General features: G+C 52.7%; 8 protein-coding genes across 20 annotated transcripts; 3 read left to right on the top strand and 5 right to left on the bottom strand.

The window, feature by feature from the left end:
• Positions 1–2,110: 2,110 nt before the first annotated feature.
• CCS (copper chaperone for superoxide dismutase) lies at positions 2,111–13,622 on the bottom strand. 2 transcript variants are annotated; one of them, XM_079787393.1, is made up of 8 exons: positions 13,500–13,622; positions 13,090–13,162; positions 9,718–9,855; positions 9,325–9,502; positions 8,686–8,746; positions 4,874–4,951; positions 4,691–4,794; positions 2,111–4,583 (listed from the first exon to the last, which is right to left on the bottom strand). In XM_079787393.1, exons 1-8 carry the CDS (start codon positions 13,536–13,538, stop codon positions 4,430–4,432), a joined length of 825 nt encoding a protein of 274 aa, XP_079643519.1. In that variant the 5' UTR covers positions 13,539–13,622; the 3' UTR covers positions 2,111–4,429. The 2 variants fall into 2 exon arrangements, with proteins under 2 accessions (XP_079643519.1, XP_079643520.1); XM_079787394.1 differs by lacking the exons at positions 13,090–13,162; positions 13,500–13,622 and adding an exon at positions 11,338–13,077.
• A 169-nt stretch (positions 13,623–13,791) lies between these two features.
• Positions 13,792–16,356, top strand: CCDC87 (coiled-coil domain containing 87; the record flags this gene model as incomplete). The annotated part of the gene is made up of 1 exon (XM_079788957.1): positions 13,792–16,356. Exon 1 carries the CDS (start codon positions 13,801–13,803, stop codon positions 16,354–16,356), a length of 2,556 nt encoding a protein of 851 aa, XP_079645083.1. The 5' UTR covers positions 13,792–13,800.
• A 4,265-nt stretch (positions 16,357–20,621) lies between these two features.
• CTSF (cathepsin F) lies at positions 20,622–25,616 on the top strand. Its single transcript, XM_079788828.1, has 14 exons — positions 20,622–20,930; positions 21,138–21,236; positions 21,494–21,578; positions 21,667–21,728; positions 21,857–21,932; positions 22,514–22,627; positions 22,742–22,887; positions 22,976–23,072; positions 23,152–23,232; positions 24,064–24,183; positions 24,264–24,328; positions 24,427–24,517; positions 24,914–24,972; positions 25,064–25,616. Exons 1-14 carry the CDS (start codon positions 20,718–20,720, stop codon positions 25,136–25,138), a joined length of 1,383 nt encoding a protein of 460 aa, XP_079644954.1. The 5' UTR covers positions 20,622–20,717; the 3' UTR covers positions 25,139–25,616.
• A 219-nt stretch (positions 25,617–25,835) lies between these two features.
• ACTN3 (actinin alpha 3) lies at positions 25,836–39,209 on the bottom strand (the record flags this gene model as incomplete). 7 transcript variants are annotated; one of them, XM_079788793.1, is made up of 21 exons in its annotated part: positions 25,836–26,052; positions 26,141–26,299; positions 26,806–26,871; positions 26,960–27,106; positions 27,496–27,675; positions 27,752–27,886; positions 28,532–28,714; positions 29,010–29,150; positions 29,234–29,342; positions 29,926–30,076; positions 31,231–31,378; positions 31,502–31,732; positions 32,183–32,275; positions 32,566–32,651; positions 33,586–33,667; positions 33,760–33,838; positions 34,320–34,407; positions 34,497–34,583; positions 34,917–35,036; positions 35,210–35,324; positions 39,069–39,209. In XM_079788793.1, the coding sequence occupies 21 exons, from the start codon at positions 39,207–39,209 to the stop codon at positions 25,894–25,896; spliced, it is 2,700 nt and encodes an 899-aa protein (XP_079644919.1). In that variant the 3' UTR covers positions 25,836–25,893. The 7 variants fall into 7 exon arrangements, with proteins under 7 accessions (XP_079644919.1, XP_079644921.1, XP_079644920.1 ...); XM_079788795.1 differs by having other exon boundaries at positions 29,926–30,079; positions 39,069–39,151; XM_079788794.1 differs by having other exon boundaries at positions 26,806–26,896; positions 26,940–27,106; positions 39,069–39,151.
• Positions 39,210–40,098: 889 nt separating this feature from the next.
• ZDHHC24 (zDHHC palmitoyltransferase 24) lies at positions 40,099–47,202 on the top strand. Its single transcript, XM_079789053.1, has 3 exons — positions 40,099–40,419; positions 41,973–42,250; positions 43,786–47,202. Exons 1-3 carry the CDS (start codon positions 40,139–40,141, stop codon positions 44,079–44,081), a joined length of 855 nt encoding a protein of 284 aa, XP_079645179.1. The 5' UTR covers positions 40,099–40,138; the 3' UTR covers positions 44,082–47,202.
• A 123-nt stretch (positions 47,203–47,325) lies between these two features.
• BBS1 (Bardet-Biedl syndrome 1) lies at positions 47,326–65,341 on the bottom strand. Of its 3 annotated transcripts, XR_013814432.1 has the most exons (18): positions 65,263–65,341; positions 64,925–65,001; positions 64,776–64,810; positions 61,553–61,825; positions 61,391–61,437; positions 61,219–61,257; positions 61,037–61,109; positions 59,314–59,445; positions 58,484–58,590; positions 56,891–57,011; positions 56,567–56,725; positions 55,494–55,563; positions 54,892–55,050; positions 52,114–52,247; positions 51,039–51,173; positions 50,583–50,669; positions 50,149–50,341; positions 47,326–50,030 (listed from the first exon to the last, which is right to left on the bottom strand). XR_013814432.1 is itself a non-coding variant. In XM_079789051.1 (17 exons), the coding sequence occupies exons 1-17, from the start codon at positions 65,307–65,309 to the stop codon at positions 50,255–50,257; spliced, it is 1,782 nt and encodes a 593-aa protein (XP_079645177.1). In that variant the 5' UTR covers positions 65,310–65,341; the 3' UTR covers positions 47,326–50,254. The 3 variants fall into 3 exon arrangements, 2 of the variants coding, with proteins under 2 accessions (XP_079645177.1, XP_079645178.1); XM_079789051.1 differs by having other exon boundaries at positions 47,326–50,341; XM_079789052.1 differs by having other exon boundaries at positions 47,326–50,341; positions 51,039–51,128.
• A 650-nt stretch (positions 65,342–65,991) lies between these two features.
• On the bottom strand, positions 65,992–88,997 carry DPP3 (dipeptidyl peptidase 3). 3 transcript variants are annotated; one of them, XM_079787531.1, is made up of 18 exons: positions 88,847–88,997; positions 87,442–87,719; positions 83,484–83,573; positions 82,833–82,970; positions 82,207–82,281; positions 81,599–81,692; positions 77,918–78,048; positions 77,680–77,810; positions 77,546–77,604; positions 75,732–75,926; positions 75,438–75,550; positions 75,056–75,148; positions 73,250–73,312; positions 73,027–73,151; positions 72,794–72,914; positions 71,563–71,742; positions 69,207–69,369; positions 65,992–66,535 (listed from the first exon to the last, which is right to left on the bottom strand). In XM_079787531.1, the coding sequence occupies exons 1-18, from the start codon at positions 88,896–88,898 to the stop codon at positions 66,363–66,365; spliced, it is 2,274 nt and encodes a 757-aa protein (XP_079643657.1). In that variant the 5' UTR covers positions 88,899–88,997; the 3' UTR covers positions 65,992–66,362. The 3 variants fall into 3 exon arrangements, with proteins under 3 accessions (XP_079643657.1, XP_079643658.1, XP_079643659.1); XM_079787532.1 differs by having other exon boundaries at positions 87,442–87,716; positions 88,847–88,994; XM_079787533.1 differs by lacking the exon at positions 88,847–88,997 and adding an exon at positions 88,153–88,272 and having other exon boundaries at positions 87,442–87,716.
• A 2,978-nt stretch (positions 88,998–91,975) lies between these two features.
• On the bottom strand, positions 91,976–101,615 carry PELI3 (pellino E3 ubiquitin protein ligase family member 3). Of its 2 annotated transcripts, XM_079788289.1 has the most exons (8): positions 101,503–101,615; positions 100,218–100,367; positions 99,608–99,679; positions 97,268–97,397; positions 96,282–96,383; positions 95,325–95,519; positions 94,820–95,008; positions 91,976–93,552 (listed from the first exon to the last, which is right to left on the bottom strand). In XM_079788289.1, exons 2-8 carry the CDS (start codon positions 100,364–100,366, stop codon positions 92,983–92,985), a joined length of 1,407 nt encoding a protein of 468 aa, XP_079644415.1. In that variant the 5' UTR covers position 100,367; positions 101,503–101,615; the 3' UTR covers positions 91,976–92,982. The 2 variants fall into 2 exon arrangements, with proteins under 2 accessions (XP_079644415.1, XP_079644416.1); XM_079788290.1 differs by lacking the exon at positions 99,608–99,679.
• Positions 101,616–102,282: the final 667 nt, after the last annotated feature.

Raw genomic sequence — 102,282 nt, 5'->3', positions numbered from 1 at the left:
AATCACTGTATGATGAGAGACCCATTCAGAACTGGAGAAGGGGGAGGAGTTGCCCACCATCAAGCTGGTGGTAGAACTGGAGCTTAGTTGGTGCTCTTTCCATTACCCAAGGTCAAGGAGTTAGAGACACATTGAAATCGTGATTTGCCAGCTGTGTGAATGTGAGCAAAAGTCTTCACATCTGTGAACATCACCTCCTTCACTTGTAAAATAACTGGCCTTCTTACAAGATTCATTTTATTGTGGTAAAATATACAGAACATAAAATTTACCATTTTTAAAGGTAGCATTCTATGGCATAAAGTACATTCACAGTGTTGTGCAACCACCACCACCACACTCCATCTCCAGGACTTCTTCATTCTCTCCAATTGAAAATCTGTCCCCATTTAACACAAACTCCCCATTCACTCCTCCTCTCAGCCTCTGGCAATTCTTCTGTCTGTATGAATTTGACTATTCTAGGTATCTCATGTAAGTGGAATCATACAAATATTTGTTCTTTTGTGACTGGCTTACTTAGCATAATGTCTTCAAGGTTCATCCATGCCAAAATTGCCTTTATTTTTTAAGGCTAAGAAATATTCCATTGTATAGGTACTACATTTTGGGTTGTTTCTCTTGGTGAACACCTATGAAACACAAGGTTGTTGTAAGCACTAAACAAGGTACACTAAAGTATTTAGCACCCTATAAGTCACAAAGTAAGAAGCTCAAAAAATGGAGCTACTAGAAAATATACTACACAATTCTAAGTCAAATAAAAAGAACCTGTAATACCTCAACTAGAATTGTATTAAGCACCCGCTGTCTGCCAGGCATTCTTCTAATTTCTAAAACAACATTCAATTAGAACGATAATGTCCTATATGTGTTTAAAGACAAAAATAAAGGTCACCTCTCTTGGTTTTCACCATACCTCATACCCAGAATGGATCTATTTCTCTGGTAATGATGCCAGACTTTCCCTGATACTTTCTCTCTCCTTATGTGGGAGCCCAGAGACATAACTAGCCCATCATGGCTGTGCCAAATGGCCTTAACTGTAATAAAAAGGAGAATAAAAAAGGAATATGTTTCTAATAAAATAATGTCTATGATATGAAATATCTACAATGAACTATATCTTCTGGTTGGCTACAAATGCAGACTGACACAGAGACATCACATTGGCAACTCAAAGAGTATATTGCCATTGCCTTTGGCAATACCATTCTTCAAAATGGTAAACAGCTTTTTTTCTTCCAGCAATACTTTTTTTTTTTGTATTTTAAATGTATTATTTATTTTACCTTTTTAGAGAGAGAGAGAGAAAGAAAACATCAATTTCAGTTCCACCTGTATATACACCCATTGGCTGATTCTTGTATGTGCTCTGACCAGGGATCAAACCCACAACCTTGGTGTATCTGGACAACACTCTAACCAACTGAGCTACCCAGCCAGGGCAAAAACTCTTAATAATCCAAACCAAACAAATAGCAGGAAAATTAATTGTCTATTAAAACTATACCAGAACTGCTTTTCTTTTTAATAAATAAAATAATAAATTAAATTCTAATTATAAACACATTTTTCACATACAAGTATATCTGGTGGGGCATTTGAAAATTGTGCAGAAAATGGAACAGGTCTTTATTACACCTGACTATCCTGCACACTGCAGGTTGGCAAGGATCCTTAGCTTTCCCCCAATACGTACCTAGAACACCTCCCCACCCAGCATTGTCACAACCAGAAAAATCTCCCTCACAAATCCCAAAAAGTTCCCTAAGGGGCAGTTATATCCCAATTGAGAACCAATGGTCTAAACCCGTGGTCGGCAAACTGCGGCTCGCGAGCCACATGCGGCTCTTTGGCCCCTTGAGTGTGGCTCTTCCACAAAATACCACGGCCTGGGCGAGTCTATTTTGAAGAAGTGGCGTTAGAAGAACTTTAAGTTTAAAAAGTTCGGCTCTCAAAAGAAATTTCAATCGTTGTACTGTTGATATTTGGCTGTGTTGACTAATGAGTTTGCCGACCACTGGTCTGGAGGATAAGAAATGAAGACACACTGAAAACACTGGCCAGAGAGCAGAGTTTCCTTTTCTTTTTTAAATTCTTTTTTTTTCTTTATTTCTTAAAAAATATACAGTTTCTGATTCAGTAAATCTGGAGTGAAAGCCCCAGAATTTGCATTCCAAACATTTCTAGGCTGCTGACCCAGGAACCACAACGGTGCCCACTAGAGAGCACTAGTGTGGCAACAGCCAGCCAGGAATCCTCGAGAAGAGGCTCTGCCATTGCTCCGAAGAGGACTCCAATCAGGCCCCTCTGCCAGAATTCAGCTGCAGACAACAGAAGGTTCTTTCAGTGTTCACAGCTCTACACGCCCACAACGTGGAATCCCAGGCAGAACTCAGAATGGAATGCCAGAAGTGAGCTCAGGGAGAAGAGGGCAGAAGAGACGGTAGGTTCCTGAGACATGAGGACGAGGAGGCTGGGGCCACTGAGAAAGCAGCTGTGGCAGAGATGATAAATGGCAGCTGAGAGAACAGGGGGCAAAAGAAACTGTCTGGGTTCCCTAAATTGCAGTGCACAACTGCTTAGTTTATACACAATTTGTGTCAGTTCCTGGCTAAACAATTTTTATTTTAATGGCTATGTGTGTTCTTTTTCTAGCAAACTTCTGTTTATGACAAATGAATCTTGCTTTCCATACTTGACAATGAGAACTAATATAGTGGGTAAGAGCATAGGGCCATGTTACTGGGCCATGTTACTGGGTGTCTTAGGGCAAGTCCCATAACTACCTCTGTGCTTCAGTTTCCTCATCTGTAACATGGGATAATTAATAGAACCTACTTTGTAGTATTGTCATGAGGATTAAAATAATTACTGCATGTAAAGTGCTTAACACAGAGCCTGGCACTTAATAATCACAATATAGGTTCAGTATTAGTAAATATGATTACAATTTCCTTTTTAAGTAAGTTTAAAAATGAATCAATGTAAAGTATTTGGTAGTACAGATGGTTTATGGACATGGCAGAAGTTGAGAGCTAACACAAAAATGTCTGAATTTGGCAAACATTTTCAAACTGTGCTCTCCAGAGCCCCGGGATAGTCCACATCTGCTTTACAGATGGGGCTTCAAGATGCGTGGACAGTGTTCTGTGATTAAAAACCAAGTTTGTAAACTATACAGCTAAGGGTTTAGAAGAAAGAAAAGCCAATGGGGATGTTGATTCTTAAGAGTCGAAACACAGTAGAGGATGGTGAGCAGTTTAGCCATAAAAGGGTTAAACCCAGCCATACTTCCAGCAGAAAGGTGAGTGGAGGTCAGGGGTTGGCTGTGGGCAGAGTCCAAGAGGAGTTCTTGCAATGAGGCGGACACGGAAAGACAGCCGGGGCCCCAGGATGAAAAGGATTTGGTTCCCCAAGAAACAAGGGGAGCTGGAAAGCAACCAGAGAGGTTAGGCAAGAAAGAGCAGGGTCTAAGGGCTGGGGCTAGAGGCACAGCCAGCAGCCAGCAGCCTTCAGCGGGAACCAGGCAGGGCCTGGAAATGGGAGCAGAGCCAGGCACACCTCGGGCAAGGCCAGCTAAATGCGAAACCACCCACCTGGTTCCATGCAGGCCGCGTCAAGGGCAAAGTTTGTGCTCTGACAGCCCACGTGTCATAAAAGCCATTCTGTCATGGATGAGCAAGCCTGACACAGTCCAGTGGGGGTAGGGGTGGGCAGCAAAGCAGATGAGTGGGGAGGACCAGAATCCCTGGCCCCACACACTAACCCTTGGATATGGGCCACCTCCGTGAGACAGGAGCTTGACTGGGGCTGCCTCCAGGGCCCCATTTGGTCTCAGAATCACAGCCACTGCTCCTTTAACTTACCATGTGCCAGGCCCTGTGCCAAGCACTTATTAGATTAATTTAGAGTCTTCCTCTTGTGAGTAAAGAAATCATTCAAGACAGATTACTTTTTTAAAGGGGGGATGCGTTGGGAGGATGTAGGAGTATCTCTTGACCCCCAAGTCCGGAGGTGGCTGTCCACACTGGGTTCCACTGGCCACAGGGAGGGGAGGGAGACAAGGCACAAGCAGCAATATGACTGTTGTGGTCCTTCACTGTGATCCTGAGGAGGAGGAGGCCCTCAGGAGGCGTGTGGATTTAAATCCAGTTTTGTTTGGCTCCAAAACCCAAGAGCTGGCTCTCGAAGGGGAGGGCAGGGACCGAGGGACTGTGTTCACCACGCCCATGGGACATGGGGACATGGACAAAACAGAGCTCCATATGAACAGGAAAACTTTACTTCGCCAAGGGAGCATCACAGCACCCCCTGCACTCCCCGTACCCTTGTTCTTGGACTAGGCAAGCAGGGCTCCCCCGCCCCTGGAGGAGGAGGGCATCAGCTGGGAGGACGGTGGACCTGAGACTGACTGAGGCCTTGCTCAGAGGTGGGCAGGGGGCTGGGACAGTTCCTTCCGTCCCTTGCCAGCAATGGGCCGGCCTCGCTCCTCCCAGATGGTGAGGCCGTCGCAGGCGCAGATCTGCTTGGGGTTCTGGAAAAGGCCAGCGGAGCGTGCAATGATGCCACAGGCCAACCTGCAGAAGAACGTGTGGTCAAGAGCGGGCACTTGTCTGGGCCGCTTGTGGGGTCCGCATGCACGGCTGGCAGAGCACAGCCTCCTGCCAGGGGCGGCATTACCCACCTCTCTCCTGAGTTCCCCGTGACCTTGGATAAGGGATGGCCGCCCCGGCCCAGATCGTCTTCTCCCTCATCGATGACCAGGCTTCGGCCAATCACATCCCATACCTTTGAGGGGGGACAACAAATGGTCTCAGACAGGGCACCCACCTGTGAGGAAAGGTTCCCACTTGGTTTTCCAGCTTACCTTCAGCTGCTCATCCTCTATCCTGAAGACGGCTTGGCCATTAGCGTCAGCGTGGACATTCCCCAGGTCTCCCCGGTGCTGCAATGAGACCAGGGGGAAAGAGCACATGGAGCCCACCTGCAAGGTTCTGGTTTCTCCGTATCGGACTCCCCAAAAGTACCAGAGTCCCCCTGGGGTACAGTCAGGTAGGATGAAGCGAAGGCCCAGGACACAAGGAAGCCAACTGGAGGCTCCCTCCCTGGAACCGAAATCCTGGGCAGGATGAGAGCACCCTGAAAACAGCCGGTGACCCCTTCCTAGGAAGCCATGACCACTGGACCAGACTGTTTCTCCTACGCGGCCGTTGCCAGCCTTGCCTCCTGGCCTCAGAAGCTAACCCAGTTCCTACTTCTTTCCAAGCCCAGTTCTCCAGCCCCCTGATGACTCTGAGCCCTTGGCAATCCGCAGTTCCTCTGGGCTTAAGCTGGCCACGCTTGGCTTCTTGACCCTTAGAGGCAGCCAGCATCCTTTCCCTGATGTCCAGCCTCCGGGAGCAGCGAGAAGAAACACAGGGGCAAAAGCCTGTCCAGGCTCTCCCCAGAAGCTGGCTCTGCCCTGGAAGGTAATAAAGATGTAACACATCTACTGAGCACCTCCTAAATCAGGCACCCTCTGCCAGGCATGGGGGGTGCATATGCAGTCACCACCCTCAAGGGTTCGCAGCTCAGTGGGAGCCAGATGTGGAACAGACGAGTGACTATAACACACAGGGTTAGTGCAAGTGTCTGTTCTAGTGACAAGACCTACTGATGAGTCACAGAGACTCACATCTGTGCAAATAAACTGTCCCCAACCTGATACTTGGGCAGAAGCAAGTGCCTACGCCTCTGTGGGATGCAAAGCATGTCACTGTATGACGGGTTTGACAAGCAGCAAGGAGAGCCACTTCTCTTAATCTTGTTTCCCAGACAGACATCTGCTGCTGACATCTGGCTCTTTTGTTACGTCCTGTGTTGGGGCTTTTATGGTAGAAAGATAAGTGTGGGGGAGGCAAGGACACAGAGCCTTGGGGAGCGTTCTCAGGACTTGGCTGAGGGAGCAGCAGCAGGAGTGCGGCTCACAGGTGCGCCCCAGGAGAGGGTCAGGAGAGGCAGCCTTTCCAATCCCTCCCGACACAGTGGGTGAACTGGGCCAGGTGGCCTCAGATGTCACACCAAGCAGCCCAGCAGGGCCTGTACCCTCAGGCCCTGGGGAACCAAGAAGGGCTTCAGGCTGGGGCATGACATGGTGACCCCAAGCTCTGGAGCAATCCCTCCAGTACAGAAGCACTAAGCATGAAGAGAAAGGACTGGAGGGGGACAAGGAGAGAAGGGAAGGAAGCTGAGACCACTTAGGAGACCTGAAACAGGACAACCAGGCTCGGATGGAATTCCCACATTGAACTCTTTCCATCTGGCCGAAACCAGATGTTGAAATCCACAAGGAACCTGCCAGTCGTCATAGTCGCCTTGGCCACGCAGCTTTTGCTCAAGTCTTCCTCTGTCTACATCAAGGGCTTGGGCACAACAGAGCAGCTGGCTCCAGCTCCTTCTGATTCTCGGCCCTGAGAGGGGTCCGGACCAGGGCCTAAGTCACGGGGTGGTCTCTTGCTCTTCAAAAACCTTCACTTCGCCCTAACCGGTTTGGCTCAGTGGATAGAGCATCAGCCTGAGGACTGAAGGGTCCCAGGTTCAATTCCGGTCAAGGGCATGTACCTTGGTTGCGGGCACATCCCCAGTAGGGGGTGTGCAGGAGGCAGCTGATGGATGTTTCTAACTCTCTATCCCTCTCCCTTCCTCTCTGTAAAAACTCAATAAAATATATCTTAAAAAAAACAAAAAAACAAAAAACCTTCACTTCATGAGAGACTCGGGCTGTCAATTCCCAGATGCTTCTAGCAGTTTTATGTCTCGAGGGCTCTGCCTTGGTGTTTCCTCTGCTGAGCCTGCCATTCCCGTTCCTGTTTGTCAAACCTGCCTACTTCCTGCTCAGCCCCTTTCAAGGCTCACTGAGGAAGACAGCCTGGAAGGTGCACCTCCCCTGTATTCACACCCTGTGTGCTCCCCTGAGGGTGGGCTGCGCCTAGTGTCACTTCCAAGGTCAGGTTACAAAAGAAAGTATGGCTTCAGTTTTGGATGCCCTCTCTCACTCCCTTGCTCAAGGGAAACCAGCTGCTGTGCTGTGAACTGCCCTGGGGTGAGGCCCACATGGCCAAGGACTGATGTTTGGCCAACAGCCATGGAGGCCCGCAGGCCTGCCCACAGCAACAGGAGCCAGTGTGGAAGCGGGTCCTCCCACCTTGAGCATGGAGATGGCTGCAGCCTCAGCCAGCACCTTGGCTGCAGCCTGAGAGACCCTAAGCCAGAGGCCCCCAGCTAAACTGCACCCACAGAGCATGAGATGATAAATGCTTGTGGTTTTAAACCCCTAAGTGTGGAGTCATTTGATTCACAGAAATATATAACTGATACACTAAACACAAGCATGCCACGGTGCAATGGATGCGACAGAAAGGCTTCTCAAACTCCGGGGGTGGGGGTGGGGGTGGAGGCAGGGGTTGGGGAGTAAAAACTTTTGACCATGAGAAACGTGACAGTTGTCAAAAGTAAAAAAAAAAAAAATCAGTTACATGAATTATAAACACACACCATGTTTTCATTTGTGCTGTGGCAGAAGGTCCTGAGGGGTGGGGGGGTGAAGAGGAGTCCCCAGCTCCCAGGACCAGGACCCAGAGCTTGCCTGGCACTGAAACCCGCATAGGGGGAACACACAACGCAGGAAGTGAAGTAGGTGGTATTAGGTGTGCGAGGACAGGGCATTAGGAAACATTAAATCACTTGTTTGACACCCAGGACAAAGTTTCCATTTGGTGTTCACAGGCCTTTAACACCTCTCGAACATTTGCTAATCACTTGAACAAAGATAAAGGGACCTCAGTCCCTGGCAGGACACAGAACGCCTGAACTGATTTATGTCTAAGCCCGAACTGATTTATTTCTACAATGATCCTCTTATTAAGGCTGGAAGGACTGGTTTTTCATTCTCTGTGGCAAGATCAAGTGTCTCGTTAAAAAATCAATCTACCTTCATTATATAAATTAATGTCTTGCTTTGATTCAAAATAATGGTGAAGGGCCAGGGGTGTAGATGAAACAGGACTGGCCTGAGGTGGTGACTGCTGAAGCTGGGGAATAGGGACCTGCGGGTTCAGGACAGTAGTTTCTCTACTTGAGAATATGTCTGAAACTCTGTGACAGACTAAACACTAAAAATAACCCAATTTACCTAAGAAAAACAATGAGTTAATTTAAATAAAAACATTGAGTAACTAACGGTACAAGCAGTGCTCAAATAGGGCAAACATCATTAAGGCAACACGTGACTCACTGTCAATGAGAAGAACATTTCTCTGGTGACAAATGAAACTCTGGGACCAGGAGTTGGAGCATTGGGGAATGGCTGTTCAGTTTAGGTAAAAGCTTCAACTTCTACACTGTCACCTCCCCAGGAAGCTTTCCCACTGCCCACGCCCTTTAGGGCTGCACCAGGGGCTTGCTCTGGGCTCCCAGGGGCCTCCAGCCAGGATTCTCACTGTGCTGCAACCAGAGCACTCAGTGGTCGCCCCCGCCATTGACAGAAAGTGTCAATAAATGCTCCTAACTGGAACAAAATAAGGTGAAGGGAAAAGACCCCACCAACAAGGAATCTCACTCAAAGGCCCCAAGGGCTGCTTGCCTGTCTCTGGAGACCTTGGGCTCTGTCTCAGCCTAAGCCTCACAGAGCTGGACACTTACCCGGTCAGAGTCCTGAGGGCCCCCATGAGATGTTCCATCAGGGTTAAAGTGGTCCCCACAGCTAAGAAGAAAAGGTAGCAGGTAGGCAGTGAAACAGCAGCTCACAGGCCAGATGACCCATCCTCTTACTTTAACTACATTTGTTTCTTTCTGTCGTTCATTCATTCATTCATGCATGCATTCATTCAACAAACAGGCTCACTCTATGCCAGGCTTTGGGTTGAGGGTACTAAGAAGAATCGAACATTGGTCCTGCCCTCAATAAGCTTCTAAGGGAGACACAAATGAGTAAACAACTAATCGTATGACAAACACCATGACACAGGGAGTCACTGTGTCCAGGAGTCACCTTCCATCTTAGAGACAGTAAGGGAGCTATGAGCAGGACCATCAAGGTCAGATTTTGGTTCAAATCCCACTCTACTATTTACATGCTCTGGGGCCTTTGACAAATCATTTAACCTCTTTGAGCCTCAGTTTCCTCATCTGTAGAATGGGCCTGTGTGTATATGCCTCACAGAGTACTTAAGAGGACCAAGTGTGAAAGTGTGTGTAAAGGGCTGAATATAGCCCCCTGCACATAGTGAGTACACAACTGGGGGGATGAGGATGCTGCAAGAGAGGTTACGGACAACTTACCTGTTGCAGTTCCTTGTGAGGTCTCCGAACTGATGGACATGGAGTCCGTGTGGCCCAGGCTCCAGGCCATCAATGGTTCCCTCAATGAGGCAGCGCTCAGGGGTCAGCTGTAGGAAGCGTACCACCCCCTGCACAGGGCCAGGGCCCCCTAGAATGGCCACTGCTGCCCCCAGATTCTCTGCAAGGTATTAGACACCTGGGTTGGTTTGCCACCTCACCCAGACCCACCTCTTCATCAGTTGGGGAAGGGCATGGAGAGAGCCCCACATAACTTTTACACCTTCTCCAAAGTCTCTCCAACCCAAAGCCACAAAATCCTATGGTTAGATTTATACCAGTCCCTGGCCGCCTCCCGCCCAGAAAGGCAAGGCCAAGGCCACAGTAGTTACTCACGCAATAGGCCAGTGCCCATGCCCTTGAGTACCGCCTGCCGCCCCGTTCCTTCTAAGAGGGCCTGCACCTCCTGGCTGGGCAGGGTGGTCTGCACCAGGACCATCTGGTTCTCCAACTGCACCTCTACACTCTGGACACCTGGGAGGAAAGAAGGGGCCGAGGGCAGCAGAGGGCGGGCACCCCTGTGCTGGGAACAGGGAGGAGAGAAGCAGAGGATGACCCCCGTCCCCATCTTCACCAACCTTCCATGGCTGGAGGCAGGCTCGGAAGTTGCCTTCTAGCCATGTAAGGACCTTAACCTCTCTAAGGCTGTTTCTTTATAAAGAAAGTGAGGATAATGTCACCTCTCCCAGGATTGTTGTGAGTCCTTATTACATGCCAGGCATTATCTATAACTTTTGAAACATACATAATTTAAAAAAAATGTTTTTATAAAAGTGGGCTATCAGAGAAGCATTATTCATAATAGCCAAAGGTGAAAACAATCCAAATGCCCATCCACTGATGGATTAAAAATGTGGTATTTCAGCCGAAACCGGTTTGGCTCAGTGGATAGAGCGTCGGCTTGCGGACTGAGGGGTCCCAGGTTAGATTCCGGTCAAGGGCATGTACATTGGTTGCGGGCACATTCCCAGTAGGGGATGTGCAGGAGGCAGCTGATCGATGTTTCTCTCTCATCGATGTTTCTGGCTCTCTATCCCTCTCCCTTCCTCTCTGTAAAAAAGAATCAATAATATATATATATATATTTTTAAAAAGTGGTCTTTCTATACAGTGGAATACTATTCAGCCATAAAAAGGAACGAAGCACTATGTACTACAACATAGATGAACCTCGGAAATATTGTTATGAAAAAGCCAGTCATAAAAGGCCACAGATTAGCTGATACCATTCTGGAGGAAATGTCCAGAATAGGTAAATCTATAAGGACAGAAGGGAGATTAGGGGGTAGGGGAGTAGGAAGGTGGTAACTAAAGGGTTCAGTTTCTTCATGAGGTGATGAAATATATTTGACGGTTGCACACCTCTGTGAGTATACTAAACACCACTGGACTGTACACTTTAAATGGTGATTTTTTTTATATGTGAAGTACATCTCAATAAAGCTCATACGTACATAAGAAAGGGTTCTAGCACCATCATCATGAGAGCTAACATGTACTGAGCATGCACTGTGGACTTTTTCTTTTCTTTTCTTTTCTTTTTTAATATATTTTATTGATTTTTTACAGAGAGGAAGCGAGAGGGATAGAGAGTTAGAAACATCGATCAGCTGCCTCTTGCACAACCCCTACTGGGGATGTGCCCGCAACCAAGGTACATGCCCTTGACCGGAATCGAACCTGGGACCTTTCAGTCCGCAGGCTGACGCTCTATCCACTGAGCCAAACCGGTTTCGGCTCTGTGGACTTTTTCATACTTTACCTGTAGTAACTCCTTCCACACTCAAGTAACCCTGTGAGTTGAGTACTATTATCCTCATGTTACAGATGAGGAAACTGAGGCACAGAGAAATTAAGAAACTTGCTCAAAGTCACATTGCAGTAAACTGTGGAACTGGAATGCATCCCAGGCAGCCTAGCTCCAGAGCCCGAGCACTTCACCTGGGCACTGCTCACCTGATAAGCAGCTCCCGGCCTCCAGCTGGGTTGGGACCCCCTCCTCTGCCCTCCTGTAGCAGCTGCCACTTCCCCTCGTAACTCACGCTGCACTGATTTCAGTCCTGTGAGGGCAGGAGCTCTGTGTGTTCCACGAGGGTCAGGTTCAAGAGTCAGTATGTCTCAATTGCCCCCCAAGTCCCCAAAGTCACCCGTGTGTACACAGCCTGTGGGATAATTCTGACACATGCTGAGTTTTGCAGAGCGTCAAGCCAACTCAAAAAAGGAAGAAAGGGGCTTCTCTTTCATTCAGATATTCAGCGCTCCCAAGCCTTTTAAGAGAACCCTTGAATCCTCTAAAAAATATTTTTTTTATTTTTTTTTTTACAGAGAGGAATGGAGAGGGAGAGAGTGTTAGAAACATCGATGAGAGAGAAACATCGATCAGCTGCCTCCTGCACACCCCCCACTGGGGATGTGTCCACAACCAAGGTACATGCCCTTGACCGGAATCGAACCTGGGACCCTTAAGTCTGCAGGCCGATGCTCTATCCACTGAGCCAAACCGGTTAGGGCTGAATCCTCTAAATGCTGCTCTCACCTGTAGGGCTTATAATCATTTTCTTTTTCTTTCTTTCTTTTTTTTTTTTTTAAGGGCCATGCAAATCTTCCCTGTATTATTCTGCTTTTAGTATATGTGCTGCCAAAGCGAAGATAATCATTCTGCTCTGACCTCAGTGAGTGTGTTTGCTGCACTGGAGGGGAAAGCCCAGGGGAGCCCTGGGCAGGCCAGACACAGGTTAAAGGAGGCATTTCATGCCATGTTCAGCTAGCGCCCTGTGAACTGAATGCTACTGACCATTGGCCTTCCCTTTATCTTTGGTTTCCCTCCTCCATATTCTTTCAACAAAACTTGGCATGGAGGAGGCCAGCGTCAGGGAAAGTACTGATCCTCGTCCTCAGGGAGCTCACAGGCTGTGGGAGAACTCAGACTATGCCTGGGTTAACCATCAGGCAGAGAAGGGAATAACAACTGTGGTACAGACAAGGTGCCTGCTCAGAGGAGGCAAAACTGAGAAATGCAACTGGGAGGAGGCAGCACGTGAGAGACGGGAATATTTGGGCTGTGGCTCCAAAAGGTCTCATCGGCTGCTTCTTCAGCTCCCCTGCAGCATCCTGGACACTGCCCGGGAACAGGCAGAATTTGTAAGAGATCAGGCGGACACAGACATCTCCACCCTTGCAAGAACAAGGCAATTCTGGGAGCATTTGAGATCTTGTTCCCCGGCACATGTCATTAGTTTGGCTCAAATAAACTCATAAAAATTTCTCTTAAAAAGGAACAGGGCAATTCTGTGAAAAGGAAACCCTACAGATACCCAAATTGTCCCTCACTCCACACAACTTCTCATCCTGGGCAGCCTGTGATGCCTTGGAGTTCCAGATCCACCCAGAGGTGCCTCTTGATGCTTGGGGGCTGTGCGGGAGGATGGCGGGGAAGTCTTGTGGCCCTGGCCTGCAAGGTATGCCAAAAGCTGTGTGCTCTGCTTCACACACACCAGGATGGTGATCCTGTCCTCATCTGGCAGGTGAGGAAACGAGGCTAGAAGGTTACACAACTGACCTGAGGTCACAAAGCTTGGAAGGCAGCCTGTCCAAACCCAAAGCTGACGCTTGGTTCCTTCCCTGGCCTCAAGGAAGGAGGGTCTAAGAGATTTGCCTACCTCTCCCAGAGGCCTCTGGACGGTTCTCAGAAAATGTACTGGCTCTTACCTGCCACCCCTTGTAGGGACCTGCGCACTGCGTCCACACAGCTCTGACAGGTCATCTGCACGGCGAACTCCAACTGCAAAGACGGCAGGGACCGGCCCATGAGAGCTGAGAACCCCTCTTGCGTGACCCTGTTTCACTACCTCCCCTACAACCACCCCAAAGGCCTGGGGAAACGCCCGACCCCTCCTCAAGCGCCTTCTTCATTATCACTCAAGATCATTTCAGCACCACCACCCTCCAAACATTAAAGCCAAGGACACTCTCCTACTATCGCACTTTTCCAGCCAGGTCCCCAGGTTCTCCCCCTGGTGCCCGCTTCTTCCTTCCGCCCCCTTCTCGAGTTAACGATCACCCCTAGGGGTCGTGGCTCTCTGTCCCGCGAGGCTCCCACATAAGGCGTCGACCCTCACCGTGCAGGCGGTCTCACGGTCCCCCGAGTCCGACGCCATCTCGGACCCAGTCACTGACAGGAGGATCTGAGCAGCTAGAGTCCTACAGCGGAAATCCAAGCAGCATCACGAGGAGGCGGAGCCTCGGAAGCCAGACTTTGCCCCGCCTCCTGGCGCGCGCGCGCGCAAGGCCCGCCCATCCCCAACGTTCTAGGCGTGGTGAGCACTGGCCGCGCAAGCGCACTCTGGCTAGTAGATCCCTGGTTGCCTTAGTAACCGTTTGGCCGCTTCTACCTCGACAGTTTACGGAGCCAGCGCTAAAATGGAGCCCTTTAAACCCGAACCTGAGCTCCAGCGGTTTTATCACCGGCTGCTGCAACCGCTGTCGCTCTTCACCAGCAGGAAGGCGTACCCAGAGGCTCAGAAGCGCCTCCCGCAGGAGGTCCCAATGCTACCGTCCCTGCCCGTCTCCCGGCTGACCGTGGCATCTCTGTGCCGCCGGGTGGCCAAGCGGCTGGCCAGGTGCGAGCTGGCGGAGCGGATGCCTCCTGCGGGCCCAGTCCGTTTCCTAGAGGTCATCTTGGACGAGTTAAAGTGCAGCTGGCAGGAGCCTCCCGCCGAACCTAGCCTGAGCCACTTCAACAACCAGAGGCTGCGGAAGCGGGTGCTGATTTACGTGCTGCTCAGCTGCGAGCAGCTCTTCTTACGCTACCTATACCTGCTGAAGACAATGCCGACCTCCTCACATGTCTTCACTGAATCCGCCACGCTCACCCGGTTGGCCGCCAACCTCGCCAGGGATTGCACAATCTTCCTCACCAGCCCGGAGGTCTACCGTAGCCTGCTCGCCGACTTCCGCGCCCTGCTGAAAGTGGAGCAGGCCCAGGGCGGCATATACAAGCTGCGCTCCTTTGGACACCCTGCGGCTTCCAAGCCTCACAGGCCCCACAGCACCAGTTTTGCCCACATACCATACTGCAACCTCAACCTGAACTATCTCATCCAACTCAGCCGCTCGCGAGAGTTTCCCAGTGAGTCTAGACCCGATCCTGTGAAGGAATTAAAGTCCATCCCTCAGCTAAAGAGGAAAAAGACTCTCCGCTGGCTGCCTGCCATGCATAAGAAGGGAGAAAGCTTCACTTCCTCAATGGTGGAGTCACTGCCCAGGTATTCGGTGGCTCTCACCAGTGTGTCTTCCCCCATCTCCTATTTGCCTCTCTACTCCCAGCTTCAGAAGAGCCAGTCCATGCCCTCCCTGCGTGAGGGCTGGAAGCTAGCAGATGAATTGGGCCTTCCTCCACTCCTCCCTCGTCCCTTGACCCCACTGGTCCTGTTTGCAGAGAGCAAACCAGAGCTGGTAGAGGACATGGTGGCCGAGGACCTTAAGCAGATAATGAAGAACATGAAACTGGAGCGGACTCGCTACTCACCGATGGACTCAGGCGTGTCCCCGCTCCTGGGGGCCCTGACCCACCACCCAGCCACGGCACATCGCATAGAAGAGATGCAGAGAATGTTGAATGAGGAAGAAGAAACCTCTGGGCAGTGGGGTCCCCAGTCCCCCAAACCCCCTCCACTTCACCCACAGCCGGTGACAGTTACTTTGAAGCTAAGAAATCAGATCGTGGTCCAGGCAGCTGGTGTACAGATCTCTGAGAGAAAGTTTTTGGATTCCTTCCACGTTGAAGGGACTGGAGCCCTATACAACCACCTAGCTGGTGAACTGGATTCCAAACTTATCGAGGAAATGGATATTGATCGCTTCATTGGGAATAGCATCAGGGAGGTCTACAAGGAGTTGATGAGCCGTGTCTCTATTGACCACTTCTCGTTTGACCAGGGAACCTTGGTTGAGCCTGCCCCCAGTAAAGACTGGTCAATGTTCCTATCCTCAGCCTTTCTGCATCTAGAAAAGCAGCATCGTGTCATCAACCCCAAGCTGGTTGGTCTTTATCCCAAGAGACTGAACACTGTACAGTCCTCTCTTTCATCATTCCAAGTAAACAAAGGCTGGGAGGGACGGCCAAACAAGACCTCAGGAATGAACTGGTTGAAAAACGCCTTGTCTGTGGATGACTATTTCAAATACCTCACCAACCAGGAGACAGATTTCCTCCATGTCATCTTCCAAATGTACGAAGAGGATGTTCCTGTGGAGATCGTGGCCCCGGTCAGAGAGTCGCTAAAGATTCAGCACCCACCTCCATTGCTAGAAGATGAAGAGCCAGATTTTGTGCCGGGAGAGTGGGATTGGAACACGGTGCTGGAGCACAGTCTAGAAACGAGGAGGACCAGCTTCCTGGGAGAACCTCACAAAATCCTGAGTCTGCAGAAGCGTCTGGAGCGGTTGTGGTCCACTCTTGAGGTTCCTGACAAGGACCGGCTGGACATGGCTATCAAGTACAGCTCCAACGCCCGTCTGAGGCAGCTGCCTTTACTGCTGAGTGCCTGGGAGCAGACCCTGAAGCCCATTCAGCTGCGGGAGATATTGCTGGGGAAACTGGAGCGGTTTGAGCGACACGCCTCTGACCCCAACCGTTTCTTCCAAAAGACTGACAAGGAGCTGACTCGTTTATTGGAGGAGAATCAAGTCCGAAACCATCTACACAGGAAGCTCAATCTAATGGAGGCTCCGTTGGTTTCGCTCCTAGAGGAGGTTGAGGTCATCTTTGGTGAGCCAGTGACGTTCAAGGGGCGGCGCTACCTGGACAAGATGAAGCTTGACAAAGTGGAGATGCTCTATTGGCTGCAGCAGCGGCGGCGGATGCACCAACTGGTTGGGGCCCAGAAAGCCTCCCACCAGTCAGCCATGTTCAGGAGGCTCAAAAGGCAGCCTCTAGCAGCCCCTAGGAATTCTCCTAGGCCAAGTACCCTCTAATCCCTCCCTCAGCCCCCAAAACCCAGCAGCTCATCCAGACCTCTTGACTGCTTGGGAAGAAGAAATATCTGGGAGTGCAGGGTTCAAGAACATTGTGCTTCTAACTACCAAGGGACTGAGATTAACACTTTATTTTGACAGTGAAATTCTCATAAAAGAATCCCCTAGGCCAGTATTCCCATTTATGTCAAGCTAAGCACAGTACAGCCAAAATCTCATGTATCAAAAGAACTGAGACCATCGCTTAGAGTTCATTGTAATGGAAAACCATCAACTTTGGAATACCTGGGCATTTCTATCATGCTACATTAAATGGGCTGACAGAGCCCCAAATCAAAAGGCTCTGTGGCATAATGGTTAAGAGCTAGAGTTAGTAGATGTGGGTTTAAATTCTGGCTGTGTACAAATTACTTAACTGCTCTGCACCTGGACCATCGTATGTCAGGTGAAGGGTTGAGTCCAGGTTGTCATTTTTTCCAGTTTTAGCATAAATTTTTTTATTAAAATTTTATCAGTTAATACAAGCATATGGTACAAAGTATACAAGGGTATGTACTGAAAAGTAAGTCTCCTTCCCATCCTTACCTCTAATAACTCAGTTCCCATCCCTGGGGGTTACAACTGTTACCAGTTTCTTGTGTATCTTTTTCATTACCTTATTCAGCAAATAATTATTGAGTACCTACTAGGTATTTTATGCTTAGTTTTAACACTGAACAAAACAAAGATCTGCCCTAGCCGGTTTGGCTCAGTGGATAGAGCGTCGGCCTGTGGACTAAAGGGTCCCAGGTTTGATTCCGGCCAAGGGCACATGCCCAGGTTGCAGGCTCCACCCCCAGTAGGGGGCGTGCAGAAGGCAGCCAATCAATGATTCTCTCTCATCATTGATGTTTCTATCTGTCTCTCCCTCTCTCTTCCTCTCTGAAATTAATAAATTTAAAAAAATAAATAAGTAAATATAAAAACACAAAGATCCTTACCCTTTGTAGTTTACATTCTACTGGAGGGAAATAGACAATAAGCCATAAACATAGCACCTAAACACACTGAATAATAAAATGTTAGCAGTTGACAAGTACTGTGAAAAAAAGAAAAAGAGTAGGATAAGAGGGATGTAGTTTTAATTAGGGTGGTCGGTATAGGTCTCACTGGGAAGAGAAGGTTGGAGCAAAGGGTTGAAGGAGGGGAAGAAGTAAGCCCCGTTTAGGACAACTTACCTGGCAGCCATTGCAAAACTCTACGGCAGGCAGATAAGTGGGGTGTCTCAGAAAGCAAGGTGGCCAGTGTAGGTGGAGCAGAGCTGGGGGAGAGATGAGTCAGAGGGGTCATGACAAGGTGCCAAGGGGCAAGTTAGGTCATGTAAGGCCTCCTAGGCCACTGTATAAACTAGTTCAAATACAGCCTATGCACATATGAGCGTATGTGTATCTATTATCTATGCATATGTTTATAACGAGCATGCTGTACCTCTGCTTTTTGAACTATTTTTATTGATTTTTTTTTGAGAGAGATTGATTTGTTGTTCCACTTACTTATGCATTCATTGGTTGATTCTTGTATGTGCCCTGACTAGGGATCGAACCTTCAATTTTGGTGTATCAGGTCGATGCTCTAACTAACTGAGCTACTCGGCCAGGGTTGTACCTCTGTTTTTCTCCTTTCTTTTTTCATGTAACATGCCTCAAGCTCATTCCATATCAATATACATTGAGCTGCCTTATTCTTGTTGATAGCTATATAGTATTCCACTGTGTGTATATTTATTTATTTATTTATTATTGGACATTTACAAACAAAAAAAACCAATGCTCTAAAAATCATCATTGGTCTATTTAGGATTGCTACTATTTCTATAGTTTAAATTCCTGAAAGTGGAATTATGTCTAAGCATAAGCTTTTATAATTTTGATAGATATTACTGATTACCCTCCACAACTTGCACTATCATCAATATTGTATGACTATACTTCTTTCCCCACTCTCAACAATAGAATGTTATCAAATTTTAAAATCTTTACCATCAGTAGGTAAAAAAATGGTATCTTATTTGAGTTCTTATTTCTTTTATGAGTGAAGTTGCACATTTCATACATTTAAAGCTCTTTTTATTTCCTTTTCGGTACAATGCCCATGCTTTCTGCCCACTTTTCAATTGATTTTGACCATTTTGTTTTCTTTATTTTTCAGCACTCTTTATATATTCTGGAAATTTAGCTAACATGTTAATAGTTACCTTGTGCAGAACACTTTCCCTGCATGATTTCTTAGACTTCTCATGGCCACCTATGAAATATGTATTTTAATCGCCATCTTACAGCTGATAAAATGAAGGCTCAGCTAGGTAAAGTCGCTTACCCAGGGTCATAAAGGTAGTAAGTTGGAGAGCCAGGATCCAAGCCCAGGTCTGTGTGACCCAGAAGCCTCCATGTGTCTTCTTGGTGTACTGATTCTGTGAGGTAGGGTGGTAAGAGCTCTTAGACACAGCCTGCCTCACCTGCTGGCAGAGGTCATGTAAAAGCCTCAGACCTCCACCACTCGCCATTTGCTGGCACATAAACTTCCACTTTGTATAAAAATAGCATTTCTCAACTTTCCCACCCCAGTTTCCCTTTGAATGGAGGAACATAAACAAGCATCTTGGTCAGGTATGAGGGATTGGGGTGTGGAGGAAGTAGAGGGAAGCAGTGCTGACCTGAAAGGCATGAGAAAAATTTCTTTAAAGTCTTTTACTTTTGAAAGTTATGCAAAATTTACACCCTACTTCATAATATTTTAATATTTATTTTAATATAAAAATGATGCTTGAAATTATATTTGAATTAAACTGCCCCTTGGGAAGACATGCTATATTTAGCATTTATATTTTGGCTTCTCCCCTGGAATACTGCTGCATTCTCCAGAAGTTACACATGACCCAGGCGAGAAACACTACGGCAGGGTCAGCAGATTTTTTCTGTGGAGGATCAAATAGTAAAATATTTTGGCTTTGTGAGCGATATGGTCTCTGTCACAAGGCTTATTTTTGCTTTTGTCATGTGAAAGCAATTGGAGATAATAGCTTAACTAAATGGACAGGGCTGTGTTCCAATAAAACTTTCTTTCCAAAACAGGCAGTCTGCCAGACCTGGCCCTCAGGTTGTAGTTTGCTAACCAAAGTGAAACAGCATCAGGCCCTTTAAAATGTGTACCCTCTGAGTCACGCCTGCCAGGACTAGACTAGGTGATCTTTAACATCGGTTTCCCTCACTCTCCAAGTATACTGTAACCACCCACTCTGTGACTTCTCCAACTCCCTTGCTCTCTTCCCTTTTTCTTCTCCCTCAGCTTGGCATGTCATGCAGGAACATTTTTTTTCTCATCTGTCTCTCCACTAGACTGTGAGCTCCAGTAGACAGCACTAACCTAATGTAACTGTTCATGCCGCTGTTACCCAACTCAAGTGGTTTGCCCTTGGGGTGCTCTATTCAAGAAGGAGATGTGGTTGCTGCAAGGTAGTTTTATTTACTCACAGCAAAGTAAAGAAGAGGGGATTCATACCCAAAGCTCCATCTTCCAGAAGCTTACCATTGCTTACATACACTATTTGGTCAATTACTCGTTGATTTCAGTTGCCTTAATGTCAAGCTCATCCTATTTACAGCTGGCCTGCAAAATACTGTGCCACATTTTAATATTTAGCAAGAATAGTATTTAGTAAGAATTGCCCAGACCTTGAGACCCTTGTCCTAACATCTCCTCTTGCTAGGCCCTGAGACCCGAATGGTTGCATGGTTTTGTTTGACCCTCACAATAGCCTGAGGAACTAACTGCCAATCCAGGGAATATTAGCTGCCATTTTGCTGATGAGAAGAGAGGCCTCAAAGAAGAATCGAACTGCGAATCCAGGCTCTGAGGCCAACTCCCTGGGTTCAAGTCCTGCCCCATCACTTGTCCGATGTTTGGTAAACCGCTTAATCTCTCTAAGCCTCTATTTCCTTAATTATTAAATTGGGATTACATCTACTTCGCAGGATTGCTACAACGATTATATGTTAACATATAATAAAAATGCAATAAATGTTATTTTTATTCTTAGGCTAGCTCCAGAGACCTAAAAGGATTATTCCCAGGCTGGGGCTCCTGAAGACGTGGGTGGTGCCAGGACCCGCCGGTCCCCGCCGGGCTGGACCCCACCCACCTGCGCAGTCAGCGCGCCCCACGTGCCTCGCGTAAACAAATGAGTGCGCAGGCGCCCCAAACGGACGTCCATTGGCCGGCGCCCAGGAGCGGGGCGGGAGTTCAGATCCCAAGGTCTTAGACCGCTCGGTCGGGTCGGTTGGCCGGAGCAGCCTGTGGGTTCCGCCGCCGGCTTCGCCCTCGCGATGGCGTCCTGGCTGCCGCTTCTGTGGTTGCTGGGGCTGCTCTCGGGCGCTACCCCCGCCCCGCCCCGCCGAGACGCCGGCGCGCAGGCCTGGGAGCCCGCGTCCCCGGAGCTGCTGCGGCGGCCCGCCCGCTTCGCCCTGGACACGTACAACCGCGGCCTGGCTGCCGGGGCGCGGGCCGTGCTGGGGACCGTGAGCGGTCGCGTCCGCCGAGTGAGGACGCGGCTGGGGCGGGGACGCGGGGCCCTAGTCCGAGAGATAGGAACTTTGGCCTAAACTTAGGGTGGGGGCCCTGGACGGCTGGACACCTTTGATTGGGATGGGGGAGGAGGCGCGGTGGGGCTGTGGGACCCGAGAAGACGGGGCTGAGGTGGGAGTGGCTGTGCCCGCCTCACCCGCCCCACCCACCCCTCCAACCAGGCGGGCCGGGGGTCGCTGTACTCTCTGAAGGTGACGCTGGAGGAGCTGCCCTGCAACGACCCCGCGGTGTGCCAGCTCCCTGTGTCTAAGAAAACCCTGGTGAGTGATGGGGCTCCCTCAGTTCACTGTCCCCAGGCTGACTCTGGCAGCAGTTGGGAAGGTGGGTCAAGCCAAAGGGAAGGGATCTGAGGCAACAGCTACTCAGGTCACTTCCCTGGCCGCGGGCCAGAGACCATGCTTTAAAAGGTAAGATGTCTCCACTGTGGGGGTGATTGCCTTGGGAGTGATCCTCATCTGGGGAGCCTCCAGCGCCATCTAGCCGAGGGGCCCAGACTGGCTTTCTCCTCTCCCCCTAGCTCTGCAGCTTTGAAGTCTTCTATGAGCTAGGAAAACATGCGTTGCTGAAGCAGGACTGTGGCCCAGTGGATACCAAGATTAAAGGTGCTGGGATACCCAAGGTTGCTGGGCTAGCCTGGATCAGACTTCATTCAGGGTTCAGCCTTGATTTCTTTGTTCCAATCCTATCCAGATGACAAAAATGAGACTTTCAGTCCATTCCTCCCACTGTTGGACAGGGACCCTCTACCCCAGGTGAGGAGCCCCTCTCTCTCCGGGGAGCTGGCTGCTGCCTTCTATCCCCTCTCTTCCCCTCACCCTGGCCTGGGGCGCCCTGGTCAATCTGAGAAGGACTCCTTGTCAAGACCCCTCTGCCTTTCCAGGACTTTTATGTGAAAATGGCTTCGCTCTTCAAGGACTTTATCACCACCTATAACCGGACATATGAGACAGAGGAGGGTGAGGACCCAGCCTGGGGTGTACCCGTCCCAATCAGATCAGGCCTTCCCCCACTTTGGCACCTTGGTGTTGGGAGGGGAAGGGCAGGAGAGGTAGTGCATCCTTTCAAGGACTCCTAAATCCCTAAGTTCTTGCCCAATTGCCCAGGATTGGGCGGCTGCCTCAGGGATCTGACTCTTTCTCCCGTCTGATCTTCCTGGTCAGAAACCATGGGCCTCCATCATTCTGGGTAGAGTGGGATGGGGCAAAGGACAGATTTTCTCTGCTGGGGGCCCCTGGCATGATGGCCTTTTCCTATGACCTCCTGTCTGGGGTGCTCTTTGGAGCGCATTCTGGTTCTGCCTTCACACCTGGGAAGTCATCACCCCAGTTTGGCCCCAAAAGTTTATCACACCTTCCAATCTTATCACTTGCAGGTCTGCCCCCCACCCTTACCTGCTCCAGGGTCTGTCCTTCCTGAGCTTACAGAGCCCACCTACTCCCCAGGGAAACCTCTGCCAGTTAACCCCAAGCACCCCTCCTTTATGATCTATGATCTGCCTGGAGTCTGAGCCCCTCCTCTCCTGCTCCTTGGTCCTCAGAAGCCCAGTGGCGCATGTCCATCTTTATCAATAACATGATACGAGCACAGAAGATCCAGGCCCTAGACCGTGGCACAGCTCAGTATGGAGTCACCAAGTTCAGTGACCTCACAGGTAGGGCTGGTGGCCAGAGCCATCATGGAACCTAGAAGAGACAGGACCTGTTTCTAAGGCCCTGATCAGGGCTGGCTTAGAAACACCCCCCCTCCCCCAATCTGCTGCCCACAGAGGAGGAGTTCCGCACCATCTACCTGAATCCCCTCCTAAAAGGGGAGCTTGGCAAGAAGATGCGCCTAGTCAAGTCCGTTGGCGACCCTGCCCCACCTGAGTGGGACTGGAGGAAAGAAGGGGCTGTCACCAAAGTCAAGAACCAGGTTGGACCCCTCAGAAGTGAGGGTGGGACATGAGGATTGCCCCGGGGTTGGGAAGAGACCCAGCCCTGACTCTGCCCATCTCTTATAGGGCATGTGTGGTTCTTGCTGGGCCTTCTCAGTTACTGGCAACGTGGAGGGCCAGTGGTTCCTGAAACGGGGGGACCTACTCTCCCTCTCTGAGCAGGGTGAGCATCCCACTGTACCCCCTGTTGCCCAGCCCAGCTCCTCCCAAGGGCTCCTTGTGACTGGCCTTATATCTCCTAGAGCTCGTGGACTGTGACAGAGTGGACAAGGCCTGCATGGGTGGCTTGCCCTCCAACGCCTATTCGGCCATAAAGACTTTGGGTATGCATTAATGGGGTCAGGAGGGACAGTGGGAGCCACTTCTCCCTCCACCTGAAGTCACATTTTGTGAGGGGGAGAGACATAAGCATGGGAATCATGTGAACTGGGTTTAAGCTTTCATGCTGACCCTTCTGGTTGAAGTCCTTGGGCAAGTCAGATCTTTCAGAGCCTCAGTTGCCTCATCTGTGAAATGGGGCTCATGCCCACCTCATAGGATTGCCTTGAGTATCAAGTGAGGAAACATGTGTCAAGTTCCTGGCACATAACAGGGTCTTGATATTTTTCTTGCTTGGAGGTCTGTATTTCTAGCCACTGCTAAACCAGGTAGTAACACACCTCACTCTTGAGGGGAGGTGTTGAATTAAATAGGCAATTCAGTCAAGCAGAGGGCTGCAGAGAAAAGGATATAGGCCTGAGGGACTGAAGTGGCCATATAGAAACTGGTCTGGAAGCCTGGCGGGATCGGGGCCAGATTGGGACCCACACATGCCCTACAAGAGCTGGGCAGAGTCAGGGCTGAGTCCTGTCAGAGCAGGACAAGCAAGCCAAGGTCAAGAGTCCTAGGAAAGCAGGGACAAGTGAGGAGTCAGCAGTGGGGGCCTGAGTTCCATCTCTGCCACATTTCTCACTGGTTATTCCCTCAACCCCCTGAGTTGACACTAGATTGAGGCTTTTCCTCAGAGGGGATGGCCTGTGTTCTGGGGTAGATGAGGAATGTGAAGCCTTGTGGATAAGGGGCTTAGCATAGCCTCTGGCTAGGAGAAGAGGAGTGTATGCTAAACAGAGCCCACCTTTTCTCTACTTCCCCATCTACTCCCCACGGTTGCCCAGGAGGGCTGGAGACAGAGGATGACTACAGCTACAGTGGCCACTTGCAGACCTGCAGCTTCTCTGCAGAGAAGGTCAAGGTTTACATCAATGATTCAGTAGAGCTAAGCCACAATGAGCAAGGTGGGTGAGGGATGGGATGGGGACAGGCCACGTGAGGCTGGGGCCTGGGTGCCCCTGATACTGCCCCTCCCCTGTCTCAGAGCTGGCGGCCTGGCTGGCCAAGAACGGCCCCATCTCCATTGCCATCAACGCCTTTGGCATGCAGGTAAGGCCCTAGCCCCGCTGCCCCTGTTCCATTTCTTGCTGACTCCTCCCCTACCTCTCCTTGGAGGTGGCCCCCTATTGCTTATTCTCCCTCCTCAGTTCTACCGCCATGGAATCTCCCACCCACTGAGGCCTCTCTGCAGTCCTTGGTTCATTGACCATGCTGTACTGCTTGTGGGCTATGGCAACCGTGAGTTCTGCTGACCCCCTCTCTGCCCACCCCCCCCCCCCCCAGGTCACAGGCAGAGGTTGAACCACAGCATCTCAGGACTCTAGGGGGAAATCTGGGGAAAGCCTAGGAACCTTGTCCCCAGCTGTGGGCCAGGTGGGATCATCCTTCCCCTCTGTGGATGGGAAGGCTGAGGCAGTAGGAGGTTAAACTGTACGGACGACTAACCTGCATGAGGGGAGTAGGCAGGTACCCTTCCTGAACCCGAGAGCCCCAGGTCTCCAGGAGGGTGGTAGGTGGGCCTGTCTGTTTTCTGCTCTTTTCCTAGTACCTGTCACACAGTAGGCCCACAGCAGATATTTGAAGAGTGCAGAGTGCTTGGGGCCCTGACTCCCTGCACTCCCCACTACTTCCCAGGCTCTGATGTTCCCTTCTGGGCCATCAAGAACAGCTGGGGCACTGACTGGGGTGAGGAGGTGAGTCTTGCCTGCTCAGCCCTTGGCCCTCCAGCCGCCACCCTGTCCTAGTGCCCTCACCAACCCCCCCCCCCCTTCCCCTCTCTTCCAGGGTTACTACTACTTGCATCGTGGGTCTGGGGCCTGTGGTGTGAATGTCATGGCCAGCTCAGCAGTAGTGAACTGAGGAGCACCGGCTCAGGACCTGGTGCTGACCAGGACAGTCCCTCCCCGAGCCTGGCCTGCATTTCCAGGCCCCTCCCCAGGAGGCACAGCTGGCTCAGGGATGGGTGCCGGGTGCCTCAGGGTGAGCAAAGGGCACTGGGCGAGGGGTACAGCCCCTATCCCCTCCACCCAGCTCCCACTCTGAAGTTCCCCAGCTGCACCTTTGTTAAGTTGTGGTAGCTAGGAGGGTCTTGGGGTAAAGGATGATGTCTTGGCAGCTGAGCTGGGCCAAGAACCCTGGGCTCAGGCAAGGAACAGGTGGGAAGCAGATATTCTGGTCTTAAATTCAGCTTGCCCTCAGCAGGCTCTGGCTTCCTGACCTGGCTTTTCTCTGACGTTATAAATTCTGGTCCCCTGGAGTAGGGGACAGTATCCCCTTTCATGTCTAGACAGACTGTTGTAACCACCCTTTTCTAACAGCAATAAAGAGGTGTCCTCAGCTCCAATGTGGTGTGAATGCTCAGTCTCTGAGGTCAAGGAGGGGTGGTGGGGACCCCTGGAGGGTTAAGGTCAGGCATTTAGTCCTGCCCAGGAGCCTAGGGCCCAGCTTCTGCTTCAGGAACCAAAAGGAGATGGAGTGAAACCCATGGATGGATCTTTATTCTGAGACAGTCTGCTGGTCATCCTTAGGGGTCCGTGCTCTGAGAGATGGATGGGACCAGTCAGAGGGAACACCCTCTTTCCTACTTGCATGGAAAACCTCAGCAGGGTTTGAAGTTAGAGGTCACTCTCTCCATAGAGGGCACTGGAGAAGGCCATGTAGTCCAGGGCTCCAGCTGGAACCCCAGATCCCTTGTAGGGTGTCATTCGTCGGATGCAGTACTCGGCCTGCTCAGCTGGGAGCTCCCGCCGCAACTCCTCAGGAGTGATGTAGGTCTGGGGGAGAAGAGGTATTGAGGGCCCACAGGTCTTATTCCCTGCCCCAGCCCACCAGCCCGCCAGCCCCTCCGTGCCAGGGACCCACCTTGTCTCCCGCCAGGATCTTGAAGGAGGCCACAACTTGCTCAGCTGTATCAGTCTCGGCTGTTTCTCGGGTCATGAAGTCAATGAAGGCCTGGAAGGTCACCACCCCAGCTGCATTGGGGTCCACTATGGTCATAATGCGAGCAAACTCCACTTCCCCCTGTAGGGATAGAGGCCGGGCATCATGCCCATGGGTGCTAAAGCCAGGAGGGCTCTACATGCCCCCCCCCTGAGGACTGTCCAGCCTTGGCTGCACAACCCCAGTAACAGGGTGCTCCCTTTCTCCATAGACTGCAGCCTCTGTCAGCTCTGCCTTTAGGAAGTCCTTTCTACCAGCTGAATCTGCTTCCTGCCTGTGGCAGTGCCCCTTCTGCCCATTGGTCCTGGTCTTTTTCCTGGGACTCTTGCACTACAGGGAGTAAAATGTTGCAGGCTCAAGCTTTGGAGACACAGAACTAGGTCCAAATTTCCAGCTTTGTATCTTTGAACAAGTTAATCTACCTCTGTGAGCCTTTGATAGCCCCTGTCTGAAATGGTCTAATTCCCCTAGCCTCAATGGGTGTGGTGAGGAGAAAATGAGATCACAGATGTTAAGGTGGGAGGCACATAGCAGGTGATCCATATGTAGGACAGGGTACTGATGGGAGGAGGGTGAGGGGCACTCACCAGGTCATAGCCCATGGAGATGAGGCAAGCCCGGAAGTCATCAGGCTCCATCATCCCATTCCGCTTCTGTAGTGGGTAAGTGGGTGTCAGGCTTGGTCCTCAAACCCCACCAGCCCTCAAGTCCACCACCCCACTAGGCTGGGCCCTTGCTGACCCGGTCAAAGTGGTTGAAGGAGGCCCGGAACTCATTGAGCTGATCCTGGCTCAGGCCCTTGGCGTCTCGGGTCAGTACCTGGTTCTCCACCTCGTTGATGGTGCGGGCGATGGAGGTGAGCAGCTGCTCCCAGCCCACACGGATGTGCTGGGAGAGCAGGAGATGGGCTAAGTGGGCAGCCAGTGCCTGGCCACAAGTTCTAGCTCCACCCCAACCCACTGTGAGACCCTGGGTAAGTCCTCCCCTCTGGGCCTCTGTACCTATCTGGAGGTTCCACTGAGTGACCTCCAGTGGCCCTTTCTGCCTTAAAGTTTGATGATTTACTATGTATTAGTATTGATCAACCATCCATGGCCAATCTGGCCTGGCTTTAGACTGCTATATGATTCTGGACAGGTCACTTTTCACTCGTGGGTCTCACTATCCCCACAGGTACATTGGGGGATCTGGCCAAGCTGAATTGGGGACCCTCCTGGAACACGTGCTGTTTCCAGGTGTGGCCTCGCCAAGCTTCCCAGCCAGTGCCACCTCCCCACCTCCATGCCGTAGACGGTGTGCTTATTGTCGAACACCAGGCTCTCCTGCAGCAGCTGGTGGTCGCCCTCCAGCCGGTCAATGTTGTTCTTATAGTTGATGATGTTCTGCTCCTGCTGCCTCAGTCCAGCCATCTGCTCCTCCAGAGAGCCAGCCATTCCCACTGCCAGGCGCCCTACCTCCTGCAGGGGGACCCGGGCAGGATGAGAACTCCCAGCTCTTGGTGGCCCAGCTCCTGCCCCACTGTCCAAGCCTTACCTCCATCTTCCCCTGGACCCAGGGCCCAATCGCATTGGCCTGGGCTGCAAACTGTCGCCGGAGCCTCTCATTCGCCTGTTGCCGTGCCAGCTCCTCCTGCAGCATCTGGTCCCGGCGGGGCACCAGCTTTCGGACCTGAAAGGGGAGTGGCTGTGCCAGGGCAGCTCTGGAGGAGTCCTGCCCCTCAAACAACCCCTGCTGCTCTGAACCAAGGTGCCAGGGCTTGATGGGCAGGCTCTTGGGCAAATCACTCAACCTCTCTAGGCTTGTTTCCTCATCAGTAAATGGGGCATCAACTTTTATAACTAACTGTTTTGTAAAGGATGCCCACACACCAGATTTCATTAGACTTCACATCAGGCCTGACAGGAAAATGCTGCTGTTAGGGCCTCTTTACAGATAAGGCCGACAGGCAAGGTGACTTGTCCAGCACCACATAGCAGTGATGGCGAACCTATGACACGCGTGTCAGCACTGACACACGTAGCCATTTCTGATGACACGCGGCCGCATGCCGAGGATGAAACATTTGCTGCTCCTGAGGATGAAACATTTGCGACTAGAGTCTTGGAGTTAGTTTTTCCCTCAAAGTGACACACTACCCGAGTTATGCTCAGTTTTTTGGCGAAGTCTGACACACCAAGCTCAAAAGGTTGCCCATCACTGACATAGAGTCTGTGGCAGACCCCACACCCTTATTTTGGGACACCTGAGGTTTCAGGGTGGTCAGAGCTCTCAGGAGCAGGTGGGAAGCAGGGGGTGGCCACAGGCAGCACTGACCGTGTCCCACTTGGTGTTGATGTCCTGTGCGCTGAGGGTGATGTAGGGGTTGGTCAAGCTGGGCCGCAGCCCATAAGTTTGGCAGATCTTCTGGATCTCACCCTGGATGCCCAGGATGGCACCCCGCTCTCTGTCAGCCTCGGGCAACGTCGCCTTGAACTGCTCATGTGCTGTCAGCAGGCTCTGAGGGCAACAGGCAGGAAGGATCAGCCAGGACCCCCACTTCCTGTAAGTGACAGAAAGGGCAGCACCGTGCTCCAGGCCATCCCGTGGGTCTAGGGCAGGGCTGGCTCAAGGACCCAGTCCTGTCTCCCAGTCCAGCTCTCAGAAACAGGTTTTCCTCCCCGCCCCCCCCCCCCGCCCCCTTCCTCAAGAGCCTGAGGGAGTGGCCGACAGGATTTTAGGCCTGCTTCCCTGTCATCTCCTGCAGCCTCAGCCCTCCCACCCCAACCCCCACCCCCAGGACGACCACGCCCACCTGGGTCTCCTCCACGGAGTGCACCAGCCAGACGTCCTGCAGGTCCTCCACAGCACCATCCAGCCAGTTGTTAAAAGGTGCTGCCCGCCGTGCAAACTCCAGCTGCAACTGGTCGATGGTCTCCAGCAGCTTCTCCATCCTCTGAAGGCCACAGGAATGGCGGAGTCAGCAGTTGGCCCAACAGGCCCCCTCACCTGTCTCCAGTGTCCAGCCCCCAGCCTCACCTCAAGCGCATCCCGCCTCTTCTGGGTCAGCGTGCCCAGGTTGTCCCACTGGTCGCAGATGGCCTGGCAGCGGCTGTTCACTGAGGCAGCCTCCTGGTAGTCTAGCTCACTGGGGGCGAGAAGAGGGGGTGACTGGGGGGCCAGACTGCAGCCCAGATTTCCTCCTGATCCACACCCCGGGTTGTGGTGAAGGTGTAAGAAAGCCAGGGCAGGTCAGGGTGAAGCCGGGCTTTCCTGAAGGGGGCGTTCCCAGCGTGACCCTACCTAGGGGAATAGGGGTGCCCAAGGGATTCAGCTTGGCCCTCAAGGATTTTGAATGGAGGGGCGGGGTTATAAGAGAAGGGGCGGGTTTACTGGAGGAGGTGCCACGGCGGTAGCAAACCCGGTGCGAAGCTGAAGGGAGCGGGCGGCCTTGGGCGGGTGGGGAGGGGTTGTGAGTAGGGAAGAGTGTGGCGGCAGAGCGGGGTCGGAGATGAGGATGGGGATAAGGGAGGAGGGGAGGAGCAAGTGGTGATGGGGAAAGACTAAGGGACCAAGGCCGGCTTGCCGAACAAGGGAGAACGGTCTTGAAGGTAATGAGGATCGGGGCGGGGCTCGAAGCCGAGGGGCGGGGTCGGGCAGGGAGGGGCGTTGTCTCCGGGGGCGGGCCCGGCCCAGGGCCACGCCCACTCGAGCTCCTGGGCCACGCCTACTTGAGCTCCTGGGCCAGCGCAGCGATGTGCTCCACGCGGTCCTGGTGGGCCGCCAAGTCGCTTTCAAAGGCCTCGTGGCGCCGTATTAACGCCCGCACCTCCTGTAGCGACGCCGACTCATAGTCGCGCTGGTTCAGCACTTCCTCCTTTCCTGCTCAGAAAGAGGAGCAGGGGCCTGGAGCAGGGCTGTGTGACCGCGGACATTCTCATCTGAGAATTGCAGATGATCACACCTGCCTAGCCTACCCTAGCGGTTTGCTTCGAGGCGCTGGCCTCATAGAGTTAAATGAAACTCCTGCTTCTATATGCCTCCCTTCTCACTACTGCATTTGACTAGCCAAAAATAAAAAATAAAAATAAAAATAAAAATAAAAATAAAAAATAAAATAAAATAAAATAAAATAAAATAAATGAAACTCCTGTTCCAGGACACGGCCCCTAAATGACGTCTGCGTCCCCTGACCCTGCGTGGTGTGGGATGGCCCTGGGGACTGTTTTGGTATCTGATGGAGAACTACCTCCCAATGACTCTGAGCCCATGAGCTCCTGACGCGGTTTCCTCTGCTCACCAGTGTCCCCAGCGCCTGGCATTTGGTAGACACTCTGTGAATATTTGTTGGATGAGTGAATAATGAACCTAAAAGTGCTCGGAGAATGACAATTACCATAATTATGCAAACAAAAACATTTATAATGGCAGCAGCAACCATTTACTGAGTGCCTCTGCATTGTGCAGAAAAGGTAATTGAAATTTAGAGGTCTGGAGATCTCAGGGTTACATAAGTGACCTTATATTTAAGGACTTCTTATTATACCAAACCATCATTATTTATTATACCCATAATCCATTGTTAGTGTTTGTTCATTGTTTTTAGGCAGGAGTCATTCATTTGTAGGACTAAAATCCTGACAGAATGCAGAATGAGTGTGTTCATACAGAGTAATATATGCAACTCGTGCAATATTTTGGCATCAATATACTTTGAGCATAACATAAGGGACATTAGGGCTAGGGATTCTCCTTTGGATACATGCCACATACACAAATAAAATGCTAAATGACAAATATATTAGAGCAGACCTGCAGAAGGCCAGACCCAGAAGACAGTGAAGGGCCTGGCTTTACACATAAAGAAACTGGGGCCCAAAGAGGGGCAGTGCCCTGCTTGCATAGCAAGGGTGGGACTAGGAAACAAGTCTCCAACTTTCTGGCAGAGCCCCTACCCCTGGCCGGCACTCTTTGCCAGGAGCCCCACTCTCTCCAGTCTCCACCCAGGACAGAATCAAGCCCCATGACGTGCCTACCCCGGGTCCAGGCTTCGTGCAGGGAGGCCTTCTGCTGGAACTTCTCAGCCAGGTGCTGGAGTCGCTGCAGACGCCGGATCTCCGAGAGCAGCCAGTCCTCATAGCCTTTCTCCACTTGCTCCAGCCCCCGCCACGCGTTGGCGATGTCCTGTGGGGCAGGCAGAGGTGCCCTCCATCATGGCTCACCCGTTGTGCAGAAGGGGACACAGATCCCAGGGTCACCCAGAGAGTACGGGCGCGTCGGGATCACCCCATCCCTGGCCCGGCTCACCGAGACCAGCTTGCCCTCGGAGGGCATGAAGGCGGGCCGGTGGCTCAGCCGCAGCTTGGTCTGCAGCGTGTTGAAGTTGATCTCCAGCTGGCACTTCTCCTGCACTCGGGGTGGCTTGTGCAAGCGCCGGTAGTCCCGGAAGTCCTCCAGCTTGCGCTGCATGGCACTCATGCTGTGCTCGCCCACACGGTTCTCCAGCCACGGGATGGTGCGGCGGATCCATTCCAGCAGCTGTCAGGGCCAGGCAGGAGCAGAGCAGAGAGCTCTGGGCTGGCGCGTCACCTCACCCGCCCCTCTACACCCACACCTAGGCTGTGCCCAAAAGGCCTGGCTCAAGCCCAGTCGGGGTCTGAAGGGAAGAATGGGGGGTCCCCACTAGTCTGGGAAGGAGTAGGGTGGTTAGTTTCTGAGCCCAAGGACCAGTATAAATTGGCACAGAGCAAAAACCACGAGACGACCTAAATATGAGTGAATGGATAAATGAATGAGGAAATGAATGAATGATGAGTGAATGACCAGGAGCTTGGAAAGGCAGAAAGTGGGAGGAGCTGGGTGAAGATTTCATGAGGAGGCTGGGGGAGACAAAGGCTACTCTGAGGAGAGGGAGACTTGGCCAGCACAGACCTGAGTGAGCAGGTTGGGAGAGCACAGGTGGGGATGGGAAGACCCTCTCTGGCTCACCTCACTGGCGAGCTTCTCATACTCCTCCATGAGCTTCTCATTCTCCTGGTTTACAGCTAGCACCTTGCAGATCCTGTTGGCGGCTGTCTCTGCCTGTGGGGGTGGGGGTGGGGTAGAGTGGCTGCCATAGAACAAGCTGCCACAGACACCCCCAACCCAGCCCCCCTCTGTAAAGCCTGTGAACCCCGGGCCGTACAAATAGGAAAAAGGATGAGGGGAGCTTTCAGGGTGGAGAGGGAGCTTCCAGGCCAGACGCCTCTACGCCTGAGCCCCCCGAGGCCTGCGTGTGTGCAGCCGGGATGGTGGCACTCCCACCCCCGGGCCTGGCATCCCCAAATGTTGAGATGCTTCCAAGATTGGGCCCTGAGTCCACAACCCCTCACCTGCTCAGCGCCAGCGAAGGCATGGTAGAAGCAGGAAACGTAGGTCATGATGGCCTTCTCATCGGGCTTTGGGGTGTTCACGATATCTGGGGATGGCAGCGAGGTGTTTATTGGCCAAACCCAGGGGTGGGAAATAGGCTCAAGTCCCCACCCAGGCAGAGCTCTCCCTTAGAATGGGAGGGGACAGCGACATCTAGTCATGGCCGCCAGCTGCCAGCTACCCAAAACATCTTCCTCTTCTCTGAATCCCTGTCTGATCACCCCAGGGTCCAGCAGTCTCCCCCGCTGTGGGGTGAGGAAACCAGGTGGGAGTGGGTGAGTGAACAGACACTGCAGCCCTCATGAGGCAGCAGACCACACTGCCTGGTGTTTCTAGCCATCCCACACTCTGTCTGTCTTTTCCCCCAAGTTCTCATCCACCGATGCCCACACATTCAGGGTACCAGGCACAGCAGGTGCTCAGAAAGTGTTTGCTTTTTCAATTTAAAAAAATACATATTTTGTTATTGATTTCAGAGAGGAAGGGAGCGAGAGATAGAAACATCAATGATGAGAGAATCATTGATTGGCTGCCTCCTGCATACCCCCTACTAGGGATCGAGCCTGCAACCTGGGCATGTGTCCTTGACTGGAATCGAACTGGGACCCTTCAGCCCGCAGGCCTACGCTCTATCCACTGAGCCAAACCGGCCAGGGCTGCTGTTTCAATGAACTAAAGCCTTGCTTGGGCGCAGGGACCAGAGGCAGCACCGACCCAGAGGAGCTCTCAGTCTTGAGGGACCAATATGTCCCAAGAGACCAAGGGAACTGGGATATGAGGCAGAGGGGGAGCCATTCCAGAAGGGGAGGGGAGGCTGGTTCCACTAGGTGGAGAGGGGCAGGGAGATGGGCTAGAGGGCCCGAGAAGAGGGCCAGTGGCTCAAAAGGATTCTGACCAGGGAGCCAGGTGAAGGGCAGGGCCTTCTAGGAGGAGGGAGGAACAGACGTAGAGGTTAGACCATGAGATAGTCTTACTCTAACCTTCTGCATCCAACATCTTAGGGATGTCCAGGTATTTCTCTGCCACCTCGAAGGCAGTGTTCAGGTTCCCAATGGGGTCATCCTAGATGGAGATGGATATGAGGGGGCAGAGATTAAAGGTCAGCGGAAGGCAGAGGTTCTGGGGAGTTGGGGCTGGGGGTGTCAGAGGCCAACCTTGCGCAGTTTGGCATAGTCGATGAGGTCGGGGCGGTGTCGGTGGATGAGAGCACAGAGGGCCAGGCCATCCTTCCAGCTGGACAGAGAGAAGGGGGTGGGTCAGGCCCAAGTTCAAGCTGAGGCCCTGTCCTACCCTTGCCCCAGAAGCATTCCCACCAGGGCAGCCTCATCTGTCCAATGGAGTAAAGTCCTAACTCCTTGGCTTGGCATTTGAGGCACTTGATTACTAGACGTGGACTACCTCCCGCAAGCTCACCATGATTCTTTCACATGCCGCAGGCTTAGGCCCCACCAATTTCTAGATGTTTTTGGCCTCCTGCCCACAAGGTTCTCTCTGGCTGAATGCCCTCCCAGGAGTATCTCCAATGCTCCCTCTTCCAGGAAGTCTCCCTCACCCTCCTGGAGTCAATTCAACATTGACTGAGCCCTCCTATTTTCAGACACTGTTCCAGGAACTCGGCCGTGACCTCTCCTCCCCTGCGGCTTGTAACAGGGGCCAGCTCTGGGCCCCAGGGCCTGGCAGAGGCCCACGCGCTCGGGCTGACCAGCTGACAGACCTGGTGTGGAAGTTCTGCACATTGACATTGCGGTACGGCGCTGTCTTCCGCTGGCACCACAGCAGCAAGCCTTCCTTGGCCGAGGTTTCTGGATGAAGATGGGGGCGTGTTAGTTGGGGAGGGGTCTGGGCCAGGTCCTCTCACCTTACCTGCTCCTCCCCACCATCCCCTGCTCACCCTCCACAGAGATGTCCTGGATGGCAAAGCGCAGGATGATGGTCCAGATCATGCCCAGGGTCATCTTCAGGTTCCCATCCACGATCTCTACAGGGCGGGGATGGGGCAGATCCCACCTGGGGTTCAAGGCCTGTGCTACCAGCCTCAGCTACCTCCCCCTGCTCTGCTCTCTGGGCCTGGTCCCTCATCCCAGGGCTGGTGCCTAGTCGGTACTCAACTGTTTTACTTAAAATTGATTCCAGCACAGTCTAGGTATCAGGGTATGGGCTGGCGTTTTGGGCACATTTGCTCCTCAAGTCCCTCCCATGAGGCGTGGATGGTTATCCCTACTGTTGAGATGAGGAAAGTGACGCTCACAGAGGTGACTTGCTGATGTCAGGAACCCCCAAGCCCCACCTAGGCCCCCTCCTGTCACCTCACCTTCAGCCCCAATGGACACCAGCTTAACCCCCTTGCTGGCAATGAAGTCCAGGGCCTTGTTGACATTGGCAATTTTGTGGAAGCGCATCTTGCCTTTGTCTGGCCTGGGCAGCCTCTCTCCTGGGTGTAAAAGAAGAGGTAAAGGGTCAAAGGTCATGAGAGGAAGTTGGAGACCTTGTTCTCAAACTTTCCCCTCCATCGCCAATCCCCTGTAGTCTCTGCTGCCATATTCCCCCAGCTCTCGGGATTCCCCTAGGTCCTGGGGTCCCTGTGCACAGATTTGCACACCTCACCTGAAATGACCTCTAGGAGCAGCATGAGTTTGAGACCATTGCGGAAATCCTCCTCGATGTTCTCGATCTGGGTGCCTGCCTTGCGCAGGTGTGAGTTGCACCAGGCAGTGAAAGTCTGGGGGCGGAGAACAGCGCTCAGACCCTAGTGCTGAGGACAGTGCTCAGGCTCCTTGGTCAGGGTAGATCTCAGGGCCCAAGGCCCTGGATTCAAGTCTTGGCTCAGTCCCTGATTTGCTGTGTATCTGGGCCAGTCCCGTTCCCTCTCTGAGCTTTCATTCTCCTGGCAGAGGAGAAATGGGGTCTGGGTCCCATGCAGGTCTCAGTTTGGACTTTGAGCAGTCTCCAGCACTGGAGGGGGATTTAGAAAATCATAAAGCAGACACTCCAAAGTGTGGGGCCCTCGGAGGAACAAGGGCCAATGCAGGATGATAAAGCCGTTTTAAAATCCGAAAAATTCTGGGTCAAAGCACATCTGGCTCCGAGGGTTTTGCCCGAGGGTCTGTGCACCTGTGTATTTTTATATGAGTCCCATCGACCTCTGCGGGCTGTTGTGAATTGGCCTCCAGATAGACTATGCGTGTGCAAGAGCTTTGCAGGCTGTGGAGGGTCAGCTGGCACGCGGGCCCAGCCTGATCTAGTTTGTGGAGGTGACTCTCCTCCCCTGGCCCCCAGAGTTAGGGCATCTGAAAAGCTGGTCTAGGATGGGAAGGCTGGCATATGGTTGTGTATGTACTGGGGATGGGGTGACCTGGAGCCTGTTGTCTCAGGTCCCTCTTCCCCGACCTGGCAGGATTCTAGAATTTAGAGCATTGCCCTCCCACACAGCTGGTTCTCCCGGAAGGTGGCCCTGGAAGTTATTTGGAATTCTTTCCCTCAGCCAGTTTCCCTTCCTCACAAACAGCTTTTCAGATGCCCTAGAAGCTGGACCTGGGAGATGATGCTTTAAGTTCTTGAGGGGCTGTCATTGCTAAGGGAAGGGGGTGAGCTTCCTGTCACTGGAGGTGTTTTGAGTGCTGAGCACTACTAGATGGGGCCCCAAGCACAGGAAGGGCAGTTGACTCTCTGTAGTGCTTCCAACCCTGCAGTCTGGGATGCCCTGGAAATGGATGGGGCAGGGGGCAGGGGGCAGGGGGCAGGCAGGTCTGGGTGCGGCCTCCATGGAAAAGGAGGTGGCATTCTTTCATTCGACAAACATGATTTTTAAAAAAAATTGTTGTTGTTGTTAATCCTCCACCGAGGATATTTTTCCGTTGATTTTTAGGGAAAGTCGAAGAGAGGGGGAAAGACAGAGAGAAACACATCGGTTGGTTGCCTCCTGCATGAGCCCTGATCAGGGCCCCGGCTGGGGAGGAGCCTGGAACCAAGGTACATGCCCTTGACCGGAATCAAACCCGGGATCCTTTGGTCCGCAGGTCGATGCTCTATCCACTGAGCCAAACTGGCTAGGTCCAAACATGATTCTTAATGAGATGTGGTCCCTGCCCTAAAGGAATTCACAGTCAATCAAAGGGTCAGGTTGGTCTGAGAAGAGCCGGGAGAGACTGGTGTCAGGGATTCCAGAGGGGTTTTTTAATTCAGGTGGTGGGGGGGCCTCTTGGGGAAGGCTAATATTTGATGAGAGCTGTGATGGAGGAGCAGAAATCATTCAGGCAGCGAAGGGCAGGCAAGGGCATTCTGCGCAGGGGCAGCCACGTGGGCAAGTGCTTGGCAGGAAGAAACAGTTGCTAGGTTTGCGGGGCTACAGCTATCTGGGCACTGCCGGAGTGAAGCTGGGGGTGTTGGGCTATAAGTGGTGAGAGAGAGGAGGCCGGAGGGGCAGCAGTGGCCAGGTCATGCACGATCTTGGGTGCTAAGCCAGGGAGTTTGAACTTGACCCTGAGAGCAACAGGGAGTCAGGGAAGCTTTCAGGCAGAGGAGGGGGGGGGCCGGCAGAATGGCATTTTTAAAAAACTCATTCTGGTTGCAGAGTGGAGACAGAAGACTTGGCAGAGCAGAAGGGAAAAGTGAGGAGATGGTGACCGGGACTAGAGTGAGAGAAAAAGGTGTCCATTGAAGGGAAGGTGGCAGGACGAGGTGGATGAGATAGAAACATTTGTCCTTGCTGGAGTACAAGCTCCCTGAGCTTGTCCCCTGCCCAGTTCCTGGCACCCAAAACCGTGCCTGACACATAGTTGGACCTTCTCAAGAAATAATGCGTGGATATTTTTGAATGAGGTTGAATGAAGAGGAGGACTCAGGCATCAGGTGGGAGGAGGTGGGAGTGTTCCAAGATGCAGAAGAGTAGCAGGGATGAGGCAGGGCTAATGCTGAGCGCAGAGATGTTCGTTACATTGTAATCAACAATGCTGGATGCGAAAGAACGGACCAGCATGTCCAGCATCCCGAGAAGCTGATAAATTTACAGAGCATCTATACTCCTCAGCCACTGAATGAATGGATGAGGTGGGTGGCTGTAAGTTGGATTGAAAGGATAGTCCTGATATTTTGTTAAGTGACAAAGGCAAGTTACAGAGAGGCATGTATCTTAAGAAGGGCACATGGACCCGGATCAGGGAGAGGCCTGGGCGGGTGGGGGTGAGGATAAGAGTTGTTGCATAGCAGATGACAGCTGGAGTCAGGGGCAGGAGTGACATCACCGGGAGATTGCTGGACCAGAGGACCACAGCCCGGCTTGGAGACAGGTGCAAGAGGAGCCTGAGGGGAAGCTTGTCACCAGGGGAAACTTGTCAGCTGAGCCTCCTGGTCCCTGGGGTCACCTCCTGTCACCTAGCTCGGTAGAGGTGCTCTGATCCTAAATCCTGGGGTTCTCAGATCCTGCCGAGTTCACCAAGCACCCCTGTTCCCGCCCAGTCCTGGAGTCATACTGTTGGCAAATGTTGAGCAGGGTCCAATAACCTCACGGTGTCCTCCCTACGCCTGGCCTGGCACTCTCTAAGGTTTTTTTCACTCCAGCCTGGATCACTTCTCTTTTGGGAACCCAGGTGTCCTGCCCCCTCCACTTGGGAAAGTCTGGGAGTGAAAATAGCTCAGGGAGTGGGGGCCTGAGCACCCTACAAGGCTGGGCCAAAGCAGCAGCTGCCCATGTGCCCCTCTCTAGCTCCCACAAGCTGCTGCCTCAGCACCAAGTGTCCATCTGGCCGGAGAGTCAGGTTACTGCCTAAGGGGACCCAGGGCTCCCTCCTCCCCAGTCCTGTGGCCTTTTCAGCAGACAAGGGCCGCTGGGGCAGGGAGGGGTATCTTGGGAAAGAGTGGGAGTGCGGCAAGCAAGGGGCAAAGACCCTCAGGTTGGGGCTGGGGGGGGGGGGTCCTGTTTTCTGACAGCATATGATTTGGGTCCTATTTCTGCCTCTTTCTAGTCCTCAGTTTCCTCATTTGACAATTGGAATAGAGTGACTACGGACACCATGCTGGAGAGAATACAGAGGAGAGGGTGGGAAGGGATCTGGGGTGGTTGTCCCCACCCCAACATTCCCAAGTCTCTTTCTTTACTAGCTGCCTGGCTGCCAGGGTGGGGCCTGGGAATATCTAGCTAGAGAGGTGGGGTAGGTGTGGGGAGAAAGAGATTCTTCTTCCAGAAACCCCCAAACTTGGATCTCCTGAGCCAAGGCCAACCCGTTCCCGCCAGGAGAAGTAGGGCAGTGGATCCAGGGAAATGAATCCCGGGGGGCACACCAGAAACTTTCCTTGTCATCCTCAACCCCTCCTGAGGGCTCCCAGCCCTCTCTTCCAGCCGTGGGGGACAGCAGAGGACTGATGGGCAGAACCTGAGCGAGGGAGTGGCACTCTGCAGGCTCTACAACCCAACACTGACCGGCTTCTCGGCCTCAGTTTTGCCATCAGGAAATGGGCTAGTACTCACTTTCCGCTGCTGCTTCTCCCAGGCCGGGTCCAGCAGCAGGTCGCGATCCCAGTCCTCCTCCTGTTCCATGTACTCTCCGCCGCCGCCCGCGAAGGGCCCCTCCCCGGCCCCCAGACCCTCGGGCTGCATAACCATCATCATCTCGCCGGAGCTCCTGGCTTCGCTCCGCTCGGCGCTCTCCAGGACACTGGGGCCGCGTTAAGTAGCGCCGGGCCCAGCCCCGGATCGGATTCGCGCTAAATATGGGGGTGGGGGGGAGGGGCCGAATGGGGCGAGGGCGCTCGGGTCGGGACCGGGCCAGAGGTTGCACTGGGCTGGGGACTGCAGAATTTGGGGGCATTGGCTTGGATCCCGTGACGGAGATCCGGGGTTCAAGTTCCAGCTCTACCGCTAGGGCGCTGTGTGAGCTTGGGAAAGCCATGGGCCCTCAGTTTCCTCGTGTACAACGGAGATGACAATAACAATAGTGGCTGCAGACCGCTCTGGAAGCTGCGCTTTGGGCTTCCTCCTGACCCTCTTCCTGCGCGGCGCTGGTGGGACACCGGGAGCCCTATCCCCATTTCACAGTCAGGAACACCAAGGCGCAGAGATGTTTTGAATGTTTTCTGGGGTGGCTAAGGGAGATACTCGAGCATGGGGAGGGGCTCCAGGCCAGCTGGATGGGGCCGATGCAGGGCTATTAATATCGGGGAGGCTGGGGGGTCATGGGGAATGTGCTGAGCCGGGAAACTCCGACGCCACCAAGGGTGCAACTCAATCCTGCAGGCACACTGGAGAGCCAGACCAGCGAGCCGGGCTTCAGCGGGCGGGGCGGGGCCTCCGTGGGTGGGCGGTGCTACAATGTCCTGCCCCGCCCCAGTTCTAGCGCCAACAGGATTCCAAGCATCTTCTTGGCTCATTGGCCGTCCAATCACATCTTCGCATCCGCTGGCTACTCCACGTGACTCTAAACTCACAGCAACGCCCCTCAGAGCTTCCATTGGTCGGGGTAGACTTCCGTCTGACACTATCCCCGCCCCAATGCGGAAGCGGCGGGGTCCTCGGGATCCAACAGCGGGTGGGTCCAGGCCATGGGGCAGCCCTGGGCGGTGGGGAGCGCGGACGGGCCGCCCACGCGGCTGCCCCTCGTGCTCACCGCGCTGTGGGCGACGGCGGTGGGCCTGGAGCTGGCCTACGTGCTTGTGCTGGGTCCTGGGCCGCCCCCGCTGGGACCCCTGGCCCGGGCCTTCCAGCTGGCGCTGGCCGCCTTCCAGCTGCTTAACCTGCTGGGCAACGTGGGGCTCTTCCTGTGTTCGGACCCCAGCATCCGGGGCGTGATGCTGGCCGGCCACGGTCTAGGCCAGGGCTGGGCGTGAGTGGGGCACGGGATTCGGCGGTGTAGCGGGAGCCTTGGGCAAGGGGAGGGGCCTTGGGACCTGAAGATGTTAGAACCAGATTCGATGGGATCCGCTTGTTAGAACCAGAGAACTCATTTAGAACCCGGATGGGAGAGCTAGGAGTATTACTTACTCACTTACAAATTTTACTGAGCACCCACTATGTGCAAGATAAACTATAGGCATAATAAATAAATTATATAGAATGTTAGGAGATGGTGGTCTGGAAACAAAATGTAGAGCAGGGTAGAAGGGGTGCAAGTTGCAGTTTTAAATAGGGTGGACAAGGTAGGCCTCATTGAAAAGGTGGCATTTAAGCAAAGACTTGAAGAAGGTGGGGGAATTAGCCATATGGGAATCTGGGGGAAGAGTGTTCCAGGCAGAGGGAACAGACAACACAAAGGCTCTGAGGCAGTTATGTGCTTAGCATGTTCCAGGAACAGCAAGAAGACCAGTGTGGCCAATGTAGAGTGAGAGAAGGGGAGGAGAGAGATTAGACATGTGAAGACCTAGTAGGACATTGAAGGCTTTGCTTTTTACTAGAAGTGAGATGAAGAGCCATTGGGGGGTTGTTGTTTAAGATTTATTTTTAATTCTCACCTGAGGATATGTGTGTGTTTTTAATTGATTTTAGAGAGACAGGCTGAGAGGATGAGAGAGAGAGAGAAACATTGATGTGAGACAGAAACATCAATTGGTTGTCTACCATATATGCCCGACTGGGGATCGAAACCACAACCTGGGTATGTGCCCTGCCTGGGAATGGAACCCAAGACCCTTCTGTGCATGGGACGATGCTCCAACCAACTGAGCCACACTGGCCAGGGCGCTATTGGAAGGTTTTGAGCAGAGGAGGGACATGACTTAGATTTTATTGTTGTTAATCTTCATCCAAGGATATTTTTTTCCCCATTGATTTTTTAGAGGGAGTGGAAGGGAAAGGAAGAGACAGAGAAACATCAATGTGAGAGAGACACATCAATTGGTTGCCTCCCGCACATTCCCTGATGGGGATTGGGGATTGAGCCTGCAACAAAGGTACTTCCCCTTGACCGTAATCGAACCCCAAGATCCTTCAGTCTGCAGGCTGATGCTCTAACCACTTGAGCAAAACCGGCTAGGGCATGACTTAGATTTTTAAGGATCAGTCTAGCTGCTGGGGTGAGACTACACTAGGAGGGGACAAATGTGGAGTCAGGAGGACTAGTCAAGAGGTTGTTGCCATAAACCAGGTGAGAGTTCATGGTGACTTGGGCCAAGTGGTGACTGTGGAGGAAGGCAGAAGTTTGCTCCTGGATGTTAGAGCCAGAGAAAGGCCTTAGGACTAAGGATGTCAGAGCTGGAAGTGACCTCAGACCGGCAGTGCTAGAACGGGGAGGGCTGGGAAGTGGTGTTCAGCCTGCATTTACCTATGAATAACCTGAGGCTTAGCAAGGGCAACCTCTGCTTTCCCAGGATGGGCTCACTGGCATGAGACGGGGCACTCAGAGCTGCTGGGGGAACTGACCCTGTGGTTCCTTCCTTGCAGTTACTGTTACCAATGCCAGAGCCAGGTGCCACCACGCAGTGGACACTGCTCTGCCTGCCGCATCTGCATCCTGCGTCGGGATCACCATTGCCGCCTGCTGGGCCGCTGCGTGGGCTTTCACAACTACCGGCCCTTCCTGTGCCTGCTGCTTCATGGCGCCGGCGTCCTGCTCCACGTCTCTGTGCTGCTGGGCCCTGCCCTGGCAGCTCTGCTGCGAGCCCACACGCCCCTCCACACTGCTGCCCTCCTCCTGCTGCCCTGGCTCATGCTGCTCACAGGTGGGAGCCAGGGAGGCCTCCACAGAGAGGCAGAGGCCCTGGTAGTGGGCCATTCTGGTGGGAGATGGGACTTTGGGCAGGTTCTCCTAGCAGTACCCTGGGGACCCAGTCCCAGTATCATTTATTGGGGTTGGTGGTGAGGACGGCCTGGTATTTTACTGGGAATCCTATCTAATAATAGAGTAACATGTAAATTACCATCACTCTGCTACGCCCACGATTGGGTGGCGGGAGGCTGGGGGGCGGGACTCAGGGTGGCCTATCCGGCCATTGAGAGGCACGGATCCGCTGCCACTGACGAGGGCTACCCTGCTGTTGAGAGGCGCAGGGGGCGGGAGTCCCGCCCCCTGCGCCTCTCAACAGCAGGGTAGCCCCCCTCAGTGGCTGCGGACCATCAAAAGTGGGGGAGCTGGGTGCCTGTCTGCTCCGGCACCAGGCCTCTCAGAAGCCCCCGCGCAGCCGGAGGCTTCTAAAAGGCCTGGTGCACCAGCGGACAGGCACCCAGCTCCACCGCGAAAAGCGAAAGCATGTAGGGGACCCTACACGTGCATGATTTAATCATGCACTGGGCCTCTAGTGGTAAAATACAGTGCCTGAACACAGGTACAGAGATCTGCCTGGGAGAATCAGGGAAGGATTCTAGGAGGTGTTGGCAGAGGAGGAAAGACTAGTGGAAGGTCACTGGGGGAGTATTCTAAAGGGGACCATTCTAATGAGGCCTTGGATGTTGGGCAGGGAGCAGCAAAGGCAATTGGATGGGAATTGTGAGAATTAAGGCTAGGACAGTTGGTTAGGACTGGATGGTGGAGGCCTTGAATGCTGGTGTGAAGAGATGGTCCTCACTTGACTGGGCAGTGGGGAGCCAGTGAAAGTTACAGGCAGGGGAAGACGTGGGTCAGAGGGTTGATTGAGAGGCCAAGTTCTGGATGACATTTATTCCTCTTTCTTCTGTCACCACCCAAAATAAAAGCCCCACTGGTCTTTTATACTCTTTGTCCCCGCCCCCCCCAAATGCTCTGGGCCTTCTCTCCCCTGCCTCCTGACCTCTACACCCACAGTCCCCTCTGTACCCTTGTCCTGTAGTTCTTAGTTCAGCAGATACTTGTTACCTATTGTGGGCCAGGATGAAGCCTGGGAGGCCTCCACAGAGAGACGCTCTGCTTTTCCAGCGTAGCACACAGTACAGCTGTAATTAACTGAGCAGGGCTCTCATGAATGTCTGAGCTCCCTGAGGTCAGAGGTTCCGTCTACCGTCCATCCTGGTATTTGGGGTGCCTGGCACCATGGGAAGTGCTCAGACATTTGGGATGCATGAATGAAAGTCATACATAAGGTAGAGGACTATGTCTGCCCGGGTCACTGGTGTGTTCCCATCACCCAGCAGGGGCCGGCTAGGGAACAGAGACTCACTGTTTGCTGGGGGAGGAATGAACTTTGCTTCATGCGGAGGGGAGAGGGTGGCTGGAGGGCAGCAGCTGGGCTTTGGGGGCCTGGGCCTGCTGCTGCCCCCTGATCCTGTCTGCTCTCTCTTGCAGGCAGAGTGTCTCTGGCGCAGTTCGCGCTGGCCTTCGTGACCGACACGTGTGTGGCGGGTGCCCTGTTCTGCGGGGCTGGGCTGCTCTTCCATGGGATGCTGCTGCTTCGGGGCCAGACCACCTGGGAATGGGCTCGGGGCCAGCACTCTTACGACCTGGGCCCCTGCCACAACCTGCAGGCAGCCCTGGGGCCCCACTGGATCCTTGTCTGGCTCTGGCCCTTTCTGGCCTCCCCGTTGCCTGGGGACGGGATCACCTTCCAGACCACAGCTGATGTGGGACTCGTGGCTTCCTGACTCCAGGAGGAGCCAGAGCTGTACAGGGAGGGAGGAGGGGTGAAGGGGCTCATAATTCACTTCAGGCCCACCCCCGGCCTCAGGAGGAGAGGCAGGTTGGTACTTAATGTCTGCTTTCAGCAACTCCAGCCCCATCCTTGGCCTTGCCCCGCCCAGCTTGGACTCAGTATCCAGGGCTTGGGCCCTGTGAGTCTGCCTCTTTCAGTGGCTCCCGAGTGCAGTGGAGGGTCTGGCAAGGGGCTGCTGGGCCAACCTAGCTGCCCCTTTGCCGGATTAATAAAGCGCCCACTTGACTCTTGGGTTCCCTCCAGCTTTGTGGGTCTCTGGTCCCTCCCTGTTGCCCGGCTGCTGTTTCAGGTTCCTCTGATGGTCACGTCTGGGAACCACTGAACACCTGAGGAGCCAGGCTCTGCCTCTGTGGCCTTGGTGGGATGGGGTGGGAGCACCAGCGGCCAAGGTGGCGTGTATTGATCCAGGGCATGATCAGCATCTAAAATTCTGGTTTTTTTTCCCTCACCCAAGAATATTTTCCTATTGATTTTTAGAGAGAGTGGGAGACAGAGAGAGAAACATTGATGTGAGAGAGACACATCGATTGGTTGCCTCCTGCATGCACCCCAACCAGGGCCCAGGCCAGGGAGGAGCCTGCAACTGAGGTATGTGCCCTTGGCCAGGATCAAACCCAGGACCCTTCAGTCCGCAGGCTGATGCTCTATCCACTGAGCCAAACCGGCTAGGGCCCACCTAAAATTCTTTCCCAGGTTCATTGCTTTAGAGTTAGAAGCATTCCCACATCAACAATTTCATTGAACCTCTCTCTAGCTAACCTGATACACTGAACAGCAATTATGTAGGTAGAAAACAAGGCTCTGAGAGTTGATGTGATAAGTTCATGGGGTAGTAAATGGAGGAGTCAGGATTTGAACCCAGGTCTTTGTGCTTTCTCCTTCAAGCATCTGTGACAGGTGGTACTGACAGGGCTACGCTCTTCTCGGGACTGTTTGGGAGCAACTTACTAAATCTTTTTGTTTGAATCTAGTAACTAGTTAAATGTGGCAGGTTTTAAGCACATAAATGTACCTGTTTCCTCTTAAAATCTGAAATGATTGTAAAGAAATAAAAAATAGCCCTAACTGGTTTGGCTCACTGGATGGAGCGTCGGCCTCCTGTGGACTGAGGGGTCCCGGGTTCGATTCCAGTCAAGGGCATGTACCGTGGTTGCGGGCACATCCCCAGTAGGGGGTGTGCAGGATGCGGCTGATCAATGTTTCTCTCTCATTGATATTTCTGACTCTCTCTCTCTCTCTCTTCCACTCTGTAAAAAATCAATAAAATATATTTTTAAAAAATAAAGAAATAAAAAATATATGTTTACAAGGAGAAAGAAAATAGGAAGGAGACAGCAGTAGACCAGAGAGCCTGGAGTTTTAAAAGATGGAAAGTGAATGGAGGTTCACTTACTCTCTTAGCAGAGAAGTAGAGATTGAGATTGTGTTCCCAGAGGGAGGGGCCAAGAGGCAGCCAGATTGCCTCCCAGAACCCTGCAGATGCTCGGAATTCCATGAGCAACATGGAAGGCAAGGTCTGGGGCTGACCCAGGAGGGGCTGACCCAGTCTTTGTGAGGAGCAGCTAGGATGGCTCTCCCCTCAGTGCCCACCCCACCCCACCCCCCCGACAACCAAGCAGCCACCCTTCTGGGGTGGGCGAGGGGCTGTTTGAAGCAGCTTTATGTCTCAGGGGCACTGGAGCGAATAGGGATGAGAGGCAGGACCAAAAATGCGATTAAGTGCAAGTCTACACATGCTGCTTGGGAGGGTGTTCTCCTGTGACATGGGCATTGGCAAACCACCTGTCCCCTCCTTTGTTTACCCCTCCTCCAGAATATCTTTTTTGTGTGTGTTTTTTTTGTTTTTGTGGGGTTTTTAGTTAAAAAGGAGATAAAAGAAAATATTTATAAAGAGAAACAACATGCTCCCAGCCAACTCAGGAATGGATGCCATTTCCTTTGCCGTCCCTCCGGTTCCCTCCCTGGTAGAGGACACCCTAGTCTTAATCGCTCTCGGGCTTTGCTTTGTAATTTTATTACATTTGTATTGGTTTTGCATGTTTTGAATTTTATGTAAGTGGAACCATACCATGTTTATTCTATGACTTGCTTTTTCACTCAGTGTTTCTGAGATTTGTCTAAATGTGCGCAGCTGTAGGGCACTCCTTCTCCTTGCTGTATGGTGACCCTTTGCATATACCACAATCTATTTTTCTATTTTGCCCCTCTGTGTATGATCCCCTATGATCTATTCTTGGTCCTCGTGCTCCCATGTAGATTTTAGAATCAGCTTGTGAAGTTCCAACAGTAAAAACCTCTTTGAGATTGTGAATGGAACCCACGGAATCTATAGATCAGTTTTGGGGAAATCAACATCTACGTGAAATTGAATTTTCCAGTTAATTCCATTTGGTCTGATAGCAGACATTGTATGATTTCTATTCTTTTAAGTTTGTGAATGTGTTTTCTATGGCTCAGAATGTGGTCTCTTTGGTAAATGTCCATGTGAACTTAAGGAAAATGTGTGTTCTGCTCTGTGGAAGCAGTCTAGAGGTGTCAATTATATCCAGTTGATTGATGGTGGTGTTGAGCTCCTTGAAAAGACACCACAATCAAAGATTGAACAGAGAACAAAGAGTTGAGAAAATAATAGCACTTTAAAAATAATTTCAGAGAAGAGCTGGAAGATACAAATCTCTCAAAAACAGAACAAAAGGACAATAAGAGAAGAGAGAAGAAAATCAGAGGGTCAATCCTGTTCTCTCTGGATTTAACAGCTGCTGGGCCTAATCAGAATTTGAGAGAGAACAGAGAAAATGGGAGGAAATTTTCCAGAACTGAAGGATGCATATCTCTACCCACAGCACAACAAATGACACAGAGTAAGGTGTGTCCTGACATTTCAGAGCCTCAGAGAGGAGGTTAGGGACTTCTCAACAGCATTACAAAAATAAAAATTAATGGGAGCACTGCCTAAAAATGATTTTTATGCATGAAAATGATTCTCAACTTCAAGTTTTATGACCTGAACTATCACATATATGTATGAATTGAATAAATAAAATTTCAGCCTGGTTGGCGTGGCTCAGTGGGTGAGCAATGACCTATGAACCAGGAGGTCACAATTTGATTCCCAGTCAGGGCACATGCCTGGGTTGGCGGCTCAATCCCCAGTGGGGGGAGGGAGGGTGCAGGAGGCAGGTGATCAATGATTCTCATCATCGATATTTCTATTTCTCCCTTTCTGAAATCAATAAAAAATATTTTTAAAAAAGAGAAAATTTCAGACAAACAGTGCCTTACAAATGTTAACTCTAGTGGCTTTTTAAAGAAAGTACCTGTGGATATGCGTACAGAACGATGGAGGAGGAAGACACGGCCCAGGAATTGGGTGCTGGCCAGGGCACGGCAAAGGGAGCAGGAGACACCTGCAGCGCTCCAGCCTCCCTGCCCCCGGGATGGAGGCAAGTGTCCAGTGAAAGAGGAACGGTCAGACCCAGCAGGGGGAGAATTAGCACAGAAAACTAAGCAAATGAAAAAAAACGGTAATTATTAATTCCGTGAAAAACAAAAAGGGACTCAAAAAGTAATTTAATTATAGCCCAATTCTTGGTTCACAGTGAATAACTTCCACATAATAATATAAATTGTAATCCACACTGATATCGATTTACCTACAAACTGGAAAGACAAGGAAGGGATGGTGTCCCTCATCTGTTAGGACAAGGAGCCAACAGACAGTGTCTGAGATTGACAAATCGAGCAAGACCAGTGTGAGCATGTTACAAAATAAATAGCCAAGATAACTGCAAATGACTAGCAGGGAGCAGCCCCAGGGGCGGAGACTCTTTTCTTCTCATGGTCTAATCCACAGTACTAAGCAGGCCCATGTTTTTAGATAAATATTTTTTTACAGGCACCAACTCTCCTCCTCCTCAATGTACACAATTTCCTGGAGTCCTGACTAGTGAGGCCCTGGGTCCCGTGCACTGCTTCTTGCTTCATTTACACTGTCCACATCACCGCAGTTCATGTTTTTAGTGACAGCACATGGTAGTCCATCATATAAACTCAGGTTAGTTGCTGGGCATAGGAGCAGTTTCTCCGCTTTCATCATGAATAGCTATGAAGAGAACCCAGAGCAGACCTTTTTGCTCCGAGTTCACACAGTTCATCACTTGACTGGGGTGAAGGGGACTGTAAGGTCATCTGGTTCAACACGGCCACCTGAGCAGTGACAGCCCAGCCCCGAGGACACAGCACCAGTGACAAGGGGCTGTACCTTCTAGGGCAGGCCCTTCCTGTCGGACAAGCTCCCTGAGAAAGCTCTTCAGGTTCAGCCGAGTCTCTGACTGACAGTGACCCTGCTGTGCCCCCAACCCCCTCTCCCTGTCTGTCCGTTTCCAGGTGAAACCTCCTACTTGTTCTCCCTGCGCATCAGGGGCTTTGATCAGAACCCTTCACCGTCCTCTCCCAACTGGTCCATGTCTGCGAGTGGCCGGACTGTACAGAGAAGAGGGGATGGGCTCTTTTTTGTCTAGACCCCTTGCTTCTCTTAACCATCTGTACACCATAAGCATCTATAGATGCAAGTGGTGGACCTTTTTTAATTAAATTCAAAATACCGTGGCAGTTAACTGGTTAATCTGGCCCCAGAATGCATTCCTCAGGGGGCGAGGGGGTGGCTGCGGCTGTCACCCCAGTCCCTCACTGTGTCTTGGGCACAGAGGCTGTTGCCTGGCAGTGGCAGTCAGCTTGGGGCCCTTGGCCTCAGGGCAAAGGCTCTGCAGTTATTCCTGCCAAGTATCCCCTTTGCTGGTGCCAACTGCTCACTTCCTCTAGAGGGGCTGCCAAGCTCATAGGACTTTAGAGCAGAATCGGTCAAACTGCCTCATTTTACACAAGGGGAAACTAAGGTCCCCAGGGATTGGGTTACAACCCTGAGCTGTCGCCACATATCGGGCTGCTCCTGCTCAGAGAGGGGAAGACTAGGTCCTCTGGGAGTGGGGCTCCTGGCTCAGGAGTGGCCCCCCAGAATGCTGAGAGGTGGCCAGGCAGGCTGGCCAGGGCTGTGAGGCACCGAGGGCCGAGACTGTGGGTCTCTGGTTCTTGTGGGCTAAACATGTGCCTTTGTTCAGCCTCTGACTCACTCAAGCCTCTTGTCCATACCTTTCCAGCGAATTCCCTCACACTAGGGCCGCTGCCAGGTGAACTTTCCACTCACGTGGCTGCTCTGGGCTCCAGGGCATAGAAACGCATCTTGATTGGCAGTTCTGGGCTTCTGCCTCCTGCGCCACCTCCTCAGAGCCCCACAACTGCCCTCTGCTCTGTCCACCTGAGCCTCCTCTCCTGGGTGTACATTCTGGACCAAGCCTCCCGTCAGGAGCAGGGCCTGTGTGGTCTTCAGGAACGTGGTCGGGCTGGGGCCACGAGCTCCCTGCACGGGCACCCTCTGCCCTCTGCATGGAGCATCACAGGCCCGAGACCCTGACTGAGCCCAAGAGTTCAGAAAAGCCCCCTGTGGGGAGGCAGCTGTACTCTGGGCCCCTGAATGGAAAGAAGGGGCCCCTGCTCAGCTCAGGAGGGGAAATCAGAGCATGTGTTTTGCTTCAAGCTGAAGTGGCAGCAGCCAAGCTTCTGGAACCCCAGGGAGCAACAGGGGGTTCAGTCTCACCCAATAAAGCCTCTGACTGCCCCAGGCCAGGCCCCAGCCAACTCTGGCTGGGCCAGCAGCAGCAATGAGCGCTGTGCCTAAGGGGAGCGGCAAAGGAGAAGGCGGGCCGTGCCCCTCATCTCACCTTGACTGCTTCAGAGCTTCCTCTGGGCTTGGATGTGATTTCTGGAGGAAACTGGGGAGGACGGAGAAGCAGCAGGAGCCCAGTGAGCCGGTGCCTGCACCTTCCTGAGAAGAAAGGCGCTGAACCTCCTGGGTGCTCACGGACCTGCTGCTAGAGGCCACCCAGCGGTCGGATGGTGAGCACGGGAGCTTAGGAGGGGAGAGGGAAGCTGTCGCCCAGCACCTGCTGCGCGGGGAGCAGGCTGGGCCACTGCCTCTGCCCAGCTCAGTGAAAGGGGCTGGATCTTCCTGGTCCCAATTCCGCAGGCGCTTTAACACCAGCCCAGGGGTCAGGCAGCTGCCAGCCCCTCGCTCACAGGCATGTTGATATGGGCACTCAGCAGGGGTGCGCTCTGGCCTTCTCGAAGCACTAGTACCTGTGGAGGAGGTGCTCATGGCAGTAGGGTCATGCCCCCTGGAGCCCTTCCCCCCTGCTCGGCCAAGCCTGGCCTGGTCTGCACTGGCCCTAATGACAGGCCACCAGGGCTCTGTCAAAAGGGCTAGGGAGGCTGGAAGGCCTCTCCTGTGCAGATACCCACCCCCACCCGGCAGCCACCTGGGGACCTTGTCCACACGCACTCCCACTGTCCTCCCCAAGCAGTACCAATGGTGACCTACCTTGATAATGTCTGAGATGCCCTTGTCACTGAGACTCTCCACAAAGGTCTCCAGGGGGTAGCTGAGCCCTGGCACCAACAAGGGAACCTAAGTTTGGGGACAAAGACGTTAGGAAGTCAGCCCTCATGCCAGGGGAAAACAAGGACCTTCACTCCTTGAGGCAGACAGGCCCCATAGCTGCTGCAGGACCAACAGGCTTCTGGGAGAGGCCCAGGAGGGCCCCGGCATGGCTGTTCCCCCAGCACCGGCTGCGTGGCTCTGAGACCTCTCGCAGGCTGGGAGGAGGGCAGCTGAGGCAGGTCTTGGGTGCTCTCCCCGGAGGCCCCTGTTGTGCCCTCGCCTAACCTGTGGCTGCAGCCCCCTGCCAGCCCTCACCTCCGACCGGGTGGAGGCTCCGTGGGCATTTAATCAGCCCCCCTCCCCCACCTTCCCATGTCTCAGGAGGCTGTCAAGTACCTTGAAGAAGGCCCTGGGCAGGGCATAGAGCGCCTCGTTGTACAGGAAGCAGATCAGCAGCCCCAGGATGGGTCGGGCTGTCGAGGTGTTCTGCAGGTGAAGCGTGAGCTTAAAGGTGGGGCCCAGGCCTTGGACCTATGGAGAGGGTGGAGTGGGTAGACCTAGTGGCCTTGGGCGTGGAACACGATGTGCCCTGGCCCTGCTTCCTCATCAGTGTCCTCAAGTCACCTCCTCCGACTGTTCTGGCTCACTGTCCCTCTGCCTCTCAAAATGCCCAGAAGGTTGGCCCCAGTGGGTGCAGGAATCAGCCACGGCCCAGGGCCGGGAAGCGTTTGATAGGGGCCACTCGGCACGTTGGGTCAGAGGCAGAGCTGGCCTCGGGATACAAGTCCCAGCTCCTACCTGTGTCCTCACCACTGCCCCTGCCCCTCTTCCTAGAGCTTGGCCCGCCTCCCCTCTCGTCCTGTGGTGGCCGAAGTGATTTCATTTTCCTCCCTCTTACCCTCGGTTGCTCTGTAGCTTCTTCCTCTCTCTATCTATCCACTTTCTTTAGGGAAAGAGAAATCAGAAACCCAGTTGGGACAGATGGCACACCTCAGGGACCTATTGAGAGCTGGCTGGAGCCCTGATGACCTTAAGGCCACTTGTATCTGGGTGTGTGGGCTCCTCCTCCTGGGCCTGTGCAAGCCTCAGGCAGTCCTAACACCTGGGGCTGCCGCAGTTGCTGAAATGAACAGCTTTCTTCCCTGTACATAGCGGGAAGAGTCCTCCAGGCTCCTGGGAAGAAACATCCCAAAGCGAGGGCTTGTCTGAGCACAACTTGGAATGAGGGAGCTGGAGAGTGTGTCCCTGTGTGGCCAGCCGCGGGGCAGAGGCAGCACAGGAGAGTGAGGTGAGCACGCTCTCACAAAGCAGGACATGAGACTGGGTCCCTGGGCCTGTGGGAAGGTGAGAAGGGGGGACGGGGCCTAGTTGACTTGGAATTGGCTCTGGAGCTGCAGGGTTCCCACCCCCCCCTGATCTCTGCCCCTCTGACTCTGAAGCTGCTGACTTCCCCCAACAGCTGGGCGCTCACCACAGCGTGTAGCTTGAGTGGCTCCCGGGCTGTCGCAGACACGGGGCTCAGGCTGGACTCGAGGGCCTGCACGTAGGCACGGGCGGCCCGGAGGCGCAGCAGGTAGAGGTCGGTCTGGAAGGTCCGGTGCATGGCTGAGGAGAGACACAGAGGGCTGACGCTAGAGGTGGGGAGGGGAGGCGGGGTGGGTGCAGGTGGGGGGAGAGTGCAAGACGAAGGCTCAGTGGGCAGGGTCTGCAGAGGCTGGGAATGTGGGGAAAAGGAAGGCCTTCTGATGACACTGGATGCTGGACTACTCCCTGCTTCCTCTTCCTGGTCCTACCACCTCGCTGCCCGCACAATCTCAGGGCCCTTTGCTGGCTGTTTCTATTCCACCATAAGCACTGGTGTTCCCTTGAGTCTTGCCCTTGGTCCTCTTCTTCTCCTCTGTCTTTCTCCCGTGGACAATCCATGTCCTGCCCTGGCCATGACCACCCCAAAGAGGAACAACTGTTGGTGAGGGACTCGTGACTGCTGGGTCTTCGGTGCCCACCTCAGGGCCTGGCCCATGTCCACACTTGATAGGGCGTCTCCAGCAGCTCGGCACCTGGGGCAGCCTCCTGCTTCTAACTGCCTGATGGTCACCTGCACCTGGATGTACCATCAACACCTCAAATTCAATGATGCAGACACCAAGCTCGATTCCCTGCCTCCGCCATGGCAGCCCCATCTCTCAAGTCACCTAGGTGCACCCCTCACATCCAGTCATTTGTCACGACCGATGACTCGGCCTCAAAGCCATCTCCAGAGCCCACCCGCCGCTGCACTCCTGTGGTCTCTCCAGATTTGGCACTTGGTCTGCCAGTCTGTCTTAGACTTTGAGGTGCTTTTTGCCATTCACAAGTTTTACATCTTTATGTTATCTCATCTATTAATCTTTCCTTTTCCTTCAATACTTTAACAGTTTTATTTTTAATTTACCCAGAATATTGTGTTTGCTATGAGGTAGAGTTCTAAATTTTTTTTCTAGAAGCAAGTGGTTCCAATGGCGTTTTGTGGACAATCTCTTCTTTCCCTACTAATCTGAAACAATACCTTTAACATTCACTAACTTTCCACATAAACAGGGAAGGGCGTTTCTGGACTTCCTAAATGTGCCATTGATCTGTATCAGTTCCCCTATTGATATCACAGCTGTGAATTCCTACAGCTCCAGTCCATTCCAAGTGATAGGCTAGGTCCCCTCATTCCTATTGCCTCCAAATTTCTCAGATTTACTGTTAGAATCATTTGGTCAAGTCCTCAAAATAAATCCCAGTGGGGTTGCGCTGTTACTTTGCTAGGTTTCTAGATTAATTCTGGAAACTGTTCATTAATCCACAGCATTACCTTAGGTCTTGCCACCCTGAGACTTGGTAAATCTCATCATTTCAGGTGGTCGCTTATGTTCATAAGAACAGTTTTATAATCTCCTTCATTGGATTTTGTATGTCTTCTTGTTCAGTTTGTTTCTAGAGATTTCCTTGCCATTGTGGATGGAAACTTTCCATCGTATTTTCTAACTGGTTATTGTTGGTATACTCAAAAGCTATTTATTTCTGACTATTTTACACTTGGTCACCTTTGAGAACTTCCTAATTATTTCTTTAATATACCAATTGCTTTTCTTGGGCTCTCTAGGCTACAATAGCCTGTTAGTTATTTTCTTTATCCTCTACTTTACCTTTAAACTTCAAGCCAGATCCCTTTTTAAGACAGAGCTGGTTGAGTTACTGTATTTTTCTGCTTCACATCTTTCCCAGCTCCCACTAACTAATTTAAATCTTAGCTTTGCGTTCCAGGCCCTTTCGAAGCAGGCTCTGACCGCCTTTCCAGCCTCCCCTCTGGCCACTCGGCCTCCCTGCACCACACCCACAGCTCCCTGGCTGATGCTGCTTGAATTCAGGTGGGCCCTGTGCCCTGGCCCAGCCTCTGCCTAAATCGCCCTTCCCTACCCCTCTGGCTGGTGCGTTTGTCATCCTCTTTCAGGATGAAGTCCAACGTCACCTCTCTCTGAAGCCTGTCCCAGGCTCCCAGGCACTGCATTCCGATCTCTCAGTAGCCCTTTGCAGAGACCGTTTCTGCAGCGGTCGTGCAATAAGAAGTTAGCAGGAGACGGAGCTCCTCAGGTAGGGACTGATTCAAGGCACCCGGCATAACCATGGGTACTGAATGAATGAGGAGGAAAAACTAAATAGGAAAAGGAAGAGCCTTGGTCAAATTCTACTTCTTTCACAGGAATTCCTGCATCTAGCCCTAGCCGGTTTGGCTCAGTGGATAGAGCATCAGCCTGCGAGCCAGAGGGTCCCGGGTTCAATTCCGGCCAAGGGCACGTACCTCAGTTGCAGGCTCCTCCCCAGCCCAGGCCCTTGTCCGAGCTAGTGCAGGAGGCAACCAATCGATGTGTTTCTCACATCCATATTTCTCTCTGTCTTTCCCTCTCTCTTCTACGCTCTCTAAAAATCAATGGAAAAATATCCTTGGGTGAGGATTAAAAAAAAAAAAAAAGAATTCCTGCATCTCGTGACCACTCCCTCCTCTGAATGCCCAGGGCTCCTGCCCTCACCCACAGCACCGTCCACCTGAGGCAGTTATTTGTAGGCAGGGTGGCCGCCTAGGCTGTCCCTGGACTACTGGAGGCACAAGCTTGCACAGCCACCCAGGTCTCCTCCCACTGCTCGGGGCCCCCAGGCCGCATCCACCCAGCTCTCACTGCCTCAGAGCAGCAGAGGAAGAGGAAGAGCGTGGCCTGAGTCTCACCGGTGCCGGCCTCCCGCTCTCGCAGCGTCTGGTCCACATAAAGCCGAGTCTTTCGGGGCACACTGAGTTTTGTGGCCTGGGCTGGTGGGGGGCCCAGCTCACCTCCCCCCTCCACAAACACTGCTGTGCGCTTCAGGATCTTGATAATCAGGCCACCACCTAGGGAAGTGGACAGCCAGAAACAGATGTGACCTCCCCAGTCACACTACATTCCAATCTCTTCCCCAATTTCCCCCGCCCCCCCCTCATTTCTGTGCATGCCTGCCCTGCTGCTGAGACTCTGAATTTCTGGAAGGAATGAAGTCCGTCTAAACTCCTACCACTAGTTATTTCATTCGCTTCAGTTATTCGCTTCAGAACTTTGATGTTCCTGGTGTGGTAGGCGCTGGGGATGCTGGGTGAACCAGAGACACAATCCAGCCAAGGGTTTGGCCCTGAGGTCACCATGTCAAACCGCTGATGAGCTGTCCCCTGTGTCGGCCAGCCTTGCTTTCCACACCCACGCCCTCCCGTGCCTCACTTCCACCTTCTCTCTTTCCCAGGATCTGGCCTGTTCCCTTCACTCCCAACTCGACCCCCTTGCCAGGTCCGACGCCCCTCACCTCGCGTAGTCATGATGAGGGTGTTATCTTCCCGCCCGAAGCGGCCAAAGCAAAGGCTGGTCACTGCATCCTACGGTGCAGACACTCGAGTTTATTTAGGAAAATATTGTGGAGAGGGAGCAAGACTGCGGTAGAGGGGTAAGGTCGGGGGACCCCAGGTGAGATGGGAGGCGAGGCCTGGGGCAGTGCTGCCTCTGAAACAGCGCCTTTCTAATCTCCCTCCCACCGCTCTGCCCCGGCTACAGTTCCAGACTCAACACCCCTGGCTTGTGGGGTCAGCTTCCTAAGAGGCTTCCCAGACCAGTCTTTCTCCCCGTCTGTCCTTCACAGCTGCCTCTCAAAACCAACATGATCATGTGGATTCTCTTCTAGAAAACCTCCAATGGCTCTTGTTCTCCGTCCCCCTTCCACATGTGCCTATAGCCCACTTTCCTGTCAATTCTTTACTCTACCTCTCCCAACCCACACAACACCTGCCCTCAAGTTTTCTATTGTGGCATAGGACACTTGACACATCCATACACACCAAAGTTTCACTTGTGATACACACTGAATTTTATGTTGCTGGTTGTGACCCATTAAATTGATTTAATGACTCACAATTGGTGTTTGAAAAACTCTGGTCCAAACTACTTGGATTCCCTAATCAAGAGCACTCGTGCCTCTCATCCTTTTTTCATGCTGTTCCATCTGGAATGTTCTTCCATTCACCCACTTGGCAAGCTGTTTTGAAGCCCAGTTGAACTGTCACTTGCCGTACAAAGTGTCCCTGAGTTCCATCCCCATTTATCTACGCCGACACGCAGCCCGCTCTGCTTTTTCAGCACTTGGCTTCTGTCTGCCTTCTATTCGAATCAGCTGTGTCTTTGGCTGGCTGTCACCTTGGATATTAAGCTCCCTGAAGGCAAGGGTTTAGCATTGTTTTATACCCCTCAATACAATGAGTTGTGCATATGAAGTGCTCAACAAATGTTTTTGAAATGCATTAAAAGTCCAGGGCAGTGGATGGAGTGGAATCAGGAGGCAGCTAAGCTGCCCTAGAGGTGAGAGTGAGGCAAGGAGTCAGGGCTCACCGGGGTGCGGATGACGTTGAGCAGGGTCTTGTCATGGTAAATGCGGACCTCTCCATTGGCTAGCCCAGCCATGACGGCCTGCAGGCCCCGGGAATGCTGCTCCAGGAGGTTCATGGTCAGGATGGCTGCAGGCATCTGCACCGTCCACAGCCTCTTACCCTGGGAGGGAATAGCCAGGTGTCTGCAGGAGTTTTAGGGGTTAGAATGGAAAGAGGGGGTGGCTAGAATTGCTGGGAAGGGGATGCCAAAAGGGCTCACCTGGTAAGGGGGACCTGGGAGACATGCGTGGAGGGGTGGGGTGGGGTGCTTGCCTGGAGGCCATACCTTGTGGGTGAAGCCATGCAGGCTGTCTTGGTTGCTGCCCACCACCAGGACCTTGTGGACCCGAACAAGCCCCACAGGCTGGGCGCTCAGCTCGATGCAGTACTTGGGGCACTTGGAGTCTCTGTGGAGTAAAGAGAGACTCTCCAAGCCCAGAGAAACCCTCTCTCCCTCCCTGGCCTACCCTCCTCTTTTAAGCCCCATAGACTATCCTGGAAGGAACCTGTACCTCTTTAATAGCCGTGTGACCTTGAGGAACATGAAGCGTGTCCTCCTTCTTGGCCTCCCTCCTACCTTCACTACAGTGATCTGTGATAACCTGGCAGTTGACCGTTTACAGTGAGTGAGCCAGATGTAGTGCGAGTGGATTTTGGCACTTTAGTAATTTATCAGAACAGCACGGAGTTGGTGTGTAATTGCACAGCTTCCATGTCCTAGCCTCTGAATCTATTTCTCTCTCTCTTTTTAAAATATATTGTTATTAATTCCAGAGAGGAAGAGATAGAAACATCAATGATGAAAGAGAATCATTGATCAGCTGCCTTCCGCATGCCCCTACTGGGGATCAAGCCCACAACCCCGGGCATGTGCCCTTGACCAGAATTGAATCTGGGACCCTTCAGTCCACAGGCTGACACTCTATCCACTGAGCCAACCCAGCTAGGGCTGTTTCTCTTACCCAGAAAGTAGGGGTAGTTCCTGCCTACCAATCACAGGCTATGGCCCATTTTCTTCATCACCGAGTCTGGGCCAACGTCATGTCCAGACCCTCCCACTGGTCCCTGGGCCTCCTGCTAATCTATCCTCCACCCAGTAGAGTAATCTTTTAAATGTGTAAATGGATCATGTCATTCTTCTGAGTAAAATCCCATAGCAGCTTTCCACTAGACTTCAGATAAATCCAAGACCACATCCTAATGGGTCCTGCATGAGCCAACCTGGTCTTCATGTCGTTTCTGCCCACCCTCCTCCTTGCCCACCACGCTTGAGCAGCACATGCCAGTGTCTTCCCCACCTGAGTTTGCTTAGGTTCTCTCTGCCCACAACACTCTTTCTGAACTTTGGGAAAACTGGCCCCTTCTTCACCTTCAAGTCATTCCCACAGACAGGCGTTTGCTGATCACCTTGACCCCATTGTTTATCCCATGGTTTGTTGACTTTAATATCTGTCTTCCCATAAGGGCAGGAACTATGTTCATTCTGTTCATCAATACCTTATATAATGCTTAAGAAGGTGCTCAAAAACACCTCTCAATTAAAAAAATGAATGCTGTAAGGAATATCAAACTACTGCACTGAAAAGTATCACATACCAATAAAACAATATAACAAATATGAGAGACCATTTTTATTTCTTCCAATTTCTGATTGCATTGCTTATGTGCTACAGCCACCCAGCTGGTCTCTCACTTCGCCAACCCCCATCACACAAGCCTCCAGATACCCCCTGTGCTCCTGGGTTCAGCCTCCTATGTGCACGTCTCAGCTCTTTCCATTCCCAAATTCTAGCCCAAGGCCCCCGCTCATCTTGCAAACCCCAGAAACCGCCAGGTATCTGAGATGTTCTTTCTGGCCCAAGAGACCACGTGTGGCTACCTTCTCAGGATGTAGATGTTCCCATTGCGGCAGGCAGCGGCAAGCCGGAACTCTACATCGAACTGGCCAGAAACCTCCAGGAAGACGGGGACGCTGGGTAGGTTCATCTGCGAAGAAGAGGCTCAAACATCCCATTTCTCTGGAGCCCCAGTCCTTCCCTACCTTGAAGGGACCAGCTCCCCTCTATCTGAAGTCCCAGCTTCCTCACTCACACCCAGCTGGTCAATTTAAACTCGTACAATTTTTCTGGAGGGAAACTGAGCAACATGTAGCACAAGCCTTTGACTAAACTACGCCACTTCTAGGAATGCATCCTAAGGAAATATTTAGACAAGCATGCAAAGACATTTGGGCAAGAACGCCTACTGCAGTGGTGTTAATAATAGTGAAAACGGAAAACAATTTAAACCCACAATAGGTGACAGGGTAAATAAATGTTGTAAATCTATAAAATGGGTACTGTGAGGCCTTTGAAAAGGAGAATGTGGTTTTATATAGATGTGGAAAGACCTTGATGAGCTACTGCTACGTGAAAAGAGCAAGTTATACGATCCTGTACCACAAGGCCGTTTTTGTAAAAAATATATATATAGTTATATATCTATGTCTAAATATGAAAATGTCAGGAAAGACATATGATGAAACTTTGATAGTAAATGTCTGTGAGTGGTGGGATTTCTTTATATATTTTTTTCTTTATGCTTATCTATACTTTATAATTTTTCTACAATGAACATGCATTACAAGAACTGGGAGCAGGAGAGGTGGGGGAACAGAGGGAGGGAATGCAGCCTGGGCCTCGGGTGTGCCGTGTCAGGCCCCACACTGACCGTGGCCAAAATGGTGAAGGCCTCCGGGTCCAGCACCAGGAGCTCCTTGTTCTCAGTGCCCAGCACCAAGCATGACACAGCATCCTCGTCAGCCAGGTTCTTCTTTAAGGTGGTCATGGTGGTGATGACTGTCTGCAGAAGGACTCCAGGGGTCACCCGGGATCCCCACACACCATTCCCCCCATACACCACCAAGACACCACAGGAGGGAAGAAAGAGGGTAAAACAGGAGGGAGAGTATCAGAGAGGCAAAAGAAGATTTATGTACAAAGGTGTTTATTGCAACAAACCTAACTTTCTAACAAAAGAGGATTGTCTAAGTCAATTATGAACTATCCATATGATCCTAAACAATGCAGTCACTTAAGAAATCACATTTTAAAAGAAGATTCAAAGATAAAAGAATACTTCTAATGTTTTAAGAGAAAAAAATCGGTAAAAAGTTACATTAGTATAATCCCAGTTTTTAAAAATGTATGAATAGAAAAACATGCTGAAAGGCTAAACCCTTAAATACTAACACTGGTTATCTCTGGACAACAAGCTCACGGGTGCTATTTAATTTCTTCAGTGTGCTTTTCTGTAATTTCTGCAGTGGACACATGTTCCTTTTCTAATTGTGATCGGAGAGAAAACAAAAGAGAAGGGGATGACCCCCCTTTTAGGGATTTCTCCTATGGAAATATTTTAGCAGGACCCAATGTTTCTTTGAATAAAGCTGCTCATTGTGTGATTATCTTTAAGATTAAAAGCTGAGTGGAAGGAGAAAGGTTACAGAAGTATGGAACTTAGTGGTTCCCAATCATGTAACCATGACACACTTAGAAAGATTGCCCTCTGCCCCAAAACTGCATCTATTGAGCAACAATTCACTTCCTGATTTTAGAAGTACTCAAAGATACTGACAACTGTGGATCTGAGCTGCTGATCAGCAGGAGAGAACATGCTTCTCACAGAATAGGTCTAAGACTAGCCAATGGCTGAGGACTGTGTTGATCAACATGTTTGACTCAAGTGACCTCATGGCTCCCATGAGGCTTTCTAAAATGCAGAGAACAGCTCTGGGAGTCTGTCCCTGGACTAAGGGTCAGCCCCTAGGTCAGGAACCAATAGAGTTAATCAGTGAATAGGTTCATCAATAAAGCAATTAAAAGTGTAACTAACAAAAAACTATGAAGTGAATAAAACGGACACATTTCTTGTCCAATGACTTGCATGTGACTAGTTATATAAACACTGAATGGCATAATAAAAAATCAATTAAATAATTCAGGGGCCACTAAAACCATAGTTCTTAAATTCTTTAATGCTCAAAATATGTTCTGTTACTCAAGGGAAGCAGGATATAAAAGTGTATTTATGAAGGAAATGTACCAAAACAAGAAGAGCAAGTACCTCAGGTAGTGAGATTGTTGTCATCTCTATTTCTCCTTTATACTTTTAAAATTTTCCAAATTTTCTCTTATGAGAATATATTACCTTTACCCTCAGGACAATGAAAGCTCTATAAAGTTATATAACTATAGATCAAGCCAAAGCTGTCACTTAACTGGAAAAGCAGAAGGCCCTGCAGCTTTGTGACCATATCTGTGTGGCAGGATTGGAAGGGAAACCGCAAAGTGAAACTAGTCAGGTCTGGTTGTAGAATTTACCACTGATGTTAGGTGGTTTTTTAAAAAATTATCCGTATTTTTTATGGAGAAATGAGGACAAGGGGCATTACCTGACGTTTGATGGCCTTGGACTTGTGCTGGTTCACAAAGGCCTCCATTTCACTCAGCTCCAGCTGCAGAAACCTGGAGAACATGCAGCTGCGTGCCCTGGGCCTGGCTATCCTCCACAGGCCACTCAGCCACGCCCTTCCCCCTGGAGCTTCCGGAGCCCAGGCCCTCAGAGGGCCCTTACCTGAGCGACTGTACAGACAAAGGCACCTCTGCCTTCTCCCTGCAGAGAGAAGGGCAATCATGGCAGGTTTAGTTGAGGAACAGAGCCCTGGGTTTAGACCAAGAGCTCTGGGATGAAAGAGTCGGAGAGGAGGGCAGGGTGGGAGGCGAATGAAGGGGAGGGGGGCTCTCACCGGATGCCTTCCAGCATCTCCTTCAGGGTCAAGGGGTCGATCCGGTCCTATAACAGCATAGGAAGAAGGTAAAGCCTGTGCACTCCAGAGCCAGGCAGAGAAGGAGGATGCCCCAGTGGCTGCCATCTTTGCCTTCTTGTTCCCATCCCCCACATCACTTACCTCTTTGGCTTGGTTCCAAAGATCTTCTTCCAGGGGGTTTGCAGGCAACTGGGGCAGGCTGAACTTGAAGTAGGGCCTAAGATTCTTATACACATACACACAAGGGCCTGAAGCAAGTGCCAGAGCTGGTGTTCGGGGCTCATGTTGATCCTTGAGGAAGGTGGCAGCAGCGGCCGGCAGCTCAGATAGTGGGCTTTCAGTCAGTACTCTGGGTCCTTTGAGCACCTTCAGGCGGGGCTGCTGCCCACCCGGGCCAAGGTCCCCCACCACCAGCTGTAAAGAGAGGCTGGCTTACCCCAGGCTCAGAGTCTAAAGACCTTGCCACTAACCCTCTTCTGGGGCTCAGTCTTTTTGCTGGTGCATATTCATTCACTCCCACCCAACAGCAAATGCTTTGCGATAAGGCTTGCAAGCTCTGTGACCTTGGGACCTCACTCTCAGAGACCAGCAGTGCCTAAACTTCCTGTGCCTGTTTCCCCACCAGCAAAATAGGTATATCGATTTCATGACACTTGCAGTGAAAATCAAATGAGATAATGAATTACAGAACATGGTGAGTCCTAGTGAGGAGCAGGTGGCAGCTGATGTTTTCATTATTCATCCAGTAAATATTCCAGGGCCTGCTCCCTGCCAGGCACTATTCTAGACACTGGGACAGTGGCCGAGGTCAGTGGGGCACTGGAAACTCATGTCTGGGCTTCTGACGCCTGACTTCCAAATGGGAACAGAGCTAAGGAAGCAGAAGCAAGCATGCAGAGACCAAAACCAGGCTCTTCGGTCTGTTTTGTGTTTTGTTATTCTTTAATTCTCACCCGAGGATGTGTTTAGAGAGGAAGGAAGAGAAAAAGAGAATGAGAGAGAGAAACATTGATGTGAGAGAGAAACACCGATTGGCCATTCCCCCACACGTGCCCCAACCTGGAATCAAACCTGCAACCTGGGTATGTGCCCTGACTGGGAAATTGAACCCACAACCTTTTGGTGTATGGGATGATGCTCCAACCAACTGAGTCAGGGCCAGTCTTTATTTTTCACCCTCTAACCCATACTCCATGCCACTGCAGCTGCCATGCAAGCCCATTCTCCTGACGAGGCCTTCAAGGCCCCTCTGATCTAGTTCCCAACGTGTTTTCCATCACCTTCCCATCCATGCTATGCTCCAGCCAGAATGGGGACTGCCACAGCACATCTGGATTCCGAGCATGTACAGTGCACCAGGAGCTACGCCAGGAATTCCATTTAATCTTCTCAACACCATATGCGGTAGGCATTATTATTAGCCTCATGTCACCAATGAGAAAGCTGTGGCTTAGTGATCTTAGGTAAATGTTCACACAGCTAGTATGTGGTAGACCTGGAACTGGAACCTAGGTCTGTCTGAATCCGAAGCCAGAGGCCTTAACTACCATTTCACATTGGCCTCAACTTCTAACTCCAAATTTACTCTTTCCAACTATGCTGTGAACGTCCAAGCCTCTGGGCCTCTGCTTGTGATACTGGGTTGCTTTTCCTTCCTCTCTTCTGTGCCTTCTTCATATACTTCATTCATCCTTCAAAACCTAGTTCACATGTTACTGCCTCCTGGTGCCTCCAGGTAGATTTCAGTATTCTCTCACTGATGCTCCCACAATACTTTCCATATGTTCTATTTTAGCACCCATCATTTACCCCACAAATATTTATCAAGTACCTAATTTGTGCCAGGCACTGGGCTAGATGTTGGGAATCAACAGTAAGCAAACTGGTCATTAAAAAAGGTATCACACCAAAGCATTTAACGTTTTACATTTGTTAGTGGGTCAGATTTCTCTATACTTCACTGCTGTAAACTCAACGCCAAGCACACAGTAGGTGTTCAATCTATATCTCCTCCAGAGACTGTATACTGATTCATTTCTGAGTTTAGTGTCTGTGCACAATGGCTGACACACAGTAGGGGTTCACTGTATGCTTGTTGACTTGCTGAATGCATTACATATAGAAATTTGGGGTCAAAAGGCAACAAATCCTACTGCACTTTCCATGTATTCTTGAGCTGCCCACCTAATACATGGGTTCACTGCCCATGGCAAAGGTTGAGCTATACAGTGGAACAAATAAATTACTTGGAATCCGACAGGCCCAGTTCTGCCACTTTCTACAAACTCAGTCAACTTAGCCTCTCTGAATCCATTTTCCCATTAACAAAATGGGGATAAATAATACCTATGTATATGAAAATGCCTCAAAGAGGGTCTAGTCCAGAAATGGATACTTAATATATGTTAACGTCCTTTCTTTAGCCCGATATATTTTTCAACCTTTAAAACACACACACACACACCCGTGCCTAGCCCCGACCAGTGTGGCTCAGTTGGTTGGAGCATTGTCCTGTACACTGAGGTCACAGGATCGAACCTGTGACCTCAGTGGGGCATGTATGGGAGGCAACCAATCAATGTTTCTCTTTCTCTCTCCCTCCCCTCCTCTCTCTAAAAAAAAAAAAAAAAGAAGTCCTGGGTTAAGAACTAAATAAATTAAATTAAATTAAAAACCTGTGCCTTTAATATTATTTATTTATTTGTTTACATTTTATTTACTTTATGTTTATTTTTAAATATATATATATATTTTAAATTTTATTTCAGAGAAGAAGGGAGAGGGAGATAGAAACATCAATGATGAGAGAGAATCATTGATTGGCTGCCTCCTGCCCGCTCCCTACTTGGGATCAAGCCCACAACCCAGGTGTCTTGGTTCATGGACCAATGGGCTATCTTTATGTTTAAAATTAAATTTCAACCTTTTTATTGTGGAAAAATTTCAGTCATAGACAAAAGTAGACAGACTCATATAATGAACCCATCGTCCAGCTTCAACAATTATCAGTTCATGGCTAATCTTAAAATCTATGTCCTTTTGATAAACATAAAAGTCACTTCAATTCCCTTCTACTTTCCCTCCAGATTCTAACCCCTCACATCCAACCAAGGGAGGTGCCTGCCCTTCCAGCAAAGAATTAACAAAATTAAGAGGCTTTGTCTTAGTAAAATCCCCAGCAGCATTCTGTATTATGAAATCGATGGGGTCTCTTCACCTTCCACATAAAGATAAAATTTAACACTAAACGTGCTGTTTCAGAGTGCTCATGAATTCCGCCCAGATTATGCTGAGCTTCTTTGGAAATGTCAATTCTGCTATTTCCGTCCCCCCAAGTTCTCTTTCTGCTGGGGTGATACCTTACCTTGTACTCCCCGTCCCCATGCAAATCTGCCAGCGCTGGAAAACACAAAAGAGCCATAAGCCAGGGTATCCGCCCAGAGGCCTCACTACAGAACCGTTATCTGACAGCTCCATCTCCCCAGAACCCGGGAAAGCAGGCCCCAGACTCACCCAGGCAGGCGGAAAAGGTGTGGATGTTGGCCAGGGGGTCGTAGTGCGCATCCAGCCATTTCGAACTGGCCTCATTGCTGGGAGAGGAGGGAAAGAGTTGGGGAGTGAGTACCCAGGGAGGGAGCTGGTCTCTGAGAGTGAGGTGTGGGGGGGGCCCCGAACTGGGGGTCCAAGTCCAGGCTCCACCACTGACCGCGACACACACACACACACACACACACGCGACACACCGCTTGGGCCTCGGTTTCCCTAGCTGTTCAAGAACCTCAGGAGCCAGATCCCGGGGGCACCCTCTTCACATCTGTAGGGAAAGAGGCCGCAAGGACTTTGGCCTTCACCTCTCAGCTTTGCCGCTATTGAAATCCGACGGAGACGCAGCAGCCATCTTCGCAGGCGTCGCCCTGGCAACCGGCTCTGGCCAGCCGCCGTGCAACAGCCCAGCGCTCCGGGTTCCGGAAAGCTCGCGTACAAACGTTCCGGCAGCCCAACTTTCCGGCCCGAGCCTGAGAAGCCATGCGGGACGTGCTGGCTTCTTTGCCGGGCTACTGGCGGCTAAAGCGCAATCCCTCATCCCAGCTCATAGGATTTCTCTCTCTTTGCTCCTTCCCAGCCGCAGCATCTGGGCCCTGTCATCTCTGGGTGAGCGGCAGGGCGCTTTGGCTTCAAGCCTGGAGGGAAGCCCTTCCAGTGTTTCTGAGCAGCAAAAGTAACCGGGCCCCTCAAGTTGAAAAGGGCCACGTCCTTTCTTCTAAAGGTTCAGGCTCAGAAAACAAAACACAAGGCTCAAGAGATTAAATCCTAAGATTCTGACTGAAGTTTCAGGTTTCTAGTTTTTAGACTCCCAGAATATTTCAAAATACAAGAAATTGTTCTGCCACAAAAGAGGACTGCAGAAATTGTGCTATGTTCAATTTTGTCACTGTGCATATCCTCAGGGGATGGAAGCCTGAAAATGACCCTCCTGCCCCCTCCCCGGCCCTTGATCCCACTACCCTGCTAGGAGCAAAAGAAAAGTGAAGCAAAGACAAGGAGAAATTACTCAGACCACAATATTTATTTATTTCTAATATTTATTTTTCTGGTTATAAAAGTAATACATGAAGAGCACTAGACAGGGAGAGGTTTTGAGTCTTGCAGGCTCTCTAGACAGGTCACTTCTCAGAACTTCCATTTCCTCATGTGGGAAACAGGATAAGGCGCCCTGCCCTGCCTTGCCCGTCCCACAGAGGGCAGCACAGATCTAATGAGATAACACAGGCAAGTAGTTGGTGAAGTGGAAAGTGCTGACAAACGGAAGGGGTTAATGTCACCACCCTCAGCTGAGGTAGCACCAAGGCCTGAGCTCCTGCCCCTCCCTTAGCCCCTGATGCACACATAAACAAGGGGCCACTTGCAACCTTGGTTCGATGGCGTGGGGGAGGGGCTGTACAAATCTGCTTTACGCCTGGCCTGATGGGGCTTCACAGGGGCCCTTCCAGAACTGGGCATCGGCTGTGGCCAGCTGGGTGAGAACCTGCTCCAACTCAGGCCCATCCTCGGGGAAGCGCTCGGAGAAGGACCGGATGAGACCAGCAGCTGAGGCCTCGTACTCAAGAAGCTGCACTTCTGAGCCTGGGGAGGAGATGGAGAGAAAACAGCAGCAGAGAAAGTCTTAATAGGGAAGCAGAATTGTCATCATCACCATCATCATCATCACCATCATCAGCGGCTAGTTCTTCCTGAGCTCTTACCATGTGCCAAAAATTGTGTCCAGTGTTTTAGGATTATTATCTATTCATCCTTACAATAACCCTATGAGGAAGAAAATATTAGAGGGGGAGTATTTAATGAATTGCTGTATTCATCCATTCATTTAATAAAAGATGTATGCCAGGTGCCATGCCGGGATAAACAGACACTGTCCTTGGCTTCCAAGAACTTACAGTCCAGCAATTGCTTAACCTCTGTCCACTGTGGAACCTCAGGCAAGCTTCTCAACCCCTAAACCTCAGTTTCCTCATCTGTGAAGTGGGGGTGAGCACAGTACCTCTTCCCTCAAGGAGCTGTAGTGATTAAATATAATAATACATCAAGTGAGTGCTCCAGAAGCGCTAGCTACCACCAGCAGCGTTATTTCTGACCTATTTACTCATCTGTTAAATGGGGCAGTTCCGAGGGTCCTCTGAATACTCCTGGAGGCATTTCCCTCTAACACACATCCCCCCACAGTGCCTTGTGCTCTGTGGCAATGTGCCCTGTATAGAGCTAAGAGCACAGGCTCTGAGTTCAGATGGCCCAAGTTCAAATTCTGGTTCTGCCACCCACTAGTTGTGTGACCTCAGGCAAATACACAGTCCCTCTGTGTCTGTTTCCAGCTGAAAAATGGGGACAATTACTTCCTCATTAGGTTGTTGGGAGTTAATCCATGGGAAGTTTTTACCCAGTGCCTGGCGTATGAAAGTCCTAGGAAGTTAGCTATCATCATCACTACCAACACTACCTTTGAAAATCCAAACAACAACAAAAATAAAAATAAAAAAGAAATAAGAAAATCCAACCTGTCCTTCGGCCTCGTGTAATCACCACTTCCTCCCCAGAACCTTCCCTGACTCCCTTGAAGGTGGATGTGGTCTTCTCTCTACCTGTTCAAACCACGGTTTGCACCTCCTGGGTACTAATGCAGTCTTTCCTAATGGGCTGTGAACTACTTGAGGCGAGTGTCTGGGTCCGATTCACCTCATGATCCCCAATGGCCCTTGCAGGGCAGAACAATCAAAGTGATGACGATATTGTCCATGTAACGAGCCCTTACTGTGTGCCTAGCATGATTCATATTCATTCATTCATTCATTCATTCATTCACTCATTTGACAGGCACTGAGCAGCTCCAGTGTGCCAGGCCCTGTGCTAGGTGCAGGGGATATGCTGCTTCTGCTGTCATGGAGACGAGGCAGACAGGAAAACGGCAGAGGGATGGGCGCATGAAGAGAAAGCCAAGAGGGACCAAAGGGGTTGCTTTAGATTGAGGGGTCAGAGACAGCCTCTCCCAGGAGGTGCCGTTCTATAGAGACCCAAATGACAAGAAGAGCCAGCCAGACAACGATCTGGGAGAGGACCACGCCAAGCAGAAGGAACAGCGAGTGCAAGGGTTATAGGAGCAGAGCGAGCTCAGGGTGTTGGAGAGACGGAAAGGCCCATGTGCCCGGAGGGCAGTGAACCAGGCAAGAGGGTCGCTGAGGTCGGCAATGGGCCAGGGCCAAAGCCCATGGAGCCTCTGGAGTGTAAAGAGTTTAGGATAAGCCTCTCAAATGCTTCTTCCTCACCTGTAGGAGGTAATTACTGACTTTACTCCTCACTACTGCCCAGGATGTGGTAGTGAAGAGGAAACACTTCTATATTCACTCTTGGCTCTTCCAATATAGAGCTATAAGCCCCTGAGTAATTTACTCTCTGTGCCTCAATTGCCTTATCTGTAAAATGGGGTAATAAAAATATCTACCTCATTGGATTATTGTGAGGATTTAAAGGGCTGGTCCATGGAAAGCACTTAGAACTTGAAGGAAGTACTTAATTCAGGCTCACTATAATGTAAGCACACATCAAGGCTGGCTTTATGAATGAAGACACCCAAACACAGAGCAGCCAAGTGCTAGGACAAGGTCACAGAGCAATTCCGAAGCTCCTGCTCTAACCGCTGACTGGCACCGCCTCCTCATAGGTGCCTGGTGAGCCAGATGTCAGGGTAGACGAGTCAAGGGGTGAGGGAAAGTAAATCAGCAGGTGCTGGGATCCCCAAGGGCTTTGAATACAAGAGATCCAAGTGCAATGCACACAGGGCCAGGGCTTCTGGGAATGGGATCATCACTTGAGAAGGTAGAGGGACCACAGGGCTACTGATCTCTGTCCTGGCTCTGCTGAGTCACATTGTCCCCTGGGTTCCACTCGGCCTGCTGGGTCCCAACTCACTGCCCGATGTGACTCACTTCAGGGCGAGGTCTGATTCACTGGTACCATGCCTGGCCCCCCTGGGCTCTGTATGTTCCACTAGCCCTGGTTCTGCTGGCCTTTCTCAAACCTTCTGTTGCCATCTTATAATCAGCATGACCATGGGCAGTGGTAGTGATGGTGGTGATGGCAGATGCCAAGGTTTTGGCCTAAGGTTTGGCATGAGGAGGACTGTGGCAGGGAGATAGGCAGAAGTCACCCAGATAGCCTTCCCTGAGCCCCTGGTCACTTGCAGGCCTCCTCTGTGCTCCCATAGGGCTGCGTGGCCCCCACCAAAGGAGGCCCAGGGGTCCGTTACCTTCGAGGCGAGTGTTGGGCTGAACGATGAGCTTCCGAGATTCCTTGCGGAGCAGCACCGTGTCCCTGAGGGTGAGGAAGCACTCGGGGGGAGCATCAGTGACCGCCGCGTACCCCTCATACAGGGCCCGGCCTCCGGACACATCCCCTGTGGACTTCAGTACCTGTGGGAAGGCGGAAGGAGTCAGTGCCGGATGGGCGCCCACCCCGCATCCACAGGGCTCGGCCGGGGCCACAGCTGATGGCGCCCAGCCCTGAACCACATATGCTCTTCCTGCTGCCCTGCTGAAGAGGACAGAAATGCACACTAAGGGCTTAGCACATAGTGAGTGCCTATTAAAATATCTAATACATATGTTATAAAGAACAAGACACCCATACAACCGCCACCCAGAAAAGAGTTAGTCTAAATGCCTTTCCTTGGCTGCACCCTGTGGCCTCCGGGCTGAAGAAACAGCCCTCAGTTCTGTGCTTTTGTTCCCTTGTTTTCCCCTCAACCATACGGTATGTAAATTTTGCCGTGTTCTGTGATTTGCTTTTTCTGCTCAAGTTATGTCTGAGATTCACTTGTGTTCATGCGTGCAGCCCTAGTTCATACCGCTGTATGGTATTCCCCTTATACTAGTAAACACACACAAGGGAACCTCTTCTGTTGCTGGGTAACCTGGGCTTTTGCCACCCGGTACTGCTGGGGCAGCCTTGTCTGATGAATGTCCAGGAGACGCGATGGTCTGGAGGCCGGGTGACCGTGCAACCTTACAGGCAACACGCAGGTCGTTCTCCAACGTCGCACTAACTCAGTCGGGGAAGCGGGTGGCAGTCATTGCCCCGCATATCGGGCTGCTGCGGGCAGTTTTCATTTTTGCCAAGGGTGTAAATCTCACATGGTTTAATTTATGCTTCCCTGATTGCTAATGAGATCGAACATCTTCCTATAAATTGGTGGCTTCTTCTTTTCCTCTCTGTTCATGACTTTTGCTTATTTTTCTGTTGGATTGTCTTTTCTTCCTCCTGTATACCCACACTGGGGATCGAGCCCGCAACCCGGGCATGTGCCCTGACCGGGAATTGAACTGTGACCTCCTGGTTCATAGGTAGATGCTCAACCTCTGAGCCACACCGACTGGGCTCTTCTTCACTTTTTTTAAAATTTAATATGTTTTTATTGATTTTAGAGAAAGGAAGGGAGATGAATAGATAGAAACATCAATGACAAGAGGGAATCAATCGGCTGCCTCCTGCATGCCCCCTACTGGGGATTGAGCCCACAACCCGGGCATGTGCCATGACTGGGAATCAAACCGTGACCTCCAGGTTCATAGATTAACACTCAACCACTGAGCCACACCAGCTGGGCTCTTCACTTTTCTAAAAAGTTGTTTATATATTTAGATACTAACCTTGGTTAATATATATGCTAACATATAAATACCCTATCCTAGTTTGACTCATCTTCTCACTTGGTGACTTGTAATGAACAAAAGTTATTTCTGATGGAGTTAAAGAGATCAATCTTTTCCTTTTGGCTTGTGCTTCTCGTGTTTGGAGAAATTCTTTTATCCTGAGGTCAGTTTAAAACTTTGCCTTTCACATTTAAACCTTTACTCTCTCTGAGACTGATTTTGTGTATGGTATAAGGAAGAAACCAAATTAGTCTCAATAAGGACAGCCTGTAGCCTCAGCACCACTTACTGAACGGTCCCTCCTTTCCCCAGTCATCGGCAATGCTACGTCTGCCATGTGCCAAACAGTCGATGCCTGGTTCTTGGTTCTGTTCCACTGGTCAGCGTGTCTGTTGCTGCCCCAGTGCAACACTGAACCCAATAATGCTTCAGGAGTGTCTCGGCTCTTATTCATAGTCCTCTGTGCTCCCACCTAAATTTTACTAGCAGCCCTAACCAGTTTGGCTCAGTGGATAGAGCATCAGCCCAAGGACTGAAGGGTCCGGGTTTGATTCCAGTCAAGGGCACGTACCTCAGTTGCAGGCTCGATCCCCGGCCCTGACCAGGTGCCTGTGGGGGGCAACCAATTAATGTGTCTCTATCACATTGATGTTTCGCTCTCTCTCTGTTTCTCCCACTCTCTTCCATTCTCTCCACAAATCAATGGAAAAATAGCCTCAGGTGAGGATTGATACATAAATAAATAAAATTTACAATCAGCTTGTCAAGTTCCATGAAAAATCCTCTTGGGACTTTATTCAACCTTGCTGAACTCTTTTATTAATTTCTACAATTCGTCCGCAGAGCCTTTTGGCTTGCCTATGAAGCCAGTCCTATCATCTGCAAAACGGGGAAACCGGGTGGAGAAGTAGGGTGAGTCCGGAGGGCCTTCCAAGGCAAAAAGCCTCCGCTTACCTGGAGTCTCCGTAGGAACCGCTCCAGGGCGGGCTTGCCCACTGGCCGGATCTTGCTGCGGTCAAGGCGGACCCGGGCATCGGGACGTCCATCGGAGCCTGTGGTGGGAGTGATGGTAACGAGTCCCTCGCCAGCCTCCAGTAAGACCCTCAGGATCACAAACCGCGCCTGCATGTGGGCCTGCAGGGGCCAGGGAGAGAGGAGTCACTGGTAGCCCTGAGGTAAGATCTATTAAGTGTTTGATCCAAGACCTGATATATAGTTCTTGCTCACTGTCAATGATCCTTACTGTATTCTCTCCTTTTCTGCCTATCCCTCTTCCCTCAGATGCCCCCTCCTTCCTTTGCTCATAAGGGAGGGCAGGCTGCCCTGGGGGACACAGAGGCCATTTCCAGGCAGGACCTGCGCACCCCTGGCCACCAGCATGCCCTCTGCTGCTCCAAACTCGGCCCCTGTGAGAGCAGTTATCCTCAAGTAGCCTCACCACTCGGACCCCAAGCACTTTCTCCTCCACAACCTAGTTTGCAGTCAACAGCGGGACAGAGAGGGCATCATTATTCCCAGTTTACAGATGACAAAACAGAGGCCCAGAGAGGTAACGTGACTTGCTCAGGGTCACACAGCTGCTAAGGGAGAGCCAGGACTCACTCAGACCTGTTTCCCGACTCTAAAATGTGTATTCTTTTGATGATATAATATTGCCTCCTGAAAGCATACTTATTTGACTTTTTAAAACATTCTACTGCTTACCCTATTTCCAAAGGACATCTCGTAACCGAGCAGTCTAGCCTGATGGCTCTGGAGGCAGATGCTTGGATTTGAGTCCTGGCTCTGCTACTCACCAGCAAGTTACTTAATCTCTTTGGGCCTCGATTTCCTCATCTCTAAAATGACAGTAATAATAGTACCTACCTCCCGGGGTTGGTACTGGGGACAAGTGAGTTAATTCATGTAAAGTGCTTAGAGCTGGGCCTGGCACAGAGTAAGTCCTAAGCTAGTCATCTATTGGGAGTCGTAGTAAAACCATCTCATTTGATTTCCCTCGAAGGTGGGCAGGGAGCTCATTACTCCCATTTCACACGACACTGACGTGACCTGTCCCCATACACAGTGGAGTCCGAGATGAAACCCAGTTCATGTGCCTCGTAGGCTGTCCCATCCCTGCACCCAGAATCCTGATCCTGGCCCCCAGTTCAGGCTCCCCCACTCCTGAGAGCCCCCAGGGCCCCACCTGTCTCCAGTTGGAGGCCTCAGGGGTGTAGAACTCCAGAGCGAGCAGCCCAGCCCGGACCATGTTGAGCCAGTTCACGTAGATCACGTCTTCCGCATCGGCCCCCTCGAAGCCAAAGATCCTGGGGACAGGAAGGGTGGTGGCAGGGGGGTCGGAGGCTGCCTGGGCCCTGCCCTCCCTGCTGGGCCCCCTCCGCCCCAAGAGGAGGCAGCCCCCACGCCTGCAGCTCGTACTCCAGCACTTGGGGGTGGAGGCAGAGGTAGAGCCCCACGCTCTCTGCCCGGCACTCTTCGTAGCTGGAGGCGATGGTGCTGAACTTGCTGTCCCAGGTCTCCCCGCTCCGGTACCAGCTCTGAATCTGGGAGGGGAGACCCAGGAAGCAGGTTGAAGGATGGCTGCCACCCCACCTGTGCCCACCCTCCCAGCACCCTGGGGCTCCGCCGAGGCCACCCTCACCTGCTCCCCTGTCTCTGGGTTGATCACTGTCTTCTGGTCAAAGTTGAATGCTCCTTTCTCATCCTGCAAGAGAAGGGTCACTGACACGGGGCGGGTGAGGAAAAGGGGCCCGGGCCCGGGTCCGGGTCTTCAGGCCTGGGCTCCAAGAGCCTGGCAAGTGGCCCAGAAAGACGACTGGGGAGCCGTGAGCGGACACATTGCCGCCTCCAAACCTGAGTCCTGTGGCACCCGCTGTGCTCTCACAGCCCCGGGAGGTGGAAGACCCACGGCTACTGCCCCACGGAAGGGAGAGTGAGCTGAAGGCCCACGTCATGTGAAGACCCGGCCCCAGGTCTCCAGACCCCAGCCAAGATGTCCCAGTGGGTGGGCCAGCGAGCCCGCGGCTCCTGCCTCCGCTCCCCGCCGGCTCCCCGGGCGGGCAGAGCCCAGCTCCTGTTCTTCTACCTCGAACAAGCATCACCCTCACCGTCCTATCCATGTGCTAAGCATCTTTCATGCATCGTCCCTTCAATCCTCACAACTACCCTCCGAAGAAGGTTCTATTATTACCCCACTTCACAGAGGAGGAAACTGAGGCTCAGAAACCAAGATCCCCGAAACAGAATCAGAGCACACAACCCCTGTGCACACTGTCTCTTAATAATGTGTTCTTGCCCTAACCGGTTTGGCTCAGTGGATAGAGTGTCGGCCTGCGGACTCAAGGGTCCCAGGTTCGATTCTGGTCAAGGGCATGTACCTTGGTTGCGGGCACATACCCAGTAGGGAGTGTGCAGGAGGCAGCTGATCGATGTTTCTCTCTCATTGAGGTTTATAATTCTCTATCCCTCTCCCTTCCTCTCTGTAAAAAATCAATAAAATATATTTTAAAAAAATAATGTGTTCTTACTAAGAACACATTTGCTCAGGGCCTCTATGTGCCAGAAAGCCCAGGGCTTTGCTGTGATTCCTCACAACAGCCCATAGAGTAGGGGTCAGGAATCCCATTTTATAGACATGTCAACTGAGACTCAGCGAGGGGAACAGACTTCTCCACGTTTGTCCCTACTTCCCCGTGACTTCAAAGCCCAGACAAGGCCTTGACACCAGACGGCTACTCTCACCAGCTGCTCCTTGAATCCTCCTGACGTCCAGGCCCAGATCCCAAGACCCAGCTCTGGTTCTTCCTTCCCCTTTTGGTGGGCAGCCCCACCCACAGGGAGCAAGCCCACCGTAGAGCCCACACTCTCAATGCTCTCACCATCCCCTCCAGCTCTCTCATCTCTGCAGCTCTGTGCTGGGCAGCCACAATGGGCATCTCTCAGCTTGCGAGAAAGCCTCTGTCTTTTTTACATTCCCTGAGTGGTGTCTCGGGGGCTGCAGCCACTCTGAGCAGCTGGCAGGAAGGGGCTGCTCTGGGGAGAAGCGGCTCCCTACCATACCCGAAGGGTACAAGCTCTAGGAACCGCACTACAGAGACGGACAGCGCTGCAGCCTCAGGACCAGAAGCATCAGACTGTCCCCTGCCAGCCTTTGTCCCCGGGATGGCCGGAGTCCCCCCCTCAGGAGCCCAGCAATTCCTCCTGTGGGGGAGAGTCTGTGGTGGGGGGACCTCAGCTGGACTGTCCTGCGGGTCCCATTCAATCCTTGGAGCTTCTGGGACATCTTGGGGGACGGGGAGATAGGGACTTCGCTGCTTAGAGGGTCATATTCGCCACCTGCCCCAAAGCCCCTGGAGGCCAATACTGGGGCAGCTTTACCCCCGAGAAGGGCTGATCAGGGGCAGGGGAGCTGTAGGCCTGTGCCCGGGCCCACCGGCCAAGTCCTTACCTGCACAAAGAGCTTGCCGCTGCCGTGGCCCAGCAGCTCGTGCAGACCCACCTGCACATCAAAGGAGGGCCCCTTCCAGCGGATGTACAGGTCCTGCCAAGACAATCAGAGGCCCACACTGTCCACGTCCCGCCACGGCCATGCAGCCTGCCACGCCGAGGGCCCAGCACGATACACGTTTGGCAAAGGCCTACGACACCTCAGGCTCCACAGTGGACACCGCATGGCCCACCTCATCCTTGCAACAGCCCAGGAGGAAGGGACTGCTTCCCTCTGACAGGTAAGGAAGCAGGCTCTGAAGTCACAGGTCACGCGGCTGAGAAGCGGTGCTCCTCCCCAGACCCTGCACTAGGCTGTCTGCCTCTCGGCTGCCAGCGCCCACCTTGTCTTCCTCCTCCAAGAAGGTGAGCTTCTCCCGCTGTGTGGCGTAGGCCACGGCCAGCACATTCCCCAGTGACACATTCTTAAAGCCTTCTGTCTGCCTCAAGTCGTCATCTGGAGAGGGCAGGAGGGAACCGGAGAGGAGGGGCAAAGGTTAAGGGTCACAGACAAGGAATCTAGACAAGGGCAACAGGCTGGGATGGTGAACTGAGCAGGGCAATTGTGGCCAGGCGAGTGTGGAGGAGGAGGGGGGGAGACCCTAAATGGAGGCTCCTGGGGGCTGGGGGAAGCTCACAGTTGGGGATGTTGATGCCGGCAGGAATGCCGGAGCCAGCGAAGGTGAGGACATCCAGGGAGGTGAAGTCTGGGGTGAGGAACTTGTCCTTCTCGAAGGCTGGGGGCCAGGGCAGCTCCTTCAGCAGCTGCTCCGCACTCGCCACCAGCCGCTCAAACTTGGCGCTCATGGCCTTATTCACCATGGCCACGAAGCCTGCGGGGAGACGGGGCGAGGGTTGGCAGGGTTTGGGAGGGGCCCTCACCCTCCTCCACCCCTCCACCCGCTGGTCTTCAGCACGGAGCGCCCGTCTGCTGCATGCAAGAACCCTGTGCTGGCCACTGGGGAGAGCAGTGACCCTGCCTGGTCACTGCTTGGGGGTGGCTGGAATCGGGGAGAAGGGCTTCGCTGGGTAACAGCTGAGATGAATCTTAAAGGCGTTTGTGGGAGTACATAGCGGGAGGTGGAGAGACCGGATTCCCCGTGGAAGGGACTGAAGGAGCAAAAAAAGGCACTCTTCTGGGGAGCTGTGCGCGGTCCTGCATGGCGAGGGCAGCTGGAAATGTGCAATTCTGCAAACACTGCTTAGAGTCAGGAACTCGAACTGCATTATATCTAACAAGATCAGTCCAGCCATTCCGCTCAGCAGCCTCACTCACCAACTGAACTGAGGTGACCTCTGGAGGGAGTGACAGAGGCGAAGGCCGTAAAGGAGGGATTTCACATTCTGTCCTACAGACTTCTGGATTGTTCTAATTACTTGCAACACACATGGATTTTTAAGTTACACACACATACACACACACACACACACACACACACACACACACACACACACATGTGTTTAAACATGTACAGCTCTATATAAAAATAAAAGACAAAAAGTATATTCCAAATTTTAACCTTGGCGTGGGTGCAATCAGTTTTTTTCCTGTAGTTTCAAAATTGTTGACCATGAACATGGACTACCTTTCTAATAACACAATGAGTTACATAAAAGATGGGGGAGGCCTCTGAGCTCAAGGCTGCTGAGGAGGCCCTGGGGTCCTAGCCCTCAGAGCAGCCCTGGTGAACCAGGCCCCGGGCAGGAAAGCTGTGGCCGTGCACATCTGTCTCCCCCTCGGGCCCCTGGCCTGCCTGTTCCCGCACGCCTTGTCCCCGGGCCTGGGTCTATGGGCTCAGATCCAAGCCCCCTGTCGGCTACTAGGGCTTTCCTCTCTCCTCCCAAGTTCATCTCTCTGGCTTTTTAGCAGTTGGATGCTCCAGACTCTACGTCCAGGAGCTTGGCAGAGACGGGTTGCCATGCCTTGCACAGGTGGGTCCTGTGGAGCGTGTGGGCACGGGGGCCGAGGCAGCCTGCCAGCTGCCCTGGGACAACAGCAGCCAAGTCAGGTTCAGTTATGCTCGCAATCACCCAGCACTTTCATGTGCCTGGCATGTGCTGAGCACACATCTCCCTCCCCATGACACCAAGAGGGAGTGACTGATGCTCAGAGGTGGGGTTAATTGACGAGTAGCAAAGCCAGGCATGGAACAGACAGAGCCTGTGTCCAGATCAGACACCAGAGGCAGCACCAAAGAGGCTCAGAGCCAAGGCACCCGGGTTCGGCCACCCACCTACTGTGCTCCAGTTCCCACATCTGTAAAGTGAGGACAGAAATCCTCATAGGATAATGGTGTCTAAATGAGCCAATATAGGTAAGTGCCCTGTACATGGTGCATCATCACGGCTGGCAGTTGTCAGTGTTATGATTACTGCCAAGGGGAAGCGGGAGACCCCTCAGGGGACACAGGGGAAGGGTTTCCAATCTGACCTCCCGCCTCCTAGAAGTTACCTTCGAACTCTCCACGGGAACCAAAGGGGTCTCGGTAGCTCTCGATGAACCCGATGTAACTGGGGGAGAGAAGGGCAGAGATGGAGGAGGGGTGGGCAGGAGGGGTGGGGCGGGGTGAAGGCTGGGCCCCTCACCTCTCCACGATGGGGCCTTTGTCCTGGATCCAGAAGCGGGAGCCCCTCTTGTGGGCTTCGATGGAGCCCTGGGTGAAGCTCTCTATGTACTGAGCCAGCATCTGCTCCTGGTGGCTGTTGGCTGCATACGTCTGGGGGTGAGAAGAGGTTCATCAGCCTCAGGCCACCCCCCCGCCACATCCCCCTGAGCTGCCCAGAAGGGTCTGGAGCCCGCACACCTCGGCCCCGCCAGGCCTACCTTGGCTTTCTCCAGGTGCTCCACCACCTTGTGCAGGATGGGCGCGTAGTCCCCCCGGGTCACCTGGAAACGGCTCCCCCGGAATTCGTGGCTCTTCAACTTGGAAGTCATTTCGGAGTCGAGGGCCGGCTCTGAGGGGAAAGGGGCGTCGCTCAGGGAAACGGCGAGTGCAGAACACCCCAGCGGGCTCCTTACCGTGACACACTTATTCGAAGCTTTTCCGTGCCTGCCCATTGCCTACAGGAATTAGTGTAAACTTCCGTCTTCGAAAATAGACATGTTATGGCCCAAGCCAGTTTGGCTCAGTGGCTAGGTCGGCTTGTGGACTGAAGGGTCCCAGGTTCAATTCGTCAACGGCATGTACCTCGGTTGCAGGCTCCTCCCTGGTCAGGGCTAGTGCAGGAGGCAACCAATCAATGTGTTTCTCTCACATCGATATTCCTCTTTGTCTTTCCCTCTCTCTTCCACCCTCTCAAAAAAAATCAATGGAAAAATATCCTCGAGTGAGGATTAAAAAAAATATATAGACATATTAGGTAACATGAAATATTCTAAGTGCTTTACATGTGGCTTCTCATTTAAGCCTCACAGCAATCCTGGGGGGAAAGGGAAATTATTATCTCCCTTTTATAGATGGGGAAACTAAGGCACCGTTAGGTTAATTAAGTTTTCTAAGGTCACACAGGCCAGCTAGTGGCCGAGCAGGATTCAAACCCAGTGTGGCAGATTGTATTTTAAAAATACAGCCATACCCTAAATGTAAGGAGACAAAAGGGCGAATGGGAGGTAGATACGAGAAGAGAAGAAAGAAGTTGGAGAGACTGAGGAAGGGCCATGAGCCAAGGAATGCAGGCAGCCGCTGGAAGCTGAAAGAGGCAAGGAAACACATCTACCCCACCCAGAAGGCTCTAGAAGGAGCTAGAGTCTTATTTTAGACTTTGGACCTCCAGAACTGTAACAGAATAAGTTTATGTTGTTTTATGCCACTAAATTTGTGATTTATTACAGAAGCAACGGAATCCTGATACACTGTTGTATTTTACTTGTTGCCTATGATCAATAAAATATACTTATAGGTTATACAAAATATAAGTGTATGTGTGAGTGTGTGTGTGTGTGTGTGTGTGTGTGTGTGTGTGTGTGTGATAGCCACAGTATTGCCCATCTCCCAATGTGACTTCTCCCATGAGGACATGGGGGCTATATTCCCTCCTCTTAAAGTAGGCAGGCTTGTGACTGCAGCAGCAGTGACACATGTGACTGCTGAGGCTAGGTCATAAAAGGAGACACAGCTTCTGTCTCGCTGTCTTAGAGAGCTCACCCTTGGAGCCCAGCCACTGAGAGCAATATGAAGAAGCCATGTGAGGCATTTGGAGCCCAGCCGACAGACAGCTAGTATCTACCATTGGACGTGTGAGTAAGGAAACCTTCAGATGATTCTAGCCCCAGCTGTCGAGTTACCCCCAGGCTCCAAGTCTTCCCAGCTGAGGCCTCAGACATTGTCAACCAGAGGCAAGCTGTTCCTACCATACCCCATCCAAATTCCTAACCCACAGAGTCCGTGAGCATGAAAAGGTCATTTATATCACTAAATTTGGGGGATGTTTGTTACACGGCAACAGATAACTGATACACTCAAAAGCCACACTTTTAACCACTGTCCTATGTTGCATCCTATAAGCACAGGCCCAGTTTATATTCGGGTATTCTCTACTCCTACTCCCTTGGACCCAATATCCTCTTCTCTAGTCAAATCAAACTACTTGCTAATTCCTAAACTTTCCCAACATTCTGCTCTGGCTCATGCTGTTTCCTCCATCAGGAACGTAGCTCCCCACCCATCTTCATCTATCTACACACCAAGTATCTGAGTAGCTACCAAGTGCTAGCCAGTGGGGAGACAATGGTAAATGAAACACAGTCCCTCCTCTCAAGGGGTTTGCAGTCAAGTAGAGAAAACAGAAAAATAACTGGGACATCACTAGGAGTGTTGATGGGAAAGGAGAAGGTTCAGGACTCAGTTATGGGAAGACAGAGATATCCCGGAGAAGATGCTGTCCAAGCATGGCCTAAAGGATGAGCAGATGTCATCAGGAGGGGAGGGAGGGCATTCCAGGCAGGATGCGGGGAACAGACTGTACAAAGCCCTGGAGAGATATGTGAGAACAAGGGGTTTTCAGGGAACTGGAAGCCGCTGAGCATGACTGGGGGCACAGAGTTTAAGGGGGAGACTGGGAGAAAGCAATGAGGCTGGGAGCTGGGAAGTTGTAAGTGGGTAGGAACAGGAGGACCAGATTGCAAATGTCCTCATAGGGGTCTGGACTTTTCTGTCCATATTGCATCTATTTCCCCCTGGAAACAGACCCCAATTTTCCTTTGAGAACCCCCCACCACTACCACCTCCAGTTCAGGGGGGAGGAGCTGACCTCATTGCCTAGCTCCAAGGTAGGCTTGGCACCAGATCTACCCAATCAGGGACCTGGCCCTTGACTACAGGAATTGGTTCACAGATAAATATGGGACCCAAGATAGAGAAATCAGTGTCACTCCCAGATGCTTATGAAGAAATTTCTGAGAGAAAAGGACCCTTCTTCTGCTGAAATGACCAGACTGGTGGCTAGCAGTGAGAAGGAAGGGGCACGTAATAAAAATAGAATCAGTTGTTTAATAGAACAGTTGTTTAATACCTACTCACTGTAAAGCAGATTTTTGGTTTTTTTTTACAGACCCGGGGAAACTGGAGGATGTGTTGCAAGAGGAGGAACAGGCCCTGGAGATAGGCAGCCAGAGCCCAGATCCGGGACAGGACCTGTCTGCCGGAAGACAGCGCTCCGGGGCTAACCTTTGCAAGGACGATGGAAGAAGGCAGACCCTGGAAACTCACTAACTTCAGATTTTGTCCCCCACCCCCCAACCCTACATCAGAGCTTGTTTGAAATGAAATGTCAGAGCCGTCTTTTCAGGGTGTTACACCTGCCGCTCTCTCAGGCGGCGGCTGTCTCATTAACAAAACGCACCATAAAGGTTCAACCTCGTCTCTACTTATTGGACTCTGGTAGCGGCGGGCAGCTCGGACCCTTTCGTGTTCAGTATCAGCGGGACCTATGAGAGCAGCCTGCTGTGGATGAAGTAAAAGAGCCCAGCCAACTAGCTGGTTTGGCTCAGTGGACAGAGCGTCAGCCTGTGGACTGAAGGGTCCCGGGTTTGATTCCGGGCAAGGGCACATGCTGAGTTGCGAGCTCAATCCCTAGTAGGGGGTGTGCAGGAGGCAGCCGATCAATGATTCTCTCTCACCATTGATGTTTCTATCTCTCTCTCCCTCTCCCTTTCTCTCTGAAATATATATATATTATTTATTTATTTATTTATTTATTTATTTATTTATTTTTTTAAAGAGCCCAGCCAAGAGATGGAGAGAGAAATTTTCTGAGATTACTGTCTGAGCAGCTGGAGCCAGCTGTGCCTGAAGCCTTCATACTCTGGGCTTCTTAATTATCCCTGTCTGTAAAGTCCCCTTTGGGTTTAGACAAATTCGAAAGATTTCCCCATTTGTAACCAAAGAGTTCTGAATAACAAAGTGGAGGCGGATTTGGGCTTTACCCTGAGGGTACCTTGAGAGGTATCTGGAAGCAGTGTAGTAAGTTCATCATCCCCACGTATGGAATAGAGAGAGGAGCTCACCTGTGCCCAGCACGGAAGCCAGACGCACCTCATAGCAGGGCTTCCCATCCTGGTCGACCTCCTTGAAGAGCCGTGTGTTGTAGGCACTGAGGTTCTGGAAAAGACCAGGACAGGGGTATGAGGGAGAGTAAGTCCGGGGAGGGCTGTGGGGAGGGGGAGGGAAAGCCAGTCACACCGAGGAGAGAAGATATGGAGCCAAAGGCCGGGGCTCCAGGGGCCCTGGCCAAGCTGGCTGGGAGCGGGGAGAGCCGGGGAAACTCTCCTGCTCCGCTCAGTATACTGAGCACTAACTTTACTAAGCGCTGACTCCACTGTGCCAAGCACCGCATGACAACTAACCCAGGGCTACGCAAGGCAGGGCCCATTTCACAGACCAAGAAACTGGTCACATAGCTGCTGACCTGGGAGGTGAACCCCACACGTGGACTCCCCAGCAGCTCTGACGTTCTGCCTCAATCTGTCTGGAGGCTGTCATAAGGCCCTTCAGCCTGGGGTGGAGTGGGGTGGGGTGGGGTAGGGTGGGGGCGTCCAGGACCCAAGCCGAGACCCAGGAGTAAGTGCCAGTGGCGAAGGGGCCCCATCAAACCACTACCCCAAGTTCCCCAAACCTGTGAGTCCAGAAAGTCTTGGGCCAGTTTGGCATCTTCCATGGTACAATCCCCAGAGAAATAGGTAGTGATGCCCTGTGGGGAAGGGGGCAGATGGAAGGGAGTTGCGGAGGTCAGGGACTGCAGGGGCGGCTGGCGAATCTCTTCCCAGTGCCCCCTCTCCAGCCCCAGGCCTCCTGCATCTCCTCAGCAGCCTCCACCCTGTCCCCTCCATCTCTTTCCAGGAGAAAAACTGTGAATCAAACAACAGAGGAAACAGAGGCCCAGCTCCAGCGTCCCGCAGCTCTGCTCCAGCCTCTCACAGGCCGGCCCAACTCCAAGGCCCCAGGATGCTCACCCCACGCAGCTCCCAAGAGCCGGGAAGCCTGACCCCCTCCTTTCCTTCCCTCCGCAGCTCCCTCAGCCCTCAGCTCTTCTCTCCTTCCCTCCGTCTGCACACAGCATCCCAGGGTGCCGGGACGCATTCTATCCAAGCTGCTTTCCATTTTGCAGATGGCAGAACTGAGGCCCGAGGTGGGGAGCGCTTTGCCTCATGAGTGCAGGGCAGAGCCCACTGCCCCTCTCTCCACACCACACCGGGTGGCCTCAAAGGAAGCCCTCCACCCCCGTGTGGTGGGGAGCCTTACCTCCTTCCCCAGCCCGAGGTGGCGAAGCCTCGGCTCCAGAGAGAACATGAGCTCCCCGCAGGTCTGCCAGAGGCCCCTGACTTCTTCTGGGTGCTGCTGGGCGGCCTTACTCCCCAGGATCACGCGTTCCAGCTTGTCCTGCCGGGGAAGGAGTCCACTGGCCTGGCCGCACTGCCCAAACCCTCCCTGGAGCCTTCACATCGCCCCAAGCTCTGATCCCACCATGTAAGACCTCCAGCGACCGATGGACCAGCAGCACTGGCAGTGCCCGGGAAATGTCGAGCCTCGGGCCCTACCCCAGACGTTTCTACCAGAAGCTGCATTTCTACACGATCGCCAGGCAGTTCGTGTGCACAGGAAGGGCAGGGAGCCCTGGTGCAACAGCTGCCGCGGCCCCAGGTGGGCCCGAGCCCCAGTCCCAGGGAGGGACTCCCCGTGCCAACAGGTTTCATTTTTGCAAGCACCTAAGAGTTTCCAGAGCCCACCCCCTGGGTCAGCAAGGCCAGGAGGAGGCTGCAGCACCCAGCGAGGCTGGGTGGCTGATCCGAGGTCATGCAGATGGCAGTGACAGGGTCAATGCTCTGCTCAGGGCCCCAAACCCACCCCACTGGCCCCGAAACCCCGACCTTCCCCAGCCCTCCCTCAGCTCACCTTGGGCAGGTTGGGAACAAACTTGGTGTCGCCAAAGGACTTGTAGTTGCCCATGTTGGAGTAGACCCCCGCGGCATAGACCAGGAACGCCTGGGGGCGGGGGGAGGTGGGCATCAGACACCTGGAGGCACAGCCTCCCCACCCAGGAGAGTTCGCTCCTGAGATGGTAACACCCAGAGGAACCAGTATGGGTGAGGCTGGGAAATCTGGGGGCAGGACCCAGATCCTGAGAAGCCCCCACCTACCTTCACAGACCAGTCTTCACACACCCACTGTCCCTCCAAACTGGTCTCAGCAGCAGCCAAACATATCCAAGTGCTCCTCCCCCTTTGTTCCCACAATGCCCAGCACCCTCTCAGCCACCTGCGGCCATCCCACATGACCTCAAGGCCCAGTTTAAACACCGCCTCCTTGTGCAGAAAACCTGCTGTCCTCTGCCCCCAACCTGGCAGGCAGCTGGCTGGCACCGGAAGCATTAACAGTAGGGCTGGGGCGGCACTGGCCATCTACTCTATGGCTTTTGCTGGCCCCAAATCTAGTCTCCCTTCCTCCCGCCACAAAGCCTCACATCTCCCTTCCCCCCCAAATACATTTACAACGAACCCAAGTCCACTTTCAAATAACACTATACACTTGCCTGGGTAGTGGCAGTACCTTATAATATAAAAAATTATCCTAATTCCCGCCTTCCCTCCCTTGTATCATTGCTGTCATTTATTTCACTTATAGGTAACATGCATAAGTTTTATTTACATACAGACAGACACATGTAATTGAACACACTGTTGCCATGATTTTGAACAAATTGCTCTCTCTTAGATCAATTGAGAATCAGAAAAAACAAGCTTTTATTTTACCTTCACTTATTCCTTCTCCAGTGCTCTTCCTACATCACCCATATAGATATGAGTTTCTGACCTATATCCTTTCCTTCTCTCTAAAGAACTTCTTTTAACATTTCCTGCAAAACAGGTCCACTGGCAACACATTTCTTAGTCATCACTGTTTCAGATTTTCTTCTGTTCCTTCCTCCTTCGGATATTCCCATTACACAAATGTATGCCTCTTATAGGTGTCCCACACTTCTTGCATATTCTGTTCCGATCCCCCACCCTCACCCCCATCTTTTTTCTCTTTGCTTTTCCGTTTTGGAGGTTTCTATTGAGACATCCCCAAACTCAGAGATTCTTTCCTCTGCAGGGTCCAGTCTCCTAATAAACCCCTCAAAGGCATTCTTCACTTCCGTTACAGTGTTTCTGACCTTCAGCAGAGTCTACCCAGGGTTCTTCCTCAGAATTCCCACCTGTTTGCATTGCTCATCTTCCTTTCACGTGGCCTACTTTATCCATTAGAGCCCTTAACATATTGATCAGAGTTGTGTGAAATCCTGGTCTGAGAAGCCCAACATTCCTGTCATATCTGAGTCTGGTTCTGATGTTTGCTCTGTCTTTTCCAACCATGTTTTTTGCCTTTGGTATGTTTTGTAAATGTATTCTTGATAACCAGACATGATGTACTGGCTAAAAGGAACTGCTTGCTGTAAAGAGGGCTTCAGGAATGTGGTAGTAGGTTTGGGGGCAGGGAAAGCATTCTATGATCCCACGATAAGGTCTCAGTCTTTTACTTTTTATTTATTTATTTTAAAGGTCTGACTTGTTTTTCTTGTTTTGCTTCTGCTTTGTTTAAAAAAATATTTTTATTGATTTCAGAGAGGAAGGGAGAGGGAGAAATAGAAACATCAATGATGAGAGAGAATCATTGATCAGCTGCCTCCTGCATGCCCCCTGCTGGGGATCAAGCTTGCAACCCAGGCATGTGCCCTGACCCGGAATCCAGCCGTGACTTTCTGGTTCATCGGTTGACGCCCAGGGCCAGGCAGGTCTGCCTTTCAGTGAGCCCTTGCCTCTGGACTGAGAACTTCACGTGTGCTCCACAGTTCCCCGCCCCTGACTCCCTCTTAGGTGGGACAGGATGGCTAGAGTGGGCTGGAGTCAGTTATTTCCTTCCTCCCAGGTCAGTCATGTTCTGACAAAACCTACCATAAGGTTCTGGCTAAATAGTTTCTCCTGAGGGCAATGTTAAGAACAGAATGTTGAGCACATTTCAAACATGGCTCCTTCTCTCCTCCTCCTGCCGGAAGCACAAGGGGCTTTACCTTGGAGGTTCATTCTGAGAACTAGGTCAAGATTCGGGAAGTAAAATCTTCAAGAGTGTGGGGAACCCCACACCCCCACCCCCAGCCCAGTATGACTGGGTCCCTCTGGAGTTTTTAAAACTCAGAGTTGTCCACACTGAGCAAGTCACCAATTACAGCTCAGGTTTTTCTCCCCCAGCACTGATTCCAGTGGAGGTTTCTGCTCATGAAGTTTTGCTCTGATAAGCTGTAATTCTCTGTCCTGCCTGCCTCTCTCCAATTTGGGGGACAAGAGTCTGCCCTGTGACCTCACTTCTCCCAGTGATCTAAGAAGAGTTGCTGATTTTCAGTTTGTCCAGCTTTTTAACTTGTCATTAGGACAGACTGGAGACTTCTAAGCTCTTTACATGCTGGGCCAGAAACTAGAAGTCATGATTTCCTTTTTCATGTAAGTCAATTTGGGGTGAGTTTCTGCTTCTTACAAACAAAGGAATCCCACCGGAAATAGTAGCACGTGAGTAGCGCTTTTCCATGTATAAGCAGTTCCCCAGCTTTTAGCTCTTTTAATGAGTAAATCAAGGCCTAGAGCTGGGAAGAAGATAGAAGTTTGAAAAAGATAGAAGAAACAGCCTGGCCCTCAGCTCGGAGATAAGCAATCCAACCCCTTCATTTTACATATAGAAAGCAGGCCACAGGCTCATACAGTCTCGGTGAAGCTTTTTTTAGAAGATGACTTACCAGCACCAATCAACGGTAAATGTACAGTCTCTGACCCAGCAATTCTACTCCTAGAAATAGATCCTACTCACCCATGTGCACAGATATGCTCATTGTGGTACTGTTTATAGACCGGGAACAATGAATGTCCAGCAATAAAGAAAAGATTGTATTGATTATAGTGTACACTGCTGTGGAACGTTTCACAGCCAATAAAAAAGAATGAGGTGGATTTATATGTATCCCACGAAAAATTTCCAAGACATGGTGTTTGGTGAAAAAAGCAGGGCTCAGAAGAACACGGAGAACATGATCTCATTTATGTAAAAGAGAAAAGAGGGAACTGAGACATGTACACATGTACGTGTGGGAGTCTGTGACACAGAGGGTTGAAAAGGCTGTCTACCCTGCTGTCCTCAGTGGCTACCTCTGGGAAAGGCACTGAGAATGAGTGATCTTTGAAATACATTAAGAATGCAGCCCTGTCTGGTTTGGCTCAGTGGATAGAGCGTCGGCCTGCAGACTCAAGGGTCCCAGGTTCGATTCCGGTCAAGGGCATGTACCTTGGTTGCGGGCACATCTCCAGTAGGGGGTGTGCAGGAGGCAGCTGATCAATGTTTCTCTCTCATCAATGTTTCTAACTCTCTATCCCTCTTCCTTCCTCTCTGAAATCAATAAAAATATTTAAAAAAAAAAAAAAAGAATGCATTCATGTGTTATTTGGCCAACCGACCCACAAACAAAAACCAGGGACAGGAAGAATATTTTGCCCAGGGACACAAACATGGTAAAGGACCTGGTCCAGACACAGACCTGATTGCTACCCTGGCCTCATTCCTCTACCATCTCTGAATCTCAAGCTGTTTTCTTTTCTCACAGTCCTGTTATAATCACTGCAGCCAAACTTTATCTTGGAGGCAGGTCACCACAACTCTAAGAGGTATAGACTACCCTCATGCATATTTTGCAAATGAGAAGACTGAGCCTCCAGTATTTGTAATTTTGGGTCTTAATCCAAAGAGAGAGAAAGACCTTTACACCCCTCCTTCCTGGTCCCTCACACCCACAGACCATTTAAGAAATGCAGGTTGGCCTGAAAGAACTGACCTGATACTCCTCCTCGGTAAGGCCCTCAGCCAGGGCGTGCTGGCGGAGCTCATCCGGATCCTGGGCACGGAAGAGGCGGCTGAGCAGGGCATAGATGTAGGGAGCCTCCGGGGAGGTCTGCAGCAGCACAGCCAGGCCTCCATACCAGGCAGCGCGGGACAGGTGGTGGGCATAGAGGCGCTCTGTGGGCGACAGCAGGCGGAAGGCCTCGCGGCAGTCCAGGCTAGACACGCCGATGTCATTGGGCAGGATGTACTGGGTGTCCGCCATGGGTCCTGCTGAGAACCATTACCATCGTCACAGCCATCATTGACACCACACCAACTGCACACCTGGCGCTGCACGCTCATGACTTCATTTAATCCTCCCAAAAGCCCATGAGGAAGGAAATGCCATTGTACCCATTCACCAGATATGCTAACTGAGGCTCCGAGGTTAGGTGGCTCACCCAAGGAAATTACAAAATACATTGGTGGGCCATATTTGGCCTGTGACCCCTCAACCTTAAATATTGAATTCAACTACCTAGTCTTACAGATGGAGAAACTGAGGCCCGGAGAGGTTAGGAGCTGTGCCTAATAACCCAAGGGAAGAGTCAGAAGCAGAGACCTGCATTTCTAGACTCCCAGCCCACCTCCTTCTCCTGGCTACCCCCTCCTTCGGACCTCCTGGCCTTCAAAATTCTCCTGCAGGTTCTTCAGTTCCACTCACCCCTCGTTCACAAGGACAGAGTCCCAGGCTACCAGCTGGAAGACCCAGTTCCAATCCCGGCTCAGTCCCAGACTCCTAAAATCAAGTCAACTCTTTCGCTTTTCTGGGCCTCCTTTTCCGCCTCTGTGATAACAACCCCAACCTCACCAGGTGGGTGTGCAAATTAGATAAGGTCACCCCTGACGGAATGTACCTACAGCAGTTAAGGATTTTCCTTTTCCTCTCTCAATGCTCCCAGGATCTGTCCCCTGCATCCTGCTGCTCTCTCCCTGCGCTCGGCCGGGGGAGCTACAGAGCCACGGAAGTTCGGGGCTGGCAGAAAACTCACTTTTTACAGCGAGAGAGGCTGAGGCTTAGCGAGACCAAGTAACTTAGGAAGGTCTCACAGCCTGTAGGGACCCAGGGGTCTCCCAGCCCGGGACATTCTCCACCCCGTCCTCCCTCCCTTACGGGTACAGTGTTTCCAGCCTCCCCCGCCGCTCCCCATGCTCCGCCCCAAAAGCACCATCACCCAGGTTCTGGAAGGGGCGTTAACCCTTTGCTGCCAGGGCATTCCTCAGCCTCGGGGCCTCGATGGCTTTAGGAGGGGAACTGGATGGGGGTTAGAAAGGGAACGATCTTGCACCCGGTCCAGATTCGCCCTGTCCCCCGAGGATGACACCTTATGACCCGAAACCCAGGCGCCGCGCCTCACCTGCAGCCGCGGCTCCGATCGCAAACTCACTTCCTGCTTCCGGCTCCCCCATTCATTGGGGCTCCGCGAACTCCACCCCCACCGGCCAATTGCCGGGCCTCGGGATCCAGATGGGCGTCACCTTCAGCCAATAGGAGCGCTGAAGCGTGCTCCGCCGGCCTGCTCGCTCCCCGCTTCCCGGGGCTTTGGGGTCGCGCGGGGGTTGGGGGGTGGGGACCCTGCGGCCTTGGCCTTTTGTCCGTAGGTGGTGCTCGCGCCGGGGCGGGAACCTGCGTGGCGGGCCTGGCCGCGGCCTAGTGCCGGCAGACCGGGCTGACAAGGTCCCCTATCCGGGCGGGGCGGCATGGGTGTCACTGACGGAGCACCAGGGATTGCCACTCCCCGCCCCCCACACACAGCCTCGACCCCGATCTCCTTTGGGGTTTTCCCGGTTCCTGACCTCAGGGTTTTGCCGGTGGAAGCCTGCACAATGGGGATGATGTGGCTCCCCCGCCCTCGCTGGATTCGATGGCCAGTGGGTGGAGATTCTTTGGAGACGGCCAAGCTCTCCAGGCAGAACGCACAGGCTGCCGGGGCGAGCGGGCTGCTGCCTGGGTTGAGATGGTCCCACCCGTGCCTGCACCACCACCGACTCCCCATGGGCGGGGAGAGTGGGTGGCGGCAGCCGCTGAACATCTCTGAGCCTCATTTTTCTCAGCACAAGGAAGCCAGGGGCCTGGCAATTTCTTGCTGCTTGTGGGGCGCCTGATGGATGAGAAAGCCGCCTGCGACCTAGAAAGGCTGACCCGGGCAGAGCCGGGCCTGAGATCCACCCTTGTGTGTCTGGATGGTCTCAATGGAGGAGGGCCTGGGGCCCAGCTGGGACCTAGTGGGAGAATTGTGAGGGTCCCCCATCAGAGTGGAGGCGGAGTCAGGCCATCTGAAGTCGAATTTGGCCTCCACCGCCTACTGGCTGTGTCCTTGGGTGGGTCACTTTACCTCGCAGAGTCTTGGCTTTCTGGGCAGAAAAACGGGGCTAATAATTGTTTCTACTCTGAGGGATGTCAGCTTCAGTGAAGTGTTGACTGGTTAGTGCTGCCCCCTAGTGTTGTGCAGAGAGGATGCGGGGAGAAGGGGATACCGGAAATCCACATCTTGGCTTGGCCACACCTGTCTTGCCCCAAAGCAACATCTGCCCAACATGAGCATCCGCTGCTTGTTCACAAAGGTGCCCAAGCTCTGCTGGCACAACAGCGCAACTGTTCGCTCTGATGATCGGAGGAGCTCAATAAATGGGTCCATGTCCTTAGCAGTGCCACCCTTCTTCCTTGTGCATTTTCATTGTCTTTGGGTATAAAATCTTCCTTCCTGACGTGGGTGGGGTTGAAATGACACCAGTAAAGGAGGTAGTGGTGCTGTCCACTGCCACCAGTGGGCAATTCGGGCCAACAAAAGACCCCAGGACTCCTGGGAGCCTCAGCAAGCTGCATTTTTCTGATCTTGGCTACTCTGGGCCTTACCGGGGTCCTGTACTAGCTGCTGGACATGGAGGATCTCATTTGATTTTTGCAAAAACCTTGAAATAGGATATCATCATTTTACCTATTGTACAGATGGGGAAACAGGCCAATAGGTTCGTCGACTTCCCTAAGACCACTTAGCATGTCCTCAGGTGTCCCTGAACTGGGATTCAGCCTTCCTCAGATTCCACCTGCCTCAACACACACACACACACACACACACACACGCACGCACGCACACGCACGCACGCACGCACACAGCAGTCCACTCACTGGGGTCCAGACTGTCCCAGCCTTGTCTCTTCTCATGGGAATGAAGAAGAGATGGGTGAGGAAAGTAACATTAAGTACCTACTGTATTACAGGTACCCTCCATAATTCACAACCACCTGGTGATGGTCCCTGTTTATTCCATTTAACAGCTGAGGAAACGGAGACTCCAGGAGTGGAAAAGGGCAGAGCTGTGCCAAGACCAGGGCTGTCTGACCTCCTCCACCACCACTTCTGAGTTCTCCTTGGGGTTGTGCCTGTGCCTGTTTCTCATCTCTCTTCCAGAGTCTGAGATTCCCTGCTAGACCTGGGACCAGAACGTTCCCGTCTGGTTCCCAACCGGGTCAAGAGAGAAAAGCATTGGGAAGAGTTGGATTCCTAGTGCTGTGTGTGTGTGTGTGTGTGTGTGTGTGTGTGTGTGTAGGAGTCGCCATGCTTCCATACCGCCCCCCCCCCCCCCCCAGCCTCCCCAGCTGGGCTCCCCTCCTCTGGCAGTGTGAGGCTCTGGAAGCAAGAAGCAAGACTGATCACATCCCCCTCTCACCACTCATGGGGGCCCTCTGTCCTCTCAATAGCCCCAGGTCTGGGCTCTGTGGCTCCAACTGGCTGTGTGGCCTGGGGCAGGTCCCTCCCCTAGGAATCTGCACTCCCTCGGCAGCCATCTTCCACTGGGGATGCTGTCCAGGTCAGGCTTGGATTCAGAGCCTCTTCTTCAGGTTTTTCTATCTCCAGAAACTCTGTCTGCCTGTCTTCCTAGCTCACTCCCCCTAGAACAGCGGTCGCCAACCTTTTGGACCTCACGGACCACCAATGGTCTGCGGACCACAGGTGAGGACCGCTGCCCTAGAAATAGTCTGGGGGCAACCTGAGCAGCACCCCAAGCTTGTCTTGGCTCTCAGGGAGAGGTGGCTCTCAGGGATCCGATTCAGACTTGGCCTCCATGGCAACCACAGCCCACCAGGCCCCAGTCCAATGTCCCCACCCCTCATTCCTCTTTTCTGCCCCCTCCACGCCCGGCCCATTTTTCCTGCCGCACCTGTGCCCCTGCTGTTCCCCTTACCTGGGCTGCCCTCCCCACGGCTCCCCCCCAGTCCAAGGAAAGCAGCTCAGTGTAATGGGGAAGAGGGCAGGCCTGCGTCCCGGTGGGCAGCCATGGACAGGAATCTGACTTGGCCACTCCCTCGCAGTGGGACTTGGAGCACGTACCTTAATCTGCCCATAAATAGAAACGGTAACACCTCCCTCCCCGGGTTCCTGTGAGGATTAAATAACCAAACCTCCGAGAAGCAGAGCCCGATGCCTGGTGAGTGCTCAATGAACACAGTTATTATTGTCATTAGCACAGTGCGGGGCACAGGTGGGCATTCGGGAATGGTAGCCCTTATATCACAGCCAAAGCTCTGGAACTGCGAGTCCTCTCTCCTCTCTCGGCTCCTGACTGTCCGCAAACGAGGTTCCGAATCCTCCGTCCAGCATCTTCCCTCTCAGCACAGCCCCCACCTGCTGCCCTCCTGGAGCCCTGCTCCAGCACGCTGCCCCCCACTCAGTTCCTGCCTCCTTACCTCGGAGCCGGTGTTCCACCTCTGCCTCCCGCCGAGGGCACCCTCCCCTTCCTGTGGGGGATCCCTGAGCTCCTATGCCACCTCCTCTGTGACCCTCCCTCACTTTCCCACCTGCCAGTGAGACCCGCGCCGCAGCCCCTGGTTAACCCTCTGACCCGGGCCCGCAGGAAGCCATGCTGTCATTGGGCAATGCGCTCTGGCTGGGAACTCCACCAGGCAGGGAGCCCGGTCTCATTGTCTTTGTGTCCCCAGAACCCACCCGGCATGGAGTCCAGCCCACAGTGGTATCAGCAGGTGCTGGTCCCAGCCTGCCGCCGCCTGTAACTCCGTCAGGGGCGGGAGGCACTGCACACATGCGGGACACGTGGGGTTGGTGAGGGCAGCTGAGCAGCAAGGTTTATAGAACCCAGGGCAGCAGCAGGGTGGATATCTGAAGCTGGGTCAGCAGGCTCCGGGCACAGCCAGCCTCAACTGGGGGTCAGGGGCCCAGGGCCCTTTCACTCCCCCAGGGGCACAGTGTAGGCGGCATGATGTGAGACACCCCAGGAAGGGCCAGGGCTGGGGGTGGGCTTTCTTCCATCAGGCCAGGGCAGAGCTGGTGCTGAGGACCCCACCATTGTGGCTGGAGTACGGGCCTCGGGAACACCTCTGGGTTCCCAGGGGAGGGGCACAGCCCATCCAATGCGTCCACGTGGAGCGGCTAGGTGCCAGCAGGTAGAGTCCCACATGCAGAGCTCCCTCTAGGCTGCAGGAGGTGGGGGAGCTGGGTGGGCAGGTGGGCGAGGCAGCAGGCGGTCCTGGGAGCCTAGTCCAGCGGTCCCTGGAAAATGAGGCGGACACAGCCATGCTCGCCGGTGAGCCAGGCCCCGCAAAAGGGGCAGGCGGCGTGGAAAGCGTGAGTGCCGTGGGGCAGTGGTGTCTGGGCCCAGTAGCGGGCAGTCTTCTCGGAGCAGACATGGCCGCAGGGTGCAAAGGCATGGCTGGGTGGTCCGGGGTCCAGACAGAGGCCAGCCTCCTGGCCAAGCCACAGGGGCACGTAGGGCCCCACAAGACGGCAGAGAGGGCACTCGCGCTCCTGGGGACCCCGCTCTCGCCGACAGCCCCAGCCGTGGTAGCCGTGGACGTGGCCGCAGCGGACGTAGACCCAGGGCTGCTGCTTGTCAGGGGCCGTGCGGCCCCGGGCCGGGCTGGGGAAGGCCAGGGTGCTGAGGCCCACGGGGCACTGGGGCCGCGCCGCGTTGGCTTCCTGCCGCTGGGCCTCCAGCTGCTTCAGCGTGGGAGCCCGCAGCAGCCCCGCCGGCGTGCGCCACAGCAGCGTGGCCCCGCACAGGTCGATGAGGGAGCCGTCCCGCAGCACATTGGACTCGTTCTCCACCTGCCAGCGGAGCAGAAGGGCCTTATTGCCCAGGAGGCCCCCAAGCCCCTACCATGGGGCAGCCATCTCCCCAGACTAGCCACCCATCCATCCCACGGAACCTCCCTGGAGAGGGCACCCTGGACTATCAGAGCCGGCTGGGGGGGAGGGGTGTGGCTGGGACAGAGAAGGGGAGGGTTGGGGCAAAGGAGGGGGGAGGCGCAAGAAGCCACGTGGGAGGGCCGGCAGGTGCTCCCAGGCACACAGGGTCCCTCACGCAACAGAGCGTGGGCCTTGGTTACCTCATCCGTCAAATCAGGAGTTTTCCCAGGCTCCCCCCTAGTGGCAGAGGCAGGAAACTCTTGTAGCCGACACAGGGGACTGAGCCCACAGCAGCTGGACTCTAGAGCTAGACTGCCTGGGTGGGAATTCTGGCCTCACCAGTTACTAACTCTGTGTCCCTGGTCGAGTAACTCGACCTTTCTGCGCCTTCATTTCTTATCCTCCAGACGGATTTCACTTTCCTGTACGTCAAGTGGTTCGCATGAGTCAATCAACGTAAACTGGAACGTGCCCGGAACGTAGTGCATGCTAGTGAAACATTCACGTGCACCATTTTTAAAAATCATCTTTCCCCAAACCGCCCAGTAGAATTGATGCTCTGGGAAGATAAGCCACGTGGTTCCTTGAGGTTTTGCCTCTCGTGGCCTGACACATGCATACCCAGAAAGAGCTCGGCTTTGCCCGTTGGAGGAACTTGGGGCCACATGGCCTTGGGCAAGCCCCTGCCTCCGTCTCAGACCCTCTCCCAGCTCCTAACATTCGTTTCTATCGGGACCGCAGGGCGCATTCACTGTCACCTGCGTCAGAACTACTCCCAGGCTCTCCCGCTGGGAGAGGATGACAAAGCTAAGCCCGTCTGCATGTGACAGACACGTTACTAACTGCCACCAACACTTCAGGCTGTAAACTGCTCACACATGGGCCAAGTGTCACTCTCATAAGAGCGTGTGATTTCTTGCAGCTGCTGGCATCCTCTAAGCCATTGGGTACTGCATGGTGTGTTTGTGCTCCACCTCCTATCACCCCTTGGACCTCCAACAGGGGTGGTACTTGGGGACGTTAGCCTGGTCCCCTCTGTGCAGCAAGCGGCGCGTGGAGCCTGTTGGGGCTCCCTCGTGCAGGAGGACTGGAGACCACCTCCTGGCTTGGGCAGGGAGACAGGCAGGTTTGGAGATCCCAGGAAGGATGACTGCGCGGGGAGGGAGGGATGGGGCAGACCACCTACCAGCTTCCCCCGCTGCTGTGCCGAGCGGCTGTCCCTCAGAGTATAGACGTTCCCACAGACTGAGATCTCCCGCCAGACACCTGGGGCCGAGTCCTCAGAGAAGCCGCCCGCTGGGTGCATCACCAGGACCCCATTGGTGGTTAAGCCGTCCATCAGGCCATCGGGGGTCCGCCATTTGGCTGCCCGCTCCTGGGACCACACGTGGGATCAGACCACACACCCCCAAGTGGCCCCCAGCAGGTCATGAGCCAGGGGGGCTGTCCCTCTATCCTCAAGGTCACAGGTAGCCCAGAGGGGACTAAAGTTGGCGCTGCCTGACCTTGGACGTCATCTGACCTCTCTGAACCTCACTTTGCTCATTTGCTAAGTGGGGTGCTAATCCCTGCATAGGTCATAGTTATGATTACGGAGGGCTGGTCCATCACCCCAGGATGCTGCCCCTCCCCAGCCTACCCCGCAGCTCACTCTCAGATGAAGCGCTGGTCCCTGCCTGGGGCTCACTCACTCCAAGGAAGATGTTGCTGGAGGCATCGAAGCCAGCGGCATAGATGCGGGCAGTATAGGGCGGCCGGCGGTCACACAGGATGCGGCAGGCATAGCGGGAGATGGTGCTCTGGGGAGAGGGGCCCTCAGCCACCCCTCCTCCAGGAGACGTGTCTGTTACCACAAAGTCGATCATGTTCTCTGTGGAGCGGCCGATCTGTGAGGAAGGGGAAGGCAAGCACAGGGACGCTGTGTGTACAGGTCAGTCCCCCGGGCTTCCCACCCCCGGGGTTTCTGGTAGCTGCTCTGCATGGAGAGTCACCAAATAATGAGGAGGCAGCACCATCTCAAGTCCCCGGGGAGCTCCAAGTCCAGTTCCAAGGTCTAGAACTTCTCCCTCACCTCCCCCAAAGTTCTGGGGAGCACCCCACTCAATAAAAACTAGTCGATTTGCTGACTAACAGTGAAAGGGTGATATCTATGGTCTGGAAGTGCTCACATACTAGCAGCAACTAGTGAATTTTTAGTGTTTATTATATGCCAGGCTCCTTGCTAAGCATTTTCTATGCGATATCTCCCTTCATCTTCCCAATAACTCCATGGGCCCCACCTGAGCAATGAGGTAAGCAAGGCCTGGAGAGGTTAGGTGACTCTTTCTCAAAGCCACCAAGCTAATAAGCAATGGAGCTGGGATCTGAACCAGGTGGTGTGACTCTCATAGGGCACTCTGAACCCCTAAACTGTATGTCCTCCCACAGCTAGGGAGTCCGGTCTTGGGTTTGAATCTTGATACAGCTACTACCTGCTGTGGGCCCTTGCTGGGATGTCCTGCTTCCTCATCTGAAGAGTGGTTGACTGCACTAAGGCCCCCAAAGCACCTTCCCCGGGGCCCCTGGTCCTCCAGCCTCACCCTGGAAGGTCTGTAGAGCCGAGCATTGAGGCTGGTGGCCAGGAGGCGTGAGGAAGGGCCCGAGCATACCTGGAACATGTCTGTGTCACTGTCATGTGTGTATTCGACTATGACCGAATGGCTCCGGGACAGTGTGTACGAGATGCTGTGCTGGCCCCTGTTACTCAGTGCCTGGTGGGGAGAAAGAAGAAGTCACTTCTCAGGCCACGTAGCCATGAGAAGGGTGAGCCTTTGAACTAGAAGCTGGAGCCCGGGGCCAGCGGCCACTCCCGGGGAAGGGTGGTTCTACCCTTTGCAGAGGTGTGCGGCGCAGCCAGCGCTTCACACGGTTACCTTTGCTCGCTCCAGCCACCCCAACAAGGAGACATGGTTATCATTCCCATTGTACCGCTGAGGGAACAGCAGCTCAGAGAGGAGGAGAAATTGGCCTAGTCATGGAGCTGGAAACAGCAATTCTAGCCTAAAGGCTTTTCCTTTGTCATTGCTGTGTGACTCTCATGTCCCCTCTCTGACCCTGGGCTGCCTCTAAAATTAGCCCTAGCTGGTTTGGCTCAGTGGATAGAGCATTGGCCTGTGGACTGAAGGATCCCGTTTAGATTCCAGTCAAGGGCACATGCTCAGGTTGCAGGCTCAGTCCCCAGTGTGTGTGTGTGTGTGTGTGTGTGTGTGTGTGTGTGTGTGTGTGTATGTGTGTGTGTGTGTGTTGGGGGGAGGAGGGGACCGGCATGCAGGAGGCAGTCGATCAATGATTCTCTCTCATCACTGATGTTTCTATCTCTCTCTCCCTCTCTCTTCCTCTCTGAAATCAATACAAATATTAAATAAACAAACAAACAAATAAATAATGCTGATAGCTGTCCAGTGGATGGATGGCGTCTGATGGTCAAGGAAATGCTTTGCAAACTGGAAAGGAATGTGCACACTGCAAAGACTCTCCCATTTCTGCGGCAGCCCAACAGGCAATGAGTAAAGATACAGTGAGCTCCCGGGCTCCGGTGGGGCGGGGGCAGAAAGGGCAGGACCACTCCCCGGCTCTGCTGGGATAAGCGGCTTGCCTTGGAGATGAGCGGCGTGGAGATATGGTGCATGACGTCTGGCTTCACTCCGTTGGCATGTGGCCTGCGGTTCAGTGCCAGGCGGCTTCGCCGGCGGCCCTTGTCCCCACTTGATAGACACCCATTGTAGCTGTGGACATGGGGAGTTAAGAAAAGGTTGCAGGGAGAGAGGTACAAGTGAGCCTTTGAGAGACTAGTAGGAACTGCCAACTTTCGGGCAGATCCCACCTTAGTAAACAAGCCCTAGAACCACCTGAAACCAGAAGACCCTACTTATCGAAGTGGTGCCTTTCGGGAGCGGACTGGGTCAGAACATCTTCAAAGGATTTTTCTCTAAATTAACCAGTGATTCCTGGCCCCCTAAGCCATGCCTGGCCAGATGCTGGGCGCTGGGGTGGCATAGGTGATGAACCACAGGGCAGTTCTATGCCCTAGTGGTGGGGGAGGGGGATCCTCAGCTTTTCAAGGAACCTGGGTGCCACCTGCCATGACCCAGGCACAAGTCAAGTGCACCACAAGCCCAGAGGCAGGAGAAGGGAATTCTGGCCCCAGGATCACATTTCTAGGAGAGAGAACACCTCTACTGGGCCTTGAAGAACTGGAAAGGAGTCACCTTCAGCAAACTGCCATTTATTACACCAGAGTACTACTGGAAACCAGAATGAAAGGAAAAACTAGACCCACAATGCCACGACCTCCATATGTCCATTCACATCAAAGTTCTACCTTCCTTTCCAGCTCTTGTCCGGAGGGAATGATGTGGAAAGCAAGGATGGGGTGAGTCACAGACTTGATTGCTGCCATGTACTGGAGCCTCCCATGTTCCTGGTGCTTCATTAATTACCTAATGGAACCTGTGCAATGTCCTGCCAAGCAAGTATCTTTCTTCCCCTTTTATACATGAGGAAAACTGAGGCTCAGGGAGGTGAAATGACTTGCCTGAGGTCCCAGGCTAGTAAGAGAAGAAGTCTGTCTGGCTCCAGCCTTTCCTGCAGACGCCCTTCTAGAGGTAAGGCTCACCGTCAGCAATGGCCCCGAGGCCGGCAGAGCTTGGTGAGATCAGGGCATGGTGACTCGGGTGGTGAAGTGCAACAGAGGAAGATGAGGTTTGTGGAAGGGCCCAGAAAACCAGGCGGAGGAGTCTGGACTTTATTCTGTAAGCAGTGGGGAGCAATGGATGGTTTGACAGGATGAAGAGCTGCCAAATACAGCCAAGGACCACGTGATCAGAATCTTCTAGGAGCTTGTTAAAATACAAGCTCCACCCATGGAGATGGTGATTCTGTAGGCTTGGGATGGGCCTGTCACTGGCCACTTTCCATGTGTTCTCCAGGTGGCTCAGATGCACAGCCAGGGTGGGCTTCAGTGCTCGGCACTGAACCACCAGCTGTCAAGAGGACCTGGCCCTCGGTCTGCGCTCTCCCCCATCACTAGCCTCACCTTCATCTGCACAGACAGCCCTGATTTCGGAACACCAAGCAGCTGCTATTCTCAGGCAAACACCCCTGAGCGGGCATCACTCTTACCCTTGTAAGCTCTTTCCACATATGGGGTGGGGCAGTTCAGGACCCAGGCTGGGGCTCAGGAGGGCCTAGCTGACATCCTGGCTTGTCCATTTATCACATGACCTCTGTAAAATGGGGCTAATTTATCAGGACCTACCTGTGGGTTCATTGTGAGAACTAAACATGATAAAGCATTTAAAAATGCTTGGCACAGAGTTTGGCATATATACAGCAGACCCTTAGTAAATGTCAGCTATTATTATTTTTTAAAGCACATGGGCCTGGCCAGTGTGGCTCAATGGTTGAGTGTTGACCTATGAACCAGGAGGTCACGGTTTGATTTCTGGTCAGGGCGCATGCCCAAGTTCCGAGCTCCATCCTCAGGAGGGGGCATGCAGGAGATAGCCGATCAGTGATTCTCTCTCATCATTGATGTTTCTATCTCTCTCTCCCTCTCCCTTCCTCTCTGAAATCAATTAAAAAAAATTTTTTTTAAAGCACATGGCATGTGTAGGTCAACAAACAGTAGCCATTATTATTTCTACAAAATCATCATAATGATAACATAGCTCCTTGAATATTTTCTTCAGGGCAGATGGCAGAGAGAAAGGCCAAAAGGAAGAGGGATCTGTGTCTGGGGGAAAAACAAAGTGGTTGTTGCAGGGATCCTGATCAGACGGAGACCAGGAAGTCTACCCAGCCACCAACTCACATCACTTCCTCTCTTCAGGCCTGTTTTCTCATCTGTGGCATGAAAATCAGCTGTGGCTTAGTGAAAGCGCACTAGACCTAGAGTAAGAAAGACCTGGATCCAAGTCCCAGCCCTGCCACTTACCAGCTGTGTGCCCTTGGGCCAGTCACTTCCCCTCTCTGAGCCTCGGTTTCCTCACCTCCTTCCTCACAGCATCTTTGTGAAGATTGAAATGAAATAATGTCCATGAAAGGGCTTGGCACAGGCCTGCCTCCCAGAACACCTGATACGTGCCAGGCCCTGTTCTATGCGCTTTACAGAAATCACCTTATTCCTTCCTTCCAACAACCCTCTGAGGTGTTATCATCATCCCTATTTGTAAGAGGGGAAAACGGAGGCGGAGGGAAGTTAAACAACTTGCAGAGGCAGGATTTGAACCAAGCAATTTCGATAGAGAACCAGAGTTCTTCACCTCAAACCACACACTCACAAGGTGCTTTATGAAAGGCAGCTGTGTTACTTTGTTCTGATCAGAAACAGGTGGGTAGTTAAGAGTTGTCTTCGTAATTTATGAACAATGGGAAGATAAAATAACGATTATGAATTAAGTGGGTTTGGTCAACTCTGTCTCTCAGCTGGGAAGGTGAGGACGGACAAATAGCAGAAGGTCATAGGTGGGGAGAACGGGGGCCCTTGGCTTGCTTGCCCTGCAGGGAGCCTGGTGCCCCACCCCACCTGGACCAGGGACGCTCACCCCAGGACGATGAGTTCGCCATACTTGATGGGCTCCTCGCCTGGCTGCACATCTTCACCAGAAGAGAGGATGCAAGAGCCCTGGCTCCCAGGGTGCTGGAGGTCTGAGGTTCGGGGGGACCCCACGTCAGGGTTTCCTTCCAGCACCATTCTGGGCAAAATGGGAGAGGAGAAAAAGAATTTTGTAGCCTCCCATCCCATCCCCGCTACATGCCAGCTCTGGCCTGCTGCAGGGCCACCTAGGCTAACGCCAGAATGACCTTTCACCGCCTCTGTTGCTGTGGCAACCACTTCACCTCTGCCTCTCCTAAACTGCCCTGGGTTGCTGGGATACCAGGGAAGGGAGTTGATAGGTGGAATGGAACCAAGAGGGAGAAGCCCCACAGAGGATCAGAAAATTTGGTGGGGTCAGAGGGATGAACTAACTTGGAATGGCCAGAGGCTTCTTTTTGGCCAGGACCCCAGTCTGGGATGTTTTTGGAAGAAGGGTACCCCAGGAGTTGGGGGTCCTTAACTCCTCATCTCAGACTCAGTTCCTGGGTTTAGCTCTCAGCCCCAGGACCTTCCTTCTGTCAGGTTATTGGAATCTGCCCTTTTTAATCTTTCCGCCTCTTTGCAGGTCTGGCCTCTGTCTGTCTGCTTTCTCAATGACTCTTCGTCCTCCCCGCCTCTGTCCTTTTCGCCATCTCCCTTCCCACCTTCTTCCCCATCTCCGCCTGTTTGTCCACCTCCACTTCCCTATCCATCTGCCTCAGTCTGTCCATCTTGGCCTCGCCCTCCGGCCAGGCCTCTGGACCCATCCCGGGTGCGCGCCCCCTTCCTCCCTCAGGTGTCTGTCTGCAGTCCCCGGGCCGTCTGGGTCTCTGGAGGCCTGTGGGGGCGGCGCTCCCCCCTCCAGCTACGGCTGCAGCAGAGCCCATCTCCGCAGGAAGCCTGTTTGGAAAACATACCCGCGCAGGAGGGGCTGCGCCGGGGCAGGCCCGCGCCCCGCACCCGGGCCAGGCACAATGACGGCCCAGCGCATACGCAGATACACACCCGGGGCCCCTCCACACAAACACGCGCGTGCACGCACAGTCCCGCACACCCCAAGCCCCGCAAGCAGAACCAGGACGGGCGCACAGCCAACCCTAGTCCCGCGACTGCAGGCGCGAGCGCCCAAACAGCCACAGGCACTCGCCCTCGGACCCACTCCCCCTGCCACCCCCAGACATGCAAACACGCCCCCTGCACCCGCCAGGGCCCGCCCGGCGCAGCCCCCGCCCCCTCCGCCCAGGCGTCCTCACCTGGCCGCTCTCGGGGATCCGCTCTGCGCCGATCCCTCCGCACCTCGACTCTGCTCGGCCCCGGGGCCGCTGCGGCGGGATGGGCCCGGCCCGCGGCGGCTCCGCGCTGCCTCGTCACGGGGACACCCGGGGCCGAGGGAGGGGGACCAGCGCGAACCTCCACGCTCCACCCCCCGTCCCGATGCCCCGCCCCTGACCCGCCTCCAGGAGAGCCCCGCCCACTCCAGACTCCGCCCCTTGCGGCGAAGTTTAGCCCTAATAACCTGAGCACCGCCCCTTCTGGGAAGACCACGCCCCTCTCTGACCCCGCCCCCGGCACTGGAAGTCCCAGACCGCCGCTGTCTCAGGAACTCCGTGGACTACCATCGCGGGTTCGGCGACTCCCTGGTAGCCTAGTTCGGGCTACCCAGATCCCGCCCTGATTTCTGGGGATTTCCCGGGTCCCCCCCAAAGACCTGGCGCCCCCTCCTCCACCGCAGTCTAGATCCTTCGCGCTGGGCAGGAGGCCCCTCTTCCCACATTAGTCCAGGGGCTCTCCACACCACCCACACCCACACCCCCCGCCTTCTACTTGGGGAAGCCGCAGAATTAGAGGGGTGAGCTGGGGCGGGAAGGAGAGGGAGAAGGAAAATACTAGAGGAGGCCGACGCGGGGGAGAGGGTTGTGCGTCTGCAGGGAGGCCGCAGAACGCCGCTGCGTCAGACCTTTTCTTCCAGCCCAGCTCGGCCACCTTCCTCTCCTTGGGTGCCTTCTGGCCCACTCTGGACCCCCTGGTGCCCA

Source organism: Cnephaeus nilssonii, assembly GCF_951640355.1.
Source record: "Cnephaeus nilssonii genome assembly, chromosome: 13".
Classification (NCBI taxonomy): Eukaryota; Metazoa; Chordata; class Mammalia; order Chiroptera; family Vespertilionidae; genus Cnephaeus; species Cnephaeus nilssonii.
The sequence above is the reverse complement of the archived record's forward strand: the minus strand, read 5'-3'. Positions and strand labels throughout refer to the sequence as shown.

Excerpts from the sequence above, each read along its gene's own strand:
- BBS1 (XM_079789051.1), bottom strand. The coding sequence starts at position 65,309 with ATGGCTGCTGCGTCTCCGTCGGATTTCAATAGCGGCAAAGCTGAGAG. Across the intron at positions 59,446-61,036 it reads CCAAGGCCATCAAACGTCAG|ACAGTCATCACCACCATGAC; the intron begins GTAATGCCCCTT and ends GTCCTTCTGCAG. Across the intron at positions 50,342-50,582 it reads GCATCTCAGACATTATCAAG|GTACTAGTGCTTCGAGAAGG; the intron begins GTAGGTCACCAT and ends CCTCCTCCACAG.
- CCS (XM_079787393.1), bottom strand. The coding sequence starts at position 13,538 with ATGGCGTCGGACTCGGGGGACCGTGAGACCGCCTGCACG. Across the intron at positions 13,163-13,499 it reads ACCGTGAGACCGCCTGCACG|TTGGAGTTCGCCGTGCAGAT; the intron begins GTGAGGGTCGAC and ends CCGTCTTTGCAG. Across the intron at positions 9,856-13,089 it reads GTCCCTACAAGGGGTGGCAG|GTGTCCAGAGTGTAGAGGTG; the intron begins GTAAGAGCCAGT and ends CTTTCCTCCCAG.
- DPP3 (XM_079787531.1), bottom strand. The coding sequence starts at position 88,898 with ATGGGGGAGCCGGAAGCAGGAAGTGAGTTTGCGATCGGAGCCGCGGCT. Across the intron at positions 81,693-82,206 it reads AAGACTTTCTGGACTCACAG|AACCTCAGTGCCTACAACAC; the intron begins GTTTGGGGAACT and ends GGTCTTTTCCAG. Across the intron at positions 75,551-75,731 it reads CGGCATCAACATCCCCAACT|ATGACGACTTGAGGCAGACA; the intron begins GTGAGCTTCCCC and ends TGCCCTCTCCAG.
- PELI3 (XM_079788289.1), bottom strand. The coding sequence starts at position 100,366 with ATGGTGCTGGAAGGAAACCCTGACGTGGGGTCCCCCCGAACCTCAGAC. Across the intron at positions 95,009-95,324 it reads CCAGCAACATCTTCCTTGGA|GAGCGGGCAGCCAAATGGCG; the intron begins GTGAGTGAGCCC and ends GTGTGGTCCCAG. Across the intron at positions 93,553-94,819 it reads CACAGCAGCGGGGGAAGCTG|GTGGAGAACGAGTCCAATGT; the intron begins GTAGGTGGTCTG and ends CTCCGCTGGCAG.
- CTSF (XM_079788828.1), top strand. The coding sequence starts at position 20,718 with ATGGCGTCCTGGCTGCCGCTTCTGTGGTTGCTGGGGCTGCTCTCGGGC. Across the intron at positions 20,931-21,137 it reads TGAGCGGTCGCGTCCGCCGA|GCGGGCCGGGGGTCGCTGTA; the intron begins GTGAGGACGCGG and ends CCCTCCAACCAG. Across the intron at positions 24,518-24,913 it reads GCTTGTGGGCTATGGCAACC|GCTCTGATGTTCCCTTCTGG; the intron begins GTGAGTTCTGCT and ends ACTACTTCCCAG.
- ZDHHC24 (XM_079789053.1), top strand. The coding sequence starts at position 40,139 with ATGGGGCAGCCCTGGGCGGTGGGGAGCGCGGACGGGCCGCCCACGCGG. Across the intron at positions 40,420-41,972 it reads GGTCTAGGCCAGGGCTGGGC|TTACTGTTACCAATGCCAGA; the intron begins GTGAGTGGGGCA and ends CCTTCCTTGCAG. Across the intron at positions 42,251-43,785 it reads CTGGCTCATGCTGCTCACAG|GCAGAGTGTCTCTGGCGCAG; the intron begins GTGGGAGCCAGG and ends TCTCTCTTGCAG.